This window comes from Tinamus guttatus, unplaced genomic scaffold (assembly GCF_059628265.1).
Source record: "Tinamus guttatus ecotype Peru unplaced genomic scaffold, ASM5962826v1 Tinamus_guttatus_pri_ptg000223l, whole genome shotgun sequence".
Lineage (NCBI taxonomy): Eukaryota > Metazoa > Chordata > Aves > Tinamiformes > Tinamidae > Tinamus > Tinamus guttatus.
In genome coordinates this window covers 1,198,628-1,330,813 of record NW_028288757.1, presented here as the reverse complement: position 1 = coordinate 1,330,813, position 132,186 = coordinate 1,198,628, and the positions used below count along the sequence as shown (strand labels likewise).

Genomic DNA, 132,186 nt, shown 5'->3' with positions numbered 1-132,186 from the left:
TCAGTCATGGATCCCCCTCACTATGGGTGTTTTGGTTGAGTCCCCCTCCGTGTCACTTGTTTAGGTGATGGGTTCTCCTCTCCGTCACCTGTTTTGGAGCTGGGTTCCCCTCACTATCACAATTTTGGTGAGGGATTCAATCACTATCACCCACTTTGGTGAGGGGTTCTCCTCATTATCTCTGTTTTGGTGAGGGATTCTCCTCACAAGCACCCATTTCTGCTTGTTTTTGGTGATGGGTCCCCCTGCTATCGGTGTTTTGATGATGGGTCCCCCTCATTCTCAGTTATTTTGGTGATGAGTTCTCCTCTCCATCACCTGTTTTGGAGATGGGTTCCCCTCACTACTGCCATTTTGGGTGAGGGGTTCAATCACTACTGAGGGGTTCAATCACTATCACCCTTTTGGTGAGGGCTTCCCTCATTATCACCTATTTTGGTGAGGACTTCTCCTCACTATCACCTGTTTTAGAGATGGGTTTCCCTCACTCTTGCCATTTTGGTGAGGACTTCCCCTCACTCCTGCCATTTTGGTGGGAGCTCCCCTCTCTATCACAGTTTTGGTGAGGGGTTCCCCTCTCCCTTGCCCATTTCAGCAACAGGCTATGCTTGCTATCTTCATTTTGGTAATGGGTTGCCCTCACCATCTTCTGTTTCAGTGATGGGTTCCCCTCCCTATCACCGTTTTGGTGAGGGATTCCCTCCCTATCACCGTTTTGGTGAGGGATTCCCTCCCTATCACCGTTTTGGTGAGGGACTCCCTCCCTATCACCGTTTTGGTGAGGGACTCCCTCCCTATCACCATTTTGGTGACGGATTCCCTCACTATCACCATTTTGGTGCGGGTTTCTCCTCACTATCATCCATTGGTGATGGGTTCCCCTCACTATCACTTGTTTTGGTGATAGATTCTCTTCTCTATCGCCTGTTTTAGAGATGGCTTCCCCTCATTATCGCCCGTTTGGTGAAGGATTCAATCATGATCATCCATTTTGGTGAGGAGTTCTCCTCATTATCTCCATTTTGGTGAGGGCTTCTCCTCACAATAACCTGCTTTGGTGAGGGGTTTCCTCACTGTTGTTGTTTTGGTGATCGATCTCCCTCACTATCAATGTTTTGTTGATGGGTTCCCCTCACTATTGCTGTTTTGGCAAAGGTTCCCCTCACTCTCACTTTCTTTGGCGATAGTTTCTTCTCTCTATCATCTGTTTTGGAGATGTTCTCCCCTCATGTCCCCATTTTGGTGAGGACTTCCTCTCTCTATTGCCATTTTGGTGAGGTGTTCCCTCACAATCACCCATTTTGGTGGCAGGTTCTCCTCACAATCATCCATTTTGGGATGGGTTCCCCTCAGTCCCACCATTTTGGTGAAGACTTTCTCTCACTATCACCTGTTTTGGTGAGGGATTCCCCTCTTTATTGGTATTTTGATGATGGAAAGGAAGATGCATATGAAAGCAGTGCCCAGGCACTGTCCCTTTGGCTGAGGATGGATTTCCATCCCAAAGTTTTACTGGAGACCCCCCTGATCTGCTCCATACCTTGGCATGGGTGCAGCTTTGGCAAGGACCTGGCCTCAGGAGCAGCCTGAAGGAAAAATGTAGCCTTTTCACCCAAGCTGCTGCCCAGCCTTCACCCATGACAGGCTTGGGGTGATGATAGAGCCATGGAAGTAGGTGTCCCTGCCCCAAGGCTGCTCCCACATCTGTGGATTTAATGTTCTCAGTGGTGAGTTCCATGAGACTGGGCCAGCTGTGGCCCCCTCCAGGAGGGATTTTAGGCAAGTTCGAAACCTATTTGTTGTAGTTGGGTCTTGACATCTAAGAACCATGCAATGAGCTCCTTAAATTCTTCCACCAGCAAGCAGAAGCTCCTTCTGGTGCACACTGGTAGAAAAAACAACCGAGGGTTATTTATGCATGGCAGTGCCATAAGCAAGGTGCGATGGTTTCCCCTTTGGTGGGAGGCTCAAGGTAATAGGGAAGAACAATGTTTCGGATCTGCAGGGTGTGTTGTCCTTTATTTAAAGGAAAAAAGAGAGAGAGCTTAGGTCAGCAATCACGAAGCTCTCCAGTTATGTCATGCTACACACTGGATGCTAAAAGGCTGGAGTAAAGAAAAAGGGTTATTTCCAGAGATGGTGAAGCAGTAAGCGTGCTCGCTATCAGTGACTGTGCTAGCAGTGGTGTTTTGGATGCAGTGGATGGAAGAAAGAGCAAGTGACTGTCTCAGTAATTACTGGGTGAGCTAAAGGAACAGCAGGGCCAATTGAATTCCCCTTTTTCTGTTGATAAAGCTTGTTCTCTTCCAAACCTTTAGTGGCAGGAAATAGCTGGATCTTTGTCCTCTGAAAAAATAGTTTCCAGAGATGTCTAGTAGCCTTGAAATTGAGTTTTAACTTCCCTCTTTTTTTATTATTTTTTCAGCATGAGAGCTTCGCATTGATTTTTCCTTTCTGCGGTTGCCTGGCATTTGCACTCCGAGTGGTCATATGAGAGCTCCCAGCCAAGAGGCCACCCAGCTCCTGAAACCGGGCTTCCACCTTGGTTGAGTGCTCAAGGAAGAATTCCCTGTATCCTATGTGATTAAGATGGTGCTTTGTTTGATTGCAGGATAGGCAGCACCAGATGTGGTTGACTGTGAAGTCCTGAATGGGAAGTGCTTCAAAAGAGAGAAAGAAGCATTTTGAGACAACCCATGGGGACAGAAGTGGGTCCTTTGTTCCACTGATTGATATTTCTCCTCCTATTTTCTGCTTAGTCTCTCTGAAAAGGAAGCCCTTGGATTGCAAATTGTGCTTGATCAGGACCATTATTTGCATGTTCTGCTTTTGTAGGTAGCTTTACTGTTTTAATTACATCTCAGAACATCTGAATTGTTCTGCTGTTCCAATGAGTTTCCTTGCGTGCTAATTAGATTTAGACCTTTGGTGCAATCAATAGATTCTCATCTCGGTACTGGCCAAGCCAGTCATGACCAGTAATTTACAGCTCTAGTTGTTCTGAAATCAATACAGATTTGCTCTTCATTGAGAGGGCTGTAAAACACGAGTGACAGCAGGCTCACTAAGCAGTTGACATGGAAGCAGATCCCTTGCTGGTCTTGGAGAGTGGCCAATACAATTAGACAGGAACTACTACAGAAACGGCGAGGCGAGGGAAGCAGATCTCTCCAGCTGAACGAGTGCTGGGCTGAAGACATTGATAAAGTGTTCAGCTCCTGCTCCGTTCCTGGAGCAGGCGATGAGTAATACAACTTATGGCCAACCGAGAGGCTGCAGTGCTCAAGGAAGCAGGCTCAGCTGGTTTGTGAAGCCACAGTGCTTTTCCAAGGCTGTGCTGACTTGCACTGCAAACTGTGACCTTCTCCAGAACAGAAATAGCAGAGGCAAAGCTGCTGCTTCCCTTATAGGAGATTGCTTTCCCAGCCACTGCTTCCTTTTCCAAGTGCCCCTGGCATGCACCAGTGCAGACTGTGCTGCATCGGGAAGGAGAAAAACCTTCTATAACTTTGGGGCTTCTGAAAAGAAATAAATAATTGGTTTTACTACTTAACATTTCATTTAAAAAATAGAGAAGCTCAAATAAATAAATCCCTCTTCTATCTGCTTTCAAGCTTGGCTTTCCAAAAAGCCTACAGCTAGAAATCTCTTTATCTCATAGGGCACAGATAACGATGTAATTATGAGCTCAGATCAATGGTTTTCATGCTGTTGGTGCCCAGTCTAAAAATAAAATGTTATTTCCCTTGGATGCACAGAGCCGGGTCTAGCATCTCCACTGAGCTGCTGGCCCAAAGCAGAATTGCTGATGAGTGCCACTGAGGCTGGAGATGGTCTGCAGAAAGGTTCAAAAGCCTAGAAAATCTGCTCCAAAGGACAAACTCTTCCCTCTTCCAGGTCTCCAGTGCTGTTCAGCCAGCAGCCTGGCCACAGGCAGGATTGTCCCAGGAGCACGGGTACCAACGGGAGCTGCTCACAGCGCTGTCTGCTCCGCGTGTCTTCAGAGACCCGTCAGGGTGACTTTGCTTAGCTTGGGAACACGGACACAGTCACTGGTGTGTTGTGCCCAGAGGGATTACTGGGCAGCAGAGATGTCTGTGTGTGTTGAAGAGGAAAGGTCAGATCTGGAAGGAAACATTGTGTGAAAGCTGTCAGTTTTAGTGTCTTAAATTTAACTCTGTTATAGATGCCTTCAGTAATGGATTAAACTCAGCCCCCTTGCTCAGCCCAAGCTTTTCTGGGTTCAGTGCTGCAACCTTGGGAGATAACCTGGGCCACAGGAAAATCATTAAGATGCTGGTGAGACAACTGTTACTCCTTATGCGTAGATTGATGCTGATGGCTTTGGCTTGCCTTGTTTCTGCAGGGTTATACTTGGATGCTGATGCAGAGAGGCCAGCGAAGATCCCCCAGTGACACTCACCTCTTCCCAACCACCTTGCAGATTTTTAGATGCTACTTCCGTATTCTTACAGCCCCATCGGATATCGCCTGTGAAATATGGAACCACTTTCTAGCAGCCATGTGATTTTCTGAGAATTTCTTGGGAAAGAAAAATCCAAAGAATAAATATCTGCCTTTTTTATTGCATGCTACATAATAGGAATATAACTTATTGCCATTGGAGAGCTGAGTGTTTGGCAGCTGCCATAAATCCCCAATTCCAATTGACTCTGTGCGCACTTAAACAAAAGTAAAGGACATGCAGCCAAACTGCAAGTGTAATTGGAACTGGGAATGGAGTACTTTGATTAATCACAGTTTGAATATTAACCGGGCATAATGCTGATTTTATTGTAAATACAGTCAGGAGCCCCAGCATCTTTACCTGTCTCCAGCTTGCAGCATCTGAATAACGAATGGGCTAAATGCTGCAGTATTTGTGATAGCCTGGGCCTGAACTGGTGGTTGCTGACTCTCCTTCTCAGCCCTCAGGGAAGGCTTTTCCCCCTGCCCTTCCAGGAAAGGCAATGAGGAAAGTGCTGGGATTGGAGACAACAGGATCCGACCGCTGCACGTGCACGTCCCGGTGCCTGCGACGCGGCACCTCCATCCCAGGCAGCTCCCGTCTCCAGTAGCTTATGAACTGGATACATTTCAGGCTCAACCACCATCAACTCGGCTACCCTGCTCCTAGGAGCTGCGAACGGATTCGTGCCAGTCTTGCAGGGAAGTCGATGGGAGCTGCGCAGCAGCAGGGCTTCCCAGAGGCTTAGTTGTGGTTTCACTATTACAAGGACTATTGCAAAAATGCTTTGGTGTCCTTAACCCCGGTGCTGGCAGCACACACAGGGCACCCGTAGGGTTTTGTCCCTCCGCAGGTTACGAGGGCTGTGGATTACACTGTTTGGCTGGGTGGAAGCACCCACACACGTCCACCCTGTCGTTAGGGAGCTGAGCGGGTTCCTGCATGTGTCAGCGCTGCAGAGAGAACTGATTTCTTAGCTCTTCTGGTAGCACTGTTAAAAATTCCAACTAACTGTCTCTTCCCAGAACTATCAAAGGAAAAAAGAGCCGTTTTGATGACATCAAGGCTGCAAAAGAAAAGCTCTGGCTACTGAAAAGCTGAAAGGATTTTTTTGTCGTTGCTGAGTCAAACAGAATTGCCGTTTAGATGAAACAGGGTGTTTTTTAAGCACAAGATGGGCTGTATTTTCCTGTGATTTCATTTTGGGTGGATCCAGAGTGCCTCACTTTGTTTGTGCTTTGAAACATTCCAGAAATGTGAAGAAAATAAGTTTAAAATGGAACAACATTTTCAAAGCTCCCTTTTGCATTTATTCAACGTATCAGTGCAAAGTGCCACCGCAGCGAGTCCTTTATCTTCCATCTCAGCACAAACGCTTCGCTGAACCCAGTCCTAAGTATCACCCTGATGTTTCAGTTGAGACTAATGCTCAGTTTTGTGATGAAATGGAGTTGTAGATGGCAAAGACCAGCCCCTTCGCTCCACCACAAGGCACAAGTGCTCAGGACCCCTAGTCTCAGCTTAAGAGAAAGGGCCTGAGGGATTCTCAGGTGTCTCTATCCCTCATCCGTGTTACCTGGATGAGGGTTAATGTCATTAATTAAAGGCCAGCGAGACAGGGCTGAATGGCTGGTTGTTACAGGAGAGTCTTGCCATGGAAACCCTGATTGCTACAGAAAAGACCTCAATAGCCTCAGCAAAGCACTTAGGGATGATTTTTGAAATATGCTAAAAAAAGAGTATTTTCCTTTTAAAATCCAAATGATTCACCTGTGCAAGATGACTCCTACTTAGCTTTGGAAGGTGAGTGGGATCTTCGGATTCGGCACGGAGCGCTGGGAGCCGTAGGCCTCCGCTCCAGCGCTCTGCGGGCCCCAAGGCCAAGGTGACAACAACCCCTGAGCCCTGAGAATTGTCCCCTCTCCTTGCTGAGCTTCAGCCATAGGTTTGTTTCCATCGGAACTGCTTGATGGAATCAGATCCCAGGAGTCTCTGTTTAATGGCTTGGCCTTGGGAACTTTCTTTGGTCATGCGTTGGAAAACCTGTTGGAGAAACAGCTCTTCTAAGATGGCTCTCCAGCTGCTGAGCCTGCAGGGAAGCATGGGAGGCCTCGGAAAAGACCACTCGGACCTTGGGGTTTGGAACAGTAGCCCGGGACGTGGCTGTGGAGCCGCTCACCTGCTCGGCCGCAGATTTGGGATGGGGAAATGTCCCCTACAGAGCTGGGAAGACCGGGACCCCCTGCATGGTGTCCTGTCCCCGGGGAAGCTGCACGGCGGGTGAAGACTCGGCCTTGCTGCCTTCATGGAGGTTTTGGCGTGACCCACGTGCTGGGCCTTCCTCACCCTCCTCCTCTTCCCATGTGCCTGGGCTAACTGGGCAAAGCAAAGGAAAACACACAAAAACGCTCATCCTTTGGTGGGTGGTTTGAGCAGAGCTGTCTGGAGAAAAGGTCTGGAAAAGAAAACAGGAAGGACGTTTCCCACGACAGCAGCCTCTTAGTATTAGTGAGGATGGAGCCAAGTGTGAGTAATTCATCGAGAGAGACGTGAGCTCAGTTTTCTTATGCAATGGGCAGAAAAGCAGTTGGATTTTTACCGTGTTTGTTCAAAAAAACATGCAAGGAGGGGCCTCTACACAGGCCCAGGGAACCGGGGCTTGCGCTCAGCGGGTGACATCGTCGCGTTCACCTGGATTCTGCAAATAACGGGATTTTTTTCTTTCCCTCCCTAGGGAAGCAGCTTTCCTCCCAGTTACAGGAACATGTGAACCAGCTGCTAAAAACTCAGCCTTCTCCGTGTCATTAGCTCGTCCCATGGACGTCATTAGCAGACATGCTGCTGGCGGCGCTCATTAAAAAGCAGAACCGGAAAGAAAAGTGCGTTAACTGGGTGCCAAATTGGTGGCAAAGCACAAGGAAAACTGGGAAGCTACAAACCCGCTCCCTTAGGAGATCCCAAGCGCAGACAGGCGCAACCGCCTGGGGTACCGTGTTCCAGCAGCTCCGCGTGGAGCCTCTCCCAGAGCAACCCGAGCTACAACGTTATTGATTGCTTCTGCTTTACAACCGTCGTCAGTGTGATAATATTTGGCAGCGGCATTAACGCTGAAATACGAGGCGCACTTGGGTCTCTTTATATTTAATCATTTGAGCAATGATACAGGGAGGGCGGCCATGGCCTGGGGATGCTGCCGCCGGTGCCTTCCTGGGGAGAAGGAGCAAAACCTCCGAGCTGGAGGCCCCCGCGCTGCCCTCGGGACGGTCCGATGTGGCCGGAGTCACCCCGGGCTGCGGTCGGGTTGGACACGGGGCAGCGGGAGCCGCTCCGGGCCGGTGCCGCGAGCAGAGGCGGCTCCGTCACTCGTTTCCTTTCTGTGTCGTCCCTCGCCGATCAGCCAGCAGCGTTTGTCACGTCCCACGCGGCAGGAAGGAGCGCGGAGGACGCGGCCGCGCTGGCGTTCCACCCCGGCGAGGCCTTGTGCTGAATGCAGAATGGCTCCCTCGGCGCCCACCAAAGCTAAGGGACAAGGGACATCCCCAGGGACAGCGGCTTGGCCCCATGGCGAGCGGGGCTGCAGAGGGAGGCCCCAAGCGCCCGTCCCCAGCGTGTCCCTGCCGTGCATGGGGACATCCCAGGGCTGCATCCAGGCCCGGCTCGTCTCGGAGCCACCGGTGCCTTTGCCAGCACCGTTATCTTGACGGCATCGCTGGAGCAGCCAGGCCAGGCCGCCCGGAGCGGCGTGTTCTTTCCCTCTGGCTCCTGTTACTGCCGGGGAAACGTCTCTTCTGGGAAAACAAGAGCACAAGGCAGCCCGGCGCTTCCTCGCAGCGCTCCAGGTCACGCCGGCTCCTCCGGGGAGCCGCGTCAGCGCCGGGGGCTGCACGGACGATGCCAGGAGCACTTTGGTACAGGGCTGGTGGGAAGGTTAAGGAAAACCATCCCAGGTGCTGCCAGGGCCTGGGGACCGGGGAGGACAAGTGAGTGCCAGTGGCTTGAGTGCTTCCTTGGGCTGATTTGTTGGCAACCGGCTCATTTAATCACCAAATTGCAGGAGAAACAGGTCACCTTGACCCGAAACAGCCCGTCTGGCAGCATCTCTGCATCCTCGCTCTCCTCCGGCAGGCGCCCAGGGAGCCTCTCAGCACCTTCCAGCCCCTGGTTTTGTCTCCCCACTCCACAGCTCCCTTCAGCTTCAGTCGTCAACGCTGCTCGAAGAGCAGCTCCCTCCGTCCACTCCATCCGAACAAGACCTGGGACTGGGGGGAAACTCTTAGTGCAGCATTAGCTCATGGAAAGGCCCGATTCTGCCATGTGTGGAATACAGAGACCTAAAAAGGCAGTTTTTTTAAAACGCCAGTGAATTCGTGAAGCCAGGTAAGGTATGGAGCAAGGGAGACGGGGACCAAGGGTGACATCGTAAGCAACAGTGTGCAAAGGAATGCTTTTAAGTGCAGCAATTCCCCCCGGTTGTTTATTTGGTTATTTTAGACATGTTTTCCGGGGGGTGCAGCTGCTGCTCTGGGATCACACGAGGAGCGTCTGGTCGGTGGTTCTGGAGTTTCTCCTGTGTAATCCTGGTGCCACGGACCGGACCAAAGCCGGGGGCACCGCTGGCTGCATGGGACAGGGATGAGCTGTGCCCTGAGCTGCAGCCTCGTGCCTGTGTCCGGGCATCCATCGGGAAAAAGCTCCCAACCTGGCACGTTCAGCTGCAAAGGTGGAAGAAGGTAGAGAGGCCAAAGCTTAAAACTGGGTTTTTTGTGATCAGAAGCCAGAATTTCAAAAAAAAAAGAACAATTTTTCAGTCCCCCCCTCCCCAGTTCGCAGTGGGTGGAGGGCTCCCAACTCTGGTGTCCGCTCCAGGATTCCCTGCAGCTTCCAACAAAACCGTTGGCTTCCGAGACAGATGTGTGTCAGAATCCAATATGAAATAACAGAGCGGGATAGAAGGGGGCAGAAATCACCCCTGTGCCTTAGCAGGCCTGTTCCTGCAGCAGGATCAGGGAGCGGGGTCCAGATCGGGTTGGGAATGTTCCCCACGGGAGGTTTTCGGATGCGGGTTTAGGGCTGCTGCCTGCGCTTGGCACCTGGCGCTGACGGATCCGTCAACATCGACGCTCCATTTTCGGGATTAACCAGGTGGCGTATGGAATAATTCACTGAGAGTCATTAACCTAATGACAGCGGCTTTCTATAAACTGCTTAGCCCGGCTGTGGGGAAAACGGGCTCCACGGCTCCGGGGGGAGCCGCGTGCACTGGAAGAAAAACCAGGAGCATCTCCCCATGCTGCTCACAGCCTCGGGGTGGCTCTAAGGGTGGAGAAGTGAAATGAACCGAAAATATGAAGGTTCCAACTGGGAATGTCCTGGAGGGCCGAGCGGGCAGGAGCTCTGCAAGGGACGAGCTCCGAGGTCACGGCGTGAAGGTGACGCTCAAGGAGGGTTTGATAACGTCCATGCACAGGCGTTTGCTGAAAGCGGAGCCGAAAGGGAGCTTCGGGGCTGCCAATATTGGAGAAGACTCTCTGCCAAAAAAAACAGGGAAGTTTCCTTTTCGCAGAGCTAAAATATTTTCGCAAAAATGTTTCCTCTTGGCCCGAGAGCAAGATTTCCTTGCAAATTAGTTGGAGCAGCCGCAAAAAGACTGGGTTTCCCTTAAAATCAGCGCTGGGACATGAGGCAGCCAAACTGATGCTCCGCTGCAGCGGAGGCTGCAGAAAGCCCCGCAATTTCCCAGGAATTAAAGCAAGTCCGTGGCATAAATCAGCACGAGGCAGGAGGAGGCCTGGGGAGAAGCATTCCCATTTAGGCACGGAAATTGTGCCAGGCAAGCGGGTCTGGACACGGAGCTGCGCGCGCCGAGGGGAGGGAATTGCCGCTGCCTTTTACGTTTCCGTCTTTCCACAATTTTTACATCTGAACTGGAAAGAACTTCTGAGCTCAAAGGCTCTGATAATCAAGCCCAAAAATGCATCGGGCTCCACACTTGGTGCCACCCCCACATGCACGCTCAGTCCCCAGCCCTATTATTTTAAATTGATGCAATTATTCATCTCGCCGAGTAATATATTTTTGTTCTCTGGTGCCCAGCAGACCTTAAAGCAGAACAAATGCTTCAATAAAACGGAGCCGGAGCCTCCTGCGAGCCGGAGCGCTGCAGCACGGAGAACTGTGGGACCGGAGCAGCTCTGGGAATCTTCCATAAATTACTGCCTGGTATTTCTTTCTCGCACCACATCTATGTGATTAGTAGATGTTTTCTGTGCGCTGATTAACTTTGTTTATTTCTTAATTGGGTTGAGCGTCGTCTGTCTCATGCTCCTGAAATAACTGGGTGATTAATGTGCCCGAATTTACATTTTCATTAAGCCCTGAACCGGCTCTGTCCCAATTAGCAGCAACGTAACGTGCAGATTTGGGGCATTAGGTTTTAATTTGAGCCCATTAAGTAATAACCAATATATTGATTGGCAATAATAGAGCACGGAGGGTAAATATACACCAGATCCCATTGCAGCTCCCGGCCATGCTTGGCATTCCCAGTGCCATGGCCAATGCATGGGATTGGGACACAGGATGCTGCTGCCCTGCTCCTCTCCATCAGCTGATGTTAATTAAGAGGCTTTAATTGATTCTTCCAACATGGGGCTTCCTGCAGAGGAGGTTCTGCTTGGAGGTGCAGATGCAGCTCCGCGCTGTCCAAAGCAGCTGGGGCTCCCCAGGGAATGCCGGGACCTGCCTCCGCGCCCCGGATTTGGGGCTCTTAATTAGCAATTAGCAAAGGTGAGGAAATTAACACTCGCCCTTCAGCAGCCATGAGCTGCCTGCAGCAGCCAGGAGCCTTCTCCAAGGGTGACTCCCTGCTGCATCCTGGGCTCCAGGCTTTGGGCACGGCCAGCCTAGGAAAACAGGGATGGGAACAGGGATGGGGATAGGAATAGGGATGGGGATGCAGCCAGGAGCCTCCTCCTGGACCTCTGCTGAGGTCCCAGTGCTTGCAGCTCCCCCTGCTATGGGACCAAATCCTCCTCTCCTGCTCCCATCCACATGGATCGGCCGGGAGGACGGATGGATGTTGCTGTCCCGGGGATGCTGGGCTCTCAAGGACCTTCCTCCCCCCATATACACCTATATATGTGTATGTGCACATAGGTCTCGCCTCCCTCCACAACCGCTGTTTCCCCATCAATTTTCCAGGTTTGCCCAGGAAATCAGAGCTGCCAAGTGAAGCCCTTCCTTCTCCCACTCCTCTTTTTCCTAAAGCCAGAGGCTGATTTCTGCTGCTGGGGAAAAGCGAGCGGAGGTGGCAGCAGGAAGGAACCCCCGGAGCGGCTGAACGTCCCTTCTCTCCAATGCAGGAACAAGCGCTCCTGGACTCGTGGGCTTCATCCTCCCTCCCAGGAGCAGGAATTCCTGGCAGGAGGTGCCTATCCCGGCGCCCCAGTGTGTCCGGAGCCGCGTGGATCCGGCCCTGCTGCACACAAGTGAGTTGTTGTGCATGGGGCTTATCCCGGGAGCAAACACAGCGGCAGAGAAACGGAACCCTCCCGGATTCCGTAAAGAGCTTACCCAAATCTTGTTGCGTGGTTTTGTTTTGTTTTCTCTCTCCCCATAAAGAGGAATGGCTAAAAGAGGAAATATCCCCCAGATCTGCATTCTCTGCACTTCTTTTCCATTTAATCTCTTAATCCTCTTGCTCCCAGCTTTAATCCACACGTTGCCTCTTTCTTATTTTTTTTTAATTCATTTTTTTATTCCCCCCACTCTAAGTAATCCCAAGGTGGTGGCCCGGGGAAGGCCCCATGTCTGGCGGATTCCGCACGGTGTCCGGAGCTCGTCCCTCCCGCGGGAGCCGCGCGGTATCCCCAGCTCCACAATTAAGAGAAATTAGGGCAAGAGGCACAAGTGCATGGGAGGAAGTCACTGCAAGAAGCAGTGGGTGGCAGAGGACAGGGCAATGCACAGGGCAATGCCTGGGTGATGCTTGGGGTGCACAGGGAGATGCTCGGGGTGATGCTCGGCGCAATGCATGGGATGAGGCTTGGGGCAATGTTTGGGGCATGCAGGGTGTTGCACAGGGACGTGCTCGGGGCGCACAGGAATACGTTTGGAATGATGCAAAGGATGATGCTCAGGGAGATGCTCGAGGTGCATGGGAAGATCTTTGGAGCGATGAACAGAGTGATGCACAGGAGGATGCTCAGGGAGATGCTCGGGGTGCATGGGAAGGTCTTTGGGGTGATGCACAGGGAGATGCATGGGTTGTTGCTTGGGGAGATGCTCGGGTGCATGTGAAGATCCTTGGGGTGACGCTCGGGGTGATGCAGTTGGCACCCGCTCCCCGGCTCCATCCGCAGACAACGCAGCGCCCGCTCCAAGAGCAATCCTGGGGCCCAGGCTGGCTCCTTCCGCGCGTCCCTGCCAAGGCTGCAGCGCTGCAAAATGGAAATTAAAAAGAAGACCAAGAGAAGCACCTGCGGCGCCAGCAGAAGCTCGTTAGCCTGCGGCACTGGTTATTTCTGGGCTCCCTCTTTCTGGCCCACATAAATCCCCCGGGCCAGAGTGTACACGAGCGCTGAGCAGGGCGTTTGATGAGCACTGGCTTTTAATCAGTCCTGGGGGCGTTTCCTTGGCCTGGCATTTTGGGGCTGCAGAGGGGAGAGAGGAGCTGGGGGCAGGACACCCTTTCCACCGCACACAGAGGCCCCCGGGGAAAAAGCTGCTCCTCAGAATTTGGCATTTAGAATCACAAAAGGGCTGAAATGTGGCTTCAAAAACCAACTTATTTTTATACAACCCAGCTCATTAGCGGTGCGCTGCAAAAAAGCAGCAAGCGCCCATTTAAATTGTAGATTCTGACCTTTCTGCCTAAGATCTGCTCAGACATCCTGTTTACCGCGTTTTTGTGCTGCCACTTCATAATCCTCAGGATGAGATTTTATGCAGCCTTTTTCTTGCTATTCTAATGTGCCGCATCCTCCTTCCCCCCGCGCCGTGACAGGAGCCCTCCGGGGATCGCTGGGAAAGGGGGAGGTTTGGAAAAGCCCTGGATGTGAGGGCTGCCCTGGCCCCGAGCGCCTCTGCATCCTCCTGCATCCCACATCCTCCACACGGCAACGGATTTGATGCTGCTGGGACCTGGGGGCATTTAAGAGCAAGGGTATAAGTCCCTGTTCCATGGGGTCCGCAGGGAGCTGCAGGAAGGCACTGCCAAAAGCAGGGAACGGCTTGGCCTGATGCAGCTCCTGCCCTGCATTGCTTTTGCAGTGAGTTTTGCAGCGGAGGGATCTCCCCGGCGCCGGGGCGTCCGCACGGCCGAGCCGGAGAAACCTCCCCGTAGCGGGGAGATAAAAATAGCCCCGACACCTCCTCGGCTCCCAGCCGCGGGCTCAGCCGCCGCTTTCCCAGCCCCGTTTCCTATGGAAACGAGGCTGCGCGCAGGGCTGTGCCCACCCGCCCGCCTGGGCCCCGCGCTGCGGCGGGCGCTCCGTGCCCGGCGAGCGTCGCGTCCCGGCGGCTCCCGGCGGGAATGTGCTCTGCAGAGCCGCAGCCGCCGGCTCCGTGGGCCTTGGAGCTGCAGCGCCGCTCCGCTTCCCGCATCCCTTGCATCCCTTGCATCCCCCGCATCCCCCGCATCCCCTGCATCCCCCGCATCCCCCGCATCCCCCGCATCCATCGCAGCCCCCAGGCCCCCCTGCCCCACCGGCAATTTCCGACGTTGCCAATAGAGGGGGGAAACCCCCTCTCAGCTGCACCATTTTCCCTGCTTTCCTGCTGAAGTTTTCCAGCTCATCAGTTCTTTTCTAATTGATGCGGGCACGAGCGCAGGAGCAGCCCCTTTTCCTTGCAGCTCCTTGCACCCCCCATGGGCTGTGCCCCTGTCCCGCTCAGGGAGAGGTGCAGCAGGCGGGGACGGGGCCCGCGGCCGCCCCGTGTCCCCCAGTAGGTTTGGGGGTGCACGAGGCAGGGGAAGGGACCTGTCCGTCCCCCCTGGGGGGTTTGGAGCGTGGGGAAGCTGGGCCTGGGGTTGGCACCATCCCTGCTCCCAGAGCAGCCTTGGGGACTCGGTGCGGTGCCGGGGGGGACGTTCCGCAGCACCCCCAGGGAGGAGGCTTTTCAGAAGCTGGAAAACCAGCATTTCCAATGAGGGGAAAAAAAAAAACGGTGAAGAAAAGGGGAAAAAAAAAAGGAAAAGAGAAAAGGGAGAAAGGCCCCGGGCGGGAGCGCGCAGGCAGGCGGCAGGGAAGGGGTTAAGCGGCTCCGGGAGCCGCATGGAGACGTTAAGTAACCGCGTTCAGACGCGGCTCCCGCGCTGCCGAGCGGCAGCCGCAGCCGCCCGGCGGCACCGGCACCGGCGGCCGAGCAGGCCGGGCCGAACCGGGCCGAGCCGAACCGGGCCGGGCCGGGTGGCCGCAGCCGGAGCCGCCGGAGCGGGAGCCGCAGCGGGAGCCGCAGCGCAGGTAGGAGGCGAACGCGGAGGGGCGGCCGCGAAGTTTGGCCGGGGGGGGACATGGGCTGGGGGGGCCGTTGGTGCCGCAATGACCCCAAAACGAGACGAATAAACCCAAGAGGGGCTGGGGGGGGGGGAGGGCGAAAGGGACGGAGCGGGGGGGCCGGCGCCGCGGGGATGCTCCGGGCCCCGGTGCGCGGGGGGTCCCCGGCGGCTCCCGGGCGGGAGGCAGCGCTGCCCCCTCTGTGTGCAGGAGCATCCGCGGCGAGGGAGGCTGCAAGCCACGACATCCCCCGGATAAACTTTCCCTCTTCGTTTGCCTTTTTTTTTTTTTTTTTTTTCCCTCCCCTCCCCCCTCTTTTGGGCATCTGCCCCGGCAATTTATTAGAGTATTTAAGATAATTAAAATAAGAGCCCCAGACTGTGCGTGAAGGGAGCAGCTGGAGAAGCGTGTGAAGGTTACCTTGAGCCGGGTGTTACAAAACGCCGGTCCCTGTTTAGGTGAGGAATGCAAGATTAAATAAAGTTTCTCTGCAATTTGGTTCTGGGAGAGCTGTGGGGAGCAAGTTCGGTGTGGGGGGAGCCGCCGCGGGGCTGCTTGGGCACCCGCCGGGCCTGGCTTGTTGCTCCTGCGCGTGGTCCCGAGACCCCCCCGGTGCCGTCCCCTCGGAGCCGCGCGGGAGCCTTGCCGAGTTCCCATATTTAAAGAGCTTTGCCGTGTGCTGGGGCTGCAAACCGCGGGCTGGGCCCCGCTGGGCTCCTCCGAGCCCCTTCGCAACAGGCAGCGCTGTTGGTTGTTAGTGATGGTCGCCCTGGGGTGGCAGGAGGGGACATGGTGGGGACCGGCTGCCAAGGTGCGTTCCCGGCTCTGTTCTGCTGGGGTGCAGCTCGGTTCCGCTCTGCTCCGTTTCCTTGGGGTCCCCCTGGCACAGCAGCTTCCTAGCACATCCCTCCTCCGAATGCAGACGGGGACGAGGCCGCCTCTCCCAGTCCCCAAGGCAAAGCCTCTCATCCGCATCCCGGGGACCGTCCCCATCATCCCGGTGACAGGGATGTGGGGCCGCTGCCATGGCCCTCACCCTGGCAGTGGCTCTCGCCGTTGGCCCCGGGCGCGCTGGCTCCGGCAGCCGGGACGGGATTCCCTGATCCCTGCCTTCCAGCAGCGCCCGGCTCTCTCCGAGGTTTCCTTCCCTGCTCTTCGCGCTCCCTGCAGCCCTGTGCCAGGTCACCACGCGGCCCAGGATCCCCATCCCACGGTGTTCCCCAGCCCTCCTGCCTCTGGGGCTGCTTCCCAGATCCTGGCTTTCCCAGCTGAGGCAGGAGCCTCTCTCCCAGCATCGCTCCTGCGTGGGATGCAGATTCCCATGGTTTTAGCATCTCTCCCACGCAGCCGGTTCCCTTCCTGGGCAGCAGACCCTGGGAAGGGCTCGGTTTTTCCCAGCCACAGCTGCCCGGTCCCAGGCAGGCTCCTCCTGGGATGCAGGACCAGCTTAGCTCCCACGCCAGGATGCTGCAGGGAGTAGAAATCTCTTCCTTGGGAACCTCCTTCACCCCTGCTGTCCATGAGTCCCTGCTGTCCATGCATCCTCAAGGAGCGTGCATGGGAAAAGCTCCCTGTCCATGCATCCCAGCTTCCATGCATCCCCAGGGAGCGAACATGGGGAAGGACAACCGCTGTCCATGCATCCCTGCTGTCCCTGTGTCTCCCCCTTATTGCAGTGACATTTGCAAACCTGAGGGATCCCATTGGCAGGAGCTGCTGCTCCGAGGGCTGTTTCGCCTCCCACCCTCCTCTTCCCTGGCTCTCCCGGTGCTGCTTCAGCGCGCGCCCGCGGAGCAGCTCGCTGAGACATCCTGAAAGCCGTAACCGGATTTTGCAGACGGGGCATAAAATACCTAGAGCATAATGCATATTAAAACTCATTAGATTAAGCCAATTTGCAGACACGCAGTGTCAGCCGAGCGATGCCAAATCACCTTTCTCACGGGGCTTATGTGCCACGGGCTGCCCTGGGGAGGACAGGGGCACCCCTGGCCCTGTGGGCTTCCCCCAGCAAAACCTCCCCAAACGCTGCTCTTCGTCATGAGGCAGCTTGGCTAAATCGGAGGGGTTAAATAAAATAGTGCTTTGGGGATGCAGGGCATGTTGCAGCATCCAGCTTGGGTGGGTGCAGAAAATTTGTGTAGGGGCAGCCCAGAGGGTTCCTGGCCCAAGCGGGTGGCTGCAAGGCCAGTGTTAGTGACCTGGTCACCACCCCCTTCCCCTTCACTAAGTGCTAAAACCACCGGGAAATCTCCTGCAGAATATTTAAACGGCGGCTCCTCCCTGTGAGCGGGAAAGGCGGCCGCCCAATTTCCAGCTAAATCCCTCCATCGATTGCAGCGAGGAGGAAGATTTACAAACCTTGCAGCACGTTCGTAAATCCTGTGGGGGGAAAATTAAACCCAAAAACATCTATTGGCAGATGGGCAAATGCTGCGGAATGGCCCCGCGTGCCCTGGTGAGGGTCCCCGGCGCGTCCCCCTGCCCAGGGCTGCCGTGGGGCCCGACGCAGGCGGCTCCGTGCGTGACATGGGCACGGGCAGAGCGGCCCAGGTTGCTGCCTTCGCTCCCTGCGGTCGTGGTACCTAAACGCAGTCAAGAGCAGCTCCATTTATGGCCTGGTTGGAGAAGGAGCCACCGAAGCGAGGCAGGAGCAAGGCACAAGCTGGAGCCTGCGCCCCGGGCACTGGGTATTGCACCCCAGGCAATGCACACGATGCCCGGGATGTTGCACGTGATGCACGGAATATCGCTCACCGTGTCCTGCACCCCGTGCGCTGGATCTTGCACAGCATTCCCCGGATCCAGGACACCGTGTCCCGCTCTCCGGTGTCTCCCACGCGGATCACCTGGCCCCGTTTCGGACATTAGACTCCATCCCGTCCTTGTGTATTTTAAAGACCTATTCTTCCCCTGTCTCTCCGATAAGAAATGCTAATGATGTGATGAAATTGGATAGTTCGGTCGCCTTCTCCTGCTAATGGAGCCCTTGTGCTCGTTAATTTGCTGTTTTTAATGGGCTGATTGTTCGCTGGGCTGGGGGAGCCACGTGAGCCCGTCAGCATGCGCTGCTCGCGGGCGAGGAGGTGCTTGAAGGCAACTGAACCCTGTGCCCAGTAATTGCCAAGCAATTTGGAGACACAGCTCAAATGTATAATTTATCGGCGCTCCGTTCATCCCGGTCAGCCGTCGGCACCGCGCGGAGGAGCCGGGCGCGGAGCGGATTGAGGGTCCCCCTGCCCTGGCTCTGAGAGAAGACCTGGAGTGAGGCTGAATCCGGGTCCTCGCTGTGGAACAGGGATTCCCGGGTGAGCGGAGGTAGGAAGGAGCGAGCGGAGATGCAATGGAGCGAGCGGGGCCAGGCGTCGCTGCAGGAGCCCAAGGGGCTCAATCCAGCAGTGCAGATCCCTGGCTCCGTCCCCTGGACGGCTGCTGGGTCCGGCAGGAGCGCCGGGCACACAGGGAATGCTCCAGGGAAGGAGTTTTCTCCAGGACGGTGCTTGTCCCGTGCAGGACGAGCAGCAGCCCTGGACTCCATCTGGAGCCGCTGCACGTCGGCCTGGGCATCCCGCCGGTGCAGGAACAGGCTCCGAGCGTCTCATTCCCTCCGGGCAACTGGCACCGCGCCGGGACATCCCACTGGGATCGGTGCATCCTGACAGGGATCGGTGCATCCCACCGGAGCAGCATCTGGGAGGAGGTCCCAGTGCAGCCACCCTGGGAAGCTGAGCTAAAATATTGATGTATAATTTGTGCCATGTGTTCTGCCAATATTTTTTATTTAATCAGCTGAAGGCAGATGGTGGAGACGTTGAGGCCGTTAAGCTAATGACGCTCTGGCTTTCCCTTTATTTTTGTTTCCTGACCTAAAACAAGAGGAGTCAGGGGCAGGTGACATGTCCTGGCTGCAGCCATCCCATCCCATCCCATCCCATCCCATGCCACTGACCGCTACAGTCCGAGCGCTGTTGGGATGTGCTGCCCCTTCCCAGGGGATGAGGGGGAAGATGGGAGGGATGAAGGCTGGAGGAGAAGGATGAAGGGATGAAGGATGGTGGGATGATGGATGGAGGGAGAGGACGGCTGCTCCCTCCCTGTACATGGGCCCGGCACAGCGCGGGTCTCTCCGGCGTGGAATCCCTGCTGGCTCGTAGCATTCCGCTCCCCGGCTGCATTTCCAGCCCCGGGGGGTGCCGGGCTCCTTTACCCGCCCTTTCCCTCTCTTGCAGGTGCACGTTCCCCGACCCGAGGCTGCGGTGAGGGGCCGGCGCTGAGCCCAGCATCCTACAGCATCCCATCCGGCGGCACCTCCGGAGGCTCCATCCCCAGCCATGATCCCTGCGGCAGCAACATCCCCGGCACCCGCGGCGGTGGTTGTGCCGGAAGAGGGCTGAGCGGGCGCGCGACGTCCCCGTGGGAACGCGGCGGGCACGGAGCGTCGCGGCGCGCCGGCATGAGGCTGCCATGGCCAAGCTGCTGCTGAAGCTGCAGCGCTCGCTGCGCCGCCGGCCCGCGCGCGCGTGCGCGCTGCTGGCGCTGTACGCGGCGGCGGGCGGCCTGCTGCTGCTGCGCGCCGGCCTCGCGGCGCCCCGCGGCGCCCGCCGGCTCCCCGCGCCGCCGCGCGCGCCCGCGCCGCCCGCGCGCGCCTTCCCCGCGGCGCCCGCCCCGCGCTACGGGCCCTGGTTCAAGAGCGCCGGCCGGGACGAGCGCGGCAGGGCCGGCGGGGCGCGCGGACGGGCGCTCGGGGGCCGCGGCGCCCGCGACAAGGAGGAGGAGAGAGGTGAGTGCGGCACCGCTGGCCCCATCCCGCTCGTTCCCTGCGCGCTCCGTGCGGTTCCAGCCGTGCCGCCACCTCCGCGTGTTGTTAGTGCGCACGTAGAGCCGCTCGTTGATTCTTAACGGCGCCATCGAGCAGCTCCGCACGGGACGGTCCTGGCATGCGGCAGCCGCGTGCACGGCGCACCCTGGATGCGGAAATTCCCCGGTGCAAATTCGGCTTGTGCCAAAAAGCGCTCCCCGGTTCTCCCAGTCGCCTGCCTGCAGTCGCGGTGCACACAGTCATGGGCGCTGCGGTTGGGTAATGCGCATCCCTCGCCGGCACTGGGAAAACCGCTGGAGCAGGCCCATCCCGACGGGATCTATCCCTAAGGAAACGAGTTGGCTGCGCCAATGGGAGCAGCTGGAAGGCTCTGTGGTGTCCAGGGCTGGAAGCCCCTGGGTGCCATGGGCTCCTCTGGGACCCAGGCACATCTGGGTGGGCTCTTTGCTCCGGTGGACACAGCTGAGGGGCTCTTCGGGGCCATGGGCACAGCCAGAAGCAGCCCCAGGGTGGCTGCCAAAGCTGGATTTGCACAGCTGGAGGAGTCTGGGATGCCCCAGGAACATCTGGATGGGTTCTTCGCCCTGGTGGGCACAGCTGGAGGAGTCTTGTGCCTTGGGCACAGCTGGAGCAAGGTTGAGGATGAGGTTTAGAGCACAGCTGGATGGGTTATTGGTACAGCTGCAGGAGTCTTGGGCGCCCTGGGCACATCTGCCTGGGTGCTTTGCTCTGGTGAGCACATCTGGAGAGCTCCTGAGTGCTGCAATCCCCCTTCCTTGGGGTGCCAAGTGGGTCTCATGTCCCCATATGGGGACTTGCAGCAGCTCAGAGCTCAAATCCGCCCAGGACCTGTGGTGGCGGCTGCAAAAGGGGCTGCTTCACCCCTGTCCCTGCCAGCAGCCCCACAGCGGGTCCCTTTTTGGGGTACTTTGCTCTGTTTTGGTGATGGACGAGGATGCAGGAGGGGTGTCGCAGCCTCTCCATTCCCACCTTGGAATGCAAAAAAAAAAAAAAAAAAAAAAAAAGGTGGGAAAAATAAAGTGGCGACGGATGTGGGGCTGGGGGTGGGCGGCTGCTCCTGACCCCGCTGTGCTCTGTCCCCAGCGAGGTACGTGGGCTGCTACGAGGACAGCCCGCGCCGGCGCACGCTGCGCGGCGTCTCCTTCTTCGACTACAAGAAGATGACGGTGTTCCGTTGCCAGGACAACTGCGCCGAGCGGTAGGAAGCGGCTGTTGTGCTGCCCTCCTGGCTCTGACGCAATTTGCAGCCCGTTTCCCCCCCATTTCTGATTCCTCCCCTTTCCCACCCATGCTGGGGAGCTGCTGCCTCCTGGGTGCTTCCTGGGTGTGGGTGGCATCGTGGGAATCTCCCAAAAACCGTCCCTGCTGTGAGCATCCCTGCGCCCGTCATGGGTTTCCCCCGCATCCACCACCTTTTTGGCATTTGCAACCTGCATTGATGCCACCCTCATGTGGGGATGTGCCATGGTCCAAGCTGTCTCTCTGCAAGCTTGTCACCCCCCTGTCCTGCTTGTCACCCCCCTGCCCTGCTTGTCACCCCTCTTGTCACCCCCCAGGGGCTACCTGTACGCGGGGCTGGAGTTCGGCGCCGAGTGCTACTGCGGCCACAAGATCCAGGCGGGCAACGTGAGCGATGCCGAGTGCGCCATGGCGTGCAAGGGCGAGCGCAGCGACACGTGCGGCGGCGCCAACCGCCTCTCCGTCTACCGCCTGGAGCTGGCGCAGGAGGCCGCGCGCCGCTGTAAGCCCCGCGCGCGCCCGCCCGCTGCTCCGGGCGCTTTCGGCGCCGATTCCGGCGCCCATCGCGCTCCTCTCGCCCGCAGACGGCAGCGCCGTCTTCCGCGGCTGCTTCCGCCGGCCGGACAACGTCTCCGTGGCGCTGCCCGCCGAACGCACCATGCTCAACATGTCCGTGGACAAGTGCGTCGACTTCTGCACCGAGAAGGTACCCGGCGAGGGGGGCACCGCTGGCCCCAGACCCCCTGGCTTCGCTAATGGGCCCCGTAGATAAACCCGAGGCCCTTTGAGTGCAATAGTTACAAGCACTCAAGTACTCCAAGCAAATCTGCAGCCGCCGGGGCCCCCGTGGTCACCCCCGTATCACGGTGCTGGGGGCTTCTTGCTCCCAGTCCAGCACTTTTCCTGCTCTTGCAAGGAAGCGTTTTGCTCGCAGCAGCCTTTGCAGCCACCCCGTGCACGCGGCGAGCTCGCAGGGAACGCGATGCCGGCGCGGCCGGCGGCGGCCCCGCGCTGACGCCGTCCCCGCCGCAGGAGTTCCCGCTGTCGGCGCTGGCCGGCACCGCCTGCCGCTGCGGCTTCCCCACGCGCCTCTTCACGCTGCACGAGCGCGAGGACGAGCAGCTCTGCGCCCAGCGCTGCGCCGGCGACGAGCTCGAGAGCTGCGGCACCGCCGACTACCTCCTCGTCTACCAGACGCAGGTGCAAGGTGAGCGGCCGAGCGCCCGCGGCTCCCGGCACCGGCGGCGCCGGCGCCTGACGCGACGTCTCCTTGCAGACAACCGCTGCATGGACCGGCGCTTCCTGCCCGCGCGCTCGCGGCGCTTCGTGGCGCTCGCCAGCTTCCCTGGCGCCGGCAACACGTGGGCCCGGCACCTCATCGAGCTCGCCACGGGCTACTACACCGGCAGCTACTACTTCGACGGCTCCCTCTACAACAAAGGTGCGTGGCGGCCCGCGGACCCGCCGGGGGCCCTGGCAGCTGCTTCATTGCCCCTTGGCACCCCCTTAACAGCCTCTTTGCACCCCCTTTGTGGTCACTCCATTCCCCTTTTAGCTCCCTTTCCACCCCCTTCACTCCCCTTTTGCATCCCCTCCCTCACACCCCCTTTTTGCATGCCCTTTGAATCTCCTTTTCTACCCCTTTGCTCCCCTTTACACCCCCTTTTGCATCCCCCCTTTTTGCATGCCCTTTGCATCTCCTTTTACGGCTCTTTGCACTCCCTTTGCAGCCACTCCATTCCCCTTTTCACACCCCCTTTTCAATCTCTTTGCACCCCCTTTCACACCCCTTTGCTCCCCTTTACACCCCCTTTTGCATCCCCCCCCCTTTTTGCATGCCCTTTGCATCTCCTTTTACGACTCTTTGCACCCCCTTTGCGCTCCCAGCGAGCAGGTCCTGGTGCCTCTGAGCAGCCCGGGCAAGGGCTGGAGCAGCACCAACCTCTCCAACCAGGTAAAATTCCCACATTTTTCCCCCACACCAAGGAAAACACCATTTCTGGAGCTGGGTTTAGAGCCGCCAGCGTTTTCCCAGGGATTAGGAGCTCTTTCCTTCTTTTCCCTGGCATTGCCAGCTCCGTGGTGCTTGCCATTTACATGAGCGCACGAGTCGCAGCTCCTTCCCATCAGGAAAAGGGATGCAAGGATCCACGAGCTCCAGGCGCTTCCCCGGCCGGGGTTTTGGGCCCTGCTCTCACCCCTTGTCCCTCTCCTTTTCCCCGCGTTCCTGCAGGCTTCAAGGGCGAGCGGGACCACTGGCGCAGCGGGCGCACCATCTGCGTGAAGACGCACGAGAGCGGCCAGAAGGAGATCGAGTCCTTCGACGCCGCCATCCTGCTCATCCGCAACCCCTACAAGGCGCTCATGGCCGAGTTCAACCGCAAGTACGGCGGGCACATCGGCTTCGCCGCGCACGCTCACTGGCAGGGCAAAGGTAGGCGCCCCGCGCGCCCGCGTCACGCTGCAAACGGCTTCATTGCAACGGGTTAAACTATGGAGCTCGAGGGAAGCTGGAGAGAGTCCAGCGCAGGGCCACAAGGATGATCAGGGGCCTGGAACATCTGCCCTATGAGGAGAGGCTGAGGGAGCTGGGCCTGTTCAGCCTGGAGAAGAGAAGGCTGAGAGGGGACCTGAGCAGTGTCTAGAAGTACCTCAAGGGAGGGAGTGCAGAGGATGGTGCTGGTCTCTTTACAGTGGTGGCCACTGATAGGACTAGAGGAAATGGCCACAAACTGAAGCACCAAAAGTTCCACAGGAACTTGAGGAAGAATTTCCTAACAGTGAGGGTGCCAGAGCACTGGAACAGGCTGCCCAGAGAGGTTGTGGAGTCTCCTTCTCTGGAGATCTTCAAACCCGCTTGGACGCAGTCCTGTGCCACGTGCTCTAGGTGACCCTGCGTGTGCAGGGGTTGGACTGGATGATCTCTAGATGTCCCTTCCAACCCTAAGCGTTCTATGATTCTATGAACATCTGCTGCTCGTCCTTCGGGGTTTAGGGAGACTTTTCCCCACAGTTCGGCATCGGCTCCCACTTCGGTGCTGGCACCGCATCCGCATTGAGCTTCCTCCCCGTGAGGCTGCACAGCGTCACAGGGATATTGCAGGGCCCCCAGTTTTCCAGATTTTTCCCGAAATTTGTAGCTAGTCGGTGGCACCGTGGGAGGTTTGTCTGGGAATGTGCTGCCGGCATCCCAAGGATGAGGGCAATGCGCCGCTCCCGCCATTCCCGGCGCGCTCCGGTTTGGATGTGCATCAAAACGCACCCCGAGCCTCTCCGGGGATGCATCCCAGCAGCCTAATTAGCGTTTGGGGTAATTGGCAGGGTCATTAACCTGCCCAGAGAAAGACAGAGAGATTTTCCACCACTGCAGGATTTTAAATGGAGTTTGGAGCCGCCTGGGGCCAGGGGCTCGCGCAGGATTTGGGAGCTCCTGGCTTTGACATCCGGGAAAGCTGCTTTTTCTCCTCTATTTGCAGCGGCGCCTTCGGGAAGCTGAGGCCGAAGGCTCTGTGAAATCAGTATTTTGTTCCATGACATTAATTTTATGCCATCCCTGGAGTGGCTCCAAAGCAAAGTTTTATGTGATCTGATTACACAAGGTGAATTGTCCTGTATCTGTTTAATGAAACGGATATCGTGTTTAACGATTCTGGGGGGAATTAAATACATTTAAGCTATTAATCAGGCATTGGCTTCTCGAGGAGGACAGGGCAAGGAAGCTGCTCCCAGAGCCTTTATGCATCCTAAGATGCACGCGGATTCTGCTTCCAGGAGTCGTTGCTTGTTATTGATGTTTCATTATCCTTTTTATCACCTGATTTTTATGTGAGGATCAATTAGCCAGAAACCTCGGGGATAATTGAAGGATTTTAGCAGGGAGCTCAAGCCATTGCCCTAGGAATCGCTGGCAAGTGCATCTTGCTCATGGTTTATTAACCTGCCAGCCAGGAGCTGTGCTGGCAGCGTGCAGCTCCTGCATGCAATGGGCAGCAGGGATGTGCAGTGGCAGTGTGCAGTGACAATGACAATGTGGAACATGCAATGACAACATGCAGCATGCAACGGCAGCGTGCAATGTGCAGTGGAAATGTGCAACGGCAGCGTGCCCTGCACAATTGCATCATGCAATGATGATGTGCAATGACAATGTGCAATATTCAGTGGCAGTGTGCAGTGGAAATGTGCAATGGCAGCGTGCACTGCACAATTGCAGTGCACAGTGTGCAATGAAGATGTGCAGTGACAATGTGCACTATTCAGTGGCAATGTGCAGTGACAGTGCGCAATGGCAGCGCACACTGCACCATTGCAGCGTGCAATAACACGTGCAATGTGCAGTGACGATGTGCAATGCACAATGACAACGTGCAAGGTGCACTGGCAGCATCCACTGCCCAATGGTGGCAACGTGCCTTAAGAAACCCAGGAAAAAGCCAGCCCAGCTGGAGGTGCCTGTGTGTCACCCTCGGGACAAGCGCGGGTTGGGGACACTGGGGACGGCCGCTAACGGGGCCGCGTGCCTCTTGCAGAGTGGCCGGAGTTCGTGCGCACCTACGCGCCGTGGTGGGCCGCGCACACGCTGGACTGGCTGCGCTTCGGCCGCAACGTGCTCGTGGTGCACTTCGAGGACCTCAAGCGCGACCTGTTCGCGCAGCTGCAGCGCATGGTGGGGCTGCTGGGCATCGCGGCGCGCGAGGACCGGCTGCTCTGCGTCGAGGGCCAGAAGGACGGCAACTTCAAGCGCTCGGGGCTGCGCAAGCTCGAGTACGACCCCTACACGCCCGAGATGCGCGCCCTCATCGGCAGCTACATCAAGTCGGTGGATGCGGCTCTGCGGCTGCGCAACCTCTCCGGCGTTCCGGACGATTATTCCCCGAGGTGACGGGGACGCGGCGCCGCGCGTCGCAGGGAGCCCCGGCCTGCCCGGCCTCCACCTACCTCCCTCCGAGCTGGCTCCGCACCCGTCGGCCGCGCTTGGCCGCGATGCAGCCCCTGCATGAACGGCGCGGGAGGAGGATGCACATGGGGTGCAATTCCGTGGGGCGGCCGCTCGGAGCTGCTGCTCCCGTCCTCCGCGCCGCGCGCTCGCCCCATCCCCGTAGCCACCCTGGCGAGCTCGGGGCGCTCCGCGGCTCTGCCATTCGGCCTTTGGTGGCCACCTCGCTGCCCTCCCTGCAGCACCCCGAGGCTTTGGGCAGCCAGCCCCCCGCATGCGCTTCTTGCCGTGCAACAGCCCCGTCGCCGCGCCGGCAGCACCGGGACCCTGGCCCAGCTGCCGGCGCCTCCCCGTGCGCTTGCACCCACAGAGCAGCGCCGGGAGGAGGAAAACCAAAGGATGCATCCGCCTGCCCCCGGCTTCGCCCCGTCCCCGCGAGCCTGCGCGTCCCCATGGATGTCGGTGCAGAAGCCATACGTCCTGCACCGCCTTTCCTGGCGCTCGGTCTTCGGGGGTCGGCTTTTCCCTCCGGAACGGGCTAGAGCCCTGTGCACCGCCAAGGAATCCCTCGTGATCCTCCTGCCTGTCTGCACTGGAGGGAAAGGAGCAAATGCCCCAGGAAAAGGGGCGCTTAAATAAAATATATTTTTCTAGCACGAGCAACGTAGCGCGGGGGCTGTTGCGTGAGGCTCCGCCGCCTGCCCTGCGCGTGGGGACGCCCCCGGCATCGCCCCATGGATTTTGTACGGAGCAGCCGCGATGTTTTTAACTCTTCTCGTGCCCGGTCCTTGGAGGGTTTTCCGAGGAGCCTTTCCCGCGGGAGGAAGAGCCGGCGCTTGCTCTCCCGGGCGATCCCGGGGCTGCTACCTCTGCCCCACGAGGCCTCAGGTCGAGGCCGCTATTAAATGCGAGTTTGTTGCTCTCCTGCCTCGGAGTTTATTTTATTTTTTTCTCCCCCCATCACCTGCCTAGATAGGGGTTTTATTCCACTTTTCCTCTTGGGAGGCATTTGCAGCGATAAATGCGGGCGCCGGGTGCGCTTTGCTCCCTGCGCACCGGCCACAGCCGTATGGAAAATGGGTTTTATAGTGGATAGGCAAACAGCCAAGAGGACAAGCTCAAAGAGGGGGTTTCCAGAGCCTCGTTATAGCGCTGGTTTGACCCGAAGCCGGAGAGCCGGCCCGGGGCAGCCGCGCTCGCTCCGACGCGCCGGGGCCGTGCGCTCTGTGCATCCCCCCTGGAGCTGCTCCCGCCATGCACCAGCCTTCGTGTTCCTCTTCCCAGGCTTCCTCCATCCTCAGCATCATGGGAAGGGCGCGCGGAGCGCCGGGCACAGGGAACATGGGGAGTCCGGATGCTGCCGGTGCCACCGGCCGCATCCCTGCGCAGGCCACGGAGCAGCACCCGCCGGTGGCAGTCACCAACCTGCTATTAATCTCTGCCTAATCTGCTAGTAATTTCCCTTGCAATCCCCATTCCTTCATAATCTACTAATTTCCTTTATAATCCCCTTTGTCTCCCTGCTGTGCCGCCCTCCTATCCCGGCTCCCTGCTCCGGTCTCAATCCTGCTCCACAAAGGATCCTGCTGGGGACGGGGATGGAAGGAGCGGTGGGAGCCTGGGAACTTTCCAAGCGTTCCTGCTCCTCCGGGAGCTGAGACACCAGCGCTCCCGGCTGTGCCAGGTTTGCAGCAAAGCCCTTGTCCTGGCATCGCACAAGCGCTTAGGAAAAGCCTGGAAAAAACAGCCAGACCTCTAAAAAACGGGCACGATCGAGGCGTGCAAGGCAGAGCCCCGAGCGAGCAGGGCTGGAGCGGCGGCCGCGCTAACCAGATCGTGCTGATAAAGCCGTGAGCGCGTGGAGCCCGGAGCGGCGGCTGCAAATCCCGGCGGCTCCCGGCGCTCCGCGTTACGGGAATGCTCCCCGCGGCTCGGCGTGGGGCTCTGTGGATCAGCGCCTGCCTCTGGCTTCCCTTTCCTCCATCAGGAACCTGCAAATCGCTTAGTGGACGTTTTTCCGGGAGCGTGCCGGGGTTTTTTTTTTTTTTTTTTTTTTTGCATTTCTGCATTTTGGACAAATAAACAAACACGTGGGGCTCTGCGGGTGCCGGGATCAGACTCGCGGAGGCTGCTGGTGGCTCGGAGCCTCCGAGCTGCGTCCTTCCCTTGCACCTCCTCACTCGCTGCGGTGCAAATCACGAATTATCTCCCAAATTAACCGCGCATGAAACTGGATCGACCCGCAGCTCAGCCTATCCCTTAAGGGAGATTTATCATCTGGTGCGGGGCTCACAACACGACACCTGGGGCTAGTACCGATATATTTGAGGACTCCAAGGGAGCAGGGAAGGCTACAGGCGTGCGCAGCCGGGCGGGAGGTCCCTCCTGGTCCTGCTCCCACTGGAGATGCATCCCCGGCTTCTCCTGGGTCTCCTCCAGCCACAAGTTCTCGCTCTCGCGTGCACCGAACCCACTGGGCAGCACAGCTCAGTGTGTCCGGGGACAGCAAATGTCTCTGGAAGCTGATGGATGGTCCTTCCCATGGGATATGCGCCAGGCGCTGCATGGATTATCTAGGAATGTCTGGAGATGCTTGCTTGAGTCACTGGAGAGCGCTGGGAGAGCCCTCTTGCAGTCCAAGGTAAAGCTAAGCCCTGATTTGCTCTCCCCAGCTCCTGCTGCAGGTTCCCAGCTGCCCTCCCTGTGCCCAGGACCGTGTCCAGGGTGGCCCCGTTGGGCACGGGGGACGTGGAGGAGGCTGAGCCTCCGCGTTGCGTTCACAGCACCGTCGTCTCCTTCTCCGTCATGGAGGACATCTTGGAGAAGCTCCTGTGCACGATGCTGGAGTGGCCCGTCTCCTCGCTGAGCGCGTTCACCAGCCTGGAGAAGATGGCCACCTTAAACTTCTTGAAGTCCTGGCCCATGAAGACGTAGAGGACGGGGTTCATGCAGCTGTTGGAGGCAGCGAGCGCCGTGGTTATAGGGACGCCGATCTCAAACACGGAGAAGGGGACACTGTGGGGCTCTGTCTCCAGCAGGTTCAGCAGGTGGTAGGGGCTCCAGCAGAGGAAGAAGGTGACTATGATGGTGACGATGATCTTGAAGGGCTTTTTGGATTTGGCAAGGCGGTTTCGGCGCAGGTTGAGGACGATGGCGATGTAGCAGAAGGTGATGATGGTTATGGGGAGGATGTACCCAGCAAGGAACCGAGTGATGGTCACTGTTCTGTGTCTTGCCAGTGCCAGGGGCAGATAAGACTTATTGCTGGACAGGGAGAAGTTGCTGAAGCAAATCACATTGCTGGAGGATTGTGCTGTGTCTCGGAAGATGAGCGAGGGGCAGCTCATCACGATGCCGATGGTCCAGATAATCAAGCAAACCAAGTAGGCTAGGTTGGTCGAGCGATGGTTCTGAGACCACACCGGGAAGACCACGGACACGTAGCGATCGAAACTGATGGTGGTGAGCAGAAGGACGCTGGTGTACATGTTGAGGATGAGGAGGAAGGAGTTGAGCTTGCACATGACTTTCCCAAAGATCCAGTGGTACCTCATGGCGGTGTAAGCAATATTAATGGGCAGGAAGATGTTGAAGAGGAAGTCGGCCACAGCCAGGTTGAGAAACCAGATGGCGTTGACCGACTTCTTCATCTTCAGCGTTATGATTGCGATGACGAGGCCGTTCCCGAGTAAGCCCAGCACGCAGGACACGCTGTAAATGACAACGGAGAGGATCCTGGCGATGTCCTTCCCATCGAGGGACGGGCTTGTCTTCAAGCTGTCTAACTCATCGTAGGTGTAATCTGCATCATCGTTATAGTTATGGAGGTATTCGGGGTAATCCGAGAAGTTTTGCAGGCCCATTCCTGGAGCCGGTCGCAGCCTTGGCGGAGCGCTGGCACCGCTGCGTGTTCCTGCTGGGAAAACACGGCACGTTACGGCCGTTCCCACGCGAGGGAGCTGGGATGTGCAGCCCAAGCGAGGGATGGGGGCTCCGAACCACAGGACGTGATTCAGAGGCCTTGGTCACCGCCAGGATGTGGCTGTAGCCTCATCCTGCAGAACAGCTTTGTCACCCACCTACCTCCAGGGGGAGAAAAATAGGATTGTGCTCGTTAAGTGCTCATTAAAGCTTTGAGATCTCCCCATCCCTGTGTGTTTTATGGCCAAGCACCCAGCACGTTGCGGGTTCGGATGGAGTCCTGCGTGTGGATAAGCACGGGATGCCAGGTGGGACCATCAGCAGCCTCTATCCCGGGAAAACGCACTGCTGGATCTCACCTTTTCCCTGCTGCACGACGGGAGTGTTTTCAGCTCTGTTCCCAGTGTTCCTGCTGAAGGGCTTTATCCACCGCTGGAAATCCTGCAAGAGCCGGAGGAGAGGCAGGTTTAGCATCCCAAGCAGCCGGGTGAAGGGAGCCGATCCTTAGGGAAGCACGGATCCTTACGGAGCTGCTCCACCTCAGGCAGAGGCTGAGGTTAAGGGGGGACCGGGGTGGTTTTAAGGATCCCAAGTGCCGGCGCTGGGTTGCAGCATCCTCATCTTCCCTCCCTGCTTTTCCTGGCTAGAGAGACGTCATTACAGACTCACAGAATGGTTAAGGTTGGAAGGGACCTCTAGACATCATCTAGTCATCATCAGTATGAATAATTAAACCCGTAGATATGTGTGCGGTGCCGGTGATCCCGGCCTCGTCTCCGATTAAATAGGTACCCGTTGTGTTTTAAACCTCTAATTGTGCTAACGAGCAGCGCCGTCTGTGACACTCAGAAGCCCGAATCCAGCAGCCTCTTGGAGCCCCTGGTTAACAGGATTCAATAGCTCCCTGGATGCCCTTCGTGGGGGTTAAAGCCAAGGCAGGGGCAATTAGCCGGGCCTGGGAGAGCGGTGCCGGGGTGCACGGGAGCCCCATGATCCAGACCTGCAGGGATTGGGATGCATCCCTGCATGGTACCCTACCTGCATCCCTGCATGGTACCCTACCTGTATCCCCATGCAGTGCCCGTCCTGCATCTCTGCATGGGATCCTACTGCATCCCCACATGGGACCCTTCCTGCATTCCCATGCCAGATCCTACCTGCACCGCTGCATCCCTGTGCGGCCGGCCGGCATCGCCCGTGTGAGCCGGGGAAAGGAAAACAGGAGAAAATAACTGGAAAAGGCACAGCCTTAAAAAGAGGCGGCTGTGCCCAGGGTGGGACGGAATAACAGCGTGAGTCAGTGTTTGTCTGGGCAGAGCCGCCGGCGCGCGGGACGCTCGGGCTCGCCTCCAAGCCGGCTCGGGAACGCTTTCCGTGGGGAGAAACGGCCACGGGAGCAGAGCAGGACGGAGCGGAGCGGGATGGGATGGAGCAGAGCGCCGGGAAGGGGAAGCCTCGCAGCTGCGCTTGCAAAACCAAAGGTTTTTCTTGCAAAGGGCGGCTGATGTTGCTGAATCGCTAAAAATGACCCGAGCTGCTGCTGAGAAGCCAGAAGTTACTTTTTCTCCTGTTCTTTCTGTTTTAGAGTGGTCGCTGTTAATTTTAGGCTCTTGGGGCATTTTGCAGGCAGTGTAAAGCCGATAAAACTCCCTCCTTTCCCTGCCGCAAGCCTCGCGGCTCTGGATCCTCCCATCCACCAGCACCACAGATGGTGACATCCTGGGGCCCTGCTGCCAGGACACCTTCCCCATGTGCTCCGGGTCCAGGGATCAGTGGAAAACCACAGGAAGGGGGAGAAGGATGCGGTGGGAGGGGAAGGTTTTGGTGCCCACAGGGAAGCGCCGCACGCTGGAACGCCGCTTTCCCACGAGCCCCATCCCAGTCACAGGGACACGCGGGGCAGGGACCCGTCCTGTGCCACCAGCCGGACCCCAGACCTCCATGGGAAGCAGAGCCAGGGGGGCAACTCCAGCTCCCGGCATCCAGCCGCGATCCATGGGGCTGCCGGAGGCGCCTCCATGGCACCGCGGCCGCTGCATCCCGGGACACGTACCTGGGCGAGCGGAGCCCCCGGCCGCGTCCCAGCCCCGCGAGCACCGGCGCTGCGTTGTGCGGCCCCGCGGCCGGCCCGGCGGCGCCCTCGGTTCTGCTGAGCTTTCGCATCCGGCGCGTGGTCCGGCCGACAATGAAACCGCAGCGCGAGCGCCCGCCGCGGCGCCGGCCGCGGCCCCGCGACGAGGAAGTGCTGCCGGATCCGCAGGATGTGCGGAGGCCGGGGCTGCGCTCGGGCAGCCTTCCTGCGGGGCGGGCACGGCGGGATGTGCAGTGCGTGGGATGCACGGCCTGGGAGATGCAACATCCTGGGAGATGCATGTCCTGAGAGATGCATGTCCTGGAAGATGCATGTCCTAGGGGAATGCATGTCCTAGGGGAATGCATGTCCTGGGAGATGCACGTCCTGGGAGATGCACATTCTAGGGGAATGCACGTCCTAGGAGACGCATGTCCTGGGAGATGCATGTCCTGGGAGATGCACATCCCAGGGGACGCACATCCTGGGGGAATGCACGTCCCAGGGGAACGCACGTCCTGGGAGATGCATGTCCTAGGGGAATGCACGTCCTAGGAGACGCAAGTCCCGGGAGATGCACATCTTGGGAGATGCACGTCTTGGGAGATGCATGTCCTAGGGGAATGCACGTCCTGGGAGATGCATGTCCTGGGAGATGCCCATCCCAGGGGAATGCACATCCTGGGAGATGCATTCTCTTGGGGACGCACATCCTGGTGGATGCGCATCCCGGTGGACACACATGCCGAGGGGATTTTGTTGCTCTGTGAGCACCACGACGCCCTGGCGCCCTGCTCGATTTCACCGCAGCCGGTTCTGCTCCCGCTGCTGTCCCGGCTCCCGCTCGCCCCCGCGCCGGCACCTGCCCAGCTCGGCCCTCACAGCCCGGCTGCTTCCAACCCCGCTGGAGCTGGATGCGGAGGGAGATGGATAACGGGCTGGGAGGAAGCGTCTCGTCCCTCCATCGCCCACGGCTGCTCCTTGGGGACGTGGAGGAGGAGGAAGGAGGCCGCTTGCCCGGCTGCTCCCACTCCTGGGGAGCGGGAATGTGTGAGAGGAGCCCGGAAACCGCTGCTTTCCGCACGGCGCAGCCGCCGGCTCCCAACAGGACTGGGCCAGTGACAGCTGAGGAAACCTGGAGCATCTCCTGGGCCAGCCGAACGCCGCCGCGGGGGTGCGCGGAGGCCGGGAAGAGCGCGCTGCGGATGCGCAGGGATGAGCCGGAGGCGCCGGCGGTCCCGCGGGAGCCGGGCACATGCCGTCCTGCCGCTGCTCCCGACGCTCCTGCCAGCTCCTTCTGGCTCCCAGCTGTTCATGCAGCTGTGCCAAGAGGGACCCGCGGTGCTGCGGTGGCCTCGGATGCCACAGCAATTCCCAAGGGACATTAAGTGTCCCGGACACGCTGCAGGGCAGGACGGCCACGGCTGGCAGAGGAAGGTCAGAGCAGAAAAACAGGAATTGGCCCCCTGGGACGTGCCCGGGCTTTGCAAAACGTTGCAAAATCACCCCAAGAAAGTTGCTGACATGCCCGTTCGGCGGGAGAAGTCGGGAAAAGGAGAAGAGGTTCCGGCACGTGCGGGGCTGCCAACCCGGCTGCTCGTGACCGTCACGCCGGGTGCTGGGAAGGGCCCGTCCCCATCCCCATCCCGGCCCTTTCCGTGGGGAAATACCTGCTGCCCGCCCGGAGCTGCCGGTGCCGCGCTGGGCAGGACGAAGCCGGGATCCCGGCACCCCGATGGGGCGATCGGCTGGGGAGGAAGAGGAGCGGCTGGCGCGGGAGGAAGGCTCAGGGCTGCGCTCATGTCCGGGCCGGCCCGCGGGGAAGACCCGGGAGCTTTTAACAGGGATGGGAGGGAAGGAGGCGCCCGGCAGCGCTCGGGGTTCCCGGGAGCAGCGGGGCCGGGGGTGACCCACCTTCACCAGCCGCCCCCGGCCGCTTCCAAGGCGCTGACTCACTTCCCTTCCCGAAATCTGGCTCCCAAGCGCTGCTCCTGCTGCTGCTGCCGCTGCTGCCGGGTCCTCTCCCCTCCCCGGGGCTTTTATTGCCAGCGGGAGCCAGCAGATGTTTGGAAGCTGCCTCCCCCTCTCTCTCCTGCCTCGGCTTGCACGGGATGAGCAGCCGGAGGCGCACGGAGTGGCTCCGACGGCCACGGTGCCAAACGCTGCCCTGGGCTCCAAAGTCGTGCGCGCAGCAAGAAGGGAAGCGCCGGTGCGGGGCGATGGGATGCAGCCCCCGAGGGAATAGGATGCAGTCCCGGACACGGCAGCAGCTCCGGAGCATCCCGGGCTGCGGCGGAGGGGGGGACCCTGGCAGCTGGTGCCGCCTCCTCCCACGCTCCCAGGAGGTCGGAATCAGCCGGAGCTTGATGTGGCGGCGAGAGGCTCCCTCTTCCTCCCGCGCCCCGGCACCGCGCATCCGCCCGGGGAAGCGCGCAGCATTCCGGAGGCACCGCCGGCTGGGAACCACACCCGGCATTCCCAGGGAACGAGCAGGAATGAAGGTCCCTGGAGCCACCTTTGCTCTGAGAGCAAGTGCGAGCTCGCTGCCCCACCGACCCGCTCGATGGATTCGTCGGCCACGGCTTGTTCTGACTCCCTGCTTTGCCGTGCGGTGTGGAAACACGGGAATCCTGGGAAGAGTCAGGAGCAGGAGGGTGCTTGGCTGTTCCCAAAGGGAGGGCACATGCGGTGGCTCCAGCAGCACCACAAACGCACGCTGGATGAAGCACTGCATCCCGAAGGCTTTTCCAGAGGTGCACTCTGTGCATGGGGGAAAAGAGCTTGGAAAGGAGCTCGCAGAGGGGCGCACTCGGGTGGGAAGTGAGGGAAGCATGGATGCAACCAGGCCTGGGAATGGTCCCGTTGCAGCCCGGCCCAGGCCCTGCTGGAAGGCAGCTCACCCCATGCCATGCCCCTTTGCATGGAGCAAAGGTCCCTCTCCGTTGGCTCCGTTGCCTCCCATCGGGATCGTTCCCGTGCTCCTGTTGCAGCTCCAGGCACCTCCCAGTGATCCAAGGGGAAATGAAAGAGCGGAGCAAAAATAGAGAATCGCCACCAGGATGTCGCTGAGACGGGCGCCTGGCTGATGTGCTGCAGCCGCAGAGGCAGCTGCTCCAACCTCGTGCAACCCGCGGCTTATAAATAGAGCCGACCACGAAGCCGAGAGCCGCCGGCAGCCCCGGCTCCGAGCGCCCGGCGTTCCCGGGGCTGCGCATGGAGAGGGAGCCGGGAGCGCTGCGGGAGAGGGCACCACGACGGGCTGCCGTCCTGCACCGGCCTCGCAGCTCCGCATCCTGCTGCGCCGCTTCATCCGGCTTCATCCGCGCATCCCGCCGCATCCTGCCGCATCCCTGCATCCTACCGCATCCCCACATCCCGCTGCATCTTTGCATCTCTGCATCCTGATGCATCTCCACACCCCTTTGCAATTCTGCATCCCCAAATCCCACTGCATCCCACTGCATTGTCGCATCCTACTGCACTTCCCTGCTCACTCCCCTGCTCACTTCCCTGCTCACTTCCCTGCTCGCTTTCGCACCTCATGGACACTTGTGATCTTGGGGAGCTCTTCCTCTTTGTCAAATGTGGCTAAACTGGCAAAAAAAGACTTAAAAACAGCTGGCAGGAAGCAAACAAGGGGCCGATACCCGCACCGGGCAAGTGCCCATGGTCGGCTCCTTGTCTCTGTTCCCCATCGTGGTTTTAATTCCCGGATAGTGCACGGAGCAGCAGGAAGGACCTGGCCAAGAAATCCCAGGCCCGGGCAGAGGCACCCGGGGTGCCGGGAGCAGGTGCCACCGACCCATCCGCAGCTGCAGGGGCCAGGGCAGGGGCCAGCGTGGGCTGGGGACACAAATGTCTCACCACAAAACTTTCTCTCTTTTTTTTTTTAAAAAAAAAAAAAAAACGACATTCTTTTCGGGTCTCCTCAAATGCCTTTACGACACAAGCGAGGCTAAAAAAACAATAAAAGCTCCCCGGTTAAAAGTGTTTACAGGAAGAGCAAGCGCCCGTGTCCAAGAACAAAGCGCCCCTGCTCCTGCTCGGGGTTTTGGCCGCGGAGGGAAAAGCCGCTTCTTTTCTTTCCCAGCCAAGGAGCAGCTGCCGGCGGCGCCGCTGCCGCTCCGCGATCCCGGCGCAGCCGATGATGCTGCAAGGAGGGTCCGGCCGCCGGGAGCACCATCCTGGGAAAGGAGCCGTGGGAGACGCCGGAATTCTTTCCTAATGCGCGGCCGGCGTGGAGCGGAGCCAGGGGCTGACGGCAGCGCCCGGCACCGCCGAGTCCGCAGGGGAACCTGCTGCGGGCCGGGCCGCTGTCCCCTCCCCATCCCGGTCCCCATCCCTGTCCCTCAGCTCAGCCCTCTCATGTCCTCATCGCTGTCCCTGTCATCTTAGCCCTGTCCCCATCCCTATCCCCTCCCTATCCCTGTCCTGGCATCTCAACCCTCTCCACGTCCTCATCTCCAACCCCTTCCCTGTCTGCCCTGTCCCAGTCCCTGTCTCCATCCCTGTCCCCATCTCCATCCCCATCCCTGTCCCCATCTCCATCCCCATCTCCGTCCTCATCTCTGTTCTGGCAACTCAGCCCTCTCCATGTCCCCATCCCTGTCATCTTAGCCCTATCCCTGTCCCATTAGCTCAGCCCTGTCCCCATCTCCGTCCCTGTCAGCTCAGCCTTGTCCCTATCCCCATCCCTGTCCCAGCAACTCAGCCCTCTCCGTGTCCCCGTCCCTGTCCCTATCCCCATCAGCTTAGTCCTATCCCCATCCCTGTCCCCATGTGAGCGCTGTCTCCATCCTCACCCCTGACATCTCAGTCCTGTCCCCATGCCCATCCCTGTCCTCATCCCTGTCCCAGCAACTCAGTCCTCTCTGTGTCCCCATTCCTGTCCCCATCCTTGTCAACTTAGCCCTATCCCATCCCTATCCTCATCCCTATTCCCATCCCTGTCCCCCTCCCTGTCTCCTCATGCGCTGGGACTAGGACCTGGCAGAGCACCAGGTCCTGGGTCGCTCTGTGGGGACAAGCTCAGGATTTTCCACCTTGGAAGATGCTGCCCTCGTGCCGCCTCCTCCTCCTGTGTGAGGAGCTCAAAACCAATAGATTCCGCTCCCTTCATGGGCGATTTTCCCCACCCCGGGCAGAGCAGAGCTGGATGCCAGGCCGGGATGGAAGCGCAGACACACACGGGGATTTCTGCAACCGCCCTGCAAAAATAGCAGCGCTGGCACAGAGGCGACCCATGGAAACCCGCAGCGCTTCCCTAAGGCACTGGGAAGACCTGTTGGAAGGACGAGGGGCTCTGAATATCCCCACACTGCCAAGAAAACCTGCCTTCCTGGTGGGAACAGGCTCGCCGCTGCATCCCGGGCTCCCTGCGAGCGCTGCTGCTCCGGGTCTCATTTTTGGCCCCGTTTTTTGGAGCAGCGGGCGGCCGCCAAAGCCCTGCTGGAAAAGAGCAAAGGAATGTTTTCCTTCCCGACGCCGTGCCAGCGGGGAGGCTATTTTGGGAGCGCCCGGTCCCTGCCGCCTCCCGGCTCCGCTGGCGCATCCTGCCCCGTGCCCCGGGGCACCGGGATGTGCCAGCCCCGGGAACGCCGCGGCCCCGCTCCGTCCTCCCGGCACAGCGTCCCGCATCGCAGCCCGCTTCCAAAACGAGCCCATTATGCCCATTTTTTAAAAATTTTGCCTTCCCTAGAATATGCAAAAAAGGATTAATTAGCGCTGTTGATGGCACGATTTGCCTTGGGATGTCGACAAATCGGAGCCCCAAAGGGCAGAGGGGCTGGGGCTTGAACCCACCGGCGCAGGCGCTTTAGCCTAAGGAATCAATTCGGTTTCCTAAAAGTGATCCGGGTTTTTCACAGTTTCTTTCCCTTGAAACTTTGCCATCTTGTTTCCTGAGAAAGCGCAAACACTTGTAACAACCGGCTCCTTCTAGCAACGCTCCTGGGAAGGTCCTCCCAAGAAAACAGGGATTGCAAATCCCGAATCCCCGAAGCCGCGGGCGTTGCTGCAGCCGGGCCAGGCTGTCCTGGCGTGACCTGCTCGCAGCATCGGGAGCCAGAGGATTAACGTATTCCAAGGAATGCGTGGGCTTCGCGGAGCAGAGCACGGGCCGGGCTCCGTGTGGTCTGGCCATGGGTGTCCTTGTGCCTGCCCGGACGCCCCTGTGTGGCTGCATCACCCCGACCTGCTCAGGCATCACCATTCCATCCTTCCATAAACCCCGTGTGTTAGGGAGAAGCAGGAGCTTCCGCTCTGGAATTGCAGCCTCATCTGCAACAGGTCCAGGAGAGCCGGTCCCGAATGCTGCCGGAATTGCTCCGATTGCCCAAAGGAAGCTGCTGGAAAGGGAGCGGGAGGATGTGGGGCAGGAGCACCATGAGCAACAGGACCCGCCGGTGCTGCCAGTCCCTGCTTGCGGCGCCAATGAGGAATTCTGCATCCTGAATTACGGGAGGATTCGTTCCAGCTTTGGCCCCCAGCTCCTCCTCAGTGTGCCGGGGAACCGGCACCAGCAGCGAGTGCGTGAGATGGGGAATGCTACGGACAAGCTTGGCTGCGGCTTTGGAAGGGATGCGGGATCCGGCACGGAGCTGGCTCGCTGGGTGCCGAGTAGGGATGGCGAGCGGGAATGCTGAGCAGGGATGGCGGGAATGCTGAGCAGGGATGGCCAGCGGGAATGCCGAGCAGGGATGACGGGAATGCTGAGCAGGGATGGTGGGAATGCCAAGCAGGGATGACGGGAATGCTGAGCAGGGATGGTGAGAGGGAATGCTGAGCAGGGATGGTGGGAATGCCAAGCAGGGATGACGGGAATGCTGAGCAGGGATGGTGAGAGGGAATGCTGAGCAGGGATGGCGAGCGGGAAAGGTGAGCAGGAATGGTGAGTGGGAATGCCGAGCAGGGATGGCAAGTGGGAACTCCGAGCAGGGACAGCAAGCTGGAATGCTGAGCAGGGATGGCGGGAATGCTGAGCAGGGATGGCGGGAATGCCGAGCAGGGATGGCGGGAATGCCGAGCAGGGATGGCGAGCAGGAATGTCGAGCAGGGATGGTGAGCGGGAATGCCGAGCAGGGATGGCGAGCAGGAATGCCGAGCAGGGATGGCGAGTGGGAATGCTGAGCAGGGATGACGGGAATGCCGAGCAGGGATGCTGCGGGGCCGGGGTGCTCCCTGTGCCCGGAGGCAGCTGGCAGGGACACGGTGTCCCTGCTGGCTTCATCCCCATGGAAGCTGTTACCAACACGTCATTATCCCCAGAAACTGCGTCCTGCCCCTATCAGCCCCACTGCACGATCCCATGTTTGGCACCAGGAGAGCAGAGCGGAGCCATTCCCAACCATCACTCTGTTCCCATTTCAAGGCGTGCTGCAAATAATGTTTCCCCGATACGAGACCTGCAGTCAAAACAGGGTCTAGCAGGTGGAAAAATCACTGTTTTCCACCTGACAGAGATGAATTATTTGCAAACACCTCCAGGCCCCGAGCAGGGATGTTTGCAGCCGGATAACCAGGAGCGGCAGCATTGGAATGGACGGGGTGGGAAGCGTGCAGGAAAAGAGGCTCCCCGAGGAGGATCCGGGAGAAATTCCCTTGGGATTGCCACCAGGTGAAAGGGCTGTGAATTAACTGCACGGAGAGCTTTGCAATACACAGATATCATGGGCACTTTATCAGCTTTGTCAAACGGCTTCTCTGCACGAACCGGGCTTGGTTCATGGGTGTCCCCACTGAGACACGGCACTGGGGACCCAGGGACACATCCGCGGGGTGCCGGGCACTTATATAATGTATAAGGGCCTTGGAGCGGTGCCCGCGGAGCCAATCAACTGGTGCAGATTTGCATGTTAATGAAGCTCATGAATAAAACACACGGGACCAAAGCAAGTGGGTGATGGCTGCTGAGCACCGGCAGCAGCAACTGCCTTTATAAATCACTTGCATTTTGCTTTCCTTTCCTTGGAGGAAAGGGCTTGAACGCGTCTAACACACCGGTGAGTAACACACAGGCTGCTTTGCCGGGTGCTTTGGCAACGGGGGCAGAAAGTGCAACCCCCCATAGATATTTCCACCGCTCGAGTTTACAAGTGCCCAAAATAGGGGGTTACGGGGGACAAAACACCAAGGAAAGGAAACCTCCACCACACCGCATGCCTCGTGGGGCGCACAGCGAGCAAAACCCTACTTGTCTGCATACAGAGAGCACAGATTTGTGTGAATTTATATAAAAATAACAATATGCTGATATAAAAATACTGAAAATTCACTTTGAAAGTGCCATTGCACCCAAGGCAAAGGCCGGGCCCCGGAGAAGCCGTTGGAAAGCGCAGACCTACCTGGGAGCCAGGGCAGATCCTCCGCGTTGGGTCCGCGACGAGCACCAGGGCACGGGCACCTCGGGCACCTCGGGCACCTTGGGCACCTCGTCACGCCGCCCGTGAGCGCCGCTTTATCTGCAAACGCCAGGTTTTATCTGCAAACGCCAGGTTTTATCTGCAAACGCCAGGTTTTATCTGCAAACGCCGGTTTATCGCAAGCCGGCGCCTCTTATCCGTGCCGTGCTTTTCCATGCAGGATTTCTGCTTCCCAACCATGCACCCGACCCAGCCCTTCGGAGCTGAGCCCTGCAGGGACGCGCTCCTGGTGCGCCGGGATGTGGCCCTGGCGAGACCTCCTGCTCCCCGCTCTCCCCATCCATCTCCCATTCCGCATCCCGGCTCCTGGCGCGTTCCCGTCTCAGCTGCAGGGAAGCAGAGGCCGTATTTCTAGGTAATTTCATTAATTTTCCTTCTGCTTTATGTCCCTTGATATAAAGACGTAATGAAATTTTAAAATGCTGTAATTCCACCTGAAAGATTATTAACACTCCAGCACCATTGCTAGCAAGGGAAGGCAGAGCAGCCCGGCACGAGCTGCCCTGGATTTGGGTGGATCGCTGGGATTTCCGTGCTCCAAACAGCAACTGGGTCCCCATCCCGGCAGAAGGGACCAGGATGGAGGGAGGATGGGAGGGAAAAGTCCTGGCCAAGGCAGCCCTATCAGCTCCAGCCGGGAAGCGCAGAGCGGAGCCGGCACGGAGAAGGTCGCTCTTGCCCATGGATTTCTTTAATCTATGGCTCCCTTGGAAAGCACCCGGCCTTGTTCACGCAATAAAATAGAGGAAAAATTAATAAGATTTCAAATTGCCTTCTCCTGGATTCAAATTGCTCCATATATTATCCTCACAATAACTGCAGCACTTCCCGCTCTCCTCCAGTCTTTTCTTCACACAAGTCCTTGCACTAATGAATTCTTGGTTTTTGTTTAATAACCGCTCGCAGGAAGCGCTCGGTGTTGGCGTCTTCATCAGCGCGGAGCAGAGGCCGAGGCTGCCCCATCCCGAGCACGGAGCTGCCGCCGGGAATTCCGCAATTGGAGAGACCATAAAAAACGATAGAGCTAAACAGAAAACCCCAATGGACCCCCCAGAACTACCCTGCTCCCTATGGCTCCTCCATACATTTGGAGAAAAACTCTGGAAAAAACAAAAACAAAATGAAAACCTCGCCGTTTTCCTTTCTGTTTTGCAAAGCAGGGGTTAAACAAGTTGCTTATCAACTAGATGTGTGACTTTGCCAGGCAAATTGAAACCCGTGCCCTTGTTTAATTAATAGGACAGCTTTATATTAGGGAAATTAGGGACGGTCTTGATGAGCTGATTTGTTAATTAACGGAAGCCTCGAGGCTCCCGCTTTATTAAACGCCGCCGCGTTGCAGCGCGGGAGGCCCCGGTCGGGTGGATTCGCATCCGTGCGGGCGATGCCCCCGGCACCACGTCTGGCTCCGCCGCATCCATCGGGAAAACGAATTCCCGCTGCCCAGGAAGAGGGTGAATCCTCGGCCAGGCACCGGCCTGGGCAGAACCAAGTCACAGCCTTTCCTCAGGAAAGGAAAAAGTGGAAAAAAAGCAGGATCATTTACCAAGATTTTCTGGTATTTTTTCCCCCTAATCAGATTAACCCAGAGCCTCAACCAGCAGCTCCCTGTTCGTTTTTAGATATTGGTGCCCATCGCGTTATCAAGGAAGCCGGGATGCAGCCGGAGACTCCGTTATCTCTGTCTTTAATGGACTGCCGGCTCCCGGCCTGGATTTTCCTTCCAGCCTTTAACAGGCCAGCGGCTCTGCCAAGTTTCCAGCGCATCCTTCATGGCAGGGGGAGGCAGGGAGCCCGCCAGGAGCATCCCAAAAAGGACTGCGGGTATCCGGGCACAAACCGGCTCCACTTGTTTTTCCCTTCTATTTTCTAACGCTCCGGCCTCAGATCAATAAATTAATTCAAAACCACCTAACGAGCACTCAGCCTGTCATTTTTCCTGAGTGTTAATCCAATTCCTTCCAAGCGCCAGCCCGTTGGGACGCTCGCAAATTAGGAAGCGATTCAAGGCGCTTCGCTGACATTACTTGGGCAGAAAACAACATTAGGCTGAAAATCAGGATAATGTCAGGCTCTGTCTAATGACGGTTTTCAGAGACCCAAAAAGTGCTTTATTTTATTTGATTTTCTGCTTTCTCCACTTACCGCTGCACCCCGGGGCAGTTCACTTGAACCTTTAACAACCCTATAAAAGGAGCCTTGCCCAAAGCCTTGGTCTGAGCTGGCTTTTACTGTGATCCAAAATGATATTTATCAGGGGAACGACTTCTGCTTCAGCTGTCACAGAACCCATAAACACAAGGTGATTTCAGTTGCGGGCTCGTGTGGTTTTTAACGCCTTCGCTGTCTTGCCGATGCTCGCAGAGGTCCCACGGAACACGCGGAATTCCCGGATTCCAGGTTCCCGCAAGGAGAGCGCGCGATGCCGGGTACCCGCTCGGCCCATCCGGCTGCACGGAGACGCTCCCGGCGCCGCATCCTGCGGCTCCTCCAGCAGCAGCAGCCGGGGAAGCAGCTGCTCTTCCCTCCTGCTTTGCACAGCGCATCCCTCCTGCTGCTCCCGCTCTCTTCCCGAGACAACAGCATTTGCAGGAATATTTACAAGCTGATTAAGCAGAGAACCGACTCGAACGTCACCGACGGGCCAAAAAGGAGCCAGCCGGGCTGCAGACACCATCCTGGCAGCCCTTGGACCATTGACTTGACGGGATGCTCGCTCCAGAGCTGTGGCAGTGCAGGAAACCTGGAAACAGCCCGGTTTTGGGAGCAGAATCACACACCGGGATCGCCGGGGGGTTCAGGGGACACAGGGGCATCCCTGGCAATGAGTGGCATCTCTGCCCGTGAGCTGTCACCTCGCTCGGGCCACCCGGGTCTCCTCTAGCCCTGCAGAATCGCTGCTGACGGAGCCAAGAGGAGACATTAAAGCCATGCTTGAGAGAACCAACAATTGCCTTTTATTTATATTTAGCAGCAGCGCTCGCGCAAGCTCCATGCAAGAGGCAATTTGCAATAACACAACAAATTTTACAGTACGTAAAACCCCGTGTGCCAAGGGGGAAACAGCAGCGAGGAGCCGCGAGCCCCCGCGCCGCTCGCAGCACCCGGCTCGCTGGCTGCTCAGAGGAGGCTCCGCGGCAGAAACGCAGCCAAACCGAGCTGAAATATTAGTTTCCCGAGGAGGGTAGAAGCCTCTGGCCCTGCAATTCCCACCCCAAGAACCTCTCTGGTCCTGGAGACCAGGAGTAAGGATGCAGGGAGGGACTAGGAAAGGGCCTTGGTGGCAGAGGAGGGTGGAAAGCGCCGGCTCTGCAGGATTCGCAGCCCTTGGTCAAAGGCTCTCGCACCCGGCCTGCACCTCCATCCAATTCCATTCAATGGACTGGATTTCTTTGGATGAGCAGCTACGGGAGCCACCAGACTCATTTATAGCAAGACCTCTAGTGCTAATAAATGTGAGCAAAGAGGCGGTGTGCGACCCCGACGGCACAGCCCGGCTCCAAACCCTGCTCTTCTCCCAGTATCAAGGGTCTCCATCACCCAACTCCTCCTTCCCACCTGGAGCAGCCCCTTTGGGGCCGGGATTGGCCCTGCGTGGGCGCCGGGTGCTCCCAAGGCTCCATTCCCAAGGCTCCATTCCCAAGGCTCCATTCCCAAGGCACCTGGAAGCCACGGGCACCTCGTGCTTCCTCCAAGCCAGCTCCAGCATCTTGGCCAGCAAAGGTAAATCCACATTCCCCATCGCGCCTCTCATGTCTTGCCACTAAATACAAGACAGTTTAAAGCAGAAGAAAGAAAACCTAAAGCTCTATTCCAGATGATCTAGAGGAAAGGAAAACTCTATTTTTTTCTTGCCAAAAATCGAGGATTTTGCTTTTTCTGTCCTGAATTTCAAGCGCAGAGAGGTCACACCTGCCATGGAGATGACCACAGATCGCCTTCCCCTCTCATCAGTGCAATCCCGGGGGGTTCTGCAAGGCCAGGACTATGGCGCCAAAACCCAGGGCACGCAGCAGTGCGGAATTCCATCCCAAGAAGATAAAGTGATGCCTGAATGAAACTGCAATCTTTGGTGCAAAACACAAGAAAAGAGCAACCAGCCTAGGGCTTCCTGTGCTTAACCCTCAGGCTGCAAACAAGAGCAGACCAGAGAAAAACTGAATATAAGAAGTGCAACCCACTCCCAAGCCTTCAGCCAGCCTCAAAGGCCAAGGCCTTCCCTACGGACCACCAAGGAACCCGAGTGCTGGAATTAAAACACTTCGGAAAGATGGCAAAGATCCGCTCTAAATGTTCATCCTAGGGAAATGCGGGGAGAATAAAATGCTAGAAACCAAAGGCTAATGCACAAAGCAGATGTGCTGGCAACCATAAGGCAAAGCCAGGCTTTCAGAAACCAAACCCGAGCTTTGCGCAGATCAGACGTGAAAATGAACTCACTTGATTTCATGCCATGTGCAGATCTTCACAGCTGTCTGCTCTGTAATCACCGGAGACTCAATGTAATGACTACCCAGGAGCAAAACTGCAGCAAATCCCGGGTTCTGCTCGCGGTGCGGCGTCCGGGCACGTCCTTAGTGCCCGGCCTCGAGGCCTCAGTAAAACCTTGCAAATAGAGGTGCTAAAACTCTATTTTTAAGCAGGAGAGGCTTCTCCTGACATTAAGGAGTCCCCAGGGAGCTACCACCGCTGCCTTTGCACCATCCGGCTCCTGCTATTTGGGTCTGGGATGCAGCTCTCCCCGAGCGGCGGCCGGGCCGGTGCCAGGCGCATTCCCAGACCACAGGCAGGGGCTGCAGCAAATGGTTCCCTCCATCCTCAGGCTCTTCTCTTCCCTGGAAGTGCTGGATGTTTGATGCTTATCTGCCAGGACAACCAGGAGGCCATAAATGCCGAGCGAGCAGGAGCAGCCCTGCTTCCCTCTGGAATGCCGATTCCCACGGGAGCAGAGCGCAGCAGCCGGCTGGCAGCATCCCATGGAATGACCACACGGTGACCGCGCGCGGCGCCCGCATCCCGGCGGGAAGCGCCTCGAGGCATCGCTGCACCACTCCGATTCCCATACGGATTTTCCCAACCCGGATCAGGAGGGGAGCGCGGCGAGGCCCCAGGGCCCTGGTGGCAGGGGACACGCAGCAGATCCCAGTGTCCCCCCGGGCCCCGTCCCCAGCCCCACGCGGGTCCCCGCTCGGGTGGCCGAGGTCCCCAGGACCCGGCTGCTGCCTCTGGGTGCTCCAGGTTGCTGCACGGAGCAGCATCCCTACCTTCTCCAGGGAACTCAGTTGGATTCCTGGGGCTGTCCGGACAAGCCCCCGCGCTCCTGCTGCAGTGCTGAGCTCCGTGTCACCGTCCGTGTCCCCGCGCTGCAGCTGCCCCCGGTGTTGGCAGGCGGTGAAGGGTCCCCGTGCGGAGCCAACAAGGGCCGCTTCATCCGCCTGCAGCTGAGCATCGCCAAGGGGAGAACACAAATAAAGCCAGGAACGAGGCTCGAGGCGTTCCCAGGCTCGGCCTGAACAGAGAGGGGCTTTGGAGGAGATCCCGGGGGCATCCAGGGGGAGAAGAGGCTCCCGGGGCCAGGGAAGGCTCCCTATCCGTGGGCCTTGGCCAGGACGGTCCCCGCTTGGCACCTGGGAGAAGAGGTGCCGCCAAGTCCCCAAAGGCACCGTCCTGTCCTTCCGAGGCTCCTGGGGGGACACGCAGGGGATGAGCCGGGAATCCTGCAAGGAAAACAGCTGCTTTTGTAACGCACTGCTACGGAACTCCGGCCCCTTTGCCTGTCTGAGCCCTAGATCACAAGCCCTAGACATGGCAAACGCTCGAGTTTTCCCCCATGGAATAACGTGTGCTGCTCCCTGGTCAGGAGCCGATGGAGCCCGGTGCAGCGTGCCAGGACCGCACGGCCCCAGATCCCGCTAAACAAGCATCTCCTCACGTCGCTCCGGTGGGAACGGGGCCCAGGGAGCACGGAGGTGAGAGCAAGAGCTCCGCTGGGCTCCTCCGCTTCCCGCGGGATTCCAGCTGCTTCCCGGAATCAGCGCAAGGAGCCGGGGGCACCTGAGCGGATCAAAACGCAGGGAGCGGTGCCGGAGGCAGCGATTTCCCTGCAGTTGTGGATGTGCAAATTCCCATGCCGCAGCGCGGGGCCGAAGGCACTTCCAGAGCGCCGGGAGGAGCCACGGCAGCCGGGCCAGAACGGCTCCCATCGGAGCCCGTGTCCTCTCCAGGGACATCCTGGGACGAGCGCTCGGCCCTGTCCCGCGCTCAGCGCCCGTCTGGGGACCGCGCGGATTCGTGGTGAGATTCCCGAGAAACGGCTTTCCTTGGCAACACACACGGCTGCACTCTCCTACCCACCAGATTGGGAGGAAAAATGATCTTTTGCCTTCTTTCGCCCTGTAAAGAGCTGCAAACCGCTGCATGAAACAGTATTGTCCTCTCCCCTCAGATATGGATCCGCTTGGAACACCTGGAAAAGCAGAAGCATTTTTATTTTTAAGATTTTTTCCGAGTTTTTTTTCCCAGGGTGCAGCACCATGACAGAGAAAAGGCTCAGAAATACTAGAAGAGGGAGGTGTCCAACCCTCACCTGCACTCGGGAGAGCTGCGCTCACCGCTCCGCTTCCATAGCCATTCCCAAACCCTGCTGCCTTCCAAAGCGGCACCAACGTACAGGTGACTGGGAATCCGTGCGAGTGCAATAATGCAAACACTTCTCCCATGTGGATGGGCTCCTTATTCCCCTCTTCCCTCTAAATTTTATTTCTCATTTGCCTGGGACCTGCTGCTTGACCCCAGCTTAGCGCCGCGATGCTCAAATAGCTCCGAGCGGCCCCACTACAGCTCCGTGCTCCGCTTTGGAAGCTCCCCTTTTGTCCATTTATTATAGTCCAATATATTATATTATTTTTTGTGTGTTGGGTTGGCATTTGAGGGCTTTAAGGCGTTCGCTCGGCTCGCTGCAGCCCTGAGCTCAAAACCCCTTCGGTCTTCCCGCTTGTTGCCGCGCGGATCCAGCCCCGGCTTCCGTTTGCCCTGCAGCCGGGAATGTCAGAGCCGGTTTTCCCAAGCCCCTTTAGCATCCCAGGCAAGCAAAATCCTCCAAAACGCAGGAAATAGAGATGAAACCAGGACTGGAAGAGGATAAGAACCCCACGGGCGCACGCAGCGAGCTCAGCTTCCACCTCCCAGTGCAGAGTCTGCATGAGCAGATGGGCCCTGCCTGCTGGTATTTTCTTTCCCACTTTTAATGCATGGCTGAAGAAAGCCAGAAAAGACCCCAGAGTTTGTTTTTTCACCCCCATAAATCAGATGGAAGATGATCACCAGGCTCAGCCTAACGGCTGCTGCCAGACGCAGCCCTCGGCAGCCTTGGAGATAAGCGAGGTCTGGTCGGCCAGCGGCTCCCAGCGCGCGGGGAAGAATTCCCGAAACCCCCGGGAGGCCACGGAGGCGATTCCCATCCCTGCAAACACCTCCAGGGAGCAGCCAGGGTCCTGCGGGCCGGGATACAGCTCTGTGATCCCTGCTTCTTGAGCACACGGGGATACAGCTCCATGATCCCTGTTTCTCGAGCACACGGGGATACAGCTCCATGATCCCTGTTTCTTGAGCACGCGTGGATACAGCTCCATGATCCCCGTCTCTCCAGCACTCGGGGATACAGCTCCGTGATTCCCGTTTCTTGAGCACACGAGGATACAGCTCCGTGATCCCTGTTTCTCGAGCACTCAGGGATACAGCTCCACGATCCCATCTCTCCAGCAGACCGGGATACAGGGATAGGGAGCGCCTGCAACGCGCGGAGGCGCCTGCGGAGCAGCAAAACGAGTCACTGCCACCTGCCGGCTGCGACCCCCCTGCCGCCGGATTCACCCAATTTGGCCTCAAATATCAAGCGATTTTAACCACCCCTCCAGCAACACCCCTGCGAGGTGTCTCCATGGGCACCGCTCCGGTTGATGATTCCTCCTAGAGGAACATTCCAGGCACCAGCAACTGCGGAAGCGTCTTGTAAATGATGGGAATGAGCAGCGCTAACAACCTCCTGAGGGACACGGAGGCACCCAACAGGCTCCCAAAAGGGCTTTCCAGGCTAGCAGGAGGCATCAAAACCAGCATGAGCTGCCTGGCACCACCTTACTCCCTCCTATGACACCAGATTCTCCAGACTCTCCCCATTCCCGCACGGAAAACGCACCCATTCCCTGCGATCTTTATGTGATTGCGCCTGGGGGCCGCATCACCAGGGGAAACGCGCGTTTCTGCTGCAGTTTTCTCTGCAAAAGCAGCTCATCCTTCAAACGCTCGTTACTCCCGCAACGCAGAGCTCCGACCGACGGCTCCAACGGGCTCCGATGGCCCGAGGCCACGGGAATTTCACGCCGCGGGCTCCGTTTGCAGAGCCCAGGAGCTATCGGGCTCTTTTTAGGGACGCTGGCTGAGCCGAGTTAATCCCGCTGCTTTTGTCAATGCCAATAAAAATCAATGAACACCTGAGACTGCCAGCTCTGAGCACGGTGGCTGCTTTTCCCACCGCTGGCTGAACACAAGCAAGGAAAGGAAGACGCTGTAACACAACTCCGTGATAAAACACCGGGGTTTTTTTCCACAGGGAGCTGCTCAAACACTGGAAGAGAGGCCCAGGGAGGGTGAGGAATCGCGGTCCTTGCGGGAGCGCCCTTGGAGCGCTCTTTGTGCATCCAGACATCACAGAAAAAGCAGTCGTGGAAGCTCTGGGCTCCCATCACCATTTGGGACACGGGTCTCAGTCCTCCTCCTCGGCAGGAGCAGTGACTTACAGGTATTCCCAGCTGGAAGGAGCAGCAGGCCAGCTTCGGCCATCCCCAGCTCAGCTTTGTCTTATTTAGTCCTGGAAAAAACAAAAATAGTTGCTAAAAGGAAACTTCTCCAGCATTTAAGAACCCTCCTCAATTACTCTTAGCACCCTAGGGACTGCTGCAAGCTGCCAAGGCAGAAGAGTTAGCGCCTCTTTTCCACTAAAAGCACCTGTTCCTTATGCCTTTCCACATTCCTCACCCCCTGGAATGGGGATCCTGACAACACCTGGGCCTTTATTTTTCCTGTCGTGGCTGCTTCACCACACGGAAGGGAGCTGCCCACGGGGGCTCCGGGCTCCCCGAGCGCCGCCTCCTCCCAGGGCAGCTCCGCGGTTCCCCTCCCGTATCCCGGCGCGGAAGGGAAAGGAGGGGAAGGGAGGGGAAGGGAGGGGAAGGAAATGGAGGGCGATGGCGGCGCCGGGCCCTGGGATAACGGCGGCCCCGCGGGGGCAATGGCGGCCCCGGCCACCCGGCCCGCGCGTTGCGTAGCAACAAGAAGGCGTCACCATCCCCTCCCCGCCTTATATAGGGACTTGCCCGCCCCTTCCGCTCGTCTTCGCTTCTCATTGGCCGTCTCGCTTCGGATTGGCGTGAGCGCCCACCACTGATCTCGCTCCACGAGCCTCTTCCGCGCCGGGGGCGCGGCGCTATGCGGAAGACGCCTTGGGAAGCCGGGCGCGGGGAGGAGGCGGGGCGCGGAGGCGAGGCGCCAATGAGGAAGGAGACGGGGCGCCGCTGAGCCAATGGCAGCGCGCGCGGGGCGGGGCGTAGGGGGGAGGCGGGGCCGTGAAGCGGCAGCCGGCGGGTGAGGGCGGTGGCAGAGGTACCAGGGGACGCTGGGGGGCACAGGGGGACGTTGAGGGACACAAGGGGACGTTGGGGGGCACGAGGGGACATTGGGGGGCACTGCAGGACGTGAGGGGACCACGGCTTGGCCGGGGGGGGACCTGGAGGCAGAGGGGGGCTCAGGGGTGCGGGAGTCCCGGGGCGGGTTGGGAGGGTGCGGGGCACCCTGAGGTGCGGGGGAGAGAGGCCCGTGGGCCTGAGGGGAGCAATGGAGGGAGGAGGGCGCTGGGGGCGGCTCGGCCCCGGGCTCGGGGTGCATCGGGCTCCTTCGTCGCGTCGGAGCGGGGCCCTGTCCCCCCAGGCTGCGGCCCGGTGCCCCCGGTGAGCCCTGAGCACCGGGGCCTGGCGCTGCGGCTGACGCTGCCTCTCCTCGCAGGGAGGGGAGATGCCGCGCGCGTCCCCCCGGGAAGCAGGATGAACCTGGCGCCTATGGCGGCGGAGCCGGAGCTCAGATGGCTGAGCCTGTGGGCCCGCGTGCGGTGGGCGGCCGCGGCCGCGCTGCTGCTGGGCGCCCTCGTGGCGCTGCTGCTGCCGCTGGGCGCCGTGGAGGAGCAGCGCGAGGCCGTGCGGAGAGGGCTCTCCGTGCTGAGGAGCCGCCTGGGAGGAGGCCCCGCGGCCATCGCCCGATACGCGGCGCAGAGCACGGGGCTGAGCGTGCCCTCGAGCGGGCTGGAGCTGCTGGTGCTGAAGGGCAAAGCCCCCCCAGGTACGAGGCCCCCCCAGGTACGAGGCCGGCTCCGCTCGGGAGGGACACGCTGCGCCTGCAGAGCCGCCCTGCTGCGGGGCCATCTCTGCATTCCCCAAAACGAGTCATGAATTCTCAGTGCCCACCTGCAAATTAAACTCATTCATTACCAAGAGGTCACACTGGCTATTGCTACGGCAAACTGCATGCCACTGCCGTGAGCAGTCACAGCTCACGGGGCTGGTGGCTCTCAGCGCTGTTCAGTCTCCTGGACTCTTAGTATATTCTCAGTAGGATATATAGTATATTCTATGTTCCAGTAAGCTCTTTTAAGGTACCCGTAGGACAGAGTTGTGTTTTAAGACAGGCAGAACTAAGGGCAGCTGTAATGTGAACTCCGCTTACATAAAGAAAATTGGCATTAATGCCATAGAACTTCATTAGGACGTATCCTCCTGCAGGCTGCTGGCAAAGGCGTGTTCTGTCGGCCACTGCATGGTGTGAAAACACGGCCAAGGCTCCGGTGTCTGCAGACACCAGCAGCGTCTGCACCTTGGCATGCTAATTCCTTGTTGCAGTGCTTCACTATTGGCTTTATTTCATTTTCATATCGGTGAGCAGTGAGAATCTCCAGAGGTTTTCGGTGAAACGCGCTTCTCTGCTGTCTAACTGCTCGTGTCCTTGTCTTCCAGAAGTGAAGTCCGAAGCTAAAGCTGCCCTGAACCAAGCGCTTGAAATGAAGCGGCAAGGAAAGCGGGAGAAGGCCCACAAACTCTTTGTTTATGCCCTCAAAATAGATCCCGATTACGTGGATGCCCTGAATGAATTCGGCATCTTTTCTGAAGAGGAAAAAGACATTCTTCAGGCAGACTATTTGTACTCCAAAGCGCTGACCCTTTCCCCATGCAACGAGAAAGCTTTGATCAATCGGGACCGAACTCTGCCCTTGGTTGAAGAGATAGACCAGAGGTACTTCAGCATTATTGACAGTAAAGTCAAAAAAGTGATGGCAATCCCCAAAGGCAATTCCGCCCTGCGCCGGGTGATGGAGGAGTCCTATTACCACCACATCTACCACACGGTGGCTATCGAGGGGAACACGCTGACGCTGTCGGAGATACGGCACATCATCGAGACCCGCTACGCCGTGCCCGGGAAGAGCCTGGTGGAGCAGAACGAGGTCATCGGCATGCACGCCGCCCTCAAGTACGTCAACACCACGCTCGTGTCGCGCATCGGCTCCGTGAGCAGCAGCGACATCCTGGAGATCCACCGGCGCGTGCTGGGCTACGCCGACCCCGTGGAGGCCGGGAGGTTCAGGACGACGCAGGTGTTCGTGGGGCACCACATCCCGCCGCATCCCCAGGACGTTGAGAAGCACATGGAGGAGTTCGTGCAGTGGCTCAACTCCGAGGACGCCATGAGCCTGCACCCCGTGGAATTTGCTGCGCTGACCCACTACAAGCTGGTCTATATCCACCCCTTCGTGGACGGCAACGGGAGGACCTCGCGGCTCTTGATGAACCTCATACTGATGCAGGCGGGCTACCCGCCCATCACCATCCGCAAGGAGCAGCGCGCCGAGTATTACCACGTCCTGGAGGTGGCCAACGAGGGCGACGTGAGGCCCTTCATCCGCTTCATCGCGAAGTGCACGGAGACGACGCTGGACATGCTGCTCATCGCCACCACCGAGTACTCCGTGGGGCTGCCCGAAGCCGACGGCAGCACCGCGGCGCGCGGGAGAACCATCCCCGTCACCACCTGAGCGCGGGGGACCCACGTGTGGAGCAGAAAGCCCCTCAGGACTCCTGCCAAGAAATAATGCCACAGGAGCGGTCACTTGTTAGCATTTCATTTATTTAAAGTCTCTTACATTTGATTAATTTAATGTAATTTATTTATATACATTACGCCAAGCCGACACGTGGATTGTTGATGTTGAGCGTGTGCTGTAACTTGCCTGTGCTCCTGGACGGAGATGGGCAGAGGAATCAGGAGGGGAGCGAGTTGCAGAGGTTACTCAACAAGCTGCAGGAGAAATGATTTTATTTCTCCTTAAACTTCAGCTGGGAGAAGCCACTTCGAAGGCAGCCCTGGTCGCAGTTTGTCGCGTGTCGTGTCGCCCGCGAGGCTGTGCTGCACGGGGCTGCCTTCACTTGTCACCCCTTCCCTGGGCTCCCGCAGCTCCGGCACCGTCCTAGCCCTGTCCCTCGGGCCGTGCCTCTTCGCACGTACAAATTTTCCCTCCTTTTATTTATTACTGCTAGTGAAGGAAGAAACTTCAGGCCAGCGAGGGCATTTTCCCCTTCCCTTTGTATTTTTAGTAGCACTTTGCATGTTCCCTTTCGGTTGCCTTGCTGGGGCGGGTTTGTGCAACAAGGGGGAAATCCTTGGTTTAAGGCTATGCACCAGCTGGGGAGAAATGCTCTGGGGCTCCTTATTTAACTGCAAGTTGCTTTTGCTCTGCCTTGGAGCTCACCTCACCAAGCAGGATCCTGGAGAAACTGCAGCTCTTCCCTCCTTTCAGTTGAGGGTTTGAAAAACAGCTTGTTTCTGCAAGGAATTACTAGAGCTGATAAGGGTTGTTTCCCTATCAGCCTTACCCCTTCACTCGAGATTTGTAGAGCGATTTCTCTACATCCTAAAAACTCTTAGGCAGCTGCTGAAAACTTTGAGCTCCTTCACTCTGCACAAGAGAAGTTCTAGCAATGACTAGTTCATGTTCCTAGGGTGCTGCATGTTGAAAGCATCACACAAGGCTTCTTTGTGCTGCAGCGTCAGTTAATGGAGCTGGAAGCTGCTGTCCAGCTTAACAGGAAAAAAATTACAGGCAGCACTAAAGATCCTGGCAGGACACAAAAGATACCCTTAAAGCAAAAGCAAAGAGAAGTTAAAAGCACCAACAATCTAATTTTATGAGAGAAGCTCTCTGGACAGTGCCTGTCCATTAATTCCAAATGTGATGGATCCCAACACTCCACTCTGGACTGCACCTAACAGCACTGAGTGCAGAAAACTCTTAAGATTCATTGCTTTGCAAAACCGCCTGGGTTGTTACACCCTCCTGTGCCATACCATTTCCTCCACTAAGTATTTCTTACGTGCAAAACTGGTATATTTTATAGAACAAGAGGACAAGCCCTGGAGCTACCTCTGTGCTGTACCCCCCAGTATTTATTACTGCTGACAGAAAACAGAAGGGGAGCTGTTCGGTTTTTACAAAGCATGCTTTATTTTTGTAGTGCAAGGTGAATATATCAAAAAAAAATCTGCAGTTTAGAGCTCTGAAAAGTTATTTTAGTAACAGATTAATAAAGTATTTTAATATTAAAGTCTTTGTTTGGAATAAACTCTTCTCAGAACCCTTTTCTACCGCAGTGAACTAGGAAAGGGTCACCCCTCCGTGCCCAAGTGCTCTGCAGGACAGGCTGGTGGCCCTGCACAGGGCAGCGCTGCTGCAGGAGGTGGCCCTGGCACTGGAGAGCGGCGCCGGCTGCACGTGCCCTCTCCCACCAAGTCGGCCTCCGGATTAACCAGCACTTGGAATGAGCTGGTTCTGTGCTGCAAGGGGCACTGAGCCCCCGCTGGACGCCTGTCCCCAGGTTCTGGAGGAGGAGAGGGGACAGGGGACAAGCAGGGACGAGACGGGGTCCCTCAGCGCGGCGGCCGCACGCGCCTCGGCCAGAGCTGCCCTGCCAGCGCCTTCATGTCCAAGCACAGCCCCAGCAGCAGCACAAACCCTGGAAATGGGATTTGTTTGCAGCAGCCTTGGCCCTGTTTCCCCTCATGCTAGCTCCCACCGCGCTGGCTTCCCGGGATAGCAGCGCTTCCAGCCGGAGAAGCAACACTATTTCTACGCAGGCTCGTGCACTAGACTATTTTAAGTCACCAGGGTGATTGCTAAAGTGGTTTCAGGATATTCACACTAAAGGGAATGAGGTACTTAAACATTGAACTGATCTCAGTGCACCTGAGAGGGGAGGTACATCAGTATCACCCAGCTGCCATAGGATAAGTGCAATTCAGTCACCCACATTTAAACAAAAGCAACAGTATTTATAGAAAACCTTTGAGAACTGGAGTTTAATAAACCAAGAAACTTCAGCTTGCACTGCACATTTGTACAAAACCATACAGAAACCACCTGCGAAGACACGGAGCTGGCTAGCAACCCAAAACAAAAAATGGTCCTCAGCAACAGCATGTACAGCTCTCATGGGAAACAGAACTCTGCAGCTAGTAGTAGCTCATGACACTTAAAAATAATCGTTTGAATGTCATTTACAAATACACAATATAAAAAACAGGTCAACTCGAACAGGACGTTAACTGAACACATAGATATGTGTGTATATGTGTGTATCTACACATATACACACACAGGTATAGAAACTCTCCCAATACTAAAATAGGCCATTGTGGTGAAGTTACTAGCATTTGCCATTTTGTAATGGAAAGGTGGGTGTGTAAAAAGGAAACGTGTTTGTTGTCAGAGAGAAGGACTTCAATCACAATCTGAACTTCCGACCAGCGCAGCGAGCTCCTCACTAGGCTTTCACGTAGCATCTCATTCTTTAATGAAAGAAAAATATTCATGAAGTATTTGTAAAGTCCCGTGTGACATCCACCCTGTAAAGGAAATACTTCCTCCCTCATTACCCTCAATATGAGGGATCATTTAAAGCCATTTTACCGGAACATAGTATAACTCTTTGCTCTTAGAAACAGAGGAAAAAAAAAAAAAAAAAGGGATTTGTACCATTCTACACTGATCTCCATGAATGTAGTAGTCCGGAACTGTATTTATACATGATTGTGACTGGCGCTCTCCCCTTGCTAGCACAAGTAAGGACACAACATGGCTTCCAAAAAGGCATTTCACATTTTACCAGCCCAGCTGCTTGCAGCCCGTTTGCTCACTCCTTCAGTAGCATCCTGGCAAAGTCGGCGTTGGACATCTTCCTGGGCTCCTCGGGGGGCTCGGATGAAGCTGCTGGTGAATTCTGGACCATCCCGTTCTCAGCCTTTGCCACGGGCTGGTTCTGGCGCTGCAACGCGCGGGGCATCATGGAGAGCTGCGTCCTTCCCTTGCCGCGCCTGCAGGGCGACAAGTCCCGGTTAAAGAGATTCCAGTTCTCTTTGGCCAGATTGTTTAAGTGCAGGGAAACAACAAGCACTTTGTTCACCAACAGGGACACTCATTCTTCTCATTTGCTTCAGTAATAAGCAGAGCACAAAGCTTCTAACTGATGCCCTCGGAAACCCTACACCTACCCCGGTGGAAAACAACTGCCCGACAGTCCCCGCTGACCAAAGCTGCCTGTTTTTCCACAGGACACACAGGGCGATGCCAGCACCAACCCACCCGGGCGCAGGGAGCCCTCGGGGATGGGAGAGCAGCCCCAGTGCTCACAGGGAGCAGTTCTGCAGAGCTGGAGGATGGGGAACAGCCACGAGCACCGAGGTGCTGGCAGCAGCTCACAGGACGCCCAGCTGTGGGTGCTCCTGCCCCTCTGCTCAGCCCTGCTGAGGCCACATCTGGAGTATTGTGTCCAGTTCTGGGCTCCACAGCACAAGAGGGATGTGGAGCTGCTGGAGAGAGTCCAGCGCAGGGCCACAAGGATGATCAGGGGCCTGGAACATCTGCCCTATGAGGAGAGGCTGAGGGAGCTGGGCCTGTTCAGCTGGAGAAGAGAAGGCTGAGAGGGGACCTGAGCAGTGTCTAGAAGTACCACAAGGGAGGGAGTTCAGAGGATGGTGCTGGCCTCTTTTCAGTGGTGGCCACTGATAGGACTAGAGGAAATGGCCGGAAACTGAAGCACCAAAAATTCCACAGGAACTTAAGGAAAAATTTCTCAACAGTGAGGGTGCCAGAGCCCTGGAACAGGCTGCCCAGAGAGGTTGTGGAGTCTCCTTCTCTGGAGATCTTCAAAACCCACTTGCATGCAGTCCTGTGCCACGTGCTCTAGGTGACCCTGCGTGTGCAGGGGGTTGGACTAGATGATCTCTAGAGGTCCCTTCCAACCCTGGGCATTCTATGATTCTACGATTCTAGTTACTACCAAACTCTACATCATTCTTGTAAAAGGAGAGAAGCAGATTTGCGACAACCCCCAAATCTTAGCACTGGGGATCGGCGAAACATTCACACCCTACAAGAAATCCCCACAGTTCGGCAGGTCGGAAAGCCGGCGCTCGCTTTCCGAGCCTCGGGACACTCACGCTCCGTAAAGCTGGCGCGGGGCGGCGAAGGGGGCGGCGCGGCCGGCGTCCGCCTTGTCCGGCTGCCTCCGCAGGGGCGGGTTGCTGATGGCCACCTTGATGACGTGCTCCTTAATGCTCAGGCCGTCCAGCTTGAGCACGGCCTGCGAGGCCTGCGCTTCGTTTTCGTATTCCACGTAGGCCAGGCCCTGAGGAAACAGGGAACAGCTGCCGAGGGGACGCCCAGGCCCTTATTTCCAGCAAAGCAGATAAAAAGGCAACTCCCCAGCATCTGCCAACAGCTCCAATGAGTTTGCTAAAGCAGAAGCATCATCTCCCAGTCCTACTTTTGTTGCTCCTCCGAGTGACACTCGACCCCCAAAGCCGGGCTGTTTGGATTATCCGGCTTCCCAGGACGGCACAGGCACATCAGGTCTTATGCAACACATTCATTTAAAGTGCATTTATTCATAGTTTAAGCAGAATCCCCACTCAAATCATGCTGGGAGTCTGTGCTGCAAGACCTGGGGTACACCCAAGACCAGTCATTACAAGATATGTATAAATAGAAGCTATTTTAGGTATCCCCAGGAGCTAGAGAGAACAATAAAAATTAATTTACGTGCATACGACCAGAATGAAGCCTGGTAGAAGAGCCTAACACACAGGCTGGAGGGACACAGAGGGCTTCCACAGCACAGCAGCTGGCTTTGAATGTCTTATTTAACAAGCACCTACTTATTGCAGGATGGAAATAAGCCCCAGAAAGGTGGCTAATTCTCACTAGCAAATTCATGACTGCAGCAGGTGCTATGAACAACCGCAGCAAGAAACTGAAGATAGGGAGGAAGGGAATCACTTTAGCACGTGAACACTAAGAAGACAGTTATTTTAGAAAACAAATATTCTTTGCAGATTTAATATTATGTCTCCACTTATTATGCTGAAACTGCTGCAAACATTTTTCTCTTCACCCCATTTATACCATACATTCTTCTGATTAAAGTTAAAAGAAACATTCAAGGGGAAAAAAAAATGCCCCTTTTCCTGCCCCTTGTCTCTCATTTGTTGTCACAAAGTCACACTACACTGTATAAACCTATGAATTTCTGCAAGTTTAAATGCAAAGTCAGGTTGGCAAACTACTTGTGAGCTTGGCTTACAAAGACTTGTGTTTTAAAAGCAAATGAGACCTGAACAAGAAGTGCCTCTTGGAAGGTTTTCTTAAAGTTAACAGTGCACTAGGGATGCTTACCTTGGGTTTTCCAGCTCGGTTGGTGACCAACCTGATGTCTTTCACATTCCCATGTGCTTTACACACATCTTCCAGCTCTTCCTTAGTGCAAGAAAATGGCAAACCAGATATAAACAGTTTGTGTTTCTCCAGTGTAGTGCTATATCTGAACACCTGCAGAAATGAAAAGGCTATTAATGCCCTATCAAGTGAGAAATTTCTCATTATTACACTTCCTAAATCTCCGTCTTCCATCACTACGTATTTGTGCAAAATAAACTGATGGGTAGTATCTTGGAAGGTATTTGTATAACTAACTTTCCCCCCAAAAACGAGAACTTCCAAGGAATGGCAAATAGTTCTCCAAACTGAGAAGTTTCTGCACCACTGCCTGCTTCGTGGAGAGAACAGCCACTGCTCATGTGCTTTCTTGCTCAGCTGTCACCAAGCACTTACCTTTTCTCTGTACAATAATCCAATAATGCAGAAAACTATAAACACACAAGCTGTATCACTTGTATCTTGTACGCATCATTAACGAGCCCCAGTGGATCTATAATAACTGCTTATTAGCAGTACCCACATCACTAACAACTCGCCAAGGTTGGTTTAGTCAGAGATACCTGCTAGTATCAACCTAGTTTATAGCAAGAAAATATAATAAAGAGGAACTCGTGAAAACACTAATTTCCTGCTGAGGTTTAACAGATACCATTCCAAAGTAGCAAGATATGAATTCTCAGATGCAAGCCCTGGGGAGGTAACATATTCTGCTAGTTTTTCTAAGCAGTCCCGCTGTTCAACGCATTTCTAGGAAGAATAATAAGAGAGAATTGTACCTTGAAGTCTGGATTCTTGTTCTTGTCAATACACGGAGAAACAAACATGGGTCTTCCCTCCACGACTTTGCGATCCAACCCGAGGGCCTGGAGGGCTGATTTTTCCTCCTTGAATTCCACGTAGCAGTAGCCCCGGAACGTCCCCTTGTTGCTGAACACGGGCCGCACTTCTGCCACCTCCCCGCAGCCCTCGAAGAGCCCCCGCAGCTTCAGCTGCGGCTCTGCCATGCTGTAGGACAGGTTGCTGACAAACACCGTGACGTTGTCCTTGCTGCTGTCGTGGAGAACTTTGGGAATATCTTTGCGACTGGTGGACGCCTTTTCCTTCGGGTTTGGGGGCTGATCGGGCTTTTCGGGCGCGCTCCTTCCAAACAGGTCAGTTTCTACCTCCATTTCTTCCTCGGCAGGTAAAACGTCCCCATCCCCCCTATGTCTCTTGCTGGGTTGCTCTGCTGGTTAATGAAATCAAAAGCCTTACTAGAAAAATTAGACCGTTTCTCCCTCTTAATAAATAAATAAGCTGTCCTCCATTAACACTGTAGCTTTGAAAACTGCACGTGAAAACAAGGACAATGAAAGGTCTTAAAGACAGGACATAAACACTTCCCTCCGTCTTCCAATAACAAAGAACAAGATTACTTGACCCAATCAGAAGGGATTTAGAATAAGTCCACACGGATATTTTTCCACTTCCCATTCAGTTATAATGACCTGCTAAAGTTACTTATTTGCCGAATGGGAAGTAACATTTTTTTTTCCTCCAAAGCAACTACAGATTTTCAAAACTCCCAGGGTGGCAATTTATTCGAAGTTTTCTCTTGCCACCCTCCAAGAAACTGTTGCAATACTGCATAACCCAACTTAGATTCATGCCTGTGCATCAGTGGAAACATTTTTTACTGAAAGCACAAGTGATAAATGAAGAAAAAATTCTTTTAAAAAAAAAAAACCTCTAAAATTTATTATAAACATATAATCTTGCTTTCATTTCACTACAACTGATAAAAACAGTCTTTCTCCACATGGAATGAAGGTCTCCTAGGACCCTGAAAACAGAGCAACTCTCAACATAATAATGATACCTCTTCCCCATTGACCTCTAACTGAAGAGAAAGAAAAACAGGAATCCTGTGGCCAGAGGATGAAATCTTAAGTTTTTTACCTTCCTCTTCTTGCCCCCATTCTCCCTCATCATCATCCTCTGCTTTGCGCTTATCTCCAGGCCGGTTTTTCTTTGCCTTTTTGGAAGCTTTTTTCTCAGCCCGAGACTGCTTTCGTTGCTCAGCTTTCTCCTCCTCCAGCTTTGCCAAAGCAGCTTCTTTCTCAGCAGCCTATAAATATGCACAATTATATATTTAGGAGATGCTAACACAGTATTTTCTAGAGGTGCAGAACCTAGAGATTTTTCTCCTAAACTCTCATCCTACAACAAAGTACAGCACTAACAGGATTATCATTTAAAGAGTACCTCTGTTATTTGTTCTTATAGCCCGCTTAGAATACTCAAGCCATTGTGGTATCCATCCACGTGTCAAAAGGTGAAAGAAATGAGCAACACTGGTAGACACTAACCACACTTTTAATTTAAAAAACAATAGTTTTGAAGAATACAGACAGTACAGGCTCATCCATGGGAACTCACATTAGAAATGTGACATTCAAACAAAGATGATACTAAAAGAAGCATTTCCTATTAATTGCTTACATAGTTCACAGAAAGTTCTGACCTTTGCTCTTTGTTCATTAACTCGAGCTAATCTGTTCTCTGTTTTTTGAACAGCTGCATCCCAGTCTTCCAGTGTTCCTAAAGGACAAAGAAAACCCTCATATTTAGCTCTTACATATTTTGAAAATACAATTCTCAAAAAACGAGTTTACACATCTTTATTTTAATATTACCCGTTACATGAAAACTCTAACATAACCAGTAGCCTCCTAAAGCCAAGTTGAGCAAAAACCCTCTCATTTGTGATACAAAGCTTCACTGATTTTTTCCATGCCTTTCATATTTTGGCAGGCTCCAGACCAGACAGAAATAAAAGAACTGTTTCTGCACACTCCGGCAGTCAGAAGGAAGGACTCTTCTTGCAAGTATAAAGATGGAAACAAACTGCATCAAAAATTCACTCAGTACCATTGTATGCTAACTAGGCTTGGGAAAATGACAAGCAGGAAACTTGCTGTTACCTTCTATCCTCTCCAGGGTGAGCAGCACCTCGCAGACGTGCTCCGGGTAGTCACTTGTGCACTGCACAGCTCGATGCAAGGCCTTCCGACAGTGCTGAGTGTCACCATGAGCCCTGCAGCGGGGAAATCACAGCAGGAAGAGCCCATCCTCCCTCTCACCATCATGGAACAGAGATGACCACAGGCCACACAACTGCTGCTCCCTCTTGCCCAGCTAACGCACGCTACGCTTTGTTGGAATATTTCAGAGATAGGGTAGAGCAGCTCTAAGAATCTCAAAAATGCTTTATAAACTCTTATGGTATATCAATGCTAATTGTACCTCTTGCCACAAAGTGATGAAACTAAAGGATCTAATTAACTCTTCCATTCAAAGAAGCTCTTACCTTTCAAGGTTGTAATATTCCAGCCACATATTGGCATATTTGGCATTCCCTTTAGTCATGATGTTGTCCCAAAGTTCTCTGGCCTTCTGCATGTTGTTACATAAGCGGGCCTGAAAAACAGCATTTTAGAATCATAGAAACCAAGCATATAGTGCTTGTTACTAAGCGTAACTCTTCCCTGCTCAGCTGTTGTATCAGTCCTTTTCTCTGGTTCCAAGATACATTTCATTTTGGTTATACAAAGTTGGAGATAATCATTTCTGAACTTTTCTATTTATTGTTATCCCTGAAGGCATCTACTCCTGAGAACTAGTTTTGTGTTTCAGCGCAGTCTAAATAAATACTGCATTTCCTCTATTATTACTCTAAGCCTCTTCAATCTGGGCAGGGGGAATTCAAGACATCCAAGTGGAATTAATCTGATCTAACTTTAGAGATACATGGACACCACACTACACAGCTGACTTCATAGAACTGCTTTAGCACAAGCTGAATCACACCTAGAAGCACCTCCTTCCCTCTCCACTAAGCGCACAGAAAGTGGAAGATGACAAATTCAGATGCAGACCTATATTTAGTCGCAGTGACTACAGTATCCAAGGTTTTAGCAAGCCATTCCACTCATTATGCCCAGAGAAATCGCCGCACACAAGTGTCACTAGTTATCCAAACTCACGTGTGTGTGTGTGGCAGAAGAAGGAAAAGGAATGTCTGCTCTCACCCAGGGAGAGCATTAAGTGTATTAGCCTCCCCAGAGGACACTAGCACCACTTCAAAACTATTAGCAGAGACAACAGGGAATTGGTCAGGGTTCAGTGAAGTTTACTGCCTTGTTCAGTGTTCATCCCAGGGCACTGAGGCTGGCCTGGTCACCAGCCCTCAGCTGAGGGTCACCAGTCCCTCAGACCTGTCTATCCTGCACTGCAGCCACAGCAGTGACAGGCACCAGCCTGGTCCTCAGGACCTTCTTGGGCACAACGCTGGTTCTTTTCTGTGTTTCTGATCTTTCTGCTGTGCTTTGAGGCAGAAACTACATTCAAGGCTGTGCTTGATCAGGTCAGATGCATAAAAATGAAGTTACAGAGACAAAAGGAAAATTAACACAGAATAAGGACTACATGCTTCCTGTGCTAAGAATGTTTAAAAACATACATCTCCTCTGGACTAACAATTTAAATGTAGCAGAGAGAAACATCACCTCAACTCTCGCCCAGTTTTGCATGATGGTGCAGGATGGATCCCCACTCTCACTGAAACCTTTGGATAAAAAAAAAAGAGAAGTATTCTTTGTGAATGGATTTGGAAATAAATTATTTATTAGACAAGCAAGTTCTACATTGAAGATAAGCTAAAAATGTTTCATCTGCAAGTCTCAAACACTTTAAAGGAATTGAATAAAACTAACTCTCCACGTGCATTTATAGTTAAAAGAAAATCACTTGCACAAGGGAAAAAAAAAAGAAAGAAATACATAGTGGATGCTTTAACTTACGCTCTTCTACTTCCTGTTTCAAATACTCCACAGCACGTGCAAATGCAGACCTCAGCTCTTCCAGTTCTTTACTTGAGTCTTGAGAAAGAGGTGACAAAGATATTAAAAATAATGATTTTCCTCTCTGATCCAATACAGCTTCTCCACTAACATATAAGATAATTACATTGTGAAGAAACAAAAATACTTCAGTAAAACTCTATGTGGATAACAAAACCTTCAATGCCTAACGCACAAACCAGGCATTGTTGTGACTGCAACATCTATTCTCTCAATCAACAACTGCTTTAAAACAAGTCAGCACATTTTATAGGCACTAACTGTCCAAAAGTAACTTTTGTGAGAGACAAAGATGACTTTTAAGTACTGAAAAAGTATTAGCACTGTTTCAAAGAGATACCCAGAAAACAGCTCGAGTATTTAGTCACACAGGATACACACCTTGTGTAAAATCCACCCTTCTTCTTAAGTAATCAAGATAGGCCTGCCAGATTTCCACATAGTCCGTTGCCTGAATAAAACCTGCGTTCAGAGCCTTTTCAAAAACTTCTGCAAGAGAAGAGACAAACCTGTATTTGCTTTTCAATTATCAGCAAAAGTTGCAAGTGTGGATGTGTGACAGGTCACTACAGTATGGAGGAAGAAAACCACAGAAAGCTTTTACTCCAGAAAGACAAGACAACAGACTCCCTTCCTAAATCAATTTACTGCATGGAGGATTTTGTGTAAAAGGTTGATTCAGTAATGCTCAAGCAAAGTTAAAACAAGATGTTCAGAAGGGAAACTACTGCACATAAGCAGCTTTGCTCTAGAAACATGCTGCTGTAAACTTCAGCAGCTTTAACACTGCTGCATAAGGATTACAAGGAATTGCATCAGTATCAGCCAGGTCACTATTTGTCACACGCACAACCTTACTAAAAGTTCACAAAGCCATTTCACATTGTGGAAAGCTCTGCTGAAGCAGTCCTCCTTTACCAGAAACTGTGCTGTGATCAACGCTGTGCCTTTCCATTGCCAAGAGATACCGAATCCACAGGCCGACTGTCCAGGGGCAGTTCCTCACGGCACGGTCGTGAGCGGATAACACCAGCTCCTTCACCTTCAGCTGCCGGTCCTGAAATGAATAAATAACAGAATTCAGTTCAAGCTCAGTACTCAGGAGAGCCCACCTGAGACAAATACTAGCCTACAAAGAGCTGGCATCTTAAAACAAACAAAAAAACACCACAAACCCCATAACTCCTCAAATGTAAGATGAAAATGGGTAAGACAAGAGGGGTATTTTCAAAGCTATATTCCTAAAACCCCAGTGAACTCACTCCAAATAGGATGGGCAGGCTCAGGAGGTGTGTGGGGGTGTAACTGCACGCCACACTGAAGCCCACAGCACTAAAGTGCTTGGTTTTACACCCGATTTTCAAGCAACGAGACATGTATATAGTAAATACACAAGGTAAATTCCCAGCTCTTCAAATGCTCAGAGGGGAGGGCAGGATCCAAGCAGCAGGGTGCACAGACTATTCAAGGGAACAGGCTGCTTGTTCCACCTGCAACCTGCTGTCTCAGGCTGCTGAGATAATAAGAGATAATGATGGAGCAACTTGACCTAAGTCTCTTGTACCAAGTTACATTGAGCTCTTAATACCCTCAAATTCTGTCCATGCATAACCCTTAAACATTTCCAACAGTTTATTTGTGCCAGGAAGGTTCCCTAACAATTCACGGACGAAGAACCACTTTTCCTACAGAAGTGGAATGACCAGGAGGGACATCCTCAGATGCCTCTACCAGAGAAAAAGCCCAGGCCTTTCAGTTTGGCTGGTCCCTCCTGAAGAGTTCCTGGCCAGGTAGCCCAAATGGGATGAAAAAGCAAACAAATGTTCCCTTATCAACAGGTACATCACTGATAAAACGGGAAGGAATAAGAGGTAAAACTGGAAATTGCCTTGATATAACCAACAGGTTATCTGGCTACCAGCTTCTTGGGAATTTAAAAACTAAGGAGAAGGACTGAGGTAGAACTTGATGGTCATTTACCAATCACTAAGATTAAAAATGGGAAAATAAATTCACAAACACTTTTTTTTTTTCTTTCCTCCTTACCAAATACTGATTGTAGCGTGCCCAAAGATCTGGCACAAGGCAGTTCTCCGCCAAAGCCCTCTCATAGATCAACTGAATGCGAGCTGGATCACCTGCTTTCATTTCAAAATCAATATAGGCTTGATATTCTGCCAGCTTTGGTGTTTCAGCACTCAGCTATAAGGCAAACAGGGATACAGAAAATAAACATCTTCCAAACAAAGCACGATTCAAGCAATTCAACCCTCATTCATCTTGCAAAGAGGTCTCATGCAAAGTTGCAAACAAGAGCCTGGCCCCTAAACATCAATAGTCTCAAAGGTTTCTGTTTAGATTTTCAAAGATTTCCAGCTTTTGATTTTCAGAAATCTCTGAACACCATTCTGGTTCTAAAGTCAGATTCAGATCCCTACTTATTTCTCCAAGCCCGGGACATACATCAAGTTCTGAAGAAACAGCCACAGAACTAAAATTTGTACCTTAGTTTTGGCTGACCCAGCACAGTAAATAGATGATCCTGTTTCTACAGTCTCCAGTACACGATTGTTAAGTTTCTTGCACACTGCTCACAATTAAGGTTCACTTAGCAATACTCAGAGAGCTACTTTACCTCCACTACTAGAGACAAAATCATGCCAAAGCAACTCATTATCTCTTGGTCTTAAAAGAGGGTAGAAATAACAGTTACCAGTGCCTCTTCATACGGTTTATACTTCTCCAGTTGCTGCAGAGCCTTTTTGTAGTTCTTTATTATTGTTTCTGGTATTGGATCTTCTGACCATTCCTCATATTCAGCATATGAAGCTTCCATATCTATTAATATGAAACCCCATCACTAACATGTTCACTGGACTAGGCAATCAGAATTCAACCTATGCTTGAAGCTAACACACATGCACATTTCTGCTTACATTTGCTTATCTTAACTCTCTCACTACTGCATGCCTAAAGGGCATTCTAAAGCAAACTAGGGACAAATTAGTTTTAAAATGATGGCTTGATTTGGAAAAAACAGAGGGGCAAGACTCCTAGCACTTTAAAGAAAGAGACTGACCCAAATTCTTACAATATATAAATGAAGCCAAAGAGTTCTGCTTAACTTTCTCCTGTAAGCATGCAAAGAAGCAAGAAAAGGGAGGCAGGAAATTTAAAATATGAACCTGATGTGGCAGGATTCTAATAATCCAGCTGACAGTATTTATTAGCCACCAATCACAGTTCTTGATGATCTTTACAGTGGAATTCCTCATTCTTAATAGTCTTGTTTCATGCTAATCACTTGTACCCTAGGAAGCTCAGATGACTTCAAATTATATACTGAAAAGCACACTGACACAAGCATTCCAAGGGCTAAGGGAGCAAGTTTCAATGAACAAGAATTATTTCTGCACAAGAGGGACTCGAGAGTTGTTCAGGAGACCCTCAAGACAGGCAAATCTCACTGAATAAACCATATAAACACTAGAGCTGCAACAAGAGAAGAGCAACAGCTAACACTGCCTCCAGGCAGCGTGTCCCTGTCGTGCTCCGAGCACGCAGGCCCTTACCCAGGAGCGGGATGCCCAGCTGGCGCCGGAACAGCGTGTGGATCTTCTCGAGCTGGCTGCAGAGCATCTGCTGCTGCTCGGGCAACGGAACGCTGCCCGGGGCCGGCTGCAAAACAAGAGCAAAATGTCACCACCGCCCGCGACTCCGGCGGACGAACACGCTGGGAGACTGCTGATACGGCAGAGAACCGGGCTCCGACTGCCGGCTTGATCCTTACGGAGCAAACCGGCAGCCCGGGTGACGAGCGTAAAAGCTCAAACCTGGAAGCTGCCACATTCAGAGCTGGATGAATGCACAAAGCGGTCCTTACTGAAAGCTGACACATACATGGGGAAATAACGACCCCGAGACATGGCACGTGAGCGTGCCACTCCAAAAACCCACGGGCTGCCAGGCGCGTTTCCAATAAATCTGATGCACAAGTAATTTAAGACTCCCCAACTTTCTTTCCATTTATGAAAGACAGAAAAGGTGTTCTCCAGCTACTCTTTTTTAAGAGCTCCATTAGTGACCAGTTAACTCCCACATCTCACGTGGTAAACTGTCTACAAACCGCAATACTGATATTCTGGCCACCTTGCATTTTTGGTACACTTCAAACTTGCAGTATATTATAACCACAAAGCCCTGACAAGGGGGAAATAACGAATGAATTCCAATCTGAAGTGGGAAGATAATTATCATGTTTTTATTTGTAGAGCACACGGCTAAACACTGCATGGCAAGAACATCACTGTGCTTAATAACGGGGGTACCTGGGGTTGTTGTGGCACTTGTGGGGCCACCTACCTGGGCCGTCTCCAGGATGGCGTTCTCGAACTCGCGGTACGCCTCCCACAGCGCCGTGCCCTTGGTCACGTGCAGCCCCACGGCCGTGAGCGCACGCTCGAACACGGCGCGCACGCGCTCCACGCCGCCCTCCTGCCCGATGCCTCCGATCGAGTACTGCGCGTATTCCAGCCAGATTTCCGGACCTGGGAGAACGTGCGAGAAACGGGTAACTCCATCCCCGTCAAAAAGGGAGGGGAGGAAAAAGAAAATAAAAGCTGTTTCCTCAACACCTATCGTTCACAGTATACAAGCAGAGCAAGTTATATGAATTGTCCTTATCATGCAATAGAGGGGGAAAAAAAAAAAAGTATATTCTGCGCACTTGTATCAGCATCAACACCGCAGTGGTACAAAACAAGTTCTGTCTTTTAACAGCCTTTAATTCCTATGCTACAGAAAAAAAAAGGACCATTTCACACTAATAGTTTTGATCCAATTTCTGCATGATAGCAGGAATAACAAAAGGACAAAAGGATAACACCTTCCTGGAAAAAGAAATCCATAATCCGAACGCAACCCTGGGTTTTGTGGGGTACATCAACACTTACAGATGTAGTCCTTCACAGCTCTCTCAAATAGCTCATAAACTTTTTCCCGCTCGGAGCTTTCAGAAGCCATTTTTATCTCATCCTTCAGCCAGTCCAGCCAAATCTCTGAAAGCAAGAGGTTCAGAATGAATCACCACCACGCAGAAATATTACATTAAATCCACTTGCTGAATAGTTCTATTATGCTTCAAAACAGGCTCCTTAAAAAGATGGAAGGAGGGAAGGGGGAGAGGAGAGCAAGTCTGGCCTCCACAACTGCTCCTGGGTAATTTCGATGAAAAGTCATTTCCAGCTGGGTACTAAACAAGTATGTTTGTATTTAGAGAGAACAGAAGTTGCAAACAGTGACTTAGCAAGACCTCGGGCAGAGGATCAGTGTGGTGCCAGTAACTAAAGGAGCACAAAGAGATGCATCTTTCCTGAAAGCACCATGAAAAACAAGTATCAAGATCTGACAAACACATTATTTTGCTACGGAAACAAGGTCCTTTCATGCAGATGACATGTAAATAGCATAGGCTTCTGTACCTTCAGTGAGCGGGAAGAGTTCACTCATCTTCTGACGGGCTCTTCTGAGCTTTACCAGCTCTCCCTCCTGGCGGAGCAGTTTTATCAGGTCCAAGTGACAGTTGTAGTCAAAAGCATTGATAGAAAGCTTAAAAAATAAATAAATAAAGACTTTTTCAAGCACTGTTAAGTGACAGATCTGTACAAGTCAAAAAAACAGCTGAACGGATGATCACCAACTGTTTACTCAGGAGACACAAAACGCATTTTCCTGCACCGGGCAGTGCCAAACCTCACTACCGTTTGCAAGATGCTTTCAGGTCACAAAATTCCTTAAGAAACGCTGCCAAGTTAAACAAATCTTTAAATCTTTCAGCGCTAAGAGCTGCTGCTGAGCGGGGCAGCCGCTGAGGTCGGGAGCGCGGGGCTCCTGCTGCGAAACCCGCCCCGAGGTGTCACTTCCCGGGGGAAACGGGGCAGCGCGCGCCCAAACGCCGCCGATTTCACCCTCCTCACCCCGAGCACGCGCTGAGCGGGGAGCTCGCGCCAGCAAGAAGCGTTTTCAACGCGTTTTCTGTTTCCTCGATAGCCAAAACAAAACAAACGCAGAGCCGGAAGCGCGTTTCCGATGAATGAAGCTGTTCATTCACTCGCCAGGGCTTTTGCTCGCAGATTTTTTGAAAGAATACCCCAGAAACAAAATGGAAAAAAGAGAAAATCTCCCCGCACACACACACTGCAGACCCCGCACGTTCCCACCTGCACAACGTCAGCGCCAGCTACGCGGGACCCCCGCGGCTTTGAGCATCACTACAGGTATTTCGGCGCTTACAGCCCGCAAGGAAACGCGGAGCGCAGGCGGCTCAAGGCCCCGCCGCTTCCCCGGCGGCCCCGGGAGCCGCGGCCCGGCCGGGCCCGGGGCGGTCCCGCCGCCCCCTCCCCACGCGCTGCCGCGGGCCTCACCTGCTCCTCCAGCCGCTGGATCTCGGCCTCGTTCTCCTTCTCCTCGTCCTCGCCGTCGCCCGACGAGTCCGAGTCTCCCTCATCATCCGAGTCGCCCCCCGACTCGGGGTCGCCCTCGAGCAACCGCTTCTGCTTCTGCTGCTCCTCCTCCTCAGCCACCGCTGCGGCCGCCTCGGCTCCCGCCGCCGCCATCTTATGCAGCTCCCTTCGCAGCTAGCGCCGCTCCGCCAGCCGCCGGGGCTGCCCGCGCCGCGCCGGACCCGCCGCCCCGCGCTGCCGCCCGTCTTGCGGCCTCCTGCGCGCCGCAGGCATCGCAGCGGCCACCCCGGGGCTTGGCGGGCAGGGGGCCTCAGAGAAGGTCCGGAGCGGGCGGACGCCGCCATGTTGAGTGTGGCAGCGGCGCGCCGCACGTGCGGTGGCCCCGCCCGCCAGAGTCCGCTATGCCACGCATAAAAAATGATAAAAAAACATCCAGAAAAGTTATGCTAATTGCCAGAATCAGAGCTTTATTAATTACGCATCTCAGCGATAGAGCCCTTGAGGAAAAGCCCTCCGCGCTCGCTGTCTCGAGGTGCCTTCGCCGAACGCGGGGCTGCCCCGAGGCAGATAACGGCGCTATCTGCCTCCAGCACGCGGCCCTGCGAGGCCGGAACGCGGGACGAGCCAAAAGCGCGGCCAAGAGCAGCGACGCGGCAGCGCGACGGAGCAAAGGGCACCGGGGGAAGCGGCGGGCGCGTAACCGCCGAGCAAACACCCAAAGCCCGGGAGCGGGCGCAGCGCCGCCGGGCAGGGGGCACAAACACGAGGCTCCCCCGGAACCCCCGCGCGCGGGGCGGCCGCCGCGCCGGTAACGGGACCGGCCGCCCGGGGCGGCCGCCGAGGCCCCGCCCCCTTCGCAGCCTATAAAAGGGCGGCGCGGCGGGGCCCGCCCCCGCACTCCAAGATGGCGGCGCTGCGGGCGGCGGGGGCCGCGCTGCTGCTGCGGCCCGGGCGCCGTGAGGCGGCGGCGAGGCTGGGGCTGGGCTACCACAAGAAGGTGAGGGGGCCGGGGCGGCGGGTCGGGCCGGGCGGGCGCGGCCGGCCGTTGGTGGCGCCGCGGCCGTTGGTGACGCGGCGGCCCCGCGCAGGTCGTGGATCACTACGAGAACCCGCGCAACGTGGGCTCGCTGGACCGCAACGCCAAGAACGTGGGCACCGGCCTGGTGGGCGCCCCCGCCTGTGGCGACGTCATGAAGCTGCAGGTAACCGGGGGTGTCATTGAGCGAGGGTCACCCCGCACTCACGTGTGGCCTTGGGGCACCGCGGCTGTGGCCTGGCCTGCTCTGTCCCCCCCACTCCGCGCCCTGGTCCCCCTTTTCCCTCCCCAGGGCCTTGTCCCCACCCGCGGGGACGTAGCCAGGTGCTTCCCGACCCCCCACCCTGCTCCCAAGGGTGTTTTGGGGACTCTTGGCCAGACGCTGCCGCTCCCGCAGGTGGAAGTGGACGAGAACGGGAAGATCATCGACGCCCGCTTCAAGACGTTCGGCTGCGGCTCGGCCATCGCGTCCAGCTCGCTGGCGACCGAGTGGGTCAAAGGAAAAACGGTAAGAGGTCCCTGCGGAGCTGGCAACGCCACGAGTGTCCGAAGTTCCCAGGCTTCTCCCCGTGGGGACGAGTAGGGAGCAGAGGCCCAGGAAGCGCCGTGTACGGATTGTGCTGTGTGGCGCCGTAGCTTGGAAAGCAGCGACTGAGAACTTTGGCCCTGCAGCGACCTGGCTCCTGGGGCCGGAGCTGTCGCTTCCAGGAACCTGTGCTGATCCGCAGGGAAGCGCTTTGTGGGTTATGCAGCAGGGAAACACATGTTGATTGTGGCATCTGAGAGAAAAAAACTAACAATGTTTTCAGATTTCTTGTCTCCTTTTTGTGCAAGTTTAACCAAGCTTGTGTTTCCATATTGTGAGAAAACGTAAAGACACTTGGAACAGCTCCTTACAGTCCTACTCAGTCCCTAACACTGGCGTGTTTTGATTAATTGATGCTACTACTCAACTTAAGATGTTCCTTAAACTTGTTGCATGGCAGGCACAGAGGGAGATGGGGTAGACACTGAGGGGCTTTGTTGCCTTAGCGTGTTGTCCAGCATCCTGTGCTGCCAGGGGCACGTAAGGGATTCTGCCATGCCAATTCCATTAGGTTTATACTAATATTCTGCCGAATGTGTTCGGAGCCTGTGTTGTACATGAGCTCACCAGTGACCTCGTGTGAGCTGTGTTTTTCAGGTTGATGAAGCTTTGAAAATCAGGAACACAGACATCGCTAAAGAACTCTGCCTTCCTCCAGTCAAACTGCACTGCTCTAGTAAGTAAAGGACTAAAGTGTATGAATAAGGCTTCTGTTAATGACACAGGTGCTTCCAAATGTTATTACCCAAATAAAATACCTGTGCGTGGAATGACCAAGGGTGGCCTGAAAGAGAAGGCCCCTTGTATTCAGGCTTTGGAGTAGCATTAAGAGTTTCCACATCTTTATCATCTTTTGGATTCTGTGTAGGTCAGAAGATAAGTGATAATAAGATGTTTGAGTTCTGGCTTTTTACTTCTAAAATACTGACTCTGTTCTCAAACTCTTATGCTACCACTGCTGCTCATACTGTGTATTCTGTTCTAAAAGCCTTTTCATGCCGTCTCTGAAACGTTCATGTACCACTTGGTTTTGTTTCCTTTGTAGTGTTGGCTGAAGATGCAATCAAAGCTGCCTTGGCTGATTACAAGTTGAAGCAGGATCCAAAGAAAGAAGAGTCAGAGAAGACGACAACCAATGCCTGAACGGACTGTAGAGCTTGTTCTCATTGCTCTTAATTTTGCAGTGCAATTCCTCTAGCTATTAGATCCTGTGCACTACTCAATGAAGCTGTAAGATACGCACATCTCACGCACAATGTGTCACCGTTCCGTGTGTGTTAAGACACTCTGGTAGTGCTTAAGTGACTGGAATGTGGGTATTTGAGCAGCCTGTATCCTGTCCTGACTATTTTTTTTTTTGAAATGTTTGGGTGAAGGAGACTGCTTAACTGCAAAGAACTTTAGTGGCTTCTCTCAGAAGTGAAAATCCGGATGTTCCAGTGCTGGAATGGCTGCACCTTTGGAAGATGTTTTGATAGTTCTACCTAATGTTTTGCAGAGTTTAATGGGAAATGTTGCCTTGGTCTTCATGTTTATGTAAGAACTGCAGGTCAATTCATGTATCAATGCAGTGTACGAATGCAGAGCAGTTCATGTGTCTGCAAACCACAGCTGTGCCCAGGGTTTCATTTCGCAGCCTGGGACCTGCTCCCTCTCCTGGTCTCTGTCCCTCCTCTCTGTGACATTCCTGCCAGGGGAGGCAGGGACGGGCGCTAGAGGGCAGTGAAAATGCACGAATGCTGCAGCAGCTGCCACCCACGCGGAGCCCGTGCACCCAGAAAGGAGCAAATGCCCTTCCTGAAGGCTCCGTCCTGCCCCAACAGCAGGACAAGCCCCAAAGTGCCGCGTTGTGGAGGTGGGAGCAGAGCTGCCTCTTCCCCAGAGCTGCGCTCTGAGGTGGCAGCGTTGGGGGTGATGTTTCCCTGGGGTAACACTCAGTTAACAGCTACCAATTAAAGCAGCTCCGTGTGCCCTTTGAATTGTCCTGGATTCGGTTGCATTGACAGCAGTTTCCGAATTGAGTGTGTGCAGAAGGTGTCACCTCCCTGTGCTACTGCCTGTCCCCCTCCGTCCTTCCCTTCCGCGCTGGCGGCGGGTGCTGCCTTTCCCCACATCTCAGCAGAAAGCGGAACCCCCTTAGCTGGCCCAGGAGATTATTTTTGTTGCGGTGTCTGACAGCCCAGGGCCTGCACGAGCTCCGCCAATGGCTTCTCTTCATTTATGGAAGGAAAAACCTTAAAAATGGGGCAAAATGGGAAAGCTGAGGGGGTCACATGGGGGGGTTTCCACGGCCAGAGAGACACTGTTGATGCTGCTCATGGGGTGCCCACACGGTTGTATTTCACCTTGAAATAGTGTGTCCTGCTCCCTCAGGCTCTGCCCACGTTGCCAGCAGCGCTGCTTGCACATCCTGGCAGCAGCACTCGCTTCCTCTCTGCTCGTTTCAACAACTTGAGCTTTGATTTTCCACCGTTACCGGCCCTCTTGGGTGAGGTGTTTGCTCATGAACCCGGCTGTGGCCAGCACAGGGGTTGGGAAGCGGCGTCGGGAGCGCTGGAATATGGAGCAATGCACAGGGGCCTGGCACGGCTCCTGGCCCTGCGCTCCCGGCCCTTGCACCGACTCCCGTTTTCTGGGAAGCGTTTCCATAGCTTTCCAAAACAGAGCGCATTTGAAAAGAGCTCTCATAGATTTCAAATAGAAACAAATACTCAAACCCAACAAACGTTGCTTTTGTTTTCCTACCTGGAGTTGTTCATCCTTGCATTAAAGCCCATTCGCTTATTTATAAGTGGCTCATTCCCAAACCTCTGCCCACAGCTCCCTTTTTTATCGTTTAATTAACGCCCACCCATGCAAAGCAGCTCGGAGGCCGCTCGTGGCAGCCCCTCTACGACGCCGAGCGCGGCCGCGGCCCTGCTCTGCGCGGAGGCTGCGGTTGCAGCCCTGCTCGCGATGTGTTTCTCAGAACGCGCTCATCCGGGCGCCGATTTTGCAAGAGATAACCATGGCCGGCCCCTGGGGTTTCACTAGCAAAAATAACCTTTGCAAAAGCGGGGCCGGGCCGATAAAGCGCGGAGCGAACCGGGGCCGCGGCGGGCGGTGCGGGGGGAGCAGCAGAAACAGGAAGAAGCTCCGGGTCGGTTCCCGAAGCGAAACGTTTCGCTGGCCGCGTCGCAGAGCAGCGCGCCGGGGCTGCGGCTTTGCACCGCCGCGGAAATGCAAACGAGAGGGAATTTGCATGGGAAGCGTCTTTATTAATTGCCGGAGAGCAGCCGGGGGCGTCGGGGAGAGCCCCGGTGCCGACGCGGCGGCCGGACGGGTGCTCTGCCGATCCCAAGGCACCAAGGCCTCCTCCCTCCTGCCCTCCACGAGCCCGGCGAAGCCTCCCTCTGCTTTTCCCTTCTTTTTACGTGTTTTTTCCCTGACAGATGCCCTGAGGCTGCGGGAGGGCTGGTGAAATCCTGCAGGACATCACATATATCCGGGCCGTGGGGGGAGTGGGGACACAAACCCACCCCAGGGCTGGCCCCTCACCCCCCTGCTCCAGGGGACAAAATTCCTCATCCCAAAGTCCTTTATTTGGCAGGAGGCTGATGATTATTTTTAAAAATGGTGTTTGCAAGGGGGCTGCTGGGGGCATGGGGGGTCTTGCATGGGCAATGCGCTCCCCGCTGCAGGCGGCATCGTGAGGGCAAAATGTCCACCCGGCTCCGCAGGAGCAGAAGGAAAGGCAGCCGAGACACGGGTTTCCCTCACAGATTTCCAAAACATCCCTATGGGAACGGGATTTCGGCGAAAACGGGGGAAAAAGACGCCGCTAGTCAAGCCCGGCGCGGCCATCGCCGCCCTCCATGGCCCCTTCATTGGCCGCCGGCGCCATCTCAGTGTTGGCGTCGGCATCACCGCGATCACCAGCAGCGGCGCCAGCATCGTCATGGTCGCCAGCAGCAGCCTTGGCGTCGCCACCAGTGGCCTTGGTGTCACCACCAGCGGCCTTGGCGTCCCCAGCGGCGGCCTTGGCGTCGTGGCGGGCGCCGGGCGGGCGCAGGCTCTGCGCGGCCGCCAGGATGTCCCGCCGCAGCAGCCCGGGGCCCTGCTCCTCGCGCGGGCCCGGCGCCGCCTCGGGCAGCTCCCCGAAGCCGCGCGCGCCGCCCGCCTTGTCGCGCTCGTCCACGTACTTCTTGGCGGGGAAGGAGGCCGGGTAGTAGGCGGCCGCCTTGTGCCGGCGGCGCAGCAGCAGCGCCGCGCACGCCATGAGGAGCAGCACGAGCGCCAGCGAGCCCGCCACGGCCGCCAGCAGCAGGTACTCGCGCAGGAAGGCCGCCAGGCCGCCCGCCGCCTCGCCGGGCGTCCCCGGGGCCTCGCTCTGCGCCGCCGTCGTCGTCACGGTGGCCGTGGGGCCCGCGGGGGAGCCGGGCGCCTCGTCGCCGTCCCCGCTGCCGCCGTTGTCACCCAGCGCCGGCCCCATGGCCGCCGCCGCCGCCGCTGCCACCAGCAGCAGCAGGAGGCTGAGCGGCTCCCGAAGCGACATCCTCCCTGCGCCGGGCCGCCTTCCTCTGGAAGGAGCAGGAAAAGGGTCGGCTTTGGGAATACCCGTTGGGAACGACCCCTTGGGAAGGGGCTCGTCATGCATGGGAACAACCCCTGGGAAGGAGCTCGTCACACATGGGAAGAACCCTTGAGAAGGGGCTCGTCACACATGGGAACAACCCTTGGGAAGGGGCTCCTCACACATGGAAGAACCGTTGGGAAGGGGCTCGTCACACATGGGAACAACCATGGGAACAACCAAGGAGAAACCCCCCTCTTGGAAGGGGTTCGTTACACACCCCAGGCCCACACCGAGGGCAGCCGCCAGCAACGCGGCCCCAACGGCCGCTAAATTCCTGGAAACGGAGGGTTTCGCCATGGAAAGTTTGACTTGGGGCAGCAAGCCCGGCCCTCCTGCCATCCCCTCATCCCTAACGGTTTTTCCCGGCCGTTATTCCCTGTGTGGATGATTCCAAGCTCCGGCGCGGCTAAAAATAGCCGCCCGCGCGGCAGAGGCGATGGAAGGGGGAGGCCGCCGCGTCCCGCTCCGGCCGCCACGGAATGATCCCGTGTTGCTCCCAACCGGGACGTTTCACACGAGGGCCCAAACGGCTTCTCCCCACGCCGGTGCTGGGCTCCGAGCCCCTTCCCTGCGCCCCGGAGTCCCCCAGATCCCGCTTCCCTCCTCTCCCCCCGCTGCGGAGTCTGGTTCGCATTAACCCGAGCTCGGAAACTGCGGAGCGGCGGGAAGGCCGGAGGCCCCTCCGTCCCTCTGTGTCCCGCACCCCACTCCAACATCCTGCAGGGATCCTGGGAGCCCCCAACCCCTCCGTCCTGCAGGGATCCGGGGAACTCCCAACCCCTCCGTCCTGCAGGGACTCGGGGAGCTCCCAATCCCTCCATCCCGCAGGGACCCCGGGATCCGCGACCCCTCCATCCTGCTGCCCCAGGTCCCCCTCTCACCTCTCCAGATCCTGCGAGGGGTGAGCGGGGAGGACGGAGGGGCCCGTCCCGTTCCCGGCCTCTCTCCCCCTTCCTGCCGCCTCCGCAGCGGAGCCCAGCGCGGAGCCTCCTCCTCCTCCCGCTGCTCCCGCTGCTCCCGCTGCTCCGTGGCGGCTGCCAGCTTGTTCCCATTAGCCGCGGGGCGGGAGCAGGGGCAGGACGCGGGGCAGGGCCTCGGACACGTCGGGGTTGTTGTAAAGGGTCTTTCGCCCCGTCAAGGAGGGAGCCGGGACCCCGCGGGGCTGCCGGGCACGAGGCCCAGCTGGTGGCTCCCGAAATGTCTCCTGCTTCCCCGGATCCGGAGTGGGACCTTGTCCTCGGATTCCCGGGGCAATCCTGGCTCCCGGGCTGCAGCCAAAGCTGCGCCGGGAGACCTGAGCGAAAGGGGCACATCCGTGGGGGCTCCATTGGGAATAGCAGCAAGATGCCCAGGAAGGGAAGGGCACCCAGGGTGGCATCACCTGGAGATCCGGAGTGTGGGACAGGGCCCGGCTATGTGTGACGGGGAATCAGCCCTGCTGCCACAATGGGATCCCTTTCCCTGCAGGATGCGGATGCCCTCGTGTAGGATCTGGGATGCTCCAGGTGGCACGCGGGGTCCGGGTACTCCACCGGGCATTGCTGCAGTTGCTCAAGACGCGCTTGCAATTTTTTCCTGTGCCTACAGTCCCTCGGGATCATCCAAAAAAGCCCTGGAAAAGCTGGCGTGGGGCACAGCCCGGGGCCCGGCACGGGACGGGATGGGACGGCAGCATCGCCGGGCTGTGCCCGCATGCCGGCTCCGGAGCCGGTTTTGGATTTCAGTGGCGTCTCCAAAGGCTCCCGCAGTTGCCGGCTCGGCTCCTCCATGCCCCAAATGAGCAGGGAGCCGGAGCGCAGCCGACCTCCCTGCTGCAAATCCCCCCGGGAGCCTCCGGAGCAGCCGGCGGCAGCTGCCGCCTCCGGAGCCGCAGGGACATCGGGATGTGGGGGACACGGAGCTTTTCCCTTTACTCTGTGTTGGCGGGATCAGCCTCTTCCCCTCTCGCTGTGTCCAGAGGCTCCAGGAGGAGCGGCCGGAGCAGGGAACTCGGGATGCTCTGCCTCCAAGGCACCCCTCTTTGCTCGGGGATCCATCCCTGCTTGCCCAGGCTCGCCATCCTTCCCTGTTGGGATCTCCATCCCTGTTTGTCCACAGTCTCCATCTCTCCTAGGGGGATTGCTCTCCTCTCCTTGCCCGGATTCTCCCTCCTCTTTGCCCGGATTCTCCCTCCCTCCTTGCCTGGATTCTCCCTCCTCTTTGCCTGGATTCTCCCTCCCTCCTTGCCCGGATTCTCCCTCCCTCCTTGCCCGGATTCTCCCTCTCTCCTTGCCCGGATTCTCCCTCCCTCCTTGCCCGGATTCTCCCTCCCTCCTTGCCCGGATTCTCCCTCTCTCCTTGCCCGGATTCTCCCTCCCTCCTTGTCCGGATTCTCCCTGTCTCCTTGCCCGGATTCTCCCCATATCCTTGCCTGGATTCTCCCTCCCTCCTTGCCTGGATTCTCCCTCCCTCCTTGCCTGGATTCTTCCTCTCTCCTTGCCTGGATTCTCCCTGTCTCCTTGCCCGGATTCCCCATCCCTCCTTGCCCAGATTCTCCCTCCCTCCTTGTCCAGATTCTCCCTGTCTCCTTGCCCGGATTCTCCCTCCCTCCTTGCCTGGATTCTCCCTCCTTGCCCGGATTCTCTCTCTCCTTGCCTGGATTCTCCCTCCCTCCTTGCTCACCCTCTCCCCTCCTCCCTGCCGGCCGCTCCCGGCTCGGAGCTGCCCGGCCCTCGGTGGCCGCCCGGCCGCTGCGGTGGCCACGGGGCCGGCCCAGCCCCGGCCGCAGGGCAGGGCCCGGGGGCCACTATGTAATTTGGGGCGGCCGCGCAGGGCCGGGCTCCGCGGCCGCTCTCCGGAGCCAACCGGCAATTCCCAACCAGCAATTTGGGAAGCGGGATCCCAAAGCAGAGCTTGCAATTAGCTCTGCTGCGCCAGCAGAATTCCCGGGAGAGCCGGAGCTCGGCCACGGCTGCAAGGGGGGGAGCGGGGCCGCCTGCACCCTGGCTCAGGCGGAAAATATTCGGGAATGTAAACAGGGAGCTCGGCCCCACTCGGGGCTGCTGGAAGCCTCTGGCACGGGGAGCGCGGGCGAGGAGGAGGACGGAGCAGGGAAGGGCTTCTCCCTGCTCCAAGGGGCCCCGTGTGAGGGGCTGCAGCGGGAAGCATGGGCAGGATGCAGGGACAGGGATACAGGGATATAGGGACAGGGATACAGGGACAGGGATACAGGGACAGGGACTCGGAGCCCACGCTGAGCTATTCCTGTGCTCCCCCTGGCAGCTCCCGTCGTGTCCCGACAGCTGGGAAGTTGGAGACTTGGAAGGGGCAGTGGGGCTGGATGGAGAGAGCCCAATGGAGCCACAGGAACAAGGAGCCAGGGAGCAGCCTCACGCGTCCTGGGAGCAACCACCCCATTCCCGGGATCCTGCTTCACCTTTTGGGGACACACAGGGCCAGGGGGACCCTGTTCGAGGCCCCTTCCCTCCCTGATGCTCCCCTGGCGGCGCTCCCGCTGGGAACACCCTGGGATAAAGCTGTGCCACAAGGCGCAGAGCCTGCGGCCGCACTTCCCACTCCGGGGGTGGAGGAGGCCATGGAGGGTGGGAATTTCCATGGGGATGTGGGCAGGTGGCTGCCACTGGTGCTGTGCGGGCTGGGATACTGCATGGGATATGGGGCTGCATGGGATGCGGGGCTGCAGGGGATATGGGGTTGCATGGGATATGGGGCTGCATGGGATGAGGTGATGCATGGGATGAGGGGCTGCAGGGGATGAGGGGCTGCAGGGGATATGGGGTTGCATGGGATGCGGGGCTGCATGGGATGCAGGGCTGCATGATATGAGGTGGTGCATGGGACGCGGGGCTGCATGGGATATGGGGTTGCATGGGAGGTGGTGATGCATTGGATATAGTGATGCATGGGATATGGGGTTGCATGGGATGCCGGGCTGCATGGGATGTGATGCTGTGCAGGATACGATGCTGCATGGGATGCAGGGCTGCACCGGACAGGATGGACATGGGGTTGCAGGGGCTATGGGGTTGCAGGGGACACTGTGCTGCATGGCATATGGGGCTGCACCAGGCACGATGGACATGGGGTTGCATGGGAGGCGGTGATGCATGGGATGAGATGGTGCATGGGTTGCAGGGCTGCATGGGCTATGGGGTTGCATGGGCTATGGGGTTGCAAGGGACACTGTGCTGCATGGCTGCACCGGACACGATGCTGCATGGGCTATGATGCTGCATGGGCTGCAATCCCGCACCGGGCGCAATGCAGGGCCTCCAGGCGATCGTGGCCGTCCCCGTCCCCACCACCACGACACAGCAGCAGGTCCGGAGCCGCGGGAGCTTTAATGGGGCCGGCCGAGGGCTCCGGCGGGCGCCGCGGCGCTCAGGGCTGCTCGGGCAGGAAGCTGCTGAGCGTCACGTTGTCGGCGTCGGCGTCGGCGGGCGCCGCGGGCAGCAGGCGCATGGCGGGGCCGGGCCGCGCGCGCTCGCCGGGCCGCAGCGCCGAGATACAGACCATCTCGGTGCGGCTGAGGCGGCGGGCGCCCGCGCGCCGGCGCCGCCACAGCAGCGACGCCAGCAGCGCCGAGCACGCCATGAAGGAGGCGGCCAGCAGCGCCAGCACCAGCACGGCCAGCGGGCACGCGCCCGCCAGCGTGCGCAGGATGTCCCGCGCCGGCGCCCGCGTGCGCGGGGACGGCCCCGTGGACCCGGGGCTGCCGCTCGCTGCCGCCGTGCGGGGCTGCGCCGGGCTGCTCGTGGAGGCTGCCGTGCGGAGCGGCGTCGTGGCGGGCGCTACGGAGCTGGGCAGCGAGTCGGGGGGATCGGTGTCATCCGGAGGCTCTGTGGTGGTTGGAGCGGTGGATCCAGGCGGGAGGCTGGTGTTGGTACCGAGCGCCACCAAACTGGGCAGCAAGTCGGGGGGATCGGTGTCATCTGGGGGCTCCGTGGTTGGAGCGGTGGATCCAGGCGGGAGGCTGGTGGTGGTACCGGGTGCTGCCGAGCTGGGCAGCAAGTCGGGGGGATCGGTCTCATCCGGAGGCTCCGTGGTGGTCAGAGCGGTGGATCCAGGCAGGAGGCTGGTGTGGGTACCGAGCGCTGCCGAGCTGGGTAGCAAGTCAGGGGGATCGGTCTCATCCAGAGGCTCCGTGGTCGGGGCGGTGGATCCAGGCAGGAGGCTGGTGTTGGTACCGAGTGCCGCCAAACTGGGCAGCAAGTCGGGGGGATCGGTGTCATCCGGAGGCTCCGCGGTGGCCGCGGCCGCAGACCCCTTCTGGAGGCCGCCCTTGGTGCCGGGCGCCGCCGAGTGCCACATCCAGCCCGGCTCCGAGGTGGCGCCGGGATCCCCGGCCGCGGCCTCCTGCCTCTTCCTGCGGGAGGGCGGCGGGAAGTCGCCCCCTTCCTCCTGCTGCTGCTGCTGCTGCTGCTCGGGGGCCGTCGCCCATCGCCAGCGCGGGCCGGGCGCCCGCTCCGTGCGCCCCGGCAGCCGTGCGGCCCCGCGCGCCCGCAGTGCCACCAGCGCCAGCGCCAGCAGCAGCAGCGCGGCCGCGCGCGGGGACACGGCTCCTGCGGGACAGAGCAGCGGCGCCGGTGACGCGCAGGCCCTGCCGCCTCCCCCGGAGAGCGGCCGCGGGGGAAGCGGCGGCTGCGAACGGGGCAGGAGCCGCGCGGGAGCCTCCGCTCGCCGCAACGGCCCCGCGGCCCCGCGCGCCTTCCGGCTCCCCTTCCTGCCCCGCGGCGCCCGCCGAGGGCCCCGCTCCCCGTCCCCGGAGCCCGCGCGGCCCCGCGCAGCCTCCCCACGGGGAGAGGCCGGCGAGGCCCTCGCGTTCCCGCATCCCGCTCCGGCGGCATCCCCGGCACCCGGAGGCCGCGGTGCTGCAGGACTCACCGCTCATCCCTGTGCAGCGGCCGCTGGGGCCGGCATGGGGGCTCGACGCCGCCGCCGCCGCTGCCGGAGCCTCCCGGCCTCGCGCCCCGACGGCGTCGGGAAGATGCGCTGCTGCGGCGGCCGCGAGCTCCGGCTCTGCCGCGCCGGGATGCAACCGATGCGCCGGGATGCGGCCGATGCGCCGGGATGCAGCCGATGCACCAGGATGCGGCTGATCCCGGCGCTGTTGGCCCAGGATGCGCCGCTGCTCCGGGATGCGGCTGCAGCTCCGCGGGGCAGCGCAGGGGAAGCCGCGCGGCCGTCGAGGCGGCGTCGGGGCCGCGGGGCGTTGCCGGCGCGCGGGGAGCGACGGAAATCACCGCCCCGACCGCAAGCGGCAGCGGGAGCGGAGCCGGGCGGGGGCCTCGGGGCACATCCGTAAACAGGGCCCGCCGGCCCCTGCGGCCTCGGAGCAGGGATGCAATCCCGGAGCAGGGATGCTCCAGGCCCTGCACTTGGGATGCATTCCCAGAGCAGGGATGCTCCAGGCCCTGCAGGTGGGATGCGTTCCTCGGAGCAGGGATGCGTTCCCTGGAGCAGGGATACAGTCCCCAGAGCCAGGTGGGATGCATTCCCTGGAGCAGGGATGCATTCCCGGAGCAGGGATGCTCCAGGCCCTGCAGCCGGGATGCGTTCCTTGGAGCAGGGATGCGCTCCCTGGAGCAGGGATGCTCCAAGTCCTGCAGCCGGGATGCGTTCCCCGGAGCAGGGATGCATTCCCTGGAGCAGGGATGCTCCAGGCCCTGCACCCACAATACGTTCCTTGGAGCAGGGATGTGTTCCCCGGAGCAGGGATGCTCCAAGCCCTGCAGCCGGGATGCGTTCCCCAGCGCAGGGATGTTGGTCCCTGGATCAGGGATGCTCCAAGCCCTGCACCCGGGATGCGTTCCCCAGCGCAGGGATGTTGGTCCCTGGATCAGGGATGCTCCAGGCCCTGCACCCGGGATGCGTTCCCCAGCGCAGGGATGCTGGTCCCTGGATCAGGGATGCTCCAGGCCCTGCACCCGGGATGCGTTCCCCAGCGCAGGGATGCTGGTCCCTGGATCAGGGATGCTCCAGGCCCTGCAGCCGGGATGCGTTCCCCAGCGCAGGGATGCTGGTCCCGGAACCCCGCAGCGCAATGGGGCACGCGGCTCCCGCGGCTCCCAGGCCGGGCTGCGTCCCCCGCCGGCGCGGCCAAAGAAGAGACGCACAGAGCAGGTTGTAACCAAGGACTTTATCTCCGGAGCGGGAAGCGGGTGCTCGCGCGGACGCGCCGGCCGCTCTATAAGAGCGCGTCGCTCCGGGCGCCGCGGGGCTCTCGCGGCTGCAAAAAGCTTCAGGCACTGACTCCGCGCGAGCCCCGCGGGCAGCAGCAGTTCATTAAATAAAACACAAGCTACAGACCGAGGAGCGCGGCCGCGTCCCCGGCGCCTCCGCCGACCCTGCGCGGGGGCCGGACGGACGACGTCGGAGCGGCCGCGGGAGCAGGAGGGGGGTTTGTTCAAAAAGAAAACACACATCAGCTCAGCCACGTACTGCAATACAGAAACATCACCAAACGTTCACATTCCCGGAGCCCGGAGCGCCCGCCCGGCGCCGGCGGCGTTCCCGTCCCCCCGAACGGCGCTCGCGGCTCCGCGTCTTCCTCGCTGTGGGGTTTTGTCACGTTCTCTGCCCTCTCCGACGTGCTCTGCTGCCTCCCCGGCTCCGCCGTCCCCGCAAACAGACACGTCCCGCAAGCGGGAGCCGTCCCGGGATGCCTTGAACGGGTCAACACTGGGAAAAAGGGATAATTCGGGGGTCCCAAGGGCAGCGGGGGCTGTTCCCTGCGCGTGGGGATGCGCCAGCCCCGAGGCGATGCCGGGGCTCAACCCCGCAGGGAAGGCGGTTTCGGCTCGAGCGCTGACGCTCTCCAGGCCTCGTCCCGCTGCCTTTGCCCACGGGTGGATGTGGGATGGGGCGGGAAGCGGCAGCCCCTCGGGATCCGCGAGCAGGGACGTCCGGAGGAGCCTTGGGGACCTCTCCATGTCCCTGAGGATCCCGAAGGGCTGCTCCCCTTTGCTCCCCAAACGGGAGCAAAGACCCGGAGCCTCCCCTTGGAAAGGGCTGGAAAGGCCACATCCCTGCAGGAAGAGGCTGCTCTCAGAGCTGGATACAGAGGCAGGGGCGGGAATAAAGGGGGAACAAAAAAAAAAAAGAGGAATTTCCCTTCCAGAGACCTGTCATTGTGAAACCCCCCGAGCTGCTAACGCTGCTTCGGAAGCAAAGCCGGGGCATTAACACTGAAGCGGGAGCGAGAACTGCAGGCTCCGGCTTGGAAACTTCCAACCGGGAAGGAGCCGGAGAGGCCGGAGCGGCAGCCCCGGCCGGAACAGGATTTCCAGCAGCGCTAGAGCCGGACGGACACGGGGAGAAGGGGGCGCAGCCGAGTCCTGCCACTCGCCAGCGAGTCCGTGGGTAAGAGTAAAAACATCTTCTGCATTAAGGTATCTCCTGCATTAACTTTTGCCATAAAATAAAAACCAAAGAAACCCAGATGCTAAAACATGCCCATTTGGACATGCCTGGAATAATCCTGTTTCGAAATGGCAACACGAGGCTAGCTCAGAATTTCGGGACAAGGGCCCCCAAGGCGTTTTGTGGCACGAAGCGCCTCAACGGGACCCGCGTCTTCCCGCCGGGAAGCGCCGGGAAACAGCGAGGAGGATGCGGGAAGGACGCGGCCCGGCCTGCGAGGGGTCTCAGAACTCACCCGACTGCTCCAAACTGAGGATTTACACAAAATCCCTTGGTTTTGTCCTCTGAACGGTATAAACATCCAGCACACACACGTGCACGCACACGCACACACACGCGCCGTGCCGTCCCTTTAGATTTCAAACACCAATACTGCAAAGTGGCAAATCAGAAAAATAAAAAGCAACCTTTGTTTTCTCTTGGTTTTGGCAACTTTAAAAAATGGTTAAGAACAATGCGGCATTGGTCCCTAAATCTAGAAAAAGATATTTGGGCACAACACTGAGAGTCAGAATGGGTTTGTTTTCAAGATTTCGTAACATCTGGAAAAAAAAAAAAACTGTAAAAGTAGCACTTTTTGACTTGTTTGACACAGTCACATAATTCATTAAAACATCAGGAAAAAAAAATCTTTTCACTAATAAAAAGCTTGATTTTAATCATCGGCTTTCGTTGACGTGAATGGAGGAGAGGAGGGAAGCTCGCGCTGGAATGCTGCACGCTGCTGCCGAGCGAGCGGACGCGGGGACTGGAATGTGCTCCGGGCCGGCGCGGCCGCCGCTCGCCGCTCAGTCTGCGATCTTGGCCATCTGCTGCTCGAGCTTGGAAATGCGCTCGTCCTGACTGCTGATTGTGTCTTTTATAGATTTCAGCTCTTTCAAAATCTCATCCAATTTGGCTTCGTTTTGCTGGAGGGAAAGACAAAAGGCGCGTTCGTTAAGAGGGCGGCCGAGGACTGGAGCCGTCGGAGCAAGGGGCTGCTCCGAGCGGGATTCCCGCTCGTCGGAGATGTGGGCACACCAACACCTGACAGCTGCAGCCCCCGGATTATGGGCTTTTCTACAGCCTTTTCTCAAGGCCTGCACAGTGTGAGGTCAGTCTGTACCACTGTTTGCACTGGGTTTTAGGCAAAATATAGACACACGGCTCAAGCTCGCATGTACTTTTTAACTCCCTATAAATACGACACCCCATCACCTGCAGGGATGAGCCAGAGCTGGGTATTTATACGAATTATTTTGAGCACTAACCCTTCTCTGCAGGCAGAGCCTGGCTCAGGGAACACGTGTTGGGTCAGAACAACACGCCGAGTTTTCCTTCATGTCAAAATTCAACACAACCTTCAAGGGCACCTCGTGTGTGCGGCCTGTCTGGAACGCCACCACTTGTGTCACCTGGGCCCAAAGCCACCCAGCTGCACCCTCTGAGCTTGGCTAAAACTGATTCTAGACACGGAGCCCTGTACATCAAGTCTCGGGCAGCCAGTCCCAAATGCTGGTGAATTTTACTCACTATGCTTGACGCATCGGCTGCTTTCTTTGGAGCATTGATGAGATCACTTTTCTTGTTCGCCGCAGGCTTGTTGTCCAGTATATTCTTCTTGACCACCTTGAGATCCCTATTCTTGCCTGGAATGTAGCCGTGTTTCAAGGAAATGAGGAGGGGATCGGCGTTCTTCCCCTCAAACCACTCCTCGGCTTCCAGGGCTGCTTCGGGGCCGGCTGTGTCCGGGTACAGGTCATCCTGGAACAGGTCCGACTACAGGGCAGAAGAAACGAATCGGTCAAGGGCTTTGGAGCCGGGAGCTGGAGCGGGCTGCAACGCGCACGAGGAGCGGCGGCGCTCACCTTTCGAGGGACCGTCATGATGATGGGCTCGCATTTCCTCTCGTGAAGCTTGAAGAACCTTCCAAAGGAGAGAGGAGCGACTTAGAACAGGGGACAACGGACGTGCCGGGTGAGGGTGGCCTCGGCTCTGCTGCTCGCGCGCAGCAGCGAACGGAGAGGCAGCGGCAATGGGAAGCACGGGGCAATCCTAGGGAGTCCCAGCCCGGCGGCGCCGGGATTGCGGGGCCCTCGCGGGGCTGCAGGAGCTACCTGTGAGTGTGCAGAGCTCCCCTCTTGGGGACGGGGTGGCTTTAGGGACCGGGTGGCTTCAGGGAGAGTCGCACGTTGGGGTGTGAAGAGGCACAGCCCGCGCTGGGACTGTGGAGACAACACACGGTAACACGCGGCCTCGTCCTGCTCCCTGCTCCCGCGGCGTCTCCGGGCACCCCCTGCAGCCTGTCCTCCAAGCAGGGCCACCAAAGCCACCAGCAGCGCTGAGGAAACGTCCCCGCGCGCCGGGCGCTCGGCTGCGGGCTCTGCTTTCCTCAATATCAACGGGATCATCGTGAGGCTCCACGGAGCAGGCCCAGCACGCCGCGTCCCAGGGGAGAGCGCACGCCGGGACAAACACGGACCTGCTCTCCTGAGGTGCCTTCTTATTTTGCCCTGTTTTCAGCAGGGATTTCCAGTTGTGCCTGCAGGCCACTCACTGCCTCCACAGCTCTTCCCTAAATCCCTCAAAGTTTGTGATCTCCTCGCTACGTGCAAATGGAGATTTCCACCAAACTTTACCACCAAGGATGCTGCTAACACAGCCTGTGACCAACCCGACGCTGTTTTCAGCAGGCAGCTTGCTCTGCTAGATACCACTCCTTCATCACGGGCTCAGCCGAAACCCCAGGAGCTCTCCAGGCTTTCTCACAGAACCATTACGGTTGGAAAAGACCTTCAAGATCACTGAGTCCAACCGTAATCATAGAATGCTCAAGGTTGAAGGGACCTCTAGAGATCATCTAGTCCAACCCCTGCACATGCAGGGTCACCTAGAGCACGTGGCACAGGACTGCGTCCAAGCGGGTTTGAAGATCTCCAGAGAAGGAGACTCCACAACCTCTCTGGGCAGCCTGTTCCAGCGCCCATGTTCTGCCTAAGAGCAGCATCACTTGGTGCCACAGGACCCAACACTCACTACGGGAGCAACGGTGTGTGCAGCAGAGCAGGTTTGCACCAGCAGCATCTCCAAACTCCACGGCATTGATTCACCAGCCGGAGCAACGTGGCCTCCTCGCCCCGTGCCACGTGTCCCGCTTCCCTGCGGGAAGCTGGTGCCGACGAGCGGGATGGACCTGGCTTGCTCTGGACACCCCCCTGGCCACGCAGCCTCTCTCCTCACCTGGCAATCTCGCACTTGTTCACGTCCAGGCCCCTCTTTGGCATGAACCCCATCCCTCTCTGCGGCTCCTTGCTGCTGAAGGTGTTGAGGTAGTGAACGTAGGGGGACTCGTCCGTGATCTCGAAGTAGCGAATGCTGCTGTCGCCCTGCAAGGGAGAGAGAAAGGATCGTTCCGGGCGAGAAAGAGGGATCGTCCAGGGGTGCTGGCGCCGGCACAGCTGCTCATGGATTGTCACCACCAACGGGGCCGCCTGGAGCAGCCCCTGTCCCTCCTCCCAGGCAGTGCCACCTGCTTGGGGCTGCCCGGGTGCCAGGAGGACGAGAGCCCGGCCGAGACGCTGCCCCGGGGTGCCCGGAGCACGGGCAGGGCTGCAGCAGCCAACGCACAAGGAACCTCCATTTCAAGGGACGTAGCATTACCAGGAGTCTCCCAAAAACACCAGGTTTGGTGCTTTTATGTGGAATGCACAATGGATAGCTATTTTTTCCCCAAGTTAAAACTTCCCTTGTTTACCAGCCTAATATGTTTCATCTCTGGCTGCTCACAAGAGTCACTATCAGACAGTGCACTGCTCTCTTCTCAGATATCCATACGGCACTAGCAGAACGAGCATAAAGCAATTCCCTAGTGTAATCCAAGTGCATTGGATATCCAAGTTCATCAGCCTCTTGGTAAGTGCTGTTCTTCATAACACTGTGATTCAGCAGGACAATGACAAGAGGGTATCTGCACAACCTAGAGCTAGAGGCTTGGGCAGAAAGACTACAAAACAGTTTCTCTTTCTGAGTGCAGATAATGCTGCCACACTGGCATCTCTGAAACAACAGAAGAGGAAGCAGAGATATAAAATAAGTTTCTCACTAGCAGCTTAGAAGACACGACTCTTGAATGCACTTGCATGGATTCTCCTTTGTAATTAATTTTTCATCTAGTCTCTCCTTGGTTCCTGTTTGTCCAAACTGTGGCATTCAGAAGAGGGTGCTTTAGATCCCTTAATGCCTACAGCAAATTACTTTAGGAAGGAGCATACACAATTCCACTTTTCTGTTATTTAACCTGTCTATGGCTCCGACCATCACTCCAGCACCAAACTTGTGGTTGTCTTTCTCAGCTGAGACACCTGAGGGCATTTCACAAGCATCGTTCATTCAAGGGCAGTCTGTCTGTGCAAGCTCAGTCATTTACCTTGCCACACAAGTAAATAATGTTGGTATCCGGATCATAGAAGGGCAGCAGGACCCCATTGCTGGTGTCCATCTCGTGAAGGGCTATTGGCTCTTCCATGTTTTTCTGAAAATAAAAACATCAGTCACGTTAAAGAAGCACTGAAAGGCTCATGTTGACATACAATCTAAATTACTGGCAATTCTTTGTAGTTAGCAGAACATTCAGCAGCGTCTTCAACACTGAAGGTTTTGGTATTCTACCCATTACAATACCTGTCACTGTAAACGCTTACAAGCTCATTCATTCCCCAATGACACTTTAAGCACAAAATGCATTAAAACAGCACGCAGGATAATTCACAAAGTCAAGGGGAAGACTTGACAGGGCCACGTTAACAAGTGCCTCATCCCAGCGTGGCGAGATTGCTGCTGTCCTGCTCTGCACATGCAACGTTTGAATGGAAGGGACCTTCACAAGGCTACTCACAAGGCTGCTTGTGCCATGGCAGGGACTGACACAAATCACTTCCTCTACTGAGTGAACAAGCGTAAATAGCAATAAATGTCAAAGCGTAAATGTCGATAATTTTTGGCATGCGAAGTCTGAGCGAGATAAAGCAATAGATGGAAAAGGGAATGCGCTCGAATATGTGACCTAGGAACGTGGCAGGAGACTGCAGGTTTGGGCTAGTAAGTTGCCCTGACAGTGAAACAGCAGCAAAGAAGGAACGTGGGAGGAACGTACGGGATTCCAGAGGGCGAGCTGCCGTTCGCTCATGCGGCTGAAGCCGGTCGTGAAGATGTTCCCGTCGGCCAGGAAAATGGCCCGCATGGGCCGGGCTCCCTCGTGGGTTTTCTCTTTCTCCTGGAAGGGATTTAGAGGTTCATGTTTAGGAAGGAACTGGAAGCCCGAGCGATGATGAGCTCTGCTCCAGCCGCACGGAATCCGTGCAGGAAGCGCTGCTGCTCCGAGGAGGAGGATGCCAATGGCACAGGGCAACGTCCAGTCGCTGCCCAGTGCTCCAGGGCAGAAAGCAGCTGCTGAACACACAAGAAGTGGTCACAGGTGGCTCATTTCAGCCTTGCCTCTCAGATCCATCTGAGGTTGAAGGAAGGTTTCTCTGCAAGCTACGACACATACGTAGGCTGCTAAATCTCCCTTTTGCACAAACAACTTCGGCAAGGCTCTTGTGCAAAAGGATTAGATGAGGAATTCCACTTGTGCAGGTTTTAAAGCTGAGCCCTAAAAATCACAGTTCAAACACTAATTCCAGGAAACCTGGACAAATCCTCCACCCGGTGCAATCCTTAGGCCAGGCTGTAGTGAAACCCAATTGCATTTACAATTATCGTGCCAACTTACAGCAACGATCTCCTGTTTCCTGGGGTCAATAATTCGAACCTTCTTGTCTTTGGAAGATGTACAGATGAGGCTGCCATTGCGATTCCAGCTCACGTTGTAGATCACGTCCACGTGCATGTCGTCCAAGTTGATGAGGGCTTCACCGGTGCCCACGTTCCAGATGATGATTGCGTTATCGCAACCTGGAAGAGAAGAGCAGCTCCAAATCACGACAGCAGAGGGAAGGGAAAACACCCTGCGCGTGCCGGGACGCCGAGAGCAGCAACATGGGCAAAGGGGAGCAGCCCCGGAGCAAGGGGCAGCTGAGCACAGCGCTGGCACGGAGCAAACTGCAAATTGAGAAAGAAAATGCAAGAGAGTTACAGCAAGAGCTGAAGGAGGGCCAGAAAAGGGCCTGCCCTGGGCTCTGCTATGGCTTTTTGTGCATTCTGTGCAGGAGCTCTTGGCTCAAGGATCAGAAACACCAAGGGCAAAGAGGCAATGTTCTTACACCTCTGTAAATGAAAGCACTGGCTGGCAGGCAGCCCGCTGCCTTCTCAGGTGATAGAGGTTTGCAGCAGAGAGAGCAGGAACGGCAGGAATGAGCACGGAGGTGGGTGACAGCACGGGCAGAGCAGCAGCAGAACAAGGGCAAGGAGGGCAGTGAGCAGGAACCAGGCGGAAAGAAGACACAGAATAAAGCCCAAGATATGATGAGAGCAAGATTGAAAACAAACCAACACAAACAAAAAAACCCCATGGGATGGGAGCCATAAAACCCCCAGGTAAGGAGATGAAAGCGCAGTGGGCAACGTGGTAGCTTTTCCCAAGACTCAGGAGGGTAAAACCACACATGGAGGCAAAGGATCACAATTGTTGTCAACTCCCAAAGGGCACAAATGACACTGGAAACCAGCTTGTGGTCAGCAACCAAACAGAGCTCAGGTGACAATGGGGACTTGATGGTCAGCATCCTTCCTCCTCCCCGTCTCTTGGGAGTAACCCTGGCCAGATCGCCTGGACACCCACCATCTGCTGCTTGCACTCGCATCCAAATCAACTTCCTAAGTTAAATATGAAAAATCACCTCTCCTTTAGCATGTTTGCACATTGAGTTTCGTTACATTAGCACCTACAAGGTCTGCAGACCACAGTATTGCTGGGAAAAACAGATCAAAGCTCAGCAGGTCCATCAGAAGCACCCGTGGAAATGCAGAGCTCATCTGGCAGCCCAGCTGAAATGATCTGCTTCCCTTTGCCCGTGCTCAACCCTAAAGGTCATGGAATGAAAACCTCAGCCCCTGCTCATGGATAATGACTTCTCTATTTTATTTCCATAATAATGTGCCTGTTCTTCAGTGGTCAAAGGAACCTCACTGCATGGACTGCATTAGTCAAGGAGACAACATGGCAAATGCTGAAGATGGAAGTGTGTGAAAGGGACGTCCAGGCTCCGAGATGAGGAAAAGCAAAAGCAGTTGGGTCTCTTATAAACGTTGATGAAAACAGGGATGAGGGGAAGGTGTATGTAAATGGTTATCAGTTGAAATGGTTATCAGTTTCATCATCAGATGAAACCTGCAGATCAAATAAAGCCTGGAACTGTTTTAGCACTGTAAACCGTGCCCTTGGACAATTCCTTGGGTCTTGTCCCTGTAAACCGGAGACAGGGAAAGGCCAAGATAAGGAACACGCTGCGAGCCCCGTGTCCTGGTGTCACCAGGCCCTGCAATTCCGGCCCCGGAGAGGGAGAGGAGAGGAGCGAGCGGCTTGACTCCGAGTCCGGACTTCACTCCGGCTTCACTCCGGAGCCCGGAGCTCCTACCTGCGCTGAGCAGCACGTTGCGCGCCGTCGGGTGCCAGGCCACGATGCCGACCCGTTTGGAATGGCCTTCTAGCACGACCACCGGCTCCGTCAGCGACAGCGTGAGCCCGTTCTCGGGAATCTGCCACACCTGGAGAGGGGAAGCGAGAGGCGGTGACCGAGGAGCAGCTCGTTGTTCCCCCCGCCGCGCACCGCGCGCCGCAACGTCCACGCGGACCCTTCCGGATACGGGCGGGAAGGCAGGAACAGGGAAGGAGAGGTCCCAAGTCACCATCAAGTCTCTGGCTGCTCCGTTACTAAGACCCCTCCTTGCTCGTCCTGCCAGTGCGGAACCACTGGCTGGTTTCCCTCCACATCCACATTATCTCCGTGCCCAGAGACCCGTTTGGGTCAGATACGGCCTGAGAGAGATTCAAAATAAACTGCCTTGCAGCAAAAACTGTCTGAACAAGCCGGGGGCTTTATAGATTATGCAGGAAGCAGGACGCGGTTCTACTGGGGCTGTTTTTTCTTTATCTTTAGAAACGCTGTCAGTTTTCACGTTGCGTTTGGAATCTCCTTGCCAACACCGATTGACTGAAGAAAACCAGTTTGGTGCTGGTAAAGGTTAAAGCAGCCCCAGTTGGCGTTGCAGAACCACCTTCCGAGGCAGCAACCGCCCGCTCGCTTCTCCTCTTACACAACCGTCGTGTCGCAAGCGTCTCCCCATGGTTAGGAAAGAACCGTCACGAGGGGGAACCGGCCCCGCGGATCCCGCCGCACGTGCCCGCGATTTCCGCGGCTCCATCGGAGCCGGTTTCGCTGCGGAAGGAGAAAGGTGGAAGAGACCAAATCCGCGCGATCGGCTCTGCCAAAACCATTCCTGCCCTTTGGGGCTGGAAAAGCCTCTCTGAACGCAGCGTGACCGACGTGGAGCGCGTTAAAACGCTCGGGCCCGTCCTCGAGGCGCAGCTGTAGGTAGGTGGCAGCAGCACCGCGCGCTCGCGCGGCCTTTGTCCGCTTGAGAGAGGGATCCGGGAGCCCAAACCAAGGGACTTTCCTCCCACGGGGATGCCTGTGGATAAACCTTGGAGATGCAGAAGATTCCCAGGCATCCCAGCTCACTTCCAAACACCCCGGGCCCCATCTCGCCGCCTTGGCCATGCGCATCCACCAGCCGCAGCGGTTTAAAAGGTCTCGACTGACAGGACTGCTTTAAAGTCAGCCTGCCAAAATCAGTCCCTGTTTTTAATAGGGAATCGTGTGTAGGGTCTTTTAGAGGAACCATCTCAAAATTCTTTGCAATTTTAAGCACTACCGCGATGCTGCAGATCACAGATGCTACTCAAAACGATGAGAAAGTTGGGAGGAGAGAATTAAGATTCGTTTCACGGCCAAGTCTTCTGCTTGCCAGAGAACGTCAGGACCAGGTCTGAAGCGAGCTGGGGAATGCAGGCACTGGGAGAGGAAAGGGGGGTATCGCACACAAAATTCCAAGGAAAAAGGCTAAAACAAGAGGCTTCTGGTGTATCCACTGAGATATTTTTTCTTTAAGGGGAAGAGGGGAAGCACCTTCCCCTGGCAGCAGCTGCGGAGCGGCGTAATCCCCTGCAGATTACACAAACTCTTGACCTAATCGTCGCGCTCGGCATTGCAAAACGCGCGGGTGCGGGAGGCCAGGCGGCCTCCCCAGCGCCCCGGCCCCCTCATTCCTGCTCCGGGCGGGAATTCCAGCGTGGGAGGAAGCCGGATCCAAGGGGCGAGCTGAGGAGCTGGCCGGGAGGATGGAGAACGCTCCAAAAACACGAGTGCAGCGAGCCTGGGCCACCGGCAGCAGCAGCAGCAGCAGCAGTTTGGGGTCACAAGTCATTGCAAGGGCTCTCGTTTAATTTTTGAAACCATTTGCTGAACCAAACTCACTCCGGCCACGGCGCACAAGCTCATCAGCAACGGAGCGGATTTCCTACGACTGGGACAGGCCACGCGATACCGTCTACAAGCCTTTATATAATCAGACACTTTCCAGCTGAATTAAAAAACCTGCAGCCCATTACAGCCATTCGGAAGAGCGTAAAGCATGAATATTTAAAAAACTCCGTATTTGCTGGCATGGGAAAATCATTCTGCCACAGCAGCTTTCCCAGGGATTTTCCAAGGATGGGCTGCCCTAAGTCCTACCTCTTCCCATGTTTTTTTTTTTTTCCCTCTGCCTCCAAATAACTTCTGAATTTCAGGTGCATCAAATAAATAGTGTGGACCCATCTGGTCCACACACACTGCAAATACTTAAACCTGTAGAGCCATCCAGGCTGCAAAGCCCAGCGGTGTGAGGAGAAGATCCCAGCCCCCTATTCCAACCTCTGAACTAACCATCTCAAACACCAAACCTGATCAAGGGCTCTATGGAGCTTGCGGGGTATCTCCAGCTCCTACAAATCTGGGTTTTTATTGGTATGAAATGCTTCCAAAACCTGCACTGCCAGCAATTGCCAGCCCCGGCTGCAGGGAATCAACCCTCTTCATTTGGGAGAATGATGCTCTGCAACATTTCCCGGGCATTTCCAGCATTTGTGGATGGTTTTATCCGAGGGATAATCCCACAAATGCCTGAACTGTTAGGAACCGTGGGCAAGGAGAGGCAGGCAGAAAAAGAGAGGAGAGACAGGAGAAAAAGAGGCAGATGGAAAAGCTGGAGCGGGCAGGAAGGGGTTTCTGCCGTTGGCTCGGGATGAGCAGGACCTTTCTCACCACTTCCTTAGGTCCTAGGGCACATTCTCCAAGGAAGTGCTACACATCTGATGCTGATGAGACCTAACACGGTGGAGAGCAAGGTTTTAAACCCTCGAGAGCCAAAGCACAGAGAGTCTTTTAAAACTTAAGGGTTTTTTTTTATAAGCAGCTGGCACTTTTACAGAAAGCCACCTGATTTTCCCCGATCACATCACTGTTTTTCTCCTTTCTCCTTGGTTAGCAATGCAGAGTTCAAAGCTGATGAGCAACCACATATCCTCTGGAATACGCCGAGTGCACTGACAGGCTGCTCAGGAAGCAGGACTTTGGGATCTTCATTAAAGAAAAGCAAAGCAAACAGGATGCTAAATTACCCGTGCCAGGACAGAGAGGCAATTAAAGGTGGGAAGGCTCGTTAGCTCATCCATCCCTCCTGGATAACCCAGGCCAGGCCTGTTCCACATGCTGCTTTCCCAGCTCGCTGACCAGCCCAGTTTTAGGTGTCCCAAATGATTTGGGATGTATCATTTCCCACCAGAAACTGATACCTACCGCAAGGCTCAGCTTACTCCCCTGCCCTTGGCTTTCTTCATCACTACAGCCTGTGCTGAACCCCCCTGCATTTCGGCTCTCCAACACAAGGCTTTGTGCATTCCAGTGGCCTTTTGGAAACCCACTGCGGAGAGGCCACTGCACGTGCTGGCTTTTGGCTTTGCAGCGACCTGTCCCATGCCAGGGTGCCACCGGGGTGCCCGCCGCGCCGTGCCAGCGCCTTGGGGACAGCAGACACCACTCGCGTGGGCCGTGTGCCCGAGCCCGGCCCGTTTTTTTTGCACCATTTTTGCAGTCGCAGGCTGAGATTCTTGCAGCACAGACAGTTTCCCTCTGCATTAGCAGCGTTTGGATGATGCGTAACCGAGCGCTGCTGGTTTTGCTGCATAATTCAATCCCTCTGGAGCCTTGCAACATACTTCTCATTGCGCTCGGATTAGAGATTTATTTTGCCTCCAAGAAGGCAGTTCTGGGCCTTAGCTCCATGCGCTGCTGCTGCTCATGTTTCAGGGCGCGCGCTCCCGTTCCGGGGCCTTCTGGATTGCAGCTTCTAGAGGGACATTCCAGCATCCTGACAGCTTAACTCTAGCCCAGCAGTGAGCACTACAAACACAGAAGCTTGTTGTTTCACTTAATATTAAATATAGCACATTTTGTTAACATGCTTCAGCTTCCAAGACTGGGAGATCACAGGCAAGAGCTGTCCCAGGATAAGCCTCTCGGGATGAATCCCCTCCCAAACATTTTAACGATGAACAGAAGCAAAGGAATTTATCTGACATGATCTATAATAAGATTTCAATATAACATTCAGCCTACAGCATTTCTAAATATGGCCAAAGATCACTGAAGTTATTTGGCATTATTTCATCTCACAAGGATTTTCTTTCACTTATTCTGCTGTGTTTGCATACACAGGATTCCACATCCATCACTGAGCAAGGTCATCTATTGTTCAGTGGGCTCTGGCAGAGGTGAAACAGGACTCGGGAGCAAGGTCGGCAGGTGCAAAATTTGGATTTTTTTTGAAGTTTTGACATCTATTCACACGCTGTATGTCAGGAAAAAAATAGCACTGCCCTTAAATGAAGGGCTGAAACAATTCTGGACATAGACGGACTCGTCCCCGCTGATCCCCAGCTCCTGCCGGCGCATCGGAGCTACCTCTGTCTGCTGCAAAGCTCTGCAAATAACAGGTCAGCACCGAGCAGCAACTGAGCAGACAGCAGATCCCCACTGGAAGGGGAAATGGAGGAGTATTTTAAGACAAAACCAGAAAGACCAAAAGGCCAAGCTGGTTGCACAAATTTCCATCTCAGTGTCCTTAAATCCCTGCGCCTTAACACGGCGGGGTCAGCGGGAGATGCCCTTGGCCTTCCGAAACACGAGTGCCACCCACGGCCCCGCTTTTTGGGGAGCAAACTCTGCACCCCCAGACGAGCGCGTTGTCTCACCATGACGGTGCAGTCCTCCGAGCCGCTGGCGATGACCTGGTCGTTGTGGGGACACCAGTCGATGTCCAGCACCGGTCCCGTGTGGCCGCAAACTGTTGGATATGACTTGTCAATTCTGCCCGTCTGGAGGAGGAAGAAGAGAAGGACAGAGCTGTAATACATGGAAAACAGAGCATGACGTTTCCCCGAGTTCTGCCCCTCTGCTTCCCGTGCGGGTGGCTATTCCCATTCCCGGCCTCCAAAGGATCGGGATAACGTGGAGCACCAGCTTTTGAGCACCACCACCTGGAAGCCTCTGCTAGAGGAAAAATAGGTACCAAAGCACCCGGAATGAGGTTTCCCAACAAGCAGCAGCCACTTCCTAAGTGACCAAGGGCGGGTTGCAGGGCAGCGCCGCGTTCTCCACCATCACTTAGAAGCGCCAAAGCCGCAGGGCTACAAAAGCGGCCTCCAAAAAATAGAGTCTCTCTAATCCTTCTTGGATGCCACAGCATGAAACCGGATTTATAAAGCAAATACACCCAACCAACACGCATGCTGCATCCATTTCTATTAATCTAATTAAAAAGAGCGGCCCAGAGCACAGGAGTCACCACCGTGCAGAGGGGACAGCAGGAGGGTGACGCTGCCCTCGCACCAGCTGCTGGAAGTTACCCGCCCAGGGCCTTGGCCCGGGGGGTTAGAGCTTCTGCAGTGATTTATTATGGGAGGGGGGTCAATCTGAAAAAATTAAACCATAAATTTCACTTCTCGGTTTCGATCATGATAAACCTGGGTAGAGGTAAATAAAAATGTGTATTTTAGCAGGGAAAAAAAAAGAGTCAGAAAGGGAAAAAGGAGAGATTACTTCGAAGCCGTGAGTGAGAGGCAGCCGTGAAGTTCAAGCAAACTAAGAAATATTTGTGTAGAAAGATCTACAGCATGTGCTAAATTTGCTCTGAAATAGACTTGGGTGGACCTTGGCTGCCCTAGCCAAGAGGGGATTCTCATATTCCAAGTTTCTAAGGCAATTTTTGGTAAAACACCCACCTCTGGCACAGCAAGCACCAGGAGTTTGCAACCTCAGCGCCAAATGGGTGGGTTTCCCTCCTGCCCTAATCCTCCCAGTTTTGTTTTGTTTTCATGTAATCTTTTAATTAGTTAAGGATTTAAAATAAATCTCAAGTGCTGATACACAGCTTAAAAGTAACCGGGTATGACTACCAGAAGTTAAATCCTTCCTCTAATCCACTGCTCCGCTGCTTGGGCAACACATCACACTAACAGCTTCTGATACGCCCAGGCGCGCGGGTTTATACACAGAGCAGAAAAGCCTAAAAAGGTGAATTTGAGCATTAGTATCAGTGCGTTGGACGGCACTGAGCGGAGGCACACGCAGGGCTGGGTCCTCAGCAGGGGCTGGTTGACCTCCCCAGGCGATTTCCTCCGGTCCTTTCATGCATCCCAGCTAGAAGAACTGACAGATGAGGAAAAATCCGCGATTAAACTCAGAAGGGCAGACAGGAAGCGCAGAGAAAGTGATTCTTAAAAGCGGCAGCTCCATGAATTAATTTTCATGTCCTTTGTGGTTGCTTCTCTGCCAGCAGAGGGTAATTGGTTGTACAACGAGCTCACGGATCAGGGCAAAACCCCCGCGAGCAGCCGCTGCCCGGCCTGGGAAACAGGGAAGCGGCACCGGCAGCCCCTCCTGGGAGACATTAGAGAAAACCAGGATACAGAAGTTAAGAAAACCACGTTACAACGGCCGAGTCTGCGCTGCTGGGGCTAAGGACGGCGGTTCCTCTCTGAACCGCCTGTTTTCCTCAAAAACAACCTGTTTTCCCAAGCGCGGGCCGAGCGGAGAAGTGCCACCCGCTCCGGCCTCCGCTTGGGAGGGACAACTGGAATTCGTCACTCAGCAAAGCCCCCGCAGCAGCCGCAGCTCCTCGGGGAGCTCGGGAAAAAGCTCCTTCCCAAGGCCGACCTCTAGGGCGGGAAGTTTTTAAGGCTTTCCGACCCACACGTCCCCTCCGGAGCGGGGCCCTACGCACGTTTTTTGCCCCTCCGAAAATCCCGGATTTTGCAGGGGACACGAGAGGCTTTTATAGGTCCTTGTTCCGGAGGGCCTAGGGCTAAATGGATGCACAAAGGGGAAAGAGGGAAGAAAACGCTGGGATGGACAGGAATCCTGGACAGGAATCCTCCTCGAAGCCCCCACGGCCGAGCAGGGAGTCTGCAAGAGGCATCGGGGTTCACAAGGGCCTTTTCACACCCACTGGTGACTTCATGGTCTGCACCATGTGCTTGCACCCAGGCGGGAGCTGAGCTCCCTGCAATGTGCCCTGCTCCAAGCAGCTTCCATGGAACGGAATCCAGGAATGCCTCACTCCGGAGAAGTGTCTGTTGAGCCGTGGAATCCGCCGCGAAACTGGATGCGGCTACGAACGCGACGATGTGACCCAAAGAGGACCATTCCCTCGTGTTGCTCTGAAGCTGGTGCTGAGACGGCTCCCCCGCTGCAGCTAACACCCCTCCCAATTTCTAGGGAAAAAAAAAAAGGAACGCACTTCAAAAACTAAATTTTGGACCCAGTTGAATTTTAATGATGCTGGAGATGGGGATTCGCTCCTCTGTCCCTAAAACACGACTCTGGAAGCGCTCGATTCCCTTCCCAGCCACACGGACATGCAGCCTTCCACAGCGCAGGAAAATTCACCAGTGCCTTGAACTGGGAGCACTCCAAGAGCAGAAAGAAGAGGGAAAGTTTGGAGACATCTGCCCATAAGACTCTACCATACTCCATTTCTGTTAAACTCCTTTTCCTCTTGGATCTCACCAAGATTTCAGCTTAGCGGGAAATTTTAAGTGTCTGAACCTGGATTTTACCTCCTCTTTTCCACGTCTGCTTATAGAGAGAATTATCAAGGGCTGTTTCTACTTCCACTCTTTTCCTCCAGGCTTTGTAACTGCAGCAGTGCTGCCTTGACCATCACCCCCGGACAAACCTGCACTCACCTGCAAGGGGCTCAATTCGGCTGCCCGGCTTCCTGGAGAAACAAGGAATTTAGCCGGAGCATCAGCCCAATCCACCTCAAAACACCCGGTGCCTGATGAGCCACTGCTGCCAAATCTGACAGGGACAAATGTCTTAAAGAGGCTTTTTTTTTTTTCCCCTTTTAATCAGTTTTTGAGATGACTGAAGGTAAAATAAAGCAATGCAAATTGGTGTCCCCCAGGGAAGAAGCAGTTGTAAAGAGTTATAATTTAAACTGCATGGTGAAGAGAGGGAAGAGGAGGACGGAGCTGGGGAACGTTCACTCCGCGCTCACGCGGGCGGGTAGATAAATAGAATAAATCTGAAAGAAAGGGGGTTTTATTAGTGCGGCTGCTCACAGAATGACATACAGTTGTAAAGCTACCAGTGTCTCTGCAACAACTGAATAAAACAATAAAGATGCCTGTAATTCTCCATTTCTTCAGTCTAACACACAAACCTACCCAAAAAGGTGTTGAAATTTGGTAAGAAGGGAGGACAGCCCCGTCCTTCCTTCCGCCACGGTCCTCCTCGCACGCGAGGTGTCTGGCACCAAAGCACGGCCACCAAAATGGACCTGCAGCACCCACAGATGCTCCACGGCAGCAAAACCCTGGAAAACACTGGGTCGTTTTAACCAAGCCACCTAAAACTGCCGGAAAACCCAACGGACCAGCAGCTCCCGGCTGCGTGTGCCACACAGCATTCAGAAAAACACCGTCTTTCCAGCCTTTCCAGCAGGAATGAAGATCTGGAAGCGTCGATTAAGGACGTGCCTGCGCCCCATGCTTGCAGAACCACATTTGGCTGCATCCGGAGCACGTCCTCAGCGCGCCCATGTGGGAATTGTCACTCGGGGCTCCCTCCCTGGGCACCCAGCACATCCCCGGCACGGCCAGGTGACGCTCCTTAGCTCGGTTCTCCGCCCTCTACCCCCGCATCGCCATGGATCAGAGTCCTTTAACCCGCATTTCCCCGCGGACGAGGCTTTCCCAGGAACAGGTCACCTGCGGGAACCGCGATTTTTAAGGCGGCAGCCGCTCCTCCCGGCCGGGGAAAAGGCCAATTCCCGGCAAAGCCCCCGCGCACGTGCCCGCGACAAACAGGATGCGGGGACAAAGCGCGCCCGGGGAGCGCGGCTCCCGCCACCGCCGCTCCCGCCACCGCGGCGCGCGCGCGCGCTCTCCGCCCGCGCCCGCCAATCAGCGCGCCGGGCGGCTCCGCGCGCTGCATGCCCATATAAGGTAAAAAGCCGCGGCCGCCGCAGTGCCGCTGCGGCGGGCGCGGGCGGGCGGGCGCGCGCGCGGGAAAAAAGGGCGGGGGGGCGGCGGGAGCGCGCGGCGGAAGCGGGCGGCACCTGCGGGGGAGCGCGGTGACCCCCCCCTCGCCCGCACAACCACGTCTGCACGCACCTATATGTAACGTATAGATGTATATATTGCACACGTGCACCCTTCTAGGGGTGTAAATTAAATACATCTATTCACATGCGCACAAGAGGCATTTTATACGTAATGAATCTAATAAAGGATAAATATGAACACATACGATAAACATACAGGTCTATATATCTACATACACACACTCTGTGTGTCTTTCTCCGTGTCCTACGGAAAGGGGCCCGTTTTTCTCCACGGCCGCACTTGGAGAGGTGCAGGGAGACCCCAGCCCTTCGGCTTCTGTGCTCGGCACCGCTGGTTGTTGCATTAAGGATTTTCCCTGGCTGCCTCCAGCGCCCCGTTCCCGGGCGCCCTGTGGGGCACTTCCCCAGGGGACCCAAAAGCCAGCGCCACAATAGCAAAAAACATTATTAAAGCTTGGGAAGGAGAAAGGCATTTAAACAAATGCACTCTCCTCCTGTGCCCACGCGGGCTCAGCTACCCCCTCGGACGAGGCCAAGCCACATGAGAGGGGCTTCCCTGGGACCCGCTGCCACCTCGAGAGTCCCCAGGTCACCAAGGGACACTTCACTGCAGCCACCTTCGTGCTCCCAACTGCATCCAGGGGGTTTTTATGCCCCCATGATGAAATCCCACCAAAAACAGGGCTTAAAATCGACCTCCTCCCGAACGCAACAGCAAGGATCTCGGTGGGCCTCTAACGCAGAAATCAAAGTGTTGGTGTGTGCAAGGAACTGAAGAACCGTTTCATCAACCCAGGATATGAAAATGAGGAATACAGGGACTGCTTAGAGCAAAGGCAGCAACGTGCTGCAGAGGGGCTCAGCACCAGCCGAAGTGTGACCTTCCATCAGACCTGGCCGGGCATTAAATATGAAATAGCTCCAAGCAGGAGCAGAACACAGCGACGAGAGGAAGGAATAACCAAAACATTGTGAAAAACAAACACCAGAGGACACTAGTGCCAGATCACACATGCGGGATTAGCGGGATTTCCTGCCTCGCCACCGTGCCGCAACATGAGCATCCCGGGCATGAGCGGGAACGCGCTGCGGAGCTCGGACCTGCTTGCAAATACCACGGAGGGGAAGAGCAGACACTGAAATTACAGGATAAATCTTGGTCCAAAAGGAAAATGGCGATGAAAAGCCACATTTACGTCAGATTTAAGACAAAGATTCTGGCCACGAGAGGAGCGAGGTTCTGGCATAGCCTTCCCTTGGAAGTGGTGGGTAGGGACAAAAAAAAATAGCCAGTTTTAAAATAGGGCCGTGTAAGAAAGGACTGGCTGTTGTGGCTGCTAGAGCAGAGCGCGGGACCCTGAAGGTCCTTCCTGTGCTCGGCTCCTGTCCCCCTGCACGGCCACACTCCGTTTGGGTCGCTATTTCAGCATATAAATAGGGCACATCTGCAAATGGGGCTAGAAATAAAGGGCTGGGCTAGATATCTCCAAAGGTCCCTTCCAACCCCAATGACTCTGTGATTCTACAATTAGGGCTGATAACAGAACTGAAGACGTTTTGAGTGTTGAGAAGCTTGAGGGTTCAAAGACATAAAAGCAATGCCACGGAGAAAGACTGTTTGCTATTTAAAAGAAAACATGGGTATTTGGGGATCATAAGAGTGCTCTCAGATCATTCTTAGGGCCACTTATTTCCCCTGCATCTCACCAACCTGTTTTTCTTCTAAATTGTAAAGTTGCATTAACGGAAGTGAAACAGAAGTTGCTGGAAGGAAGTGTGTGCATCTAAGTTTGATACTTCTCCTTTTTAAGTGCGAGCACACGAGGAGATGGGGCCCGGGCTCCTCCAGAGATCTGTAAATCGGCATTTTGAGACTTGCCAGCTGCCTGTGGTCAAAGTCCAGACATCAGCAAGGAGATGAGAACCCTTCCCTCCAGCAAGGCTGAAACAAGGGTAGTTTGTGATATTTCAAAGGGCTATCTGCGGGTAGGAGGATTTATTCCAGCGCGAGGCGCTGCTCCTGCTCGTCCACACGTTTTATGGGATTGTAGGAAGCTGCTCTGCATCCCGGTGCTGGTGACGGACGGGCCCCTATCTCTCCGTGTGCTTTTAAAGGACATCCCTGCGGCTCCCCAGGGAAGCCCAACGCAGAAGGGATGTGGCACAGCCTCGCTGCAGGGTCACGACACACGACAAGACCAGGGCGAGTGCAATAAAACCTATACGCGGCCCTGTGGTCTTGGGAGGACAGCAGGATGGTTGTGATGGTGATTTTTTGCTGGAATTATTCTTTATTACACCAGCCTATAGCAAAACAAAACAAACTAAAGGGTAGCCGCAGACTAGGGAGATCTAGCACCAATTAGATATTTTGGTTCTAGCACCAATTTGGTGCTAGCACAAATTTGCTAGAACCAATTTGCTATTTGGTGCTAGAACCAATTTGGTGCTAGTTTGGATCTAGCACCAATTAGCTGTTATGGTTCAGATCTAGCACCAATTAGCTATTTAACCACTAATCCACTGGCAAGCAGGACTTAGGCTCAGGTGCATCCTTGGTTTAAGTGATGCTCACGAAGCTGAATCCCTGACAGTGGAAGAACCCAAACTATCACAAGCAGAACGGCTTCACATGGAGCATCTTTCCACTAAGAATCTGCCATGTAGTATTGGTTTAGGTTACTCAAGCAAATAAAGGTTATTTACAGTGTCTAATTTGCGGGAAGCATCAGACTGATTACGGAGACGTTTCACGGAGGCGCACGGGGCGCTACGGAGATGCGACACGGCAGAGACGTCGCGGGCTAAGTGATGCTCAGGAACAACAGAAACGACCCAAAATGCAGACACAGGAGGGAGAAACCTCCCCAAACACTTACCTTGTGCAAAGGCAGCACCATGAAGGCCCCGCCGCCGCTAGCTTCTACGATGATTGCAACGAATCGGGGGTTTACGGCGCAGAAGGAGCTATCCCAAGTGACGCGGGAGACGCGGATGTCATCGTAGCACTGGTCGTTCTTCACCGCCTGGCCGAACACGTGCCGGAATTTGCTCTGCCGAACCACTCGCCTCATGGTGTCTGCGGAGAGAAGGGGTTTGCAGGGGTCAGGGAGCTCGTGCCCGCGCGCCTGCCGCCCTCGACCCGCTCACCCGCGCGCTCCATCGCGCCGCGCCGCGAGGACACGCGTTGCTCCCCGCGCCTGCCCCGTTTGCTGCTCGCTTCAAGCTCACCAAGTTTGCAACCCGATTTGCATCTCTTGCCCGCCCCACTTTTTTTGTTTTGCTTTTTTCCCCGAGCCTTCTTGTAAGCCGCAAAACTGAGCTTCATTTCAGGAGGGTTTTGCAGAGTCCCAACCAAATGTCACTTTCTCCCTTGTAAATATATTTTCTTATTATGGTAAAGGAAATTCCTTATGCTACAAGAGGTTTTTAGACAAGTCTCTACATATTTTCAGGGATGAGCCTGCTCTTAGACGGAACTTGTTTATTTTCAAGTCAGACAGGGTGCAGAAGATGTAAATAAGGACGCGGGCTCTCCAAAGCCGGTGCTCCTGTGAAGCGGTTCCACATGGGAGCTGCCTCCCAGGCCCTTCTTCTAATTCCAAAAATTTCACCAAAAAAGTAATAAAATTAGTTTCCTGGGCAGAAAGCAGTAATGGAAACAAGCTAATGACTCAAATTAACTCGGCGCGTCTGTAACACTTCTCCTCAAGAGAATGTGAATATCAAGGAAGCTCGGCTCAGGGTAGAGGGGAGCGGGCTGGAATGGAAAATCCCAGCGCCGGGAATGCCGGGAGGCGACGTGCATGGCGTGAACCAAGCGGAGGCCTCGGGACGCGGCTCCGTGCCGAGCGGCGGCGGCAGGAGCGGCGCCTCCATCGCTCCCGGCGAAGCCTCGCGCGAAAGCGCCGCCGAAACCTCTGCGGCTTCCCCCAAATCCCCGCTTTGTAGCCCGCGACGGGAGAAAACAGCAACAAAAAGCCGGATAACGAGAGCAAAGCGCTGACAAATGAGCAGTCGCGGAACGCGTTTGAAGAGGAAAACGGCGCTGGAAGGCGATGGGGAGCAGACGGGAACGCGCCCGGCGTGGACGCGGATCCGCGCGGATCTGCGGAGCGGCTCTGCGGGCGCGGGGATAAATGCACCAGTTGGGGGGTCACTGCTGCTCGGGGACGTCTGTCCCCTCCCGGGGGCTCCAGGGGTGACCTGGCCTCCGCCACCGTGTCCCGCTGCGGCCACGAGCTCCCGTTGTCACTCGCTGCCACCCAGGATGGACCAGGGTTTTGCGGTGTTTTTCTGCACGTGGGCTGAGCGAGGGCGGCTCGGAGCAAATTTTAGCTGCACAATTTTGTGAATCAGGAGGCTCTGCAGAGGAAGAAAGCTTCGTGTGCTGCTAATGGTTACTATCGGGATTGCTAATCACCCTCCGCATTTAAAAAAATCCCGCCGGCAAACTCCTGCAGCCAAATACTTCACCTATGGCAAAAATAAAGAGCCTCTTCCAGCCGGGACAAACCCAGGACACCAAAGTGCAAGAGGAAGCCGGAACCCGGGCGCTTCTGCTCAAAGCAGCGCGAAACAGACCCACAAACACCAACCTCCTCCTATGCTCACAGCGTGCAGGGAAGCTCCTGATGGGCCCTGTTTTGGGGGTGAAACACCCCAACGGCTCAGGCAGCTTCTAGGCTGGTTTTCAGAGAGAGGAAGGAAGATGAAGTTGTTGAGAGGGCAGGAGGGACGGGGGAAACCTCGTCCCAGCAGATGCTCCGCAGCCTCTCCCGCTCTCTCCCATGTCCCCAGGGCGCAGGGGACATCGTGGCCAGGGGCACCAGGGCCACCAGGGTGTCCCCAAGCCACCGCTGATCTGCAGCACGAGCTGAAAGGTGTGCAAAGAAAAGGCGAATCTCGACCAAAACCAAAGTGCCTTGAAGGAAACACCTTGCCCCAGCAAAACTGCCCGGGGGCTGATGAACATTTGAACAGAAAATAAACGAGCAATTGGCTGTGGGACTTCATTTATGGGACTTCATTTATGGGACTTCATTTATGGGACTTCATTTATGGGACTTCATTCTGCCATCCGTCCAGGACGCCTTCGTGGCCACGCGGCTCCTCTGGGAAGCGTGGGTTGGGATTTGTCTGCTTTCGCGCTGGGAATGCGGATGCTATAAGTTAGAAACAAGGAGGATTATTTGTATAGTTTGTATAGTTTCGGTAATTCCACCCTCCTTCGCTTGATCGGCACCAGAATACCATGCACACGCACGAAAAAAGAGCACGACCCCCTGCAAAAACCACCACCCCAAACCTTATCACAAGAGCCAGATCACAGGTGTGAGCTCTGCTGCCCTTTCCATCCCCGAGGCAGAAACCCCCGTGCTCTCTGCTGGGTTTCTGCCAGGTTATATCCTCATTTTAACCATTTTTTGGAAACGGCACCCCCCTGGGCTCTTAGGAGGGCCTTCTAAAAAGGCAGTAACATGTGCACCCCAAAATACCCGCATTTGCTCCCCAAAACTCCCCTATTTGCTCCAAGCGGTTTTCGGAGCGCACCTCGGCCGCCCTCCTCCCCGCTCGGTGAACACATGGCGAGCAGCCTCCACGGCCTCATTTCCATAGCAAAGGGAGGGATTCTTGGCTTTGGATCACAGCCATCCGATCTGGCTGCGATCCAAAGGGAAGGGAAAAAAAGCCTCCCATGCCGGCTGCGCTTGGAAAGGGCAGAGACGGGGGATCGCAGCGTGCAGCAAGCGAGCAGGTGAAAAACAAACCAGGGCGAGCTCGGTCCTGAGCACCAAAAAGAGGAGGTTTCCTCTCCCTACCCCCAGCTCTTGTTAGAAGGGGAAGAACATTTAGTATCTTATTTGTCCGTTCTGCAGTGCCAGGGATCCCTCCTCCACAACGGAGGTTCGCTGCCACCGGGACCGCGTGCGCTCGTGGATGGGACGTGCTGCAGATGGAGACCCCTAAGGAGAGCGGCCCTGCTCTGCAAACAGCCTCGTTTTTCACCCGCAGGGTTATAAAACAAGCCTCCAGCATCTGAAATGATTCACCAGCTGAAAAGACTGATTCAGCCTTTACCCTATCTGCAAAACGCAGCAAGATCCGGCTAATCCCAGGGAAAGGCAGCGGGAAGCGCTGTTCCCGGAGGCAGGGAGCGCATCCCGGGGGCTTCACCTAGAACACTGGTTATGGGAATGCTGAAGATTCACTCATGGAGAGAGGTCTTAGAGCAGCACTTTCAAGAAGGGAAGTCTAATTCGCTTGTTGCCTCCGCTGCTAAATCTTAACTAAGCGGCTGGAACCATCAGCAGATACTTGCTAAACAGGAAACGTCTTTCTTAGCAAAGAACAAATTTAGAGGATGTAAAACCTCACCGCAGAGCGCTGAAAGGGGGTTGTGTTTTGCCAGAGTTAGAGCCCTCAGCAGAACCCGACGAGCCGCGCGGGTAAGAGCGGCGGGGGAAGCGCTGCCGCCCACGAGCGCGCTCGTCCCCGCGCCGCGGCTCCCAACACGGCCGGGGAGACGGCTTTTTTGGCCAGAAAGCGCTTTTTTTCCCCAAATGTCAAGTGACTTCCAGCTGAACTTCACCCCACACTGAACTGCTTCCCGTCTCGCCGCTGCACAGTCCAGGGTCTGGGGTTTAAAGGGATCTTTGGAATTGCGGGTGCCCCAAGAGCCGCTCGCACAGAGCTGCTCTTCATGGCTTCGCTTTCTGATCTCCCATCACGATGTGTCACAAGCGTTACCATGAGTTTGCCCATTTTCCTGTTTATAAAGGGTTTATCTGTCTAAAGCATCCAGCAGATGTATGGCTGTGGCTTCGGAGGGTTTTCAGGCTGCTTATGCAAGAGGAAACGCATCCTGCTAGGGAACACTGACAGGAAAACCCCCCACTAATGGCCAAATCCTGCTCGGCCCATGTGACCTGATCCGCTCGGGAGAGCCGCATTGGAAATAAAGGGCTGGTTTAAGTCGCAATTAGCCAGAGGCTACGTTAAAATAAAAGGGTGGGGGGGAAGAGAAGATATAAATCAACTAGATAGGGAACTGTACTTCCTTATAAAATGGTGGCAATCAGGACTGGAAAGAACGAGGGCTTTCCCTTAAATGGAAAACTGCAGCGAGATACGAAGAGTTGCATCTGTTTATGGTAAGCCCCTCCACCTCCATCTAAATGAGAGTCTTATTGAAGAGGTACCGTGCACTTTAACGGCAGCTTTGAACCAAGCGGTTTACAGGCGGGGAGAACTAGCAACAAATGAGAAGCAGATAAGGGAAAAATTAAAAGAGGCCAAGATGCACTATAGGCAATGCCACTAGCGCCAAAGATGTGCGATACCGAGGACATTGCCGCATCAGCAAAGAGACCAGGAGGACGGGGGGAGAGGACAGTGTCCCTGGTGCAGGAGCTGCTCTGGAATATGGGATTTTCCATGTCTTTGCCAAGGGGCTGGTAGAGGGAAGTGCAGATATTTCTGAGGCGCTGCTGCCTTGACCTGGCTTGTGGTGCTGGAGTCTGATCTGCAAGAGGGACGAGTGTTCAGAGCTCAAAGCTTTCTCTGAAGAAGAACAGAAAGTCTTGATCATCACAAACCAATAATCAGGTATTTCCACATGGGCTCCCAGCCTGAGGCCCCCGTGCATCCATCATAGATGATGATGATGATGCCCTTCCTCTGCACACAGTGCTCGGCCACATCTGCGCAGCAGTTGCACCTTATGGGGATAAGCACCAGCGAGAAGGCTGCAGGAATCGAGTAATTCCCTCTTGCAAACACTTTGAGCGTCACCTGGTAAACGAGGTACAGGGCCACGTATGGGAGGGAGGATAAAGCAGCCTCCGGAGGCCTTGGAAAGGCCCCGTCTCCGGCACCCGCCGCGTGCGGAGGCAGCGGGAGCGCCGGCTGTCCCGGTGCCGAGCGAGGCCGCAGGGTGGGAGCTGCCGCCACATCCCGATGCACACGGAAAGGGGAAGGAGGGAGCGTTACCAGGTATTTCCTAATCGCTTGATTTTAGCATTTCTTCACTGCGGAGCGCGTGGTTTCCCAACGCGGGGCCGTTCCCCCGCGCGGACAGCGCGTGGGTCCCCACACGGAGCGGGCGCCGCGTAGGCCGCACGGTCGCCCTCACACAGCCCGAAGCGCCTCGGGGGAATCACCCAACCGGGAGGCGAGGACTTTTCCATAAAAAACAAGGAAAGGGAATCATCATAGAATCGTTGAGGTTGGAAGGGACCTCTAGGGATCATCCAGTCCAACCCCTGCACACGCAGGGTCACCTAGAGCACGTGGCACAGGGCTGCGTCCAAGCGGGTTTGAAGATCTCCAGAGAAGGAGACTCCACAACCTCTCTGGGCAGCCTGTTCCAGTGCTCTGGCACCCTCACGGTTAAGAAATTTTTCCCTAAGTTTCTGTGGAACTTTTGGTGCTTCAGTTTGTGGCCATTACCTCTAGTTCTGTCGGTGGCCACCAGTGAAAAGAGGCCGGCCCCATCCTCCTCACTGCCTCCCTTGAGGTACTTATGGACACTGCTCAGGTCCCCTCTCAGCCTCCTCTTCCTCAGGCTGAAGAGGCCCAGCTCTCCCACGGCACGGAAAGGCACGAGCAGGGATACCTGGGCACAGGCCGGCACGGAACATCATGGCACAGCACTTCCAGTCAGTCCATCCCAAGCCCTTTGCTGACACAACGTTTGTTTTCAGATGTTCAAAACTATTTAAACCAAGAGCGGACGCTACTACAGATGGTCACGATGCCAAAATACATCGTATTTGTGCACGGATTATTTTCAGTCTTTGGTTACTGAAGTCTAGGTTGAGCAAGATCCTGCCATCTGATTTCACTTCATTTTGAAGACAAAAAGCTGAAATATGAACTTAATACTGAAATTTCCAGCTGTTTTACCGCTGGCAAGGTTCTATTTTGGGATGGGAACCTAAACCACAAACTACCAGGGAATTTGATTATATCTCAACTGGGGAGCAGAGCACATTCAGAAACATAACCCCAAATTAAGACAGGCTAAAATTGCTCTTCTGGATAAAGCGCAAGGTGCTGGTTCTAAGCCGTGAAATATTTGATACGACTATTTTTCAGAGCTGCACCGCGGAGCAGTCACGCTGAGGTCACCGTAACACCAACAACTCCAAGTCAGAAATGTCTCCGACACTTAAATCTCCAGGACATCACGGAGCAGCATGTTATTTCCTAAGAGCTTAACCTATGCACGCCAGTCTGCAGCGCACGTCTCCCATGCTGGGGCTGACAGCCTTTTCATGCCCACATGGGGATGCGGTGGATATTTTCACTTGAAGGAGGCGATTCATCTTCTTGGGGGATCTTCCTGCTCCTACTGCTTTGCAGTTATATTTTACAGGCTCGCACTAGTTCATTTACCATGGTTTACGGTGACGGAAGGGCCCCGCAGCTGAAAAATCATTAGCCAGAACAGAGCATCGCCTGACTTTGGTTATGTGTCATCTAGCACAAAGCTATAGTGGCTTTTTGGGGGGCCAGCAGTGGGACGGGGAGGTGACAAAGGGAAACGCTGCAGCGGTTGTGCAAACCCCAGCCCTGCACGAGCAGCGAGGAGGAACTCGCGCTCCCACCTCCAAAAAAGGCCAGCGAGCAGCAGCATCAACCCCTGGACAAAAATAACAACCGTCACACCCCTCGGAAAAAAAAAAAACTGTCAGAAAATAAAGGCATTTCCTTGCTGCAGTGCTTTTTGCTATTGTTGTTATTAAAAGTCCAGTAGCACCTGAAAATGAAACTTCAGGCACACACAAACCTACTTTGTGTCTTGCTAACACCATAATCCACAGCAGAAAGGCAGCAGGAAAGCACAAGAAGGTGTTTTGTCCAGCCTCGCACCTTGCCAGTGTTAACTGTTCTGAACTGCCAATATTATAAAGCAGCTGCTTTTTATTTGATCTTTGCCAATGGTTTTCAGCATTGCAGCAGTGGGGGCTATAGAAACCTTTCTGTGTTTTTGATTCCAGCTTTGCAAAAGAGGTCCTGAAATTGAAACAGAACAGAAACTGCCTGATCTGCATGGAAAAAACCTGAATGAAGATACAAGTGTAGACCACAAACAGGGGACAGGAGTTAGTTTCAAAGGCGATTTTTTTCCAGCTTCAGCAGCAAGTGCTTTGGATCCCTTTTAGATACAAAAGGGGCACTGATTGGGTTTACATCTCTAATTATGTCTTCTTCCAGCTGGTATTAAAGCCACCAGTCTCATAGGTGATGGTATGTGCTGCACTTGGGGATGTTTGGATGATGCCAGTTTGCTGAAAACAGCACTAAAACAATTGGCAAAAATAAAAACACTGCAACAATCAGAAGGCAAGAAGGGGAGCAAAGTACAGGTGACAGCAATAAACCCCGGGCCGAAACTCCCTAAAGGCAACACCACGAGCCAAATAAACGCCTAAAAACAAATCACAAGAACACGTGTGGAATAAGCAGCCCCTGAGCCCATCTCCCTGCACACGTGGCACCGAGCGGCCGCGCTCCGACACGGGAAACCCGTGTTTTCCAAGGAAAACACACCCAGGAGAGCACAGCTCCCTGCGCTCCCTCACGGGCCGAGCCGCAGGGCTCCGGTTAAGAGAAGTTTGCAGATAACGACCTTTTCCTGCAGCGCTGACCTACTTCTCCTATCAGCACAGCAAAGCTAACAAGGAAGTAGCAGCCTGTTCAGAGCCCTACGCTCATTCGCTGAATTCTTCTGATCTTACAAGGTTGCGTGCCGGCTCCTTCCAGGCCGTATTCTTAAGGGACACATTGCAGGCTGGATCTTTTTATCCTGGGAAATCAAAGCATAGCACCAGCTAGGGATGGTGGTTATGAAGGGGGAAAGAGCTCTTCTCTACCCAGTTCGTGGTGTCTCATCATCCAGCTGGAGGCCACCAGGTCCTTCCGACGAGGCTGCCAGAGCGTAACCGCCGTGTCTGCTGTTGGGCCTCCAGCGCGGTAGAAAGAGGCTCTATTTTCAAAATGCAATCAAATGGACCCAAACGAAACGACCAGGAAAGCCAAGTCTCGCTCTGTGTGTGACAGAGCGGCTCACGAGCAGCCTCTGAAGCTCAGCTCTGAGCCCCGCGTGAAAGCCCAGCTGCAGTAACGTGCTCAGGGTTCCTGATTCTGCAGACAGACAAAAGAGCTGCAGACATGAAGGCAATTTGGTTAACACGGTGTTTTCTAAGATAAACGCGTTTCCTATTAAACTTTAAGACGCTGTTGGAAAGACTGCAGCGCTTCTAGTTGCTTGCAATCAATTCGGTTGTTCCCTAAGAAGCGACAAGGATATTTAGCAAAAGGATTTAAAAGTGTTTTCTGCTCCTCCCAAATTGCACCATGTCTTGCTATGTTACAGGAAGAAACTATAAACACCGAAGATGTGTTCAGGACCAAGATTGTGTCGCGGGTAAGAGGCCACAGGTATCTGCTCCTCCAGTGCTCTGCAAAATCACTGCCCGAGGGCCGTCCCGACACCGCGAGCTGCAGAAAGCTCTCCAGGACAGGCAGCGAGCTAGCAGGGACACAAATTCCTCAGCACTTGGAAATAAAGCAGAAACAGGGGATGAGCAGAGCAGCCAAGGGTGAGTCAGAGCGACCGCGCGAGGATGCAGGATTCTCCAGATGGCCCTGCCTGCCCACGGGCGCCGCTGCCCTGCTAGACGAGCACGAAACCAGCCCGAGCGCCAGGGACGAGGCCGCAGGAACGGCGCTGCCTCGGGAGCAACTCCGAGAGGGGCGAGGAGGCCACCAAGGGCACCCACGGGATCAACACGACAGCAGGACACGATCGGTGCCTTCTCTGCAACTCGTTTCCAGCCCAGGAATGGCAAATGTGACTGCCCAAGGACCTGGGCCACCAGCCTGGAGCATCACCGTGGTCCCCATTGTCCCAGCCAGCGTGATTTGGAGACACTCCATATCCACTCCACGTGGTGCACGTGGGCACTGCATTGACAGAAATACTTTCACCCCAACATCAAGTAAAACAGGGCCCAATTCAATGACTTCTGTGTCCCAAGCCAGTTGATTCCCTCACATATGTAACTGCTTCTGCTGTTCTCAAAATAAGAGGTGCAATGATTGGCCATCAAAGGCAGTATCTCTGACCCAAAGACACGCAGAAGGTTCAAACTGCACAACGCAAGCACCACGTGAGCACGTGTCCAAGTGGTTTCAGATATTAACACTGAACAAATAAGCTGCAAAATGAATCTCGATTCTCACAGTTGGAGCTGGCACGTATTTCTCCACATTTCCATCTGCTGTCCTGCCAGCTCTGCTGGCCAAACAGCCTATAATTCCAAGGGTACCATTGTCCTCCCGTCCTGTTTCCATAACATGCAATTTGAAATTGGGGGTGGGGTGAAGAAAGGAGGGAGGAGGCTAAAACTGAAATTCAGATATTTCAACCTGCTAAGTTGAGTTTAAATCGGCATCTTGCAGTGTCAATTACGGCCCCTCGAGCATCTGCCCTAACGAAGGGTTCCAAGTTCAAACACGTTTCCTCCCCCTTGCAGATGTTCTTCATCATCGACCCTTTGAGGCCGAAGTCGCTGTCCTGTGCTTGGGCACCCGCTCCAGCCATCACCGTAGCGGAGATCTCAACCACCTGGGATTGGAGCAGCGGTGTCACCGCTCCAGGTGGGCATTAAAACATTTAACTTCCAACAGTGCATTTAGGTAGGGCTGCTTAGCTAAGCGGCTTCTATAAGCACTCCTGTGCACTGTAAGGATGGAGCTCGGGGGCAAGAAGCAGGAAAAGCTGCAGTGGGGACTTGTTTTCTCGCCGACCTTTGAGCTTTGCTCCCTGCCGGCTCGGCTGCCGCTTCCAGCCTGACCCCCAACCCTGCGGAGAGCCCTGGGGCACAGGGCAATGGGACAGCACCAAGGGAAATGAGGGGTGCAGACAAACCCCAGCTGGGTTTGGGGTGATTTATCAGAGCGCTTAATAATTCCCCTAGCAGCCAGGAGATCAGCGTGGCGAGCGCTGAGGAAAGAACAAAAAAGAGAACCCTCACCCCAAAGGAGCATCGGGGGGGATTGAAGAGCGCAGGGATGGCACACGTGGGGCTGAAGCGTGGAGAAATAGGAAGGGCAATTAGGGCAACTTGCCTTTAGAGGAGGCACCTCGAGGCAGGGGGATGAACGGGGTGCTGAGAGCACCGCGATCAGCAGGGCCAATTTGTGCAGGGGGAACCTCTGGCAAAGAACGACCGGCTAAGCTGGCACGGGACCTTTTCCTGCCTTGTAGCAGGATCCCAAACCAAAAATCAACTTTACTTTAAAAAAGAGAATCCCTGCAAACTCCAAGATTTAACCAATGCACCCACCAAGATGGCTTTGTCCCTACTTCTGCAGTCTTCAGGACCCCACAGTGCTCTGGACCTGTGTGATACTGGTAAAAGGTGAATGGTGCTTTATAACCCCCGCCTCCCTCCCAAGTGTTAATGCAAATATATAAAGCACCTATAAACAGGGAACACCCTTAGTATTTCCAACCAGTATCTGAAGGACCCAACCTGGCATCCAAAGGACCTTGAGCAAATTCCTTAACTTCACATTCCCGAGTTGCAAGCAGGGGCATCGATATGTAAGAAACACTTGCAACCATAACCAGAGGCAAGATGCTGAAAAACAGACAAGCAAATGCTCAGCATGCACCCTCGACGAGCCAAGCTTTCAGCATCCCGGTGTGAACTAAGACACGAGGAGGCTTTTAGGTAAAGCAAGGGGAAAAGGAGGCGTTTTGGGAGGCAGAGCCGAGCTGGGGACGTTGCCGCCGCTTGTCGCCGATGACTCAACTTCCACCCCGCGCCAGGAGACACCGGGGCCCTGGTCCCAGCGTGGGGCAAATTGCAGCCGTTCCGGGTGGTGCGAGCGGCCCGGCCAGACCTGCACGGCCAGAGGCTCCTCCGGAACGCCGCGGTTCCATACGGCACTTTTATGGATTTGGGATAAACAATGGCTTTTTCACAGCTCGGGAGCACAGTAACTATGGCAACTCTATGCAGAAGCGAGGGGATGAAGGGGGGAGGGAAGATAAGTTCCCACATTTCAAAATACTCCGACCAGAGTGATCCGAAATCTAATTTTCCCCAGATTACTGACAGCGGGAATTGCAGATGAAGCGTATTCCCTGGGTTCGGATAGGGATGGAAACAAGGCTTCCCCCAAACACTCTTCCTGATCCGCATTTTTGCCGATCAGAAATTTCTGATATGCATATTTGATAGCAATTCAGAAGCAGCTGCGTTAATATTCAGCATTTAGATTAAGAAAATTCAAAAATAGACACTATAACCAGGCAATATTTGGAGAGGACTTGCACCTATCTTGGCAAGCCACAGGAAAGGCCTGCCCGTTCCGAGAGGGAACATTAACCCTAAACACAAATGACAATATCCCAGCTGAAAGCTGCTCGCTCCCCTTAGCGCACCCAATGACATCAGACTGAATTCAATCAGTTTAAGCACGATCCCACCATTATTTCAATTTTATTTCCATTGCTTTTTGGAAATTAAATTATTAAAATGGAAAACGAGAAAAACTAATTATGGGCTGAGAGGCCCAGCTCAGTGTCAGGCGGAATCGTCTGACTGTGCTCGCAGCTACCAGCGCACGGATCATCCAAGGAATGAGCACATTTTGGGAAGAGAAGGTGCAGGCGAGGCCAGCTTGGCAACCAACCCATTAACAATTTTACCATCTTTTTGAAATTAGCAAAAGAAAACCATCCAAATGCTATGCGATCTACTGAACTAATCCTTGCGTGTTTTCTTGAGGCTTGTGTTGCACGAAGGCAAGAGAAAGGGTTTCTCCCCTGCTTGCTTCCTTTAAAAAACATGAAAAATCTCTTTGCTTTTAGCATTAAAAATGCAGGTCTGGCCTGAAGATGTCTAGAGAAGCGGGTGACCTCCTGACAGACAGGGGTATGATAACAGAAAACTTGCTGGTTATTGGTTACCTTTTTCCTCACCTTTAATCTGTCCCTGCAACAACCAGTCAACAATTTCGATTGCAAAAATAGTTATGAAAATCTCGGCTCCACTTTGTCCTTGTGCAGAGAGAAGGGGCTCCCTGCACACACATCCTGCAAAACATCAAGGGACAGCCAGGGAATCTTGGAGAACCTTTCAGGGTATAAAATAAGTTGTTACCGTTTAAATCTTTAGGCCTATCTGAGTATATAGCAAAGAACTGTGAAAGGGCCCGTGTTCTGCTCAGGCTCTTTTAAACTGAGCCCTTCCCCACGAGCCGGGCTCCAAAACAGCAGCTGGGGGTTTTCCCCCAGTAAAACTTAAAAAATAAAGTGAAAAATAAAACTTTTTTTAGCGTGTTGCCATTTTCATGATTTGCCTGTCAAGCTCCTGGTTAGCACCTGACCTGCACAGCAGGATTTTGAGGAGTTTATGGGATCCCGGCACAAAAGCAGCTCCCGTGGCAGCAGCACTTAGTGACTTTTTACAGAAAAGGCTGCTGTAAAGAGATTACAGCTGTCGTATTAGCATTCCTGGAAAGCCTCGATTTTCAGGGTAAGAAAAATGAAAAAACCTGAGTCTGAAGAGTGCTACGGGAGAGGTGTAGGGAAAAATGCAACACGGGCATGCAACAAGCCTGCAACAGGGCCCAGACAGACGCCTTGATTTTATGCCCTATCACTATCTCAATTCACATCCTGCCATTAGTTTCCATCATATTTATGTTCCTTGCAAAAACATATACACGCACGCATCAATTTCATTTATAATAGGTCAAACGCAATGATGCTCTAAACAGGAAGAGCTTGACAGCACTGCTAATTTCTGATCATTATCGGGGAGCGACCTTCAGTGCAGAGATGGGAAAATATTCCAGGCTGGCATCTGTTGGGAACGCAGGGAATCCCGGTCCTGGGGTAGAGTCCGTGCTCTCCTGCACGGATCGGCCAGGATCCGCCTGCTGCCGGCAGCGCTTTGGCTATCGGAGCAGCCGGATAATTCCGCTGTCGCCCGACACTTTCTGTGCCCAACGCTGCCATCTTCTCGTATAGGCATGAAGTCACCTATATGTTCACACATATGAACACATATACAATCATACACTGAACAACCACAGCCTGAGAGGCAAATAATTTTGTTTTACTGCAATTGCTCACTAGAATAAAACAATTTATTCAAAAACAAAAAGAATGGGCCCAATAATGGATTCCCAACCGCACTGGCACATGTGGCACCTCCGGAATAACCCCTTTCCACTACCAGCTTCCCTGCAACGCATCAGTTGATTGAAATCTCCCTTGGCCCCAGTGTGGACACGGCATTCAGCGCAGCAAAGCCACCGCCACCTTCCTTTGTGCACATCACGACAAAAAGCCCAGCTCGTGCTCTGCCCCAAAGCCACTGACATTCTGATTTTCCAGATACGGCTACGTAACCAGCGTCACCAGAATCTGAAGCTGTAAGCAGTTTCAAACCAGAGCAGCCTCACGCTTAAAAAGCAGAGTATAACCAAACCGAAAATATTACGTGGGGGGAGGCTACGGGAAAGAACTTGAACGCGGACACTTAATTCTTCTGACGCCCTGTAAACGCTCAAACTGGGGCACTTCAAATCGGCAGCGAGTTTCTGTCCCAACACATCCCCAGAGGAGGACTGCGATTATCGGGAAAGCCACAAAAGAACGGAATCAAAACAAACAAAACCCGACTTGAAAAGTCAAGGGGAAAAAAAAAAAAGTGCCTGTGCGTTGCATGGGAGGACATTCCTGGCGCTGGGAGTGGTGCGCTGATGACCTCACCACGCTCAAAACTCCGGCCAGGAAGTGTTTTGCTCATGTCTTCAAAATAGGAAGCTGGCATCCAGGCTGATTGTATTTCTTGGAATCGATAATCAAATGAAAACAGCACCACGAAGGCTCCTGCAGTCTAAGCGCAACGCTGCGCCCGGGCGAGCCGGGCAGCTCTCCGCGTCGGAGCGGGGCGCGTTGCACGGGATGCGAGCGCGCGCGCGCTCCGTCGCGCTATCACCAGCGAGCGCTGATATTTTATCCTTCTGTGCATTCCTTCCCACTGCCATTACGCCGAATCTCTGCCTTTTGCTTGGAGCGAGTCCCAGAAGTGACAGATGCAATAAGCATGAAGATTCAGCTCGAAAAATCCAATGGTGTTTGAAAAGGCAGCTCGCTAGAAGACAGAGCCATGCCAACAGGGAGCATAAAAGGGACACACAAATGCTGATTAAAGCAATCTGCGTAAAGGGCTACAAGTGACCATTAAAAATTCACCGCGATAGAGGGCTACATGAAAGCAAACACACAAAACACACTCCCACACGCGTACCGGGGCCCGGCAGGTCTCACCACGGCTACTGAAAATACTATAAAATAAGCAAAACAAACACACGCGGGTTTTTATTACAACAGCATTTGATCTTCTACCTTTGTGTAAACAGTTTTAGCAAATGGGGATATTAGCTGCAATAAAAGGCCCCAGCAAGTGCATGAGAAATGGTCCTTCCCTTGCACACACACACACACACACACAAAGATGATTCAGTGCTTGCTGTTGAGCAGAAAAATCAAATATAGCCCCTCTGCCACCCCACACACAGGACACGGGGCTTCCTCTGCCCACCGCGTGCCCAGCACGTCGGAACACGCCACGCGTGCCCCTTTGCACCATTTTCCCTCGATTTCAGCCGTCGGGCGGGTAACGCCACGCAAGTCGCCTATAGCCCGGAATTATATAAGGGCTGGTGCCGGCCGGCCGGGAAGCGAGCTCGGCCACCCCACGCGGCACTCGCCAGCCTGACGGTGGCCGCTGGCTCCGGTAACGGCCCCGGGCGCGCAGGGTGGGCACCCAAAGCCGGGGCGGCAGCGGGGCCGAGCGCCCTGCGACCATTTCGGGGCTGTTTCCACCCAGCTCGCTGCGTTATGTCACCCGTGGGATACGCGGAAACCTCCCCGTTCTGCCGCTCGCTGGAAAACCGGGCGGCTTTGGGAATAACAGCCGAGCCTGGGAAGGTGTCACGGCCACGCCGGGCTCGGGAGGGTTAATCAGCAGCGCGGTGACATCTACCGGGTGCGGGCGACAAGGGAAAGAGGGGAAAAACAGGAATAAAAAGGGGAAAAATGGAGTGGAAAGAGGAACCCCCCCGCCTCGAGTGCTGTTTTGGGCCCCCCCTCCCCGGCCGCGCGGGAGCGGCGGGGCCGGGCGGAACAAAAGGCGGCCCCGCGCGGGCCCCGCGGCCGCGCCGGGACCGGAGCCGCCGCTGCGGGCGGGGCCGCGCTGCAACCTGCGGCCTCGCGGGGCCGCCGCCGCTTTCGAGCCCCCCCACGTTAACGGGGACGGCGGGAAGCGCGGGGCGGTGTGGGGTGGGGGGGGGCAAGGGGGAGCCCGCCCGAGCACCAGCCGCCCCCGCAGTTGCCGCCGCCGCCGCCGCCGCCTCCCCGCGGGCACCGGCGCCGCGCTCACCCGCCGCGCTGCCCGCCGCTTCGCCGCGCTGCCTGAGCCGCCTCCCCGCGTGCGCTCCTCAGCCCGGCGGAGCCGCCGCCGCCACCTCCGCTGCCGCCGCCGCCCGACTGAGCGCCGCCGAGCGGGGGCGGCCGCGCGGGGCGAGGCCACGCCCCCAACGCGCGCCCCCGCCCCAATCGCCTCGCCGCGCTCCGCCTCCTAGCCACGCCCCAAACGCGTGGACACGCCCCCTGCCGCAACGGCCACGCCCCCGTGTGCCACGGCCACGCCCACTCCCCGCGGCAAGCCCGAGGAGGGGGCGGGGAATGCAGCGGTGAGTGACAGGCGGAAGAGCCAATGGGAGGCGCGCTCGCCCCGCCCTGCAGCGCCCCGCCCTGCAGCCTGGCGGCGGCTCCGCTGAGGTAACGCGCGCGCTCCTGGCGCCGCTGCCGCCGCTCGTGAGGGAGCGGCGCTGCCGCCCGGCGCCCTCGCCCTGCTGGAGCCGCGTTTCCCCCCCTAGACCCGAGCCCTTGTCCCCTCAGTGCCGTGCGGCCAGTCCCCTCTGCTCCCCAGCCTCTTCCCTCACAGGTTTCCCCTTATCCCGCCTGCCCCTCTGCCCCGCGCCGCGCTCGCCGGTGTCTTCCTGACATGCCGCTCCTCACAGCAGAACAGCGAGAAAACACTGTCCCGATGAGGGAAGCGCAGGCAGCTGAACAGGCTGAGCCCCCACATGCGGGCTGCCCCAGCAGCCAGCCTCTGTGCTTCCCAAAAAATCCAGGAAACAAACATCCCGAGCCACCTAGGATAATAAAACTTCCCAAGACCGTGTGTTTCTGCTGCTCCAGGGAGCATCAAGTGCAGACAAATGATGCTCAGCAGTGCCCATATCGCTCAGCATTTGCCATACATGGCCAGACGCGAAGGCTGGTTTGGCCTCCTTACGTCTTTTGGCTAATATTTGCCAAATTGTTTCCATGTTCTTAGATGCTTAAGATGCCAGTTTCTTTCCAGGGGAAGGTGGAGGGGGGCTCCTTAGCTCTTCATCCCTCAGCATTTGAAGGAATATGTCCCCATGAAACTCCTACGAGACCTTAAACCACCCCACGCGAAGCAGTACATGAGTTTTAAAACATTCAGACAGCCTCTCGGAGAGATATTTGCCATGTTTTGGCTGCCCTGAGTGGAATGCACCAGACACCTCAGTAGCTCCAAATCAAACAGACAAATGTTATTTAGCATGTGTTAAACCTTGACACGCTTAACTACTGCTTCGGCAAGCAGGAGAGCCTCCCTTAGCAACACCTTGATAAAACCCGATCCACCCAAAGATTAACGCCTCGCACTGCCCTCGAACACAGATCGACAAGAAATTACCTCCTTCCCTCGAAAGGCAGCCTCGCACGCTCGCTCTCCAGCCTCAGGCCGCAAATAATCACTTTTAAAAAGAAAAAAAATAAAGAAAACTAAGGCAGTTTGGTGTCAGGTAATCTTTTGTTCAGTGGATTAAAAATTGTGATTCATATTTTCCGTATAGGTACGTGACTTGCTGAAGGTCACACCGTGAGTCAGTGACAGAGCTGAGTGTCTCGACTGCCGGTCCCACCGCCATTAATTCATTAGTTTTAAAGCTGTGTGGGGGGGTTAACACTTGATAAAAAATATTAATGCAAACTTATTAAGCTGGACTTAGAATTAACAGAATCTTGCATGTGTGTGGCTCCATCTACCTCCAAACAGCAGACAGGTTTACAATGACCCTCAAGTACCAGCCAATGCTCTACCCAGCTCTGAAGAAGAGAGCAGCACTACCCAACAGCTTAGAAAAACAACAAAATCAGCTTTTTTTTCCATCCATCTAAGGCCAGAGCGATGCTTCATGCACGCAGCGCACACAGGGAAACGCATCCCATGAAACCTGATGGAAATAATCCCTTCAGAAAGCACCGCTTGAGCTCTTGGGTGCTGCTTTCGTGTTTCCCGAAGGCTCCTCCATGGCTTTCTTGACGTGTCCGTGGAGGAGTCACTTGAACTGACTCAGAAGGAAGTGATACCTGGTGATTTTTCCCTGGTGATTTCTTACGGGCAGGGATGGAAAGCTCCAATGTTCACTGTGACTCTTAATGAGTAGTTTAGATCTCAGTTCATCACCATACAAGGTGATGAAGAAACGACATCGAGCTCAGGATGAAGCCTCCAGCAAGAAAGACTGTGTAAAGGCCTCTTAATGCTCCCCAGCCTAAACAGCACCCTTCCTCATTTCAGCAGAATAAAATGATTCTACCAAACACTACTCAAATTCTAGCCAGGGTGATGTTAGCATAAGAACATGCCAAGTTATGTCACATATTCTAATTCTTGTAAAGAAAGATACCCTATTATCAAATTCTTCCAGGTATAAAGAACTAAGAACAAAGTTTGCCCCTTCTTTATCAATGGTACCATGCCTGATAATTTAATTTTGCAGAAAGGAATTTATTCAGTGTATTTCCCTAGCTTTCCCTCTCCCACGCATCTTCCCTTCTACATCTATGCACAGCGGCTCTGACCAATCTTTTTCATAGCCTTTATACGGAAACGGCACCATATCCACAGACTCCACCTCTGCAGCTTATGTCAGCGGCTAAATTTAGCTGGCTTGAAAATATGCATCTCTTCCAACCCTGGAAGAAACCGCGCTGGCTTGTTCCTATGAGGATCTTAAGGTGCCTTAAAGGTAACGCGCTCGTGGTGCCCGGTGCAGCCCTGACTTAGGGCAAGCGAGAGACAGAAGCATCTAAAGGTACCTGGGTGTTTCCAGAGGGCTGGAGCACAGCTCCTGGGGAGATGCAGGAGCTGCAGCATTTGGCACTGCTGGAAAATCATCCCTCTCACTGCTCGGATCAGCCATGGACCGGGAAGCGGCTCCATGCCTGCATGAGAGGCCCTTCCCTAACACCTCTGTACTAAAAAAATAGCATTTAAGACAGCAAAATAAGACATTAAAATGGAGGGAAACAGCATAGCATAGCCCGTTGGCTGGAGGGGCATCCTTGGGACTTGCTCCGTGCTCCAGGGCACTTCCGAAGAGCAGGGCAGATGCGAACGCCCGAGGCTCCTCTCTCCAGGTAAAATATCCTTGGCTTTGTGGCCCTGCAGCTGATCCAGCGCAACTGGCCAAGGGCAACCCGCTCATCCAGGACCAGGAAAGTTACGGGAGCGGGGAATTGCCCTCAAACATCTCGATTTGCCTAAGTCCTCATTGCTAAGCAGGTTCTAGATGCAGGAAAACGGCTTACGGAGGGTTTGGAGAGATCAGCAACTTGGAAGTCCTGATATTTTGCAGCTTAACTTCTAAGTCACACAGAATGTGCCAGACGGCAGCTTATCTCGAGGGCTTGTGGATTGCCCATGTGCCACGTTAGGCCACTTTCCAAAGCGTTTGTGACCACCCTTTACCTACTTATTTCTTGAAACCTCCTGATTTATCATCACGTTTAAATAACACGGCAGGTCAGCCTGCAGTAACTGTCCTACCCGAAACTCGTGCATTTTTATATTTCTTCCCCAAGTTCCTCATGCTTTAGATACACGAGACTAAACTCAGCAGTGCTGAGAGGAGCTGCTCCCTGGGGATGTGAGCTCTACATTTCTCTTAATGCTGTTGGAATGTAGTGAGGTTTTTTTGTTTTTTTCTTTAATGCAGAGAAATCTATCTGAACTGATTGCAACGAAAAAAACACCCATTTCCTATGAGTGTAATAGCATTAGATTGTCTGCCTTGTTTTCCCAGAGTACATTACACACACATTGAATGTGAGGGTGTCTTTATTATCATAACACACACTCATTTTTAAGTGCCATTTCAGCCATCATCCAGTGCTCAGCAGCTGTCCAGATAACACTGTGCTAACAGCCACCACGTAACCATGTCTTCATTAAGGCCAATTTTATGTATTTTAGACAGGAGTGTGTAATGTACCCGGGTATCCCTCACCAAATTTAGTGGGTGTTTATTCAGAGAAAGAGCAAAGCCTGTTTGGTTTGGCCTTATTCAAACCTTGGCCAGAAAGGGGAGCTGTAGAATTATGGAATGAAGATAACAAGAGCAAGACATTTAATCAGATATTAAAAATAATACCTAGCAAGGGAGAAGTGCATAGAGCATTTAAGAGCGTGCGAGAGGGAGGAAAGTTGAGTGTGTGAGTTAAAGTACAGGGTAAGGAGTCGGAATTGCTTGGCTTTATTCCCAAATCCGCTCCTTGCGTGTGTCGCATGGGGGTGGCAGGTAGGAACAAGTGACTGTTAGGGCAGGGGCATTGTTAATAATTTATGTTATCGCTATCAATGATTTAAAACGCATTTCATAAAGCACATTTGTTACTGTCCACACACACGTGCTCGTGCACATTATATACAGGAATATAGATGTCACACACACCCCTACCCACTCACCTATAGGAAAAGCATGGAAATACACATGGGTTGTACAGTGAAAGGAAATCTCTAATTAAATTCAAGCCAGTCTTTTTCCTCATATACTTTTGTTCTCCGTAATTATCCAGGATTGTGAAATATATTTTTTCTTGTTTTTTTTTTCCCCCCCTATTTTTGCACTAAGAGGAGGGATGGATTTCAGTCCCAATCCCTAATTAAAATGTTGGGACACCTAATAAAAATGAAGCAATTAGTTGCAACAGATGGGATTTTCTTTGTTGCTATCACCACTACAGCAGATGATTAACTAGGAAGAGAGAGAGAGACGGGAAAGCAGAACACAGAAAAGGAAAAAGCAAGCTGTATTTTATTTGCAAAATGAATATTCTGAAGGGTAGGAATAAAAAGAAAGGCAGGCACAGAAGGAGCGGGGGCTTGGAGCGGCGCGCGGCAACGCGGGGCCGGTGCCGCCTTCCGTGCTACACTTATCCCATATCCCAGTCTCGGCCTCATTATCCAAGCAGTTTGGACCCCTTTTGTCAGCTTGTCCTGTTTCTCTCCCTGCTGTCTAGGACCAAGGAGGACCAAAGATGCTGGAAAAATCAGAGGTATAAAAGAAGGAATCCCACACGGGCAAGATCTCCGCGTTCAGCTACGCAACGGGAAGCTTGGGCAGACGCCTATGCAAAAACAGAGCCAGGTTTTAAATGGAAGCACCGCAGACACGGCAAGGCTAGATGCTGTTCCCTCCGCTCGTTACCACAATGTTTTTCTAGAATAGAAAACAGAATCGACCATCTCGACCCTCCCTCACTGTTTTCTGAAGAACAAGCACATTGCAACACTCAGGAGTTACTTAGTTGCAGCTGCTGTAGCTCAGAGAGGAAACGTGATTTCTTGTTATCCCTCCTAGCCCCATTTTTGGCGGCATCACCTGCGGCACCCACTGGCTCTCCCGCTATTCCCTGTGCTGGCCGCGTCCCTCGATGCTGATGGGAACATCCGACGTGTCCTGCCAGCCCCAGGGTTAGGGCCTGGCTGTCACCGCATCACCCCAGCGCCCCAAAAACAGCCACACGAGCAGCGCTTCAGCCAAAACCACCATCCATCAGGCTGCAGAGGGTGTGCAGTGACTAGTGCTTCACAACCCGATTTCTCACACGCTTCGCAACCCGATTTCTGCGCGTCACGAGCGGCGCGCCCCGGCCCCGCACGCGAGGGCGAGCTCTGCGTCCCGCTGCTGCGGGCTCTGCGCTGCCGCTGACACGGAGGCACCGCGGCGACGACGGTGACATCGCAATGTGACCCTCCGGCCGGGTGTGATAGACAGCACAACGCACGGTACAAAATCACACCTGTTTTTTAAGCAAAAATGCTATTCCGAGCAAGGTTAGTGCAGATTTTCTGTGCTAATTTTCCCTTATAAGGAAATCCACAACACCGGGGCAGCTCAGAGATAACCAGCGGGTGCTGCTTCCCCAGCCCGGGGCCTTGCAGCATCCACACTTCCCAGCAAACACCCACTTCCAATCGCTCCCTGTTTCTGCATCAGTGTCCTGTTTTGCCAGCACACTTCCAACACAGCGCATTTATCCATAGCTTTTTCCATGGAATGCTTTCCAAGTTGATGTCATTCTCCTGACAGACTTATTCAGCTAAGGCACAAAGCAGGAGAAAAAGGACTAAGGAAAAGTAAAGCCTCCTTTTATACCCAAATTAAAATAAAGTCATCTTGGACAGGGAGACAGAGGCAAAGAAGCGCAGATGGAAGTTGGAGCAAGTGCAACGTGGGCACTTCTCCTCTGCACTTATCATGAAGCGCAGTATAGAAGAATTAATGCATTTATTTATAGAAACCTTCTTTTCCCAAACCAGCTTCACTGCAAGAAGGATTTTACCAGCCTGCTCGCAGATTGGAGGCACCGCAGGACTTTCCTCCCACCTCCCCGAGATCCCCTCGTGCCTTGCGTCCCTCTTCTCCGCTGCTTGTTTTATAGCATTTCAGGCGTTATAACATTCCCAGGTATTTCCCGGGAAGCGGCCCGGCTCCGAGCTCCCCCGCACGCAGCTCCCTGCAGGATGCCCCACGTGTGGCCTCCCGCCCCGGCCGCGCTCACCTTTCCTGGCGGTGCTGGGCGCCGGCGTCGCTGCCTTCCCCTCCGGTGCCTTCTGCTTTTCAAACGTTTTCTTGGCGTCGGCGACTTTGAGCACGTTCTCATCCTCCTGGTCCTTCCTCCCCTGGCGTTCCTGCTCCTCGCGGCCCCCTCCTCCTGGAATCCTTCCCGCCGCGGGCGGCTCCGCGCTCCAGGCCGCTTCCAGCAGCCCCTCCGCCAGCGCCACCGTCCTGCTCATGCTCAGGGCCAGGCTCTCCTTGCTGTGCGTCCGGGCCGGCGGGATCGGCGGGCTGCTCTTCCGAGCGTACAAATCCAACATCCCCACATCGGCCTCCGCTCCGAGCTCGTCCCAGCTCCCGAGGAGCTGCCCGCTGTCCTGCCTGGAAAGCTTTCCGGCGTCTCCCGCCGCTGGAGCGCAGTTCGCAGCCTCGCACACCATGAGCTCCAGGCTCTCCGCCAGCAGCTTCTCCTCCTCGCCGGGCTCCGCGGAGCTCCAGCCGCGGGGGCCGAGGGCGGCCGCGCGCCGGCAGCTCCCGGCCTCGCGCGGCGCCTCCGCCTTGCCCTGCAGGATGAGATCCATGAGCTCGAGGCTGTCCGAGCGCACGGGCACGCGGGGCTTGCTCTCCTCCAGGGCCAGCTTGCTGACCTGCCAGTTCTCGATGCTGCCCTCCGAGCTCGAGGGCTCCGTGCTGGGCCGCCCGCTGCCCGCGCCGCCCTCCGGCTCTCCGAGCGGCGCCCGCTCCAGCGGCGTCTCGTACTCGGCGGCTTCCCACTGCCCTTCGCTCTCCTCCTCTCCCTCCTGGAGCAGGCGCCTGTACTCGCTCTCCTCCAGCTTGTACACGACGGGCCGCACGGTGCGGCTGCCGGCGCGCGCCCGGCCCACCTCGATCTCGTACACCTTGGGGGTGCCGTCCCCGCACGCGGCGCCCGGCTCTTCCCCGCGCGCTTCCCGGCTCAGCCGCGGCTCCCGCTCGGCGTCGCGGAGCTTCCCGCCCTCCATCCAGCGTCCCGGGCTGTCCTGATCCTCATCCAGCAACGTGGAATCCTCCCGCGTCGCTCTGGGGGTTCTCCGGGGAGCCGGGCGCTCTCTCCCGTTCGCCTGACTCGTGTCATGGCGCTGCCAGGGAGAGGTGTCCATGGCAGCTCCGTGGCCTGAATCCCTGGTCCGAAGGCGTTGGGACTGGCGGGCCAAGGTTTCTTCCCACCTTGGCTGGTGACGGGCGTTGGGCACCGCCTTCTCGTCCCGGCGGCGGCGTCATGTGAAGCGGCAATTCCCAGCGCCCGGCCAGTGCCGGCGGGGAGCGCGCGCGGGCACCACGCAGCCCATTCCCGTTACGTGGCCAGATCCCCGCGGAAGCGCCGCGCGCGCATCCCCCTGCTCCGCTGCTCCGCCGCTCCGCGCTCGCGCCTTCCTCCTCCGCTTTCCCCCAACCTGTTGCGGCAGGAATTCCCTGTGGATCTCCGCAGCGAATCCCTACGGCGCCGCCGCTCCCGCCGCTCCGAGCGTTTTGCAGGGAGCGCGATCCCGCTCCCGCGGAGCCCTGGAACGCGGCCCTGCCGGCACCGCGCGCTGCCGGGAGCCCGGCCGCCCCGGCGCTGCCTCCCAAACGCTCCTTCCTTGGAAGCGGCGTGCGGCGCTGACGGAGGCCTTGGTCCTGGGCCCGGAGGATCTGGGAAGGATACTGTATACACAAAGTATTTAGGGCAGAGACACATTGGCTGGAATTATCTGCAGGAATATGTTATTGTTAAGTGAATTACTGTGACACAAAAAGTATTCCCGAGATAAACAGAGAAGCCCAGCGGCAGCCTCCGAAACAAGCTTCCCTTCGGAGACTCCGGAACGTAAATTACCAAAAATCCCTCTTGATGCGCTGGGCATTTCTCTAAACAAACCTTCTCCCTGCACATCCCGGCTCCGCGGCCGCGCGGGGAGGCGCCGGCTCCGGCTCCCTCCGGACGCGTGCCCGGCGCTGCCGCCGCCGCTGCGGCGCTTCCCTTTTATGGTGCACGGGGTGGCCGGCTGCTGCCGCCCACGGATCCCGTGGATCCTGCGGTGGGATTCACGGGAGCACCCGGACAACCTCCCCTCCCCGGCGAGGCTGGAAGCCGTGTCCGGAGCGCTGCCCCGTGCTCCGCCGGCGGGCAGCGGGATGCTCCCACGTCGCCGGCATCGGGAGCTTCCCGGCCCCGCAGGGTCCGGCCGGCAGCTCCGCTCCCTGCCCTTTCCGAGCCCAGGGCTCCAGCAGGAAGCGGGAGGCGACTTTTCCCCCAGCGCTTATCAGCCCTCGGGGCAGCCAGGCCCTGTGGGGAATTATCAGTGCTGCTGCGACCGAGACAAAACACGGCCCCTTATCCCGGGAATTCACATCCCCGGCCGGAGCAATCCCGGCTGCGTGGGCAGGACTGGGGCCAGCAGGGGACACGAGGGGTGACAAGGGACCCTCCAGTGTCCCGGGTCGTCCGTGCGGTGCTGACACGTTTGCCATGGACGTGTCCTGCCGGCCCCGCCGCCTCTCCCTGCTGCTTGAAGCCCCTGGGAATACCGAGGATGTGGGAGAGGAGCCTCAGTCCCGGTGACCCCCAATGATCCTGATCCCGCAGAGCTTCCTGCACAAACAGGGATCCTGTCGGGATCCGCTGCGGAGCCTCCTGGCCGATCCGCAGGGAGGGCAGCACAAGGCTCCTGCTCTGGGAAATATTTACATTCCCACCTCTGCCGGCTGCCAAAGGGACCGTCCAGCGCGACTTGGCGTAAATGGATCCGGAGTCGTCTTCCCGAGCCCGCAGGGAGCTGGAAACGCCCTGGAAAAGCGGCAGGTTGCCCTGCTGGCTGCAACAGGCCTTGAGCCCGGCTGCTTGTCCCCGCGTGGGGTTTTGGTCACCGCGTGTCCCCAGGGCCACCCCCCTGTGCCCGACCCTGCGTCATCCCGCAGGAGCCTCGGGAATCGCTGCAGCGGGAGGCTGGAGAAGACCCCGGGACAACCAGCGGCCAAGGGAGGAGCCGGATGATCCCCCAGGACCCTCCGGCTCCGCTCGGGGACGCGGAACGCGGGACCCGCTCCGGGCGCTTCCGCGGGCGCTTGGCCAGCGGGGCCGTAAATCAGCCCGCGCGGAGCCGCGCGGGAGCTCGCGCCGCTCCAGATGTTGCCCGGCTTTCCCATGGCAACGGCACAACAGGACGCGCCGGCCCGGCCGCCGCTCCAGGCCCGGCTCGTGACGCCTCCCGAGGCGCCGCTCGCCGCGGCCATCCCATCTTTGGGAATCGGAGCTGCCTCCGCAACGGGCCGAGACGGAGCGGAGCCCCGCGCATCCCGGTGCATCCCGGCGCCTCGCGCGCCCAGAGCGAGGGATGAGCAACAGCCGCTCCGCAGCGGCGTTTCCAGCTGGGGTTAACGACTCCGGGAGGGAATTAGCAATTAGCAGGGCCGGGAGCATCCCCAGCTCCGCTCCCTGCCCGGAGGCTGCTCCCGGCGCTCACATCCCCGCTCGCGTTGCCTTTAAAGGCAAAGGCTGGCGAGGGCCCCGCTCCGGACGCCGCCGGCACCCGGCTCCGCTGCTCCCATCGCTCTTCCCGGCGCCAGCCCCGGCCTGGAGGGTTCCCGGGCCCCCCCATCTCCAAAAACGCCGCAAAGCTCCTTCGTAAAAGGAAAAAAAAAAAAAAAGTTTATTTTCCTCACAAGAAGCACGTAAAATATACAGTACATTTTTACAAACAAAAGTAAAAAATAAAAGTGCATGATGCATCCCCTACCGCAAACGTACAGTACAAAAAGATACTGCATATTTAAATATAAAACCGGAATTAAGAAATACGATGAAATAAAAAGTAACATTGTTATCATAGAGTACAGCAACGCATCCAAACAGCTACGAGTTGCTCTCCCGCCCGCTCCTCTCTGCGCTCCGGAATCCGGGAGCGATTCCACGCAGCAGCCCCGGGCACCGCGCGGCGCCGCCGGGCGCTCCTGGCACGACGGCTGTTGCCGCCACCCGGATCGACAGAGCTCCCGCTGGGAATAAGGTGCCAGTTTTGTGCATTTCAGGTTTTAAACCGGGACGCGGTTTGGATTTAGGCTGGGAATCCATGGAGCAAAAGGGCATCCCGCGGTGATGCACGGAACCGGGGCCGCCTCCTCATCCGCTGCCCCGGAGCGAGCGGGAAGCGGCGGCGCTGCGGAGCTCGGACGGGAAGGTCGGCATGCCGAAGCAGCAGCGCTCCCACTGCCACTGGAAACACCAAAAGCACCAAAAAATGAACAGCAAACAGCAGAGTTCAACAGCTCAGCAAAAATACACAGTATTTGTAAACTATTCTTAAGGCACTCCATTGTAAAAGAACCATTACGATACACGGGAGGGGAAACACATCTACCTTGTCATGCAACGAGCCCAAGGGAGCGCGAGCGCCGCAGGTCGGGCCGCAAAACCCGGGCAATGGCACCAAGGGACAGCCCTGGCGCGCGGCGGCCTCCGGGAAACAGGGAGAATCCGCAGCTTGGAATCACCTGGAAACACCCGGAATCTTGTTTCTCCGGGCGTGTTGGAGCGGGAGCCCCCAGCCTGTCCCCCCGGCTGCTCTGCGCCTGCACACTTGGATAGGGATCTACAGGGGAAATGCAGGGAAATGCCGGAGGGAAGGCCGGCCTCCCCATCCGGCTGCAGGGCCCGAGCGGGGACATCGCGGGGACATCGCGGGGACATCGTGGGAGCCGTCCCAGCGCCAGCCACGGGGCTGCTGCAGCCGACGGCGCTGCCAAAACCCGCCCGGGCCCTCGGCATGGGCAGCGCGAGGCCTCCTGGGCACCTCCTGCCACCTCCGAACAAGAACCTGGGTACGAACGACGTCGGAACAACCACATGAACACGGGAAATTCATCACAGTGGATCCGGGCTTGGCACCGCGCGCCGGCCCCGCGGGGCGAGCGAAGGGCAGTGCGATGCGCCCGGGGAGCAACCGCTTCCCGAGCCCGGATACGCAAGGAAACGGGGAGCAGAGGGAAGGCGCCACGTGGAGGATCCCGGCTGAGGGCACCCCGGCTCCTGGGGGTGACACTGGAGCCAGCAGGGAAGGGACAGCCCTAATGCAACCCAGCATGTCCAGCTTCTGCCCCGTTCCTGCACCCTAGGCCAAAGGGGTCCAGAGGATCCCAGTGTCTTTAAGGAGAGATGTTTATTCGCTGCTTCCTGCATAATTCCCCACAGCGTCCACACAAAACCGTGCGCTGAGGAGCCAGGGATGGCAAAGGCAGCGCCGGGTGCTCGGGAGAGCGGCCGCCCGGCCGGCCGTGCCGGGACACGGAGCCTCGACGCGGCCGACGGTGCCACCCGCAGCCCCGCGGCCGCTCCCAACGGGGACACTCCGAGCCCGGACGTGGGATCCGTGCGGACACTCCGAGCCCGGATGCGCAGGACGCGGGATCCGCGCGTTGGCCATCACTGGGCCCGGACCCACGGCAGCTCCAAAACACCGTCCCCAAGCCGCGACCGTCGGTGCCGGAGGTGCCCAAATCGCTGCAGAGCCGAAACCGCCTTCCCGCTTGGCAGGCCGGGCGGCGCCGGCAGCGCGTCCTCCGCATCCTCCTCCGCGTCCTCCGCATCCTCCTCCGCGTCCTCCTCCGCATCCTCCGCGCCTTCCACCCGCCTCCCACTCGGACCTTTCGGAACGAGTGGCAGGGCCTGAGCCCGAGGCTGCAGCTCCAGGCCCCAGGGGCTCCCCAGGAGCATTTCCGAGCGGTCCCGGGCGCCGCGCAGGGACCAGGAGCTCCGGCCCTGGGCTCCTCCGCTGCTCCCACGGGACACCGGAGCAGGAGCGACGCCTGGGGGGCCACCCGGAGCCCCCGGCCCGCCCTGCCACCACCGCGGGGACGTCACGAACACGACAGCAAAAACAGCCAGCGAACAAGACGCTGCCCGCGGCACCCACGTCCTGCACGACGGGACGGCCCAGGTGCCACTGTCACCAACGAGGCTGCGACAGCACAGCCGGTTACACCGCAAAGACGGACGAGGGCCGGCAGAGCACGCGCTCAACGCGGACACGGCTCCACGTCCTGCACACGGCTTCAGAGCGAGCTCGAACAGCCCACGTCTCCATACACCTTCAGTCTTCAAGTGAACGGGAAGGCAACACCTTCCAAAAACGGCAAGTATGATGGGAAAACCCTTCGGAAAGAAAACAAAGAGTCGGCAAAACAGAGGTAGTGTTCATGTCACCATTTTAAGGAATTCTCCACAAGTGCCTGTTTTAGACACTTGTGTTTGCTTTGTAAAAAAA

At 56.0% G+C, this 132,186-nt stretch overlaps 8 protein-coding genes across 9 annotated transcripts; 3 read left to right on the top strand and 5 right to left on the bottom strand.

Annotated features, from left to right (window-relative positions):
- Positions 1-19,413: 19,413 nt before the first annotated feature.
- WSCD2 (WSC domain sialate O sulfotransferase 2) lies at positions 19,414-25,931 on the top strand. The gene is made up of 8 exons (XM_088525076.1): positions 19,414-19,744; positions 20,888-21,002; positions 21,361-21,545; positions 21,628-21,749; positions 22,076-22,250; positions 22,320-22,484; positions 23,277-23,477; positions 25,573-25,931. Exons 1-8 carry the CDS (start codon positions 19,429-19,431, stop codon positions 25,923-25,925), a joined length of 1,632 nt encoding a protein of 543 aa, XP_088381202.1. The 5' UTR covers positions 19,414-19,428; the 3' UTR covers positions 25,926-25,931.
- Positions 25,932-28,735: 2,804 nt separating this feature from the next.
- On the bottom strand, positions 28,736-29,842 carry CMKLR1 (chemerin chemokine-like receptor 1). The gene has a single exon (XM_010221596.2). It carries the CDS (start codon positions 29,840-29,842, stop codon positions 28,757-28,759), a length of 1,086 nt encoding a protein of 361 aa, XP_010219898.2. The 3' UTR covers positions 28,736-28,756.
- A 20,616-nt stretch (positions 29,843-50,458) lies between these two features.
- FICD (FIC domain protein adenylyltransferase) lies at positions 50,459-52,530 on the top strand. Its single transcript, XM_010221597.2, has 2 exons — positions 50,459-50,780; positions 51,452-52,530. The coding sequence occupies exons 1-2, from the start codon at positions 50,489-50,491 to the stop codon at positions 52,525-52,527; spliced, it is 1,368 nt and encodes a 455-aa protein (XP_010219899.2). The 5' UTR covers positions 50,459-50,488; the 3' UTR covers positions 52,528-52,530.
- Positions 52,531-54,826: 2,296 nt separating this feature from the next.
- Positions 54,827-70,045, bottom strand: SART3 (spliceosome associated factor 3, U4/U6 recycling protein). Of its 2 annotated transcripts, none has more exons than XM_088525074.1 (19): positions 69,584-70,045; positions 68,642-68,768; positions 68,114-68,218; positions 67,524-67,708; positions 66,734-66,839; positions 65,875-65,999; positions 65,208-65,363; positions 64,080-64,218; positions 63,543-63,650; positions 63,102-63,179; positions 62,808-62,866; positions 61,610-61,719; positions 61,224-61,336; positions 60,764-60,840; positions 60,199-60,367; positions 59,037-59,488; positions 58,219-58,371; positions 56,985-57,172; positions 54,827-55,859 (listed from the first exon to the last, which is right to left on the bottom strand). In XM_088525074.1, exons 1-19 carry the CDS (start codon positions 69,773-69,775, stop codon positions 55,679-55,681), a joined length of 2,823 nt encoding a protein of 940 aa, XP_088381200.1. In that variant the 5' UTR covers positions 69,776-70,045; the 3' UTR covers positions 54,827-55,678. The 2 variants fall into 2 exon arrangements, with proteins under 2 accessions (XP_088381200.1, XP_088381201.1); XM_088525075.1 differs by having other exon boundaries at positions 59,037-59,485.
- A 461-nt stretch (positions 70,046-70,506) lies between these two features.
- On the top strand, positions 70,507-72,546 carry ISCU (iron-sulfur cluster assembly enzyme). Its single transcript, XM_088525073.1, has 5 exons — positions 70,507-70,619; positions 70,711-70,824; positions 71,056-71,166; positions 71,842-71,920; positions 72,290-72,546. Exons 1-5 carry the CDS (start codon positions 70,527-70,529, stop codon positions 72,385-72,387), a joined length of 495 nt encoding a protein of 164 aa, XP_088381199.1. The 5' UTR covers positions 70,507-70,526; the 3' UTR covers positions 72,388-72,546.
- Positions 72,547-75,064: 2,518 nt separating this feature from the next.
- On the bottom strand, positions 75,065-75,778 carry TMEM119 (transmembrane protein 119). Its single transcript, XM_088525140.1, has one exon. The coding sequence runs from the start codon at positions 75,776-75,778 to the stop codon at positions 75,065-75,067; it is 714 nt and encodes a 237-aa protein (XP_088381266.1).
- Positions 75,779-80,239: 4,461 nt separating this feature from the next.
- Positions 80,240-81,749, bottom strand: SELPLG (selectin P ligand). The gene is made up of 2 exons (XM_088525139.1): positions 81,743-81,749; positions 80,240-81,420 (listed from the first exon to the last, which is right to left on the bottom strand). Exons 1-2 carry the CDS (start codon positions 81,747-81,749, stop codon positions 80,240-80,242), a joined length of 1,188 nt encoding a protein of 395 aa, XP_088381265.1.
- A 3,309-nt stretch (positions 81,750-85,058) lies between these two features.
- On the bottom strand, positions 85,059-126,243 carry CORO1C (coronin 1C). Its single transcript, XM_088525072.1, has 11 exons — positions 125,913-126,243; positions 103,804-104,003; positions 96,549-96,671; positions 91,834-91,963; positions 90,030-90,211; positions 89,412-89,531; positions 88,686-88,790; positions 87,500-87,645; positions 86,128-86,185; positions 85,793-86,038; positions 85,059-85,188 (listed from the first exon to the last, which is right to left on the bottom strand). The coding sequence occupies exons 1-11, from the start codon at positions 126,226-126,228 to the stop codon at positions 85,069-85,071; spliced, it is 1,746 nt and encodes a 581-aa protein (XP_088381198.1). The 5' UTR covers positions 126,229-126,243; the 3' UTR covers positions 85,059-85,068.
- Positions 126,244-132,186: the final 5,943 nt, after the last annotated feature.

What these genes read in the sequence shown, in the direction of transcription:
- WSCD2 (XM_088525076.1), top strand. Translation starts at nt 19,429, where the DNA reads ATGGCCAAGCTGCTGCTGAAGCTGCAGCGCTCGCTGCGCCGCCGGCCC. An exon ending in CAGGACAACTGCGCCGAGCG is followed by an intron (nt 21,003 to 21,360) that starts GTAGGAAGCGGC and finishes GTCACCCCCCAG; the next exon opens with GGGCTACCTGTACGCGGGGC. An exon ending in CTACCAGACGCAGGTGCAAG is followed by an intron (nt 22,251 to 22,319) that starts GTGAGCGGCCGA and finishes GTCTCCTTGCAG; the next exon opens with ACAACCGCTGCATGGACCGG.
- CMKLR1 (XM_010221596.2), bottom strand. Translation starts at nt 29,842, where the DNA reads ATGGGCCTGCAAAACTTCTCGGATTACCCCGAATACCTCCATAACTAT.
- FICD (XM_010221597.2), top strand. Translation starts at nt 50,489, where the DNA reads ATGAACCTGGCGCCTATGGCGGCGGAGCCGGAGCTCAGATGGCTGAGC. An exon ending in GAAGGGCAAAGCCCCCCCAG is followed by an intron (nt 50,781 to 51,451) that starts GTACGAGGCCCC and finishes CTTGTCTTCCAG; the next exon opens with AAGTGAAGTCCGAAGCTAAA.
- SART3 (XM_088525074.1), bottom strand. Translation starts at nt 69,775, where the DNA reads ATGGCGGCGGCGGGAGCCGAGGCGGCCGCAGCGGTGGCTGAGGAGGAG. An exon ending in TGATCACAGCACAGTTTCTG is followed by an intron (nt 63,651 to 64,079) that starts GTAAAGGAGGAC and finishes CTTCTCTTGCAG; the next exon opens with AAGTTTTTGAAAAGGCTCTG. An exon ending in GAAACAGGAAGTAGAAGAGC is followed by an intron (nt 62,867 to 63,101) that starts GTAAGTTAAAGC and finishes TTTTATCCAAAG; the next exon opens with GTTTCAGTGAGAGTGGGGAT.
- ISCU (XM_088525073.1), top strand. Translation starts at nt 70,527, where the DNA reads ATGGCGGCGCTGCGGGCGGCGGGGGCCGCGCTGCTGCTGCGGCCCGGG. An exon ending in GGCTGGGCTACCACAAGAAG is followed by an intron (nt 70,620 to 70,710) that starts GTGAGGGGGCCG and finishes GGCCCCGCGCAG; the next exon opens with GTCGTGGATCACTACGAGAA. An exon ending in AGTCAAACTGCACTGCTCTA is followed by an intron (nt 71,921 to 72,289) that starts GTAAGTAAAGGA and finishes TTTCCTTTGTAG; the next exon opens with TGTTGGCTGAAGATGCAATC.
- TMEM119 (XM_088525140.1), bottom strand. Translation starts at nt 75,778, where the DNA reads ATGTCGCTTCGGGAGCCGCTCAGCCTCCTGCTGCTGCTGGTGGCAGCG.
- CORO1C (XM_088525072.1), bottom strand. Translation starts at nt 126,228, where the DNA reads ATGTTGGATTTGTACGCTCGGAAGAGCAGCCCGCCGATCCCGCCGGCC. An exon ending in TGGTGCTGCCTTTGCACAAG is followed by an intron (nt 96,672 to 103,803) that starts GTAAGTGTTTGG and finishes TTCCTCCTCCAG; the next exon opens with ACGGGCAGAATTGACAAGTC. An exon ending in CGGAGGACTGCACCGTCATG is followed by an intron (nt 91,964 to 96,548) that starts GTGAGACAACGC and finishes TCCCCTCTCCAG; the next exon opens with GTGTGGCAGATTCCCGAGAA.